At 53.4% G+C, this 140,249-nt stretch overlaps 4 protein-coding genes across 9 annotated transcripts in view; 1 reads left to right on the top strand and 3 right to left on the bottom strand.

The window, feature by feature from the left end:
* FAM168A (family with sequence similarity 168 member A) overlaps positions 1 to 2,665 on the top strand; it is a 199,052-nt gene extending 196,387 nt beyond the window's left edge. For all 4 annotated transcript variants that reach the window (XM_049619500.1, XM_049619491.1, XM_049619513.1 and 1 more), the window contains 3 exons: positions 141 to 315; positions 1,646 to 1,776; positions 2,491 to 2,665. In XM_049619500.1, coding sequence (XP_049475457.1) covers positions 141 to 315; positions 1,646 to 1,758 — 288 coding nt within the window. In that variant the 3' untranslated portion in view covers positions 1,759 to 1,776; positions 2,491 to 2,665. The remainder of the gene's footprint in view (positions 1 to 140; positions 316 to 1,645; positions 1,777 to 2,490) is intronic.
* Positions 2,666 to 8,553: 5,888 nt separating this feature from the next.
* Positions 8,554 to 31,018, bottom strand: RELT (RELT TNF receptor). Of its 3 annotated transcripts, none has more exons than XM_049619434.1 (11): positions 30,923 to 31,018; positions 19,103 to 19,171; positions 17,992 to 18,066; positions 17,731 to 17,897; positions 17,449 to 17,528; positions 16,553 to 16,810; positions 15,156 to 15,236; positions 14,853 to 14,934; positions 14,431 to 14,688; positions 13,802 to 14,000; positions 8,554 to 13,660 (listed from the first exon to the last, which is right to left on the bottom strand). In XM_049619434.1, exons 2-11 carry the CDS (start codon positions 19,145 to 19,147, stop codon positions 13,613 to 13,615), a joined length of 1,293 nt encoding a protein of 430 aa, XP_049475391.1. In that variant the 5' UTR covers positions 19,148 to 19,171; positions 30,923 to 31,018; the 3' UTR covers positions 8,554 to 13,612. The 3 variants fall into 3 exon arrangements, with proteins under 3 accessions (XP_049475391.1, XP_049475399.1, XP_049475409.1); XM_049619442.1 differs by lacking the exon at positions 30,923 to 31,018 and adding an exon at positions 21,134 to 21,722; XM_049619452.1 differs by lacking the exon at positions 16,553 to 16,810.
* Positions 31,019 to 35,227: 4,209 nt separating this feature from the next.
* Positions 35,228 to 96,741, bottom strand: ARHGEF17 (Rho guanine nucleotide exchange factor 17). The gene is made up of 21 exons (XM_049619289.1): positions 92,811 to 96,741; positions 58,001 to 58,078; positions 51,903 to 52,085; positions 49,298 to 49,414; positions 48,979 to 49,071; positions 48,580 to 48,756; positions 48,199 to 48,249; positions 47,838 to 47,947; positions 47,647 to 47,732; positions 45,736 to 45,854; positions 45,135 to 45,348; positions 44,536 to 44,609; positions 43,732 to 43,931; positions 43,273 to 43,571; positions 42,497 to 42,746; positions 42,104 to 42,190; positions 41,720 to 41,787; positions 41,291 to 41,439; positions 40,668 to 40,842; positions 40,284 to 40,553; positions 35,228 to 39,380 (listed from the first exon to the last, which is right to left on the bottom strand). The coding sequence occupies exons 1-21, from the start codon at positions 96,024 to 96,026 to the stop codon at positions 39,184 to 39,186; spliced, it is 6,213 nt and encodes a 2,070-aa protein (XP_049475246.1). The 5' UTR covers positions 96,027 to 96,741; the 3' UTR covers positions 35,228 to 39,183.
* A 4,252-nt stretch (positions 96,742 to 100,993) lies between these two features.
* On the bottom strand, positions 100,994 to 106,936 carry P2RY6 (pyrimidinergic receptor P2Y6). Its single transcript, XM_049619481.1, has one exon. The coding sequence runs from the start codon at positions 106,915 to 106,917 to the stop codon at positions 105,931 to 105,933; it is 987 nt and encodes a 328-aa protein (XP_049475438.1). The 5' UTR covers positions 106,918 to 106,936; the 3' UTR covers positions 100,994 to 105,930.
* Positions 106,937 to 140,249: the final 33,313 nt, after the last annotated feature.

Here is a 140,249-nt window from a genome sequence, read left to right as displayed (position 1 = left end):
CCTTGTATCTCTAGGTCCATGCTTATCTGGCCCTATCCCATAGGGTCTGGGAGGAACAGGCTCCCCCTCCCTTTTCCTCCTCCCCATGTCCTACCCCACATCTCCAAAAGCTTGTGTGACCTCGGCCTCTTTTCCCTCAGGGAGCCTACTACACACAGCCGGTGTATGCTGCCCAGCCCCACGTCATCCACCACACCACGGTTGTCCAGCCTAACAGCATTCCCTCTGCCATCTACCCAGCGCCTGTTGCTGCCCCCCGGACCAACGGTGTGGCCATGGGCATGGTGGCCGGCACCACCATGGCAATGTCAGCAGGTGAGGGCAGCATCTATGTCAGTGTCCATCCCCCTTCTCCAGAAACTCATGACAGACTGGAGAACACAGTCATGGAATCGAGTGTCCCATAGCATGAGAAATTGTGTTCTGGGGGTTTCTGGGAATGTTGTCCATAGGGATGAGAAAGATGTCACCGAGGAGGACATACTGAGCTAGACCTTAAAGGGTGAACAGAAGCTAACCAGAGAGATGGAAGAGGGGAGGGCAGTCCAGGTGGAAAGAACATGAGCATAACACGTTCACAGAATGGAAATGGTCCAAGGCCCTTAGAAAAAAGGGGCATGGGTTTGGAAGAGCAGCTGGAGTAGTCAGCAAAGTAAAGTGGGGAGACTCGAATACCTCTAGGTAATGGGGAGCTAGCAAAGGGGTTCAAGCAGAGGAGAGATGGTTTTGGTTTAAACGTTCTTGGGCTGCAGGGTGGAGGCACAGTTATATAGGAGAGGCTGGAAGCAGGTAGGTCAGTGGGGAGGCTGTCATTTAGAGGAAAGATGATGGCACTAATACTCTGGTAGCAGCAGGGTTCTAGAAGGGAGTGCACGGGGCTAATGTTATTGAGCAGGCAGAAGCTTAAGCCCCTGTCCAATAATTAATTGTAAGGCATGAGGGACCCCTTTTCCATTTCTGGCTTACTCCAGAAATCACATCAGAGCCCTGCCCTTCAGGAACCCTGAGGATAGGGATGGAGACGACACTGGGAGAGTAAGTTTAGGGAAGTCTCTGGGTGCACGGCGGACATTCAAAAGAAGAGCATGAGATGACAAGAGGGTTGTGGATAACTTTTAGAGACCCAACTTTTAAAGAATCATTTGAGGGAAGAGGGTACAAGGGGTCTAGTGGGCAGGGGGTGAGAATTGGGATTTTATGTGGCCCCCTAATGCAAGGGGTTGTTGAGGCCTCATTCCCTAAATCAGGTTAGCAAGCTATCGAATATCTGCTTGGTGCCAGCCTTCGTTCTGGTCCTGTGGACCAGTTACTGATAGATCAGACCAGAGCCCTGCCTTTAGGAACAGCAGGGCCCATGGGAAATACAACCATATAAACCAACAATTTCCACTCAGTAGATTACAAAAAGCATACAAAGAAGAGTAGAAGGAGGCCACTGAAGATGAGTGATTGACTCTGTCTTGGCGTATCAGCAAAATTTTCCCTAACGAGATGAAGCCTGGCAAGGTGGGAGGGGCAGGAAGTTCATGAGCAGGTGGGGGGCCCAGGTTGGGGAGCAGTTGTGTGAAAGACCATGGCTTCATCCTCTTCATCCCAGCACCCTGGGACAGCCTCACTGGGTTTACTCTTCTCTCTGGATGCTCAGGTACCCTGCTGACTGCACCCCAGCACACCGCGATTGGGGCACACCCTGTGTCCATGCCAACATACAGGGCCCAAGGGACCCCTGCGTACAGCTATGTGCCCCCGCACTGGTAAAGCCTGCAGCCCATCCAAGTGAGTGGGGCCTGGGCTGGGAGAGGTAGGAGGATGACCAAATACCAGAACCGCCCCTAGCAAAGCACAGGTGTTGGTAGGGGCCAGTGACAGTTACCAGTTGCTTTCCTGCTCTGAGTTCAGTAATATTACCCTTAATGATAGCTGTCACTTTCCATATGTTCTAGATACTTTACGTATGTTATCTCATAATCCTTAGAGCAGCTCTGTGAAATGAGGATTATTAGTTCTGTTTTACTGATAAATGCATAGTTCAACATCACTTAACCAGTAAGAATTATGCTGGAACTTGAACTCCAGCCCTCTAGTGCTAAATTCTGTGCTCTTTACCTACAGTCTCTAGACTTCCTTTAACTCTGGTCCTCATTCTTCAGATGCAATCTTACCTTAATCAGATGTTGGCGATGGTAGCGGGGGAGGGGGGCGGCTGGAGACCTTGGGCCAACATCCCCCCCACCCACCAGCTTCCTTACTGCCCTCGACTGCTCCTGAGGGACATCAACTTTTAATACCTCTGCCCTACCTCCTGATCTCCCCTACCCTGCACGTCCTCCAGGAGCTCTCGGCACTGGACAGGAAGCAGGCAGCTCCACTAGGGAGGCACAGAGGGCTCCATTTAGGGCTCCCACAGTGAGGGGAGGGGATCCAGTGGCTTCCTGAAATGGCCTGACAGGAATATCATGGTCACTAATGGCTCTCCTCTTCCTTCCTCAGATCTGGAGTCACACATTGTATGCAACTACTCAAGTCTTACACAGGTGCTGGAGCAGTTCCCTAGCAGCACCACCTCTATTTGCAAGAAGAGACAACGGAAGTGCAAGGGTCACTTTATGCATCTTTAACGGTTTTGGTTTTTATTTTTGGTTTTTGTAAAAGCTGCTTTTTCTAATCTCCTGCCTCTCCCCAATGTCTCCTTCTTAGCAGCTACCCTTCCAGCTCTGTCCCCTCCTCCTGACCAAGCACATCCTCTCTGCTCTTCTCTCCTTCCCCAAGCATCCAGTCCCCGGGGATCCTAGTCTAGTGGCAGAGAGCAGGGTTTATTGCAATGGTTCAGCTGAAGGTGTGATTTCCTTTGAAGAGCGTAACACTTGTGGCCCTTGGGTCTAGGGTAGGAACTCAAAGCTGTTGAGCAGGTTACATCTCTGGGAGATTGTTCTTTATTTTTCCGGAGCAAGATTAGTTTAGGACGTTACTATGTCCTGACACAAAGGAAATGTCTTCTGAGAACCATCGCAACAGACCGAGAACAGGACCACCTGAATTAGGTAGGAGTGTTCATAGCAGCTTAATACCCCAGGTGAGAACCTGGGAAAACCAGATTCTTTCTTTGGGAGAACTTGAGGGAGGGTGGGGGGAGGGAGGGCACTGGGGGAAGGAAGAGGGGAGAGAGGTGCTTGCCTGCTGGCTTTGATTTGTAAGGTCTCTCGCCAAATTGTCTGGGCCTGGACCTTCTGATTTGCACAGTGTTGTTAACTGACCTGGCACTTCCTCAAAATGTAATTTTGACCTCAGTCCTGCCAAGCAGCTGCAGGGTGATGGTATCCCAGCCTCCCAAAGCCTTGGAAGGCCAGATGCCCTATGTAATCCAGACCTTGGCCCTTGAGCCCACAGGGACCCACTCTGATGAGATGCTTCCTCCTGATTAGAGTGGGAACCTATGGCATTTCTCTCCCTTCCCTCTGCCCTTCCCAGTGCCAGGGCTCACCAGCCTGTCCGTGGGGCTCTTGGTTATCTTGTGCCATTCACGGCCAAAGTGAAGGAACCACATTCCAGGTGGGTGCTGGCAGCTCTGAAGGTCAGGATAGCGAAGGAAAAGCAATAGCAATAAACATTTCATAGACTCATGGAACTGACGGGACCTTAGCAATCATCTCATCCATTCCCCTGTTTGATAGATGAGGAAGCTGAGGCTCAGAGAAGATGAAAGGACTTCCCTAGATCTTGCAGTAAATTAGCATTAAATGCAGGCTTCCTACCATGGGGCATGTTATCCACAAAAATTTAACTAGGGATGGATTGGCTTGGTTTTGTAGAAATTAAGTCAGCAGCACTCACACCCGGTGAACTCTGGAACAGTCTCTGGGCTTTTGTTTCTGCTCTTTTTCTCCATCGATTCCAAAGCGGGGTTAAAGACTGGGCAGAGGTCACATGGGGGCAAATGGCAGGAACAGAAATTGCAAATGAAGAAATAGCATTTGGAAATTCTGTGAAGACATCTAGAACTTTCGTTCTATACCTGACTCCAGCCCTAGGAGAAGGAGAAAGCGGGCTGGCTGAAAAGGAGGATCTATGCTTTTAGGACAAAAGCCCCTCCTCCTGAAAAGAGAAGGGGACAAGGATGAGGCCCAGGAGGCATGGGCTTTCATGGGAGAAGAGGAACCCCCAAGTCAGGAGTCCAGGCTAGTCTCAGCCAGGAGCCCAGGTTGCCCAGCATTGTCCCCTGCACCCAGCTTTTGGCTGAGCCAGCAGCTCCTGTGTGGGTGGGGGTGCAGGAACATTTTACTGTACAAAATGGGATCATTGATAACATTTGGGACTTTTAAACAACCCTTTTCATTTTAAATTCACATGCACTTGGACATACCCTTACCCCTACCTCCCATGTCTCCCTTAAAGGAGGAAGAAATCAGGAAACTCTTGAGCCAGAAGGACCTCAGAGGTTGTCTGGCATTCCCAGGAGGGCAAAGCCCATCAGCATCCAACCCAGAGCCAGGAGTTGGGGGACCCACCTTCTTGGCTTTCCAGGGAACTGCAGGACCAGTAAGGAGAAACCTAGCTATTCTAAATGGTCTGTTCTAGAGTGCTGATGGGGTTTCATTTTAAAACAACAAAGTTTTCCAGTGTTAATCCATTTTTTGCAGATACCTCCTCCTACTCTCTGGTTTTGTAAGGGTGGGTGAAGGTTGTTCTAGATTATGTCATATGTGTGTGGAAAATGCCAAAATAATACTAATGATAATAATAGGAAACCTTTGCATTTGTCAGGTGCTTCATAGATTTCAGAGCACTTCACAGCCTTTAATTTACTGGCCCTGAGAGAGAGAGAGACGGGGTCAGAGTTATTACACCCATCTAACAAATGAGGAAACTGGTTGTAGAAGAAAAGGGAGCTTGCCAAGGTGAGCAGAATGCTAGCTAGTATCCTAATAGGTTTCCATGTACCCTGCTACCTCTAGGTGGGCTGGGTAGAACCAGAGAGAGGAAGTAAAAAGGAGGAGACCTAGGAATGGCCCTGTTGCTTTTGTTCTTCCTATGCCAGTAAGGAAAAACTAACATCTAGTACCTCACAGTTCACAAAGCAATTTCACATCCATCATGTGGCTTAACCCTGTGAAATAGATTATTCCTCCTATTTGATCCATGAGGAAACTGAGACTTGGGAAAGCAAAGTGATTTGCTCATAAGTGGCAGAGCCACTTGAATCCCAGTTTGTCTGCTTTCCCTCCAGTCTGACTGCACATACAGGCTTGAGGGCTAAAGCATCTATGCTCTGCACCCTTTCTTTGCCCTAGTATGTAATTCCAGATCAAAGACAGGCCCCAAGGCGAAAACAAGGTACAGAAAGGCTGTGGTCTGGAAGAGCCCCAAGTCCAGCACCCTCTTTTCAGTGTGCATGGCGGAGCCCCAGTTCTGCTGGCCTCCCCCTCTTGCTTTGACGGAGATCCACAAGCCTGGCCAAGCTTGGGGAGTCATCGCAAAGGGAACAAGTCCAGGAGAGCAGGGGTAGTAGTAGTGTGCCTCTGGCAGAATGAACATTCGTGGCAGGATCATAGGCATCTTTTGGGAGGCATCTAAAGATACTGGGTGGCCCATTGGTAAAGCTGGACAGAAGGTCAGAGCTGGAAGGGCCCTGTCATTGTTAGGAAGGCCAGCAAGCCAGAGAGGACAAGGAGTGTGCCCACATGACATAGTGAGCTACAGTGCTGGCACCAGCATGCAGACACCTCCACTCCAGTGCCTGCCCCCAGTACCACAAGCTTGGTGGCCAGGGTTAGGGGTACACGTGGTTTTAGTCACCAGCCAACCCTCTTGGCTTCCCCAACTTGTACCTGACTCCCTTTCCTCATTAGCCTGGGGCCCAGGAATCTGGAGTCTGGAGTGCCCCCCAGTGGTGAGAGCCTGAAACATAACTTTCCTGCCACTTGTGAAAACATTTTTTTCCTCATGAGACGGGACAGTTGCTGTGGCTCTTCTCTCTTGGCAATGACCCTAAAGTGTATATCCCCTTATCTATCGAACAAGGACACACAAACCTATCCCATGTTTTTTTAATGTACAAAGTGCTTTGACATTCATTGATTGCCAAATCCTCATTTTATAGATGGAAAAAACTTAAGTCTTAAAAGGCTTAGGAGACTTGGGGCACGTGGCTGGCTCAGTTGGTAGAGCATGTGACTCTTGATCTCGGTTGTGAGTTCAAGCCCTATGCTGGGCCTAGAGCTTACTTAAAAAAAAAAAAAAAAAAAAAAAAATGGCTGAAGAGATTTGCCAAAAGTCATACAGTTAAGAGAAAGAGCTGAGATTTGAACTCTTCAAATCCTCTGCTCTTTCTGCTGGCATCTGCTGGATCTCAGTGGCAGGCATTAAGAAGGGGTGGGCTGCTACCTGTCTGTTCCAAACAGAGGAAGACTCCAAAAGACCTGGGGAGCTCAGTCTTCCCAATTGAGATTTTTTATGAGGGGCCCAGAGGACCCTGGCAGCACCAGGAGGATGAAAATTGGCAACAGAAGGCCTAACCTGAACATAACACTTTGGGGTCATGATGCCGAGAGCTGAAGACACATTCAAGGGCAGCCCCCAGGTTTCTGTCCATTGAAAGACCCGTGTCCCAGGGAAGCCTGCATACCCCTTGCTTTCTGACCCTGGAGGGCCTGCCCACTGTCCAAACGCAGTGAGTCGACACTCCCAGGGGACCTGATGTAGCCTTGAATGGCCAAAAGCACATGCCTTCAATCCCTGGGCTTGCTTTTCCCATGGGTGAGAACCAGGACCAAGAGAGACACTGTATAGTTCCAAGTTTGAGGTTTACCAATCTCAGCTAGGAATGCTCCTTTGGAGGGGCTTACTCTGTTCTGAGTGGCATTCAGAAATGAATCACATGGAGCATAAAACGCAGGCAGGCCCTTAGTCACCAAGTTCTGGCGTCCTTGTGTAGACAAGATTTAGCCAAGAGCCCCAGTGAGGCCCTGGCTGAGCCAAGCCCGGAGCCCTGCATATCCAATTCCTTGGGTCTGCCTCATGGCCAGAGAAGGAAGGCCTGGAGGACATGGGTCTTGGTCTTTGTGTGGTCTTGGTTATAGCACTCTGGCTGGATTAATCATTTAGGTATCACCATGGCATTTCTTAGTTGCATTTGAGTGAAGATAAATGGAAGCCCTGTTTTTCCACCCTCTGTTCTACCACATCACTACAGAGTGTGCGGTCCCCAGCTGCTTGCCAAGCTCCAGAGTCCAGAGAGGGGCAGGTTAGGCAGTGGAGTGAGCAGGTAGGAGGGGCACAGCCCCAGGGGAATCCAGGCCCAGCCCAACAGCAGAGGAAACTCAACCAGGCTAACATTGAATTCCATTCCTGAGCCTCAGAGATCAAGTTTCCATGGGCATGCCAGGTTGGCTGCAGGGTTTGTCCTTTACCTGTGTTCCCTTCTCCTAGAAAACTTGTTTCTGAAGTTATGTATTACATGGTTCCAGGGCCCAGCCTTCACAATTCCTGCCTGGCAGGCCAGCTTCAACATTCCATAGCCAACTTTGCCTGAGCCAGACTTGGGCCCTGTTCCCTCAGTTTCTCCAATGGTTATTTTCTATCTTGCATGCTGTTGAGTCCAACCCAGTGGCCAAGTGAGGAACACAGGAGTTGGGACTGGCTGCCACAAAACCAGAAAGGGTAACTAGAGCTCTTGCTTCCCTGCGGCTGCATCCATAGTCCCTGGGCATTCATGCTGTGGCGGTGAGGCCCTGGACCCATTGCAGCTCCTGGCAGAGTGGGTACTCTCCTTCCTGAAGAGAACCTATAGAACAGCTTTGCAGATAAGTACCAGCCCATAGGAGTCAAATGGGTGAAATCCTCTTTGGGCCTGACCCCAGCAAGACCAGCATCTCAAGGCTCTAGCCTTCCTCCTCATGCCTGTGAGTCAGGAAAAGAGTGGGATTACCCACAGACCACCTTCTCAAGTCAGCCAGATCGTGTGGATCTATGGTGGGACTCAAGCTCCTCCTTACCCCAAGGGGAGGTAAGGCCAGGCCTCTAGCAACTTGGAGTTGTCTATAATGACCTTTAAAGGCCCAAGGGTCTATCTCCTGACTAAAGGCATTGCATCCCTATATCATATCACGTGACAGAGAAACCTGTTCTCGTGGCATGTAACATCCCTGTGAGAGCATTGTATATGATTTTGTATTTTTTAATTCATTTTAATCTACAGGTTGGAATCTAATTTTTAAATTTTATTGGAACTCACATTTTAAAAAGAAAAGCATTTAAAATAATAATAATAAACCTTTGACCGGTGTCTTCCAAGTAGTTTGATCAAAGAACTTATCAGTGTTTTCAAAACACAGCCTGGAGTGTAAAGATTGGAAAGCCCCGTGGCCTCGCCTTGTGTGTATGAAGTGTAAATCTGGTTTTGTTTTGTTGTTTTGGATTCTTTTGGGTTTTTGTTTCATTTTGTTTTGAAGATCAGATAGTGATCACTCTGAAAGATTGAAGCCAAGAATTTGTAACTATGATATTTACTGTAAGCTGTAGAACATTCAATAACTATTAAAAGAAAAAAAAGTTTCCAAAAAAAAAAAAAAAAAAAGTCCGGGGTGACCAGACTGGTGGTTCTTGGGGCAGGGAGACACCACCTCTTAGGCCAGTGAGTCCCCTGGGTTGTTCCCCAAGCTGATGCTAACCTTGTTTTCACCAGTCAGGTAATGACTATGCTGCATCTCCCCTCAGGCATAGCAGGGCTTCCTTGGGATTCAGTTGAGGGGTCTGGGAAGTGACCATCAGCACCTGGACTAATTGAGGTGTGTGATACACGGCCAGGAGGTCATAAATGATGAAGGCTGCCATCTTCCAAGGCTCACCGTGTGGCCAGCGCTGTGCTTTATGTTTGCTAGTTCTCAAAATCCTCACAGCAGGATGGGAGGCGAGCCCTATTTATTAACCCTGCCCTCAAGACAGAGCAGCCAAGGAGGGTAAGTACCTTGGCCAAGGTCACAGAGCCGTGAGATTCAGAGTGGGAGCTCACACTTGGCCAGGCCCCACATTCCCCTGCCCACCCCAGAGGAGGCAGTGTCTGTGTTTGCTTAAAGGGAGAGTTTGTCAGCTGGGAAACCAAGGGAAGAAGGAGCTTACAGGTTTGTAGTCACAGAAGGACAGTTGAGGGAGGTTATGTGGTCTCCACCCAAATGGTCAACTACTGTCCGTTTTCCATCCTAAATCTCTGCCTCCTCCTCCCTCTGGGCAAAGCCACTGCCCTAGTCCAGGCCCAGGCTTCTTTCCCTTGTCATTGTAGCCACCATTGCCTCCCAGGGCCTGGCCCCCAAATCCTGATGCTCCTATAGCCTGTCAAGTATTTCAGCCTCCTCAACTAGAGAAAAAACTAAGGCCCCAAGAGGCTCACTGACCTGGCTCACACTAGAGCTGTAATTGGACTTCAGGATATACTCCTAACTCTCCAGCCCTTGCTACCAACCCATGCCCTGTGCCTCTGCAGCATGCTCCCCAGTTTCCCTCCTGTCCTCACCTCACAGGAGACTCATTCTCCCTCCCTTGCAGTGGAAAGCTCTTATCATGTGTGGGAGCTGAGGGCACCTCTGGCCACAGACTTTGCTGGGCTGTGTCACAGCAGTTTCGCCAGAGCAGGAAAGGGATTTTCCAGGGACTCAGTTCCAGGTCACAATGGCAGGGCTGAGGACCAGGAGCAGACAGGGAGGTGGAGATCTGGGCCCCATACTCACAATTTTGGTCCTTGGGGTGAGGGGTGGAATAAGGAAAGGTCAGACTCAGAACTTCCCTCAGCCCAGCGCCCCAGTCTGTCCTCTGGCTCCCAGGGCTGCCAAGATTCAGAGGGACAAGCCAGGAAAACTTTCAGATGAGGGTGGGGGCCCTGAAGGCCAAGGGTATTGGATATACCCGTACCTGATCCCTCAGCAATGCATCCCATCCTTTTAGGGACAGGTGAAGAAATTTAGGCCAGAGTCCTACTTTGACCTTCCAGCAAGCAGAAAATGGGGTGCCAGGGTTGGGGGGTGGGGGCTGGCAGGCAGTGCTGGAGAAGAGCTGTGCTTATTACCCCAGGGCCCAGCACCAAGGTGAGGGTTATCTCTTACCTGGCCTGGGAAGCCAGACCCAGCCTCAGTCTCCACAGCAAGAGGGCATTTAGAGTCCCCAGTCCAGCCTTCCCCTGGGAAAGGAGGCTGGAGAGTGGGAGGGACCCAACTCCCACCCCGTCTCTTGCTTTCTCATCATCTTGGTGTGTCATCCAAGTCCTGGGTGAAGTGGGGTTGGTTGGCTCAGGGGACAGCCAAGTTTGAGAAGCCAAATCTTGACATGCAGCTAAGAGTTGGCAAATAGGGACACCAAGTGGACCCTGGTAGTCCAAGGGAACATTTCCTTGGGAGCACGGATGATGCCCACTAGGCCCCTACAATGAACAACCTGTTTTAGACTTTGGCAACCCATGGTGCTCCAGAAAATTCCTCCTGATGTACAGCCTGTCTCTTTCCCTCCTCTCTCCTAGAACAGGGAAAGCTTTGTTTCCTAGGCCCTAGGAAGTCCCCTCCCTTTCCTACACACCTCAGAAGCCTCAGAAAGAGAAGCCTGTGCCCTGGAGAGGCAAGAAAGAGGCAGGGAGAGATCAAATCTCAAGGCATGTCTGCCCAGCTTCTCTGGGCAGGAGTTTTCTGTGCTGCTAACTGGGCCAGGTTCATGGCTTCTGCACAGGAGAAAGGCCTCTGCCCACAGACAAGATGGTGATCTCACTTTGCCATCCTGCTGTGGCCCCAGCCTTAGGGAGCCCTGGCCGGGTTGGGCAGGGGTCTGGGAGTAGGAGTAGTGGCACCTGTGGCCTCAGGGGAGCAGCAAGAGCAAACATGAGCTGGGCCTTCTGGAGTCCCATCCTGACCAGCCGCCTTCATCCAGGAGGTCTGGGGCTCCCACAGGCTGTCCCTTTCCACACTTCCCCAGACTCCACCAAACATCAGTATCCGGTTCTTCAGCCTCTCTTTGGGACTCTCCCATTAGCATTTAAACGTGTCCCCTTCTTCCACCTTTAAAAAATATACCTAGAGAGCCCAGAATTAAAAACCTTACCTCCCTGGGGCCCAAGTCCCTACCAGTATCGCCTGTCACAATCTGGCTTCTGTGGGGAGCTCAATCCAATCAGACCTCGTCCTGTTCGCACCATGTCCACGAACCAAGGACTGCTGCAGTCCTGACCCTGTGGCAGCACCTGGCCTTGTGGACCATCCTGCCCCTCACTCCCCTTCCCTCACTTGCAGGACACTGCAGTTCCCTGGTCTCCTTCCCACCTCCTTGGCAGCGCCTCTGGGGCAGACCAAGAGTCTGCCCTGAGCCCTCTCTCCTGGTCCAGTCCTGGTGCAAATGCCTACTTGAGTGCTTCTAAATATTCCTGTAGCCCAGGTCGGTCTCTCGAGCACTTCAGGCCTTCACATTCCAGACGCCCAGGGGGCTGTATCACAGCTGTCTCCTGGGCTCCTCCTCCGGTTTCCCCACCCAGCTGGCCCTAATCTGTTGACCCACATCTTGTTACCAAGTCCTAGCAGTTCCATTTTAGGAATCTTAGATCCTGCCCCCCACACCCTGGCTTCCACCACCTCTTGCCTGGACAGCTGCAACAGTTTCCATGCAGAATTCCTGCTCCACCCTCCACGCTGTGACCAAGAGCAAGCTGACCAGCTCCCCTTCCTAAATGCCTTAGAGGTTCCTTGGCATCTCTGGCAGAAGATTGATGGCTTCCAAGAGCACGTGTAGCTGTCTTCTGCCCACACCCAATCCAGTCTCCACACCTGTCACCTTCAACTTCCAGCTTCTCCAGTTCCTTGTAGTTCCCCTGGGCCTTTGCACATGCTGTTCTCTCTCTGCAGACCACGTTTCCCTTTCCCACGTTCTCCAGCTCCCAACGGGTCTGACCCCATCCATCTCCCAGGCTCCACTTCTTCTAGAGCTGTGCTGTCCAAGATAGGAGCCGCTAGCCGCATGTGGCTATTGAGCCCTTGAATATGCTAGTTCTTATTAAGATGTGCTTTAAGTGTAAAATACCAGATTTCAAAACAAAAAAATTAGTGGTTCATGCATAATTTTTATACTGACTTTATATTGAAATGAAAATACTTTAGTTATACTGGCTTAAATACATTATTGATACTAAGCTTATCTTTTTCTTTTAAAAATGCGGCTATTAGAAAATTTTAAATTACATATCTGGTACATACTATATATATCTATTGGACAGCACTACCTCTAGGGGCTTCAGTGAGAACCTGATGAAGTGAGGGGCCTCCTCCAGCCCCACTTCACCCGCTGTCCCCATGCCTACCTGCCACAGAGCCAACACTGCGAGGGGAGGGATGGCCTGTCCCACACACAGTACCTGACACAAAGCTATTTGGTGAATGGCCAGATGACCTGGGAAGAGTCACAGGGAAAGAAGCTCTTCATGACACGACTTTCCCACCTTTTATTATCCAATAAATGGATGGGAATAGAGACAAAGACAGGACAACAGCAAAGTTTCAATAAATAAGAGAAACAGGGATGGCAGTGGGGCCCATGCCTGCATGACCCCACATAAATAACCAGGTTGCTGAGCCAGAGTGGACATAGGGACTGGGCTGGGCAGTCGCCCGCACTGCCCAGGCTGGGGGACAGACACCAACACCACAGGGACACACAAACCACTGAGGCCAGGGGCACCTTACCAGCCCCTCACCCACACCTCTCCCCAAAAGCTCCTGAGATCTTGGGGTGGCTATGCAGGCTGGCACCTTGTACTACAGCCCTGCCCAGGTCAAGACTGTGGTACCATTTTCAATAAAAACAGCAGGGTGGGGAGCAGATACATGCATTAAGCCCCTTCTTATAGACAGAGCCAGGGATGGGCCGCCCCATGGGGGCCTGAAGGCAGAGGCCTTAGAAGCCGCAAAAATGGGGCCAGATAAAGCTACTAATGGGAGGGGTGGCAAGGAGTCAGGCTTTCCCCTCACATGACCCGGGCCAGAACCTGCCAAGTAACTGGAGAAGCCCTGCGCCCTGAGATGCCTTTCTTTTCCCACTTCATGGTCAGAAGAATTATAACCAGGTGATGGCCAGGGACTTGCCCATGGTTAGAGCCTGGGAACTCAAGTCTCCAGCCCATGGCTTTTTGTTGCTCCTTCCCTTTACTGGGCCCACTAGAAGAGGCAGGAGAGGTCCGTACTAGGGCCCTGTACAGAGGCAAGGGCAGCTAATTACCAAGGTGTGGGGCCAGGAGCACCAGGCAGAGGGCCCCCCCCCCCCCTACCAGGCCAAGGCCTTGCCACTTAGTGGTACAGAGGATCCTGCAGGGTCCCAGGATCTGGCCAGGCTAGGGCACAGGGCATCCTTCACAGAAAAAACTGGGTGGCAGGGACAGGGGAGGGGCTCTCAACCTGCTCCTGCACACAGCACCCGCCAGCTGGCCTGCCTCCTCACTGGGGCGGACGCTCCCACCTCCAGGCCTTGGCCTTTGCTGTTCTGTCTGCTGGGCCATTACTTCTTGGTCCTCACACGCCCAGCTGCAGCTCTCCCTCCTCCAGGAAGCCTTCAGAACCTCCTAGGGCAGGGCTGCCATGTTCTCAGATGAGATAGACCATCAGATGACCAGGTTGCTCTCATTTAGCCGGACCACATAGCGGTTCTCCTGGGGGACAAGGTGAGGGGTCAGAGTGGAGTCAGGGGCTTCTGTACTCCCTGCCCAGGGCCCCCTGGACCTCCACCCCCGCCCTATTTGCAGTCAGGGTCGGCCCAGGTGCCAACTGACACTTTCCCCTCTAGCCCTCACCTCAGCCTTGTTCTCTGCTGGGGGCTTCAGCCACTTAGTATGGCTTCCGCCACTTCCCAGCAGTGCCTGCTGCTCAGTGGGGAGGCCAGGTTGTGGGGAGCCAGGGAGAGCACCCCCTGAGGGCCCAGCCTCTGTGACAGTCTTCACTTCAGAGGCCGCTGAACTTGACCGTTGCTCAGGAATTCGGGCCACTCGGAACCTGTGGTGGTGGAGTGAGGAGTGGTGGCGTGATGATTCCATTAAAGACAGAACCACAGGTCTAGAAAGGGCAACACCCGCAGGATCCCACACCAAGTTCATGGATCGGAGTCTGAGCCCTTCCTATGCCCTCCCACCCACAGATGAGCTCCCAACCACTCTCAACGCTGCAGGTAAACACTCCTGTGGCCTGAGGGGCCCAAGGTGTGATGGAGGCCAGGACCCTGCCCTGGCACCCAAGGGCTCATGTGAGACACAGCATAGCTGGAAGACCTGACTTCTGACAACCCTCCTTCTGCCCAGAGAGGCATACTGAGGCCAGAGAGGGACCAGTCACCAAGCAGGATGTTTAGGGCTCAAATAGGGCCCTGTCTCTCCCACCCTGGCTGTAATGTCTCTCCCTGACCCTCCAGTATCTATGCCCACCTCACCTGCCCACAGACAAGATGGTGATCTCGCCCTGGCGTCCTGCCTTGGCCCCAGCCTTGGGAGCCCTGGCCGGGTTGGGCAGGAGTCTGGGAGTAGGAGTAGTGGCAGCTGCGGCCTCAGGGGACAGCAGCACCTCAGGCCACTTCTTCTGGCTACAGCGGGAGCAGCAGGGGCCAGAGAGTGAAGCCAGGCCCTGCACGGTGTGGAGGTGATGACGATGTGGGCAGACGTGTGGCATGCTGGGGGGACCCGGCGGCAGCCTACAGCGGGCACAGGGGGAAGTGGTCACTAGGGCAGGCCAGCGCCAGCGGGTCCCAGGAGGTAATAAAGGGGAATCGTGAACATGAAAGGGAACATACCCAAGTGGTGAATCCCCAAGGAAGCAGGCTGATTATCTGTGGGTTTGGATCACCTGCCCACTCACCTGGGTACGGGCCTGTGGCTGGTCTGCACCAGCTGTTTGCTGTGATACTCCTTCAGCAGCTCCTCCAGGGCCGCAGCATTCTCTGTTGGGCAGCTGTGGTCAGAACCCAGCTCTGGGCCACAAAGGGGTGCTCCCCGTGCACCCACACCCCACCCCACCCCAGGCCTCGTGCCTTTTCCTCTACCCCTCAGCCACACTGATGAGAGAGGGCCAGGCTGGCCCCAGGTGTCTCGGTGGGAGGGGCGGAGCAGAGAGGAGACCATCCTCTCCCCGGCATGGGGATGGGGTCAGACCTCCCCTCACCTTTCTTCTCGGTGATCAGGCGTACTAGGACCCCAATGGTGTCCTCATTGGCATCCTCAGCCCGGTAGGCGGGGTTGATCCCTGTGGAAGAAAAGCAACAGCCATGGTCCTGGGGAAGTGGAGGGTTGATTGGGGGGGGGGGGGGGGGGGGGGGCGGGCGGCGCTCCAGACTTGACTCCAGATTTAACAGCTATGCCAAGATGTGGCAGCAGAGGGCACCGCAGGCCTTCCTGTGAGTTGTGCTGCAAGCCTGGGTGTTGATGCAGTGGTGGCACTCCAGGCCTCAGCTTAGGCTCTGCAAGCTCATTATCATTGCTCCCTGCAATTGGAGGGTGAGGGGGGCCACCCCTTCTGGGGCCTATCATCTCCCCTGCACAGCCTCAGGTAGCTGTGGGCTGTCTCCCTGCCCAGAACCCTGGACAGTTCTCGGGCACACTCTGTCATTCCGGGCTTATCACACTTCCCCACACACCACCCTGTCCATATGTCTAACTGAGGGCCCTCAGGGCCCAAACCTCAAGAGTGTGAGAACAGGCCACGTAATCAATCCTGGGCCAGTGGCAAACAGCTCTTAGGACTTGCACCCAGGCAGCAGCCAACAGCTGAAGGAGAACCTAGGCTAGGAGAAAACAAGTGCAGTCCCAGACAAAATGGCCTGAGCTGCCATCTTCCTGCCTGCCTAAAGCCACTGTGCACTTCCTGTCCCTGCCAGCCTGCAGCGTCAGGAGCTGGGAAGGGCTCTGGCCAGTCCCGGGCAGCCTGTGGCACAGGCATGGGAAGCACCGGTTCGATCTTAACTTTGGCCGCAAGGCTCTGTGGGTAGTGTGTGTGCATGGGGGGCCCTGCCCTATTGGCCTTCAAGGGACGGTGCAGGGAAGAAAAAAGGGGCCCAGGACCCGGGGGTGGGGGGAACACATCTCTCCCTCTGGTTCCAGGACTCCTAACTCAAACCATGGCCTGGAGCTGAAACCTGAGCCCCTCGTGGGGTCTGCCAAGGACAGCTGCCCTGCCAGCCACTCAGGTCAGAGGTCAACCTGAGAAGGCAGTCCGACCCTTGAACCATATACATACAACTGCAGTCCCCAAAGAGTTCAGATCCCTACAGCCTGACAGGGCCTCACCCAGGACCAGAATCCCACTGAAGCCACTTGCCCTCTGCTCTGCCCCCGTCACTACCTCAGGCCACTTCACTTTTCCTTCTACTCTGTCACTTCGCATGGTCTCCTCTGCAGCCGCACGCACACCTCCAGGAAGCCCTCCTGGTTAGCCCTCTGCAGGTCCCTCCCTGTCAGTCCCTCTAGGCCAACAGGTTCCCTTGCACAGCCGCCAGGCTGAGCTGGGCTGAGCTAGACCCTACCCTCTGGCCTCCCCACTCAAGACCCCAGGCTGAGCCTCACCGCTGCCTCCACCTCCAGGGCCGGGCCCAACCTCCTTGTGGGCCGTGCAGTGGTAGCCTTTCCGCTTGAGCAGGTTGCACACCAGGATGCCCAGCAGCCCCATGAGGCAGAAGACAGGCACGATGGCAATAACCGCATACTGGGCAGCTGTCTCCTCAGGGCCACCTGCCCGCGTGCCATTCCCAAGCTGCCGCGTATCCCCAGCACTGCTGGCCCCTGCTGCCACCTCCACACCACGTCGGGCCCGTCGTCCCCGCTCTGAGCACCACAGAGGATGGAGGCATGGAGGAAAGATGGAGGCAGAGAGGCCCAGGGCCTGGGTTAAATGGGAGGGGGGTGGGGGCACGAATGTGTCCAGAGCCGCCTACTGCCCACTCCACCGTGCTGGGGAGGCAAAGGCCAACTCACCCCTACTTGTTCTTGGCCATCTTATCAGCCTGAGCAAGGCCTCCTCAGACCTCAGGACAGCCAGACCCTCAGCCCCCTGTCCACCCCTCATTCTGGGGTGAACACAGTACCTAAGCACATGCCTGGGCCTGTGGACACCGGATCCCACCCCCCACGACTGGCCGATGAATTAGTTTCCTCAGAAAGTGACTGACAACAAGCGAGAGGTGTGTGCGCGTGTATGTGTGAGTGTGCGCTCACACGCATCTTCATGTGTCTCTCTTTGAGGGGAAGAGGACAGGGGACAGGCAGGGTGTTAGCTCCTCAGGGCCTCAAGCCATGGCTGCCACCTGCCGGATGGGTCCTGCCACCCAGAAACGAGGAGAGCAGACACTGCCAGCGGAACAATTGAACACGTGTTGCCGGACGCCCTCTGGCTGCGCACCCTTCCCTGGGCTCAGGCAAGCTCACCGGACCCCCACCAGTCCTGCCCCCGATCTGTCACTCACCATAACAGCTGCGAGTACCCAGAGGTGTCCAGGAGCACGGCTGACAGGAGACAAGGGGGACCCCTGAAGTGGCAAACCACCTGCAAAGAGAGAAGACATCACTAAGGCCTAAAAACTATCCTTAAGAGAGGCTCCTGCCAGGCACACTCACTGGTCCTGACCCCTCCCATTTCACAGATGGGAAGACAGGCCTGCTCAGGGGGTGTGGGTGAGGCTGGGACCCTAGGACCCAAAGTCCTGGTCACCTCGCCATGAGCCCTCAAGTCCCACCCCATGGCTCACCCAGGCTGGCAGTCTCCACATAGGGTGTCTCGAGTCGCTGTGCCTGCCTGGGCCTCCAGCCTCCCTCGAGGGCTGCAGCGAGCGTGGGGCTGGCATGGGCCAGGGCCCCATGAAGCAGAGAAAGTGCCGGGGGGACAGGACCTGCATAATGTGCCCTGCCCCAGGTCCTGTGGGAGGGAAAGGATGAGAACAAAGCCGGGAGCCAGGTCTGGGGAACCCGCCCCTGGCCCTCAACAGTCTTCCCAGGACAGGGCAGCTCACCAGGCTGGGCTCCTCCCCAGGTGGGCACCGCCAAAGGGTCCTTGATGTTGGAGTGGCCAGAGGCCAGCGCAGCAGCTGGAAGAACAGCAGGCAGGACACACTGAGAGAGCAGAAAGTGCTGGGATATGGCATCTCTGGGGCCATCTATCCACCACCCACTTCTTAATGTCTCAGGAGTGGGGACCACTGACCACACAGGGCCAGCCCCCAGGTTTCAGTGACCTTCTCTAACCTCAATCCCTCCTGTTCCAAGTAAAACCTGCCTGTCCCATACCTGCTGCATCACCACTGCCTAGGTAGAAAGAAAACCACATCGGCTTCTGGAAAGTGCTGGAAAACCCCAGACGGAGCCAGATCAGGATCTCAAGCCCTTGGGTCCCTGAGTCACATCCATTCCAGCTAATCAGGACGATAAAGAGGAAATGCTTCCGAATTCCTCTCTCAAGTTCTGTCTCCCTTCCTGTGGCTGTGGCTCCGCCACCACGGCTGGGCCTGTTGTTAACCAGGCCCTGTTCATCATCCCTGGGGCCAAGTCTGCAGCCAGTGCTTCCTGTTCTGGGCCCTCAGCAGAGTCTTTGGGACAACTTCCTCCATGACCTCTCCACACAAGGCCGGCCAGCTCACACTCCTGCACCCACACGGGGCGGGCTACACCTCAAGGAAGGGATCTCAACTGGCCTCCCCCAGCACATTCCACTGACAGCTCCCTCTGCACCCCACTCCAGGAATGAACTATCTGCCCTGAATCCCTCCTGCTGCGGGCAGATTCCCCCCCCCCCCCCCCACCAAACCTGTCCTCCAATTTGGCCCAACTTGGGGTAACAAGCACAGAATAGAGCCAGCTGCCCTGGAGGGCAGAAGGAATGTCACACAGGAGGCTCTGGGACCCTCCCCAGGCCCCAGCCCTGGCTCCCAACATCTGCCAAGCCCTAGGAGGACTCCTGCACCAAGAGCCACACAGGCCAGGAGGTGTTTCCTAGGGTTGGACTGCCTCAATTTGCAAAGGAAGAGGTGTGTAACCAACCCTAGCATGGCAGCCAGCGTGTGGTTCCTGAACTCAGAAGGGCTGGGGTGCAGGGTTCAGTACTCCCAGGTCCCATCCCCAACTCACCACAAAAAGGCAGGACAGGGGCCAGTGTGGCAGGCTCAGCTTCATCCTCGGGCCCCAGGAGTCACCAGCCTACAACACACATGGAGGGAAGGCTCAGCAGGAGATGGGAAAAGGCAGGCAGCTGCTGTCCTCCCAGCACTGTTTCCAGGACAAGACTGGATGGGAATTTGCAAGGTATTGCTGGGCAGGCAACACTGGGGTGGTTTGGCCTACACTCACCGCACCTCCCCCTTCCCCCACAAACCTGGGTAGAGATGGGGGGTGCCCTGTCTGGGGCCGGCCTCCCAGGGCAGCAGAGGAGGGGGACAGAGGGCTCTGCCAGGCTTGGGGGACTTCCCGGAGGAGGAAGGGCTTCCTTTCCCTTCCATAAATAGCCATGTGCATGGGGACATGGCAGGGGGGCCCTGGGAGGAAGGAAGTGTGCAGCAGCAGTCCTGGGGGTGGGGGCTGAGAGGGCCTGCAATCCCCCCATGCCCAGACTCTGCACCTCATTTCCAGCTCCCAGGCTCCTGCCACTTGGACCTCCTGTGGGCCTGGCCCCTTGGCTTCTCTGCCTTCACTCTTGCTGTTTCTGCTCCAAGGAAGGTACTTTCCCTCAGCCATCAAAGCCAAATACGAAGGCATCTCTGTCCAGAAGCTTCTCGAGATTTCGTTTTCCCCTCACAGCTGGGATCAAAGCGCCTGCATGTCTCCCTACTCACTGCCCCCCATCACAGTCCCAGTCCCACCACAAGTCCCACTCCCCAGTGGGCAGTCTTCTCCACCGAAGGATGTGGAAGAACATGTCCAACACTGGGAGAGGTGTGACTGCATCTCTGGGTCAAGAGCAGACCTCCTGCTGTCATAGCAACCAGTGTTCAGCCTTCTGTCCTTTCTCTCAGGCACCTACCACTGTGTGTCGGGCATTGCCCTTGGCGCAGGAAACAGAAGAAGACAGACACTGTCCCCATCCTCAGAGAGTTCCCATCCCTGTTGACCATACCAATGGTCAACAGATGAACAGGGAAATGCCCCCCTGCCAGACAGCGGGAAGTGCCAACAAACCATGAGGCAGGGTGAGGGCGCTGCATGGGATGGCCGCTGGCCTGAGGCTGAGCACCCAGGCTCCAAGCATGGGGTCCTCTGGAGAAAAGCCTCCAGCCAGTAGGCAGGTTGGAAGAGCAGGAAGGAGGATTCAGTTTAGATAAATGGGACTGTAGCAAAACAAGAGAGTTCCATCACTTATTTCCAGGAGACCTGCCTTCCGGCTCAGGAGGGTGAAGGAAGCTGGATTTGTCAGGCCTCAGCCACAGGCCATATAGCTTCTGACCCCCAAGGGGCAGCCAAGCCACTGGCCCAGGGCCCCCAGCAGATTGAGGGGACGCTACCCGGAGCCCCGTGCTGCCCGATACCAAGTCTGGTGGGAGAAGCGCTGCCTGCCGTAAACCCCAGGTCATATGAGAGCCCCTCGGGGGCACAGGTGGCCTGGCCTTCCCACGTGGAAAAGGAGCCAGAGGAAACTGATCCCCCTACACAGACCTCGGTGGCAGCAGCCAGGGGTTCGAATTACACCACAAGGGAGGGGGAGGGGCGGCAGGCACAACATCCTCGGGACTCTCCAAGTCACTCTTGGCCCAAGGCCAGCTAAGGGGAAAACCTAGGACAGGAGAAGGTCGGGCCACAGCATAAAGGCCACACCCTGGTTGTCTGTACCCAACAGGTAGCATACTCAGACCCATTCCCCCACTTGTCCCCTCCTCTAATTTGGTCACAAGTCTTCCTTTCCAGTTTCTGGCCCAAGGTGTCCCTTCCCCTGCCCAGGCCGAGCTCCCACTCAAGCCCTGCCCCCCCCCATGAAGATCCTTCTTCATAGGATCTAATCCACGGACTTGACCACAAGCCCAAGGCCTCAGGCTGACCCCACAGGGGCTGGACCAGGGGTGAAAAGAGGCACAACAGCCACAGAGGAGAGGACCCCAGTCCCACTCCTGGCCCTGACTGGCACCTGCTGGGTAACCTGAACCCACAGTGAGGGGCTGTACAGCTGCTCACCTCCAGGCCGATGGGGAACCGTGATCTTGAGACTTCCAGGAGGAAAGTCTTCCAGGGGTCCAAAGCCAGCAAGGGCCCACTCAGGCATATTCACAGACACTTGCCGCCTAGCGCCCTGACGCCTTCTAATTACGTGCCTTCTAATTACCCCAAACTGGTACTTACTCCAGTCTGGCTGCCGGAGTCTGCTTACAGCTGCACTCCCAGCCCCTTCACTCAGCTAGATTGAGCCCCCGATGAACCTGTCCGGTCAGGCGGCCCATGGTAGGCCACCCAGAACCCCCTCCGTGTACACACAGGGCAGCACCTGCCGCTCTGACCTGCCCCTCGGCACCCCCCGTCCCACCAGGACTCCAGCATCTCTAAGCCTGGAGTCCTGAAATCTTGACTGAAAAGCAAGTTCGGATCAAAGTCCCTCAGCTGGCTGAGTGTCCGTGAAGGCTCCATCCCCACCTCTTTGCCTAGTCCTAAGGCCAGGAAGTCAGTGACCTTCCAAGGCCTCCAGAGAGCCTCCTGGAAGAAGGCTGTCAAGGTGGCTGAGCAGACCCAGGCCCACAGCAGGGAGCCTCCTCTCAGGGCCCAGTGCTCCAGACAGAGGAGAAACACCCAACAGGGCCCCAGGGGCAGAGGAGGAAGTAAGCCTAGAGGCCACTCCTCCCAGAAGTCTAACCTGGGCCTGTCCCCATTGCCACCAACTCCCTGTGGGACCGGAGCCCCTGCTACACCTTGCTGGGTCTCAGTATCTTCATCTGCAAGATGGGGATATTTGTCTCCCAGGGCAAGACCGTGATTAGGTTTAAATGAGGTAACAAGCCTAAGGAAGGTCTTGTGATTTCCTCCCCATCACTCCCTTCTTTCCCTCTGCACCTTGGCTCAGGTTTGTAATTAAGTATTTGTTTGCTTACTTGTTCAGCGCTGCTCCCCCTACCCCACCCCGACAGCAGCAAGGGCAGGGATGTCTGTCTCATTCACCACAAAGCCCTCCCCCAGCAGTGTCTGGAGCAGGAGGCCTCCACAAAACAGGTTGAGGGGGAGCAAGCTTCCTAACATGCAACCCACCCCCATCTCCAAAAATGCCCAAACAATTAGAACCAGAAATTCCCTGGAAGAAAACCAACTAACCAGGGCAGCGGAGCCCCAGGGACATGCAGCCCTGGAGGCCTCAGAGAAAGAGGAAGCTGTGACACCACCCAGGTCTCCACAGCTTCCCCTTTCCCAGAACTGAAGCTTTGTAGGGTCATGAGGCCCCAGCCTGGGGCCCTCCTCTGCACTTACTCACTCTCCAACCTCAACCTGGCCTCCTACTGAAGCTCCACTGAATCCCCAAGGGCCCTTGCCCTTGGCCTCCAGTTCAGCCCCACCTGCAGCCTAGGCATCCTTACACTGGGATCTGGCCCTTGCCCCTTCCCCCAGCCATTCTGAGCTTCTTTCACTCCCCTACACTTGCCTCTCCTACCCAGAAATCCTTCCCATCACCTGGCCAATACCTACTCTTCCTTCAGAGCTCAGCTCAAGGCCCCTCACCTCCTCCTGGAAGCCCCCCACCGCTACCTTCCCTTACACAGTCAGCATCCACATGTAACCTACCCGGCCCCTTCCCCACAACCTGTGTGCCCAGTGCGCAGCACAGGGCCAGGGCCCTGGTAAGTGGGTAGATATATGCTGAACTGGGGATGGGATGGGTTTGAAGGAGGGGGCAGGGATCAGGAAAGCACCTAGGTTCTGTCAAGGCTGGGTGGGCCAGAGACCAGGATCTCCGTTAAGGAGCCCAGAGGCTGGGGTTAGGCGGGAGGTGGGGGGGGGGGGGGGGGGGGGAGGGGAGTTGAAACTGGATCTGAACCCCTGGGCTAACTTGAGGAGAATCAGTCTGCCTTGCTCTGCTCCTCAACTGGCTCTGTGGCTGTGGACACCCCCGCTCCCATCAAGACAGAGGGCTGCTGTGAGGCTAAGAGAATTCACCTTAAATATGCAGCACAAGGCCTGACACACAGAATGAGCCCTCAGTAAGCATTCGCCATGCCTCCGTTTCCCCATGTATAAATTATGGAGCAGGGAACGACACACACTTGACAAGCAGGTGTGAGGTACAAAAGAGATTCTTCTCTATTTATGCTTGGCCCAGAGCCTGTACACAGGAGGTGCTGAATTAGCCATGGTGAGGCTCTGGGAGGTAGGGGGGTATAAGAAGGGAGAGAGGTCTGGAAAGATAGGTGGGCACAGCCCAGGTCACACCAAGACTTGGATGCAAACTGAGAAGCCTGCACTGCCTTAAGGGCCTGTGGGAGACTTGAAGGGTTAGTGGGCAGAGGAGAGGTATGGAACAATTTGCCTGTCAGAGGGCTTCCTTGGCTGCCTGCCAAGAAGGCTGGACTGGGGAGACAGAGGTGAGAGGCAGGTCCCCACCTGGAGCAGAGGGTGGGAGGCAGGTACTTGTGTTTCCCAGCGGTGGCTCTAGGGCCTGCGGACCTCCCTGCAGCCTTCAGAGGCTAGAGCTGCCAGGAAACACAGCTGGGCACAGGCCTTCCTTGACCACTCGAGACGGCAAGACAAAGGCCGCCCACCAATAGTTAGAAATCCAGGTTAGTGAGGAACCCAGTGGTTCCCTGGCAACTGGAGCTGAAGTAGGGCGGTGTCCACAGTGGGTAGCGGTGAGGGCAGCTAGGCATGCCTCCTTTCCATCCTCCACCCTCACGGGGAAGGCAACTGGCCCTCATTCCCTCGGGCCAGGCCCTCAGTTGCCCCTACTCCTTAGGAGTATCCCTGTTTCACACCTGGGTAAACTGAGGCCACCGGAGATCACTTGAATGGGTCACACAGCCAGTGTGTGGTGATGCAGGGGCCCAGGTCTGTCTGATTCTGCCTCCTACCTCACTCCTGACCCCTCTTAATCCTAGAGCCTAGCTTAGGGTCCAGCATATAGCAGATAGTCTCTGAGTGTTTACCAACCAGATGGCAGAGGCTAGGGAGGTAGTGGCATACAGAAGGGGCTCACTGAGAGGCTATTACAAAGCACCCAAGCAGGCCCCAGGGAAGGAGGTACTGCCCCCATTCCTGGGGGTCTCTAGGGTTTGCCTCCACCCAAACTAACTTGCATATTGCCCTATGTACCAGCTCCTGTGGGAAAAGGCAGTGGCACCTTTGAGAAGCAGGAAGCCCAGGGAAGGCTGGGAATTCCCAGGGGGTTGAATAGCAAGTCCCAGGGTGGAGCCCAGCTCCTCAGGCTGCTGACAGGCTGGGGGCCTAGAGTTGTGCAGAGGCTATGTCAGGGCCACTCAGTGGGAAGGGCACCCCCGTTCCCAGCCCAGCCTTGGGCAGCCTTGGTCTCCCGGGCACAACCCTTGGGTGAGGACTCCATGCGTGTGAACCCCAAATCCCACACCAGGGCACACCAGACAGCAGCTGCTCCCCGACCCACCCCGGGGGCTGGGCATGTTTCTGCCCCTCAGACCTCCAGGCTGCCCCCGGGCCTGCACTTCAGAGGCTCGGGGAAGTGATGGGGGCAGGTGGGGCTGAGGGAGCTAATTGGCCCTTGAGGCTAAGAAAAGGGCTGAGGTGGCCAGACTGGGCCAGCCCCGCTCCTCCCAGTCTGGTGCAGTTCAGCTGCAAACCCGATCCCTTACCTGAGCTGAGTCTGGGGCTAGGGGAGGGGGGCACTAAACCAGACAGTCATCTCTGGGGCAGAGCTGGGCCTCCCCAAACCCCCTAAGCACTTACTGCGCGCCTCAATCCCATCCCAGGCCTCAAAGATGGGGTCCCAGGCTTCACAGATGAGAAAACTGAGGCTCAGAGAGACTAAGGAGTACCCTGTAACAAGTCGGTCTCAAAGGAGACAGGGTTAACCCACCCAGTGGTGAGGACAGGCAGCCCTTGTCCTTGCCACCCCAGGCCTGGCATTTCTGCTCCTACAGGCCTTCTCCAGCCTGACACCCAACCACTTAGCACCCTGGGCTTCATGCAGGGAGCCCGAGCCAGCCCTGGGCCGTCTCCCTGGCCCCAAGGCAGGATGGCAATGGCCCACTCACTCATGCTACTGCTACCTCCTCTGAGAAGCCACCTTTGCCGCCAACCCCAGCTGCACATTCGGTACCAATCACGGTACCGTGCTCAATCACAGTCTGCTCAGCACAGGCCCCCCGTCACCCTGACCTGGGCAAGGCTTCACAAGAGACTGAGGGCAGACCACAGGCCCAGCCTGCCCTGTCCTCAGACTCCTCTAGACCTGAGGTGCGGGGGAAAAGAACCCTCTCCCCAGAAATTCTAGGTCAGGCCCCAACCCATGGAGACTGAGGACTGGGGTCAGCACAAGGTAGGAGGTTGGGTTCCAGAACAGTTACTCCTGGTTCAAGCTGTTTGTCACTTAGTGACTCTGTGACCTTGGGCAAAATACTTACCCTCCCTGAGCTTTAGGGGTCTCCTCTGCAAACAAGGGCTCTGGTCCCTATCTCTGGGGATGCTGCAGGGATAAGTGGAGCCACTGTAAACAGGGCTGACCAGGGCCTGGCCTGACCAAACCTCTCCTGAGGATCAGTTCTCACCACAACCCACAAGGGCCAGAGGAGGAGCCAGGCTCAGAATTAAGCAGCATCCATCCAAGGTCATCCAGTGGCTTTGGAGCAAGCAAGGGTGCTTTGGGGAACCAAGCATCAGTCCCAGCAGCATGGACAAAGGAGCCTTGGCCTCCCAGGGAGGCCCGTGGGTGCCCATTTCTCAGCTGCTATACCAGGCCTGTATCCACCTGCTCCCATGCCAGCTAAAGCCACAATCAGGAAGGTGGAAGGGTGCTGAGCAGTCAGGACCCAGCCCCACAACCCCAAGCTTCAGTTTCCTCCTCTGTAATTTGGGATAGTTGTGTTTCTTCAGCTGACCTCTTGGTGTGGCTGGAGGATCCAGAGTTCACAGGAGAAAAGTGACTCTTCTTACAATCAGGCTTCAGCCTAGGTGCCACCTCCTGCAGGAAGCCTTCCCAGCCTCCCTGTCTGGGTGGACCCTCCCCTCTCCTGACCCCTTCAGCCACCTGTGATCTCCCTGGAGGGAAGGAGGGAGGGAGGGAAGGCAGGCAGGCAAGCAGGCAGGCTGGTGGGCACATAGGGGCACCAGGCCACTCCCTGAGCTCATTGCTCCTTCTCACGGTGACTACAATATGCAGATCCAAGTTTAGATCCCTCCTTCCTTCTCTCCACCCACACACTCAGACCCCGCTTCTAACTGGCTGCAGAGGCCCCTCCATCCCTCTCTCTGTGCCAAGTAGCCAGGGCACACACTCACAGCCACATGGGCAGTTTATTTATAGAGCTCTCATCTTTCCCAGGATGGCTTTCCAGGCAAACAGACCTGGGTTAAGATCCCAGTTACACTAGGGTCTTGCAAGTCCCTTCCCCTTCGGGGGCCCTCTTTTCCCTACCTATACCTAGAAGGGACTGCTGACCCTCAGGGCATAAGGCTAAAGATGTGAGAGCCTTGGGGTCCTAATCCCAGGGCTGAGCACACAGTAGGGATGCAGCCCTGGGTCCCTCCTGTCCTCCTTGCAACCCCAGCCCCAGCCAGTGGCACTAGGGCCAGGTCCAGGCACCCAGGGCCTCCGCAAAGAATGGGTACTGAGCTCTGCCAGAGACCTGGTCCCAGCAACACTCAATCCTGAGTGGGGGTGGGGCCAGATGGGCCCCGCTGGCTGACCTCAGGCAAAACCCCGCCCTCTCTGGTGTACCCCTCCCCCCCACCCGGCTGAAGGGCCAGCCCCATAACAAAGGGGTCTGGCCTTACCCAGCCAGGCCAGGTGCTGAACAGCCCCACTACTTCCTCCTCCCCATGCAGGTAGCCAGCATGATCTTTCTGTGGAAACGGATGCCAGACAACCCTTGCCTCCACTTGGGAGACAGGGCTGGGTAAGAGCTTGGGCACCAGACTCCAGCACCACGGTTGTGTGACTCAAACTAGGACTGGTCCCTTCTGCCCTTTGAGTTTCAGCTCCCCAGTAAGCAGCCTGGGAAGGAATAAGATCCTCTGTCAGTACGGTTGAGACCTGAGCCCAGGGCCTGGCAAACAGCAGGGAATGTGCTGGCCCTGAATGAGAGCCTTGTCTGAGGAGGGCCCAGACACCAGATGTTCCCCTTCAAAAAGAATGGTCATGGGTCTTCACCTCTAAGCCCCCCAGCACACAATAGGCCCTCAGCCTACAGTGGCTGTAGTTCCTCAGGAAGAGGCCTGGCCGGCACCGATATGGCACCAATATGGCAAGACAGGGCAGGCTGCTGACCAGGCCTGCCCTTCCCAGCTGGGTATGTAGTGCCCATGAGTGTCCCACACCTGTGCCCATTCCCAAAGGTGAGGGGGCGGGGGGGGAGACACCTGACAGGTGACCACAACAATGGAGAGGGGCTAACATTGGGCTGGGAGGGCTTCCTGGGTGAGGGGGAGCTGTACCCTGAATGGCCAGGAGGGTTCCAGAAAGGGGAGACAGCAAGAGCAAAGGCAGACTCGAACCAAGGCACACGGCAGAGAGAGATGAAGGTGAAGACGTAAAGTTCAGAAGGTCTTCGAAGGAAAAGTGCTGATGCTCAGATGAGTCTGGACTATGTTATGCAGGCAAAAAAAAGTAAGTTGCCTTAGGGAGGATGTTCTGACAGTGCGTGGAAGAACTGGAAATGGAGGCAGAGAGGCCAGTACGGGAGTCTGGGGCAGGACAGCAAGGCCAGAGTGGAACAACAGAGGGAGGCCTGATTTTGTGAAGCTGTGTCTGGAGCCTGCTTCCAGTCTTGGGCCACGTCCAGTCTGCCGGGGAACATGTGGCAGGACAGAAGGAAGAAAGGTACCCTGTTTGGAGGGTGAGAGCCAGAATACCAGGTTTCTGGACACCTTGGGTAAGTCCCAGCACTTCTCAAACCTCAGTCTCTCCCTCTGTAAAATGAGGCTGACTCTATGAGCAGGCGTGCAGTGATGGCTGCCCCTCAACGTCTCCCCTCCTTGGCCAAACACAGGTACCTCCCTCCAGCAGCTATCACATCAGTCCCAACTGGGGCCATATGTGGAAACCCACCCTGGCCCCACTGTCATTCTGGGAGGTCCAAGTTCCCAGAAAGCTTTAGCCTGGGCAGTGAACAGGGTAGGACTGGGAGGGCCTCCACCAGGGCTAGGATGAGAAGAGGAGGCTAACCCTTCCCCTCTTCCTCCTCCGCCCTGGGCCCAGAGCTATTTCCCTGTTTGCTGGGGATAGAAATAACTCAGGCTCAGCCCCAGGAGACCAAGATAGCTATTCTGATCAGCCCCAAGAAGCACAGCCCCAGTCATTCCAGGGAGGACCAAAAGACACCCTGACCCCCCAGCAACAGCCCTCGGCCCAGTGGCAGCAGTAGTCAGAACTTGCGGGGCCTCTGGGAAGAATGGGGAGACTGAAGGACCGAGAGGGTGGGGCAACCCCAGGTCACCCCCAGCCTGCCCCCACACCACAGCTTGTGGGTAGATTTGGGAAAATACGCCCAGAGCAACTCTGAATAGTGGAACAGAGCCTCTCCGGTATGGTGAAGGTCAGCTGGGACTCTCAGTTATCCTTGCCACCCCTGGAGCCTGGGCTGTGCTGCTGACTCCTGACACTTTTTGTAGCTGTGTGGATGCTCCCAAGGCCAGTTGCAGACTCTAGAAGGCAAGAGACAGGCCTCTCTGGTGACCTCCCGCTAGGGGTGAGAGCTGGGGGAAGGGAAGAGGAGGAACAGGAAGACCATATAACTTACCCACCCACACAGACACGTGTACAAATACACACTACACTCAGAACTCACAAAGGCACACTCTGGCAAGGCCATGCTTGCCAGTCCGGGTTTGAGAGAGGGAAGCCTATATAAGCCATGAACAGATATTAGAAAGATAGGTGGCCCTCTCCAAGCATCTCACAGGGTTTCAGAGGCAGAAGACCTGAATTCCAGTCCTGGCAGTATCCGGTCTCAGCATGACCTTGGCCAAGTCACTTTGCTTCTCTGAGCCTCAGTTTCCTTCTCTGAAAAATAGTCCTATCTCAGAACCACTGCGAGGATTCAACAACAGTACACCACAAAGTGTTCAGCATAGCACCTGGTACTGTCGCCTTGCCCTCAGCCCCAACACAGAATGCAACCAACATTTTCAGAGCAGGACAGAACTTCCAGATCCTTTAGCAGATACCTCCTCACCCCTCCTGGTCTAGAGAGCCCAATTTCCATTCTACCCTGCATGGACCCAACAGACCCTCTTGTGGGGGTGGGGGCCTCAGAGAGTAGCCCAGATGGTGCTTCAGCTCTCCAGATCAGAGACCACTCATGGGGAACAACTCCATGCCCCCTCTCCCCCAACAAAGGGAAATGAAGGAGACCGGGGCCACAGAGGTCAATGTCTATGGATCGGAATTCTGGGCTTTGTCAGAGAAGCTGTACTTCCATCCCTGTCGCCAGCAGCCCCTGGGCCATTGTGTCCCCAGCAGCCAACCTGCCCCCACCCCCTACTGCAGTCTTTCTGCCTGGAGGGAGGGAGGGGAGAACAGAGGCGGTTGACCCAAAAACAATAGAGGATCCCAAAGTGATGATTCACAGTCCATTCACAGCCCAACGCCTCAGTGTGCAGAAAGGGAGACTGAGGCCCAATGGGGGCAGGGTCTGAGAGGAAGATAGGCCCAGTGAGAATACAGGTTACTGGGGACAAAGCTTTGCCAGGCATCTGGGACCTCAGTGTGTGAGTGTGTTTGGGAGGTGGAGCCTGAGGCTACCTCAGGGCCCCTCGGATGCTGCCAGAAGTGTCAGTCATCTCAGCAGATGTCACCCAGCCTTGGCCTCCTCTCTCCCTGCCAGAGTAAGTCACTCAGGGTCCTCCCGGCTGACTAAATTGAGATGTTGAGAGGCACCCTCTTAGGGACAGCTGTGGAGCCACCCCTGCCTCCCCTCCTCCCCTTCCCTCTTTGTATGGCAGGTGGTTGAGGTCCCTCCTCTTTCTGCCTCTTACTCATTCTCCTGAGGCTTGGACACACACACACACACACACACACACTACTTGGCCCCACGAGCACACTAGGCCCCAGTGATTTGGAGGTTGGTTCTCCAAATCAGTTAGGGTTCCTCTCTGTTTCACACTCACATTAGGGAGTCACTCTGGCCCTGCCCTGGTCTCGTTCCAGGCCACATACACTCTCAGTGACCCCAGTGACCGGGGTCTCACAGTAAGCTGGGGTCACGGTCACCCGCAAGGACCTGGGGTCTCTCCCACACAATCACACGCACTCACTCGGCCTGTCAGAGATACACAGAGCCCTTCTGTGTCTCCCGCTTGGTCCCGGCGTCACTGCCCAGTGTCCCGGCCACACGTTCTCCCGGGCTGGGCCGCCTCACGCGCCGTGTCACCCACAGTCACGGGCTGACACCGTTCAGAGCTCCCCCCCGTCCGGCCGCCCCGCGCCGCAGCCGTCCCGTCCCGCACCCGTTCCTGGTCTCGGTCCAAGTTTCCCAGGCCGGGGGCGTCTCCGGGGCCCGCCGACTCAAACTGCAGGTCCCGCGGCTGCTTGGCCCCCGCGCACGGCCGGGCCTGGAGTCGCGGCTAGAGGACGCGCAGCTCCCGGGGCAGGGGGCTTAGAGAGCGGCAGGGACCTGTGCGCGGAAGACGCCGGGACAGGACGCGGGGGAGGGGGGTGCGCAGAGCCGGGGCTGCGGCATCCGCCGCCCCGGCCAACTTCCTCAGAGACTCGGGGAGGCAGGGGGGCGCCACTCGGGTCCGCACCACTCTGGCCCCGGCCGCGGGAAGCAGACCCCGGGCTGAGGCCCCACGCGCCCTCCTTACCTGACCGCCCCGCAGCAGCTCCAGCAGCTCAACCCCTCAGCAGACTGGCAGGCCGGGCCCGGCTCCGCGAGCGCACCGGCGGCCGCACAGGCTGCGCGCCTTTTGAATGAATCGCCGGCCGGGCCGGGAAGGTGCGCAGCCCCGCCTCCGCGCGTCACGGTCTCCGGCCCCGCCCCCTACGTCAGAGCCCGGGCTCGAGCCCCCAGGTCCCCACCCCCTTGAGGCCGCGTAGGGCCTCGCGTTCTCCCTTCGGGCCGCGCCGCTCTGTTTCGCCATCTCTCGCGCCCCCCCGGGAACTGCAGGGGGCTGCGAGGGAAGAGGCTTCTTGGATCCGCCTCTCCTGGACTCCAAACCAAGAAAGAAGGGGTTGCGCGATGCAACACAGTCTGGAGACTTGGATGCTACCCTGGGTCCTGTCACAATTGCCGGTTCAGGCAGGACCACCGCCACCCCTTCTTGGGTCTTGTTTTCCTCCTGGAAATTGGCAACCAGGGAGAACGACCTCACTTTGTTGATGAGGCCCAGGTCGGCCCCTGGAAGTGCTCGCTTGTTGAGGAAAGTCCACGTGAAAGTGAATCTATAATGGAGGTACAAGTAGTGATCTCCTGCACATGCCTCAGGGCGCAACCCAAAGCGCCTTCCTCCAGAGACCTTTCCTGTCCCCATTCCCCACCCTACCCCACCCCACCCCTCTCTGACAAGATAGTGAGTGTCTCCTTCCAACGGGACAGATGACACAGTGTTCTCCCTTCCCTACCACCAGCTGCCCCACTCTGCCAATTCCCATTGCCAGCTATCTGGGTGCCCAGTTAGGCAGGGACTAGGGACTCCAGGACACTATTCACATTGTATTCCCAGCTCTGTGAATTGTGCCCTCTGGAGTTGTGCAATATGGTGGGCCAGGACTGGAGGCAGCAGCTCAGCAGGCAGAGTTTCCCCCACTCAGTACTATTGAGGGGATCCCAGGAGGTCCTCCCAGGACAGCAGGGCTGGGAGAAGATGCACACAGCACGGAGGGCCTCATGTTGGGGGCAGAGGCGGGCTGGGAAAGGGATAATCACAGCTCATGACAGAGGTAAAGGAAGGTAAATAAGTCTATTGGGGATAGATTGTGGGAAGAGGTGGAGATTTCTAAACAAACTGAGTCCTAGAACCTGAGCTGTAGGGTGAGGGGGTGGGGAAGGTCAGGTCCCCAGGGTCCAGGAGATTCTCAGAGGAGAACTGGACACCTGCAGAGGGAGAGGGGGAGGGGAAGAGTTTCCATTTCCCTGGGCCATGCCCAGGTTGTAGGTGAAGAGCTCCAGGTGACTGACATCAGGATCATAGCCCCATCCCCCTCACATCTCAATGGACACCCCTCAGGGCTAGGGCAAGGGTGGTCCTAGGGTCGAATATCTCAAATCCAAGCCCATGGGGTGGGGGGAGCCCAGAGGGGATCCATGCTGGCACCTGGTGAGGCGATGAGAGTAGCCCAAGAGGCCCTCTGTTCCTGCAAATGTTTTCTTTGTAAGAGGACCTTCTATACCTGAGTTCCAAGTTCTGGAGTTCAAATGGTGGCATGTCACGTGCCACTTAATAGATTACATGAGGATATGCTTTTTGGTCAAGGAGCATAGGCTATTAATCAGACATTTTACAGAGGGTCTACACCTACTGCCAGCTCTCTGTGAGGCTTTGGTCAAATCCCTCCCCAGACTCAGTTTCCCCATCTGAAAATCTGGGTGCCAAACTTGTTACCTGAAGGTCGTTCTGGTTCTCTGTGGGAGGAGGTGATCTGCCCCACCTGTCTGAGTGCTAAGGGTGGGCAGCAGCAACCTGAGCCAGGAGGAAAGATCAGGAATGGTGGGGCTGATGTGGTCTCTCTTGTGGCTTTGGGGACTCTGGTTGGCAACTTCGGGCTCTCAGGTTGCATCTCCGTGGAGTTGGGTCTCCTGGAGCCACAGACCACACACATCCCACCCCCGCACCCTCAGGTTATGAGGGAGCCTAACTGTTATTTACTACCAGCTCTGACTCCTGAACCACAATGAGCTACAGATGGGACCCTGCTCAAGAATCTGGGAGCATCTAGTGAGGAGACAGAGAAAGAGTTATGGAGGCCACAGGAGAGATTTAGATAGGCTTTTTATAGAGCTTGGACAGCCACAGGCTTGAGAACAAAGGACTCTCACAATCACAGGCTTTTAAAACTCCTGGCATCTCACATGAACCTGCGAAATCTTAGCATTACAATCCCTGCACTTAGGGACCTCAGAGACCATCTCATCTGAACCTGTTATGGTGCAGCTGAGGAAGTGAGCCCAGAGAAAGCCAGCACCTCATCTTAGGTGGCACAGCACATGCTCCAGTAAACCAGGATGAGCTGCGATGGTGCTCCAGAGGCACAGTCATGAGCTCCATGTCCCACTGAGGCCCTGCCTGCAGTGGGGACCCTGTCCCAAAGGATCAGAGGCATGGGATGCAGTTGTTTGCAAGGAACCTGAACAGATGTCAGTCTCTGGGTTGCGGACCAGAAGTGGTAGCGCCCTCTGCTGGCTGCACTGGAATTTTAACATGGAAATACAAAGGAGGAGGAATGCTGGGGGCTCCGACTTAAATTTCAGTGCTCTAGGGGTGCCTGGCTGGCTCAGTCAGTGGAACATGCGACTCTTGATCTCTGGGTTGTAAACTGGAGCCCCACACTGGTTATAGAAATTACTTAAAAATTAAAAAAAAATCTTTTTTAAAAATTTCAATGCTCTGCACTTGGCTAATTCCCAACTGGCCAAGTCCTACCCCTCTAAGGGCAGGCTTCCCCCTATGTCTGTGCCTTAGCTCCATGCGGAGGTCTAAGGAGGAACTGAGGCTAGGAGGCCAGGGTGGGTGGGGCTCAGTCTGGGGCAGGGCAGACACTGAGCTGAGGCTGCTGGGCCTGAGAGCTAGGTGCAGTCCGAATTTAGGTCTAGACCCTGACATGGGTCTGAAATCCCACTGGGGTTAGGTTTTGGTGTCGCACAGAAAGAGGTCAAGTCTCAGTCTGCCATTGCCAGACTGTGTCACTTAAGCAAGTGACTTTACCTCTCTGAGAGCAAGCTCCCCAGCCCAGGGTGTTGTGAGGATCTATTGAAACCCCATTGTCAGGGGTACCAGCTTCTTCTAGAAAGAAGAACCCCTTCCAGGCTCAGAACCCCTATCTGCTCCCTCTCCTCCTGCATCCTCAGTGTTTGCCCTGTGTCGTCCCCACACCCTGGCATCTGGGCTCTGCCCCTACTTGTCCCTGATACCTGCTCTATATCCACCTCCTCAGTTCAGTCCTGCAATCTATCCCTGATCCAGCTTAGGATGCCTGTTCACTTGCCTTTGCCAGGCAGGACTCCTCTTTGGCCATAATGGGCCCAAAATAGCACTTCCCCTTGCTGCTTCCTGCAACCTGGCCTGTGGCTTAAGGTCTGTGAGGACAGAAGAGAGAATTGGTGTTTGGCAGGCATGCAAAATATGTGAAGGTCTCATAGAGGTCATTTGGGTCCGGAGAGGGCAGACACTTGCCTGGGGTCACACAGTGAAGGGAGGCGAGGGCTGAGATTTGAGTGCGGACATCTGAGTCCCCTATCTCCTCCCCAGTCTCTACCCGAAATGTCTAAGCCGGGGCCTTAGCCAAATTTGCTGTCCCTTCACCAAGTCTTCTGGACCTGCAGATTATTGCTAGCCCCAGTTCAAGGCATATGACGGGGCCCCTGAAGACCAGCTAATTTAGTTCTGTGCTTCAGGGGTTCTAAGGGTCATTCTCTGACTGTTCTGATCACAGGAAACCTTCCTGCCTGGGCTGTCCTCTACACCCACCCAGCTTCCACCCCCACCCCACCCCCCAGCCTCAATGCTGCCTTGCTGTGTGATCTGAAATAAGTCCCTATCCCTCTCCTTGCCTCATCTTCCCCCTGAGGTAGATGTCTAGCTAAACCCTGCCCTCTGTCCCTAGCCCAAGGAACCACTTGGAGAATCCCTTTGGAGAAGAGATGGCTCTCTCTTGTCCTCTGAGGTCAGAACACCCCACCCAGGGCTGGTTTAAGGAACTTGAGCCAGACACCTCATGAGTGATTGGATGTGGCTCTGGCTGCTCAGACTCTGTCTCTCCTGTCCTCCAGCCACTCCATGTGACTTCCCCTCTTCTCTTCCCTGAGCCACAGAGACCTGAGCAGACAGATCGCATGTGAATCCAGGCTGTACCACTTAGCAGACTGGTGACCTTGAGGAAGGCATTTAACTTCTCTGAACCTCAGTTTCCTCATCTGAAGAAAGAGAATAATAATGGTACCAACTTCCCGGGACCATTCTGAGGATTGAGATGGTCCATGCTCCTGACTTGTAGCAAACAATAACTGGGAGCTGGGGTTATTGTTTTGTGATATTTAAGACCTAAAAGGAGACCCTAACAGAATTCTCCAGATTTAATTCAACAAATATTTATTGAGCATCTACTACGTGTCAGGTACTGCAGGCAGCCTAGGGATGGAGCAAAAAACCAAAATGAAGTCCCCTTTCATAGAGCTCATGTTCTGGCTTCCCCTACCTCTTCCTCTCCCCCAGCTGGGCCTACACCATGGACTCCTCACTCCAGCTGGCCCCCCTCCCCTGCTTGCCTTGCCTCAAGCTGTGCTCTCTTCATACCAAACCTAAGCCCCACTTCTTCCGACCCCAATGGCCAGCCATGGCCATACCCTTTAAAGTACTGGTTCTCCACCTCAGCTGGCGAAATTAAAACATGGTGTCCTAAGACAGTTACTCTTGGAGGATAGACTCAGAGGGGACATTTGGGGAGTTTTCAGGCTGACAAATACTCGGCTTTTTGATCCGGGTGTATTTACATTATGAAATTCATCAAGCCACACACTAACAACTGTGTACTTCTTTGTACAAACATTAGACTTCAATCCAGTTCCCTTGGAAAATACTGATACCTGGGTCCTACACTCAGAATTCTGACTTAATTGGCTTGGGATATGGGCCGGGCCCCTCAGGTGATTATAATGTGCAGCCAAGGTTGAGAACTACTGCTTTAGAGGAGCCAATTCTTCTAGGACCCTCCCCTGGGCCTGGGGCCTGATAACTATTCATCCCAGGACCTCCCTCCCCACAGCTGACTGGCTCAGGCATAAACACCTGTCCACAGGCTGACCAATGCCCTGGGATGTGGCCTCCTCGGTAACAGTGGGCTGGGCCTGGCCCAGTCCTACTAAGGTACTTGAGCTGGGAACATGCTGAGAATCCGGCCTTGGGTATCCAATGCCAGAACTGAAGTCTGACCAGGACCCCTATGTTGAGGTGAAGAGGCCCCAAGGCCACAGAAGCTGTGAAGCAGTGAGAACAGCAGCCATCTGGCAGCAAGGGAGGAACCAGAGTCTCAAGGTGAAGAGGCCAAGTGTCCAGAGATGGAGTGCCAAAATGTGGGCCACTGTGATGAAAACTATTTACTGCCAGTTCCCCTTTCCATTAACTACCCCCCCTTTTATTTCAGGGCAGAACAAATCTCTTCTTTGTGGGGGAAAGGATTAATGGCCCCATTTTACAAATGAGGAAATGAAGGCTCACAGGGGATACAAGTCATTCAAAGTCACATAGCTAGTTAGTGGTAAAGTCAAGATTTCTGTCCAGCTTCAAAGTCTGTGTTCTTTCTGCTTTGTTGCACCATGAATTCCACACAAACGTTGCCTTTTACCCTGGAATATGTGTGTTTAATATAATCCCCTCCTTCCCAGATCTTCCAAGTGAAGTGATGCTGCAGGGAGGTGTTCCATGCGTGTCCTGTGGCCTTGAGGGCCCAGCAGACCCAAGATATGTGTATACCAGTTTGCAAAGCATGAACCTGCATTCCCCCTTCAGCAAATGGTATGTGTAAAGTGTTAATCACTTAGGTGGGAAAATGTTCCAACGAGTTCAGCAGAGCTGGGGCATGCTCTGCCCTTCTCAAGTGGTCGTCATCTTCAGCCCCGTGGGTGTACCCTGGTGGGAAGAGATCAGCCCTGCGTGGACTGGCCGGCCCCATGGGTTTGGCCTCTGTATTCTTTTTCTCTTTTTCTTTCTTCTTTTCTTTTCTTTTCTCTTTTCTCTTTTCTTTTCTTTCTTTCTTTCTTTCTCTCCCTCTCTTTTTCTTTCTTTCCTTTCTTTTTCTTTCTTCCTTCCTTTCTTTCTTTCTTTCTTTCGAGATAGCACCAGTGGAGGAGGGGCAGAGAGAGAGGGGACAGAGGATCCAAAGCAGGATCCATGCTGACAGCAGCAACTCTGACACTGGGCTCAAACTCTCAATCCGTGAGATCATGACCTGAGCCAAAGCCAGACGTTCAACTGACTGAGCCACCCAGGCGCCCCTGCATTTTATGTCTACTTTAATGACATACTGTTTTGGACCAGAAATCAGACAGACTTGGATTCTACCCTTGCTCTAAAACCTGAAATCACCTTAGCTTCTGTCAGAATCCCCAGCCTCACATGAGGCTTTGCTGCAAAGAACACCGTTTCCTGGAGGAGCTGTATAGGCTCCCTGGTCGCCTAATTTTTTACTTACTGCCTGGGTCAGCTTCAGATTCCCAAGCCTCATCCCAGATCCAATGACTGAGAAGCTGTAGGGAGCCTGGGAATGTATACTTACATGGACAATTATGTATCACACTTCCTGTTTACACATGTGGCCTGTAAGGGATTCTGACACGTAGCCCTGGTTACAAAGCAGTGAACTGGCATAAGCCCTTGTTTTCCTGATGAAAGAACTATAGCCCCCACAGGGGCAATGACTTGCCTAGGATAACACAGCAAGTGGCAGCCTTCTCATCCCAGCATCCTTCTGGGTCTCCAAGCCCTCCCTTCTGCTCAAGTGAGCAGGTGTTGGGAGGTCCATCAGATGGGGAGCCCCGAGGTTGCTGGCTGGAGGCCACTATGCCACTGATGGGGAGCAATCATTTGGTGTTTCTATTTATTGACTCTTTAAAATTCATCATCCAAGGAAAGTTAATACATGACTGTTTGGTAGCAAGAGAAACATAATCTAAGACCGCAATGACCCACGCACCCCAAACAAAAACAGAACCAAACAAACCCCATCTGAAACCAGACCTTTGGAGCTGTAGCTGAAGAAGCAAGGGGGCTGGGGGTCAGACTGGCTCCTGCAGTCCAGGGGGCAGAGAAGAGGCTGCCCTCAAGTGGTTCCCAGTTAAAGAGGCCATGTCCAGCCCCTCAGCTCTGGGCATTCTTCCTGGAGGGGCTGCCCTGGCAGGAAGGGTGTGAAGAGAGGGACTCAGTGGTCAGAGTGAAGGGGCTCTTAGGCCCACACTCCTAAGGTGACCATACTGCCAGTGCATGAGACACAGGGGCTGGGGAGGCAACTTTATGGAGAGCAGGGGCCCTTTCCTCTTCCCTGCTCAGGCCAGGAGAGAGCCTTGCCCAAGTCCCCATCAGTGTTACCAAATTTGGAAATGACTAAAGGCACTGCCAAGAAGTTAGGAAATACCAAGGCCTGGGGAGGCCCCCAGATGGGAGTCACTGCCCCCAGCAGTCATCATCTTGTTCTGGACGACTGAGGGTACTTGGTCCTTGGCTCTGGATACCGGAGGGCAGCCCAATCAGGACAAGGCCGTGGAAAGTATATGTGAAGAGGCAATGTTTTAGTGCCCTGAACATGCAGTGTGTGTGTGTGTCTGTGTGTGCACACATGCGTGCAAGTATGTAATGGTGGGGGGATTGGTCCTTCCAGGAAGGCTTGCTTAGGGTCCTAGGTGGCCCCCAGAGCAGATATAGGGTTTTTTTCCCTTCTGTTATTTCTTCAAATCACCCCCTGCCCAGGTCATTGCATAAATAAGTGCTTGGGAAGGTACACATCTAAAAAGGAACATAAATACTGTACATGGGAAAGGATTCTGCCCCAGCCCTCCCACTGTCCCCAGAAAACCCTCCAAATATTGCACATGGCCCTCCCTAGCCCCATGGGGTCCAGGCCCGGCTGTGTCTTTGGTAGAAGCTCCAGGGACAGAGGTCCTGGGCAGCCCACGTGCCCCCTACCCCACCCCAATCGTGACTGGGAACACCGCAGCAGCCAGAGGGTTGGGAAAGGCCTTGGCCCACTGGCCAGCAGGTGTTCCATCAGTAATACTTCCTCAGGGATAGGAGGGAGCCCACACAGTCACAGGTGAGCCCCTGGTGGGACACTCCCAGTCAGAGTCTGCATGTGGGCTAGGAAGAGGCAAGCAGGTTGAGGGCAAGTGGGCGGGCCAAGTCCTGGGCCACAGTGGACAGGGTCACACCCTCCATAGGAGGAGGTGGTTTGTGCTATCATCTCGGCCCACAGTCTCGCTGCTGCCACCACCCCCACTGCTGAGTCGGAAGTCCTCATAGCCGTCACCTCCACTGATAACCAGCATTTTAGGCCTGGCTGAGGCAGGTCCTCGGTGCCGAGGGGAGTCCCGGTGCTCCAGGGATGGAAGCTTCTCAGGGCCTTGGGAGTGGAGGGAGAGGATCCGTTAGCCTGGGGGCAACTGGTGGCTGTACTGTCCCCTAAAGGCCTGCACCCCAGAAGACAAGGAACAGAGACAGGTACATTTCCTGAGGGGATCCTACTTCCTGTTAGCCAAGAACTTCTTGTTTGAAAAGAAATGCCCACTTCTTGGCAGTCACACAACTTACCTCTATCTGTACTTTCTAGTCAAGAGCGGCATAGGTTCCCAGGGCCACACCACTTTCTCTCAGTTACTGCACATGCACTGTCCTCCTCATACCACTTCCTGCTTCCAACAGCCCTTTCTCGGCTAGGGAGCTTAGGTCTTCTCTGGACACAGACCACTCCTGCCCGAGGCTTCCCTGCTTCCCGATTCCCACTGCCACTTCCTCTTGGGAATATGGTTTCCTGCCCGGTCAAAGCAAGACTTGGCTAATTGTAGCCTCCTTGATGTACATCATTTCCTAATACATTTCACTTTCTAATTCTCATAGGCCACTTCTGTCTTATCTACCATTTGTGTTCTACTTACTGGTGCCATTTCTATTTCCTGCTCTGCACATCACTTCCTGACTCCACTTTCTGCCCCAGACATCATCTCTAGTCCTCTTTCATCTCCTGCCATATACGTCCCTTGCGGTGCCATAGTCTAATTCTTGGGTTATAGTTCTTACGGTTCACTCCCTGTCTACCGTGACACTTCTAGATAGAGTTTTACATACACCCCCTATCCTAGGAGGTTTTATTTTGGGGTTTCTAGAGCCTATTTCCTGTCATATATGCCATTTCCAGCTCTGTATTACACTCTTCTTCCCTCTTAAACCTCTTCTGGCAGGATAGGGGAGTCTTAAGAGACTGAAGAGGATCCCAGGATCCCTGGATTGGTAGGATGCACAAACCTACCCGTGTCTGGGGGAGGTGGTGGGGTTGAGCAGAGCAGGTTGAAGCCGTCTGGCAGCTGGACTGCAGCCAAGAAGCGGACGTGGCCGGTGTGTCCCTGGCCTAGGCCAGCGGGGCTAAGGGGTGCTCGCGGGCAGCTGACGGTACTGGGCGAGGTGGGCATGGTGAGCACGACGCCGGCACTGGTGCCCACCCACAGCAGCTCTTCACACACCAACAGCGCTGTGATCCTCAGGCAGGCAGCCTTGTGCTGCCGGATGATGGCGTCCGAGCCTAGGGTGCAAGAGAGACCAGAGCTGAGGCCGAATTCTCACCCTGGCTCAGCTTCCTCAATGATGGGGCAGAAAGGCTCCAAGGGAAGGGGTAGTGGTGGACTGAGGTCAGTACCTGCCAGCATCCTGTGCACGGGAGGTGTGACGTCTACCTCTGCCAGCTGCTCAAAGGTGTCTGGATGGTAGAGACACACGTGGGCACTACCCTTCAATGTCACCCACACACCCAGGCTGGAGTCCACCATACAAGCCACGCTGCGGCTGGAATCCTGCCCCACATAGAATGTGTGCTGGTTGGGGAGACAAGTAGAGTGCAGGTGGGTGACCGGCAGGCTTGCCTTCTCTGCCCCTTCCTGCCTTGTGCTTCACCAGTGCCCCCCTCATCCCTTACAGCTGCCACTAAACCTCTCCAGAAAGCCACCTGGACTGACAGCAAAGGCAGCCTTCCTCCTTGATCTAGATGACCAACCTAACAAAGCTTGGCTTCACTGAAGCCCCGACTCAATCCTCAGAAATTCAAATGGAGCTGCCTTTCCCCATGAAACTCCATGACTCCATGATCAGAGAATTTTAGAGCTTGAAAGATTTTCAGATCAATCATTGGGCTCTCCCTGGACAGAGGGAGGCTTTCTTATTGCCCCTATGGTCTCATCTCTCACTTTCATGAGTCAGGCTCACCTCAAATCACCAACTGTGTCCCCACTACCCTCCCCCCCCCGCCCCACTCCCCAATGCTACCTCCAGCTGCAGTGTGTCAGGGCTCAGGACAAGGATTCGGTTCTGGCAGCCACACCACAGACGCCCACCCACAGACACCATCTTGGTGATGGGGCTCCCCTGAGAACCCAGGGTCACTGACTTGAAGTTCTGGGGGTCCCAGAAATGGCCTGGAGTGGGAGTGGGATAAAGAAAACAGAGTAAATTCAGTCCACTATTGCATTACCCCCACACCCTGAAATGAAATGAAATGAAATGAAATGAAATGAAATGAAATAAAATGAAATGAAATGGTGTCCTCATTTATACACAAGGACACCAAGGCCCAGAGAGGGCCTGAGAGTTCCCCAAAGCCACATCTTCAGACTCATGGCCCCAAGGCCCCACCTGTGCTCAGAAGACAGTGCCAGCAAGGGGCTCGTGGGGGGTGGGGGAGGGGTGGGTTCCCACCTGCTTCTCTTTGGTAGACCACAAGTTCTCCATTGGCCAGAGACACAAACACCTGGTTATTCAGATACCTAGGCAGGGAAAAGAAGGAGGAGTCAGGGGTTTCAGGAGGCCAGAGGAGGTCACCTTGGGCCAAAGCATCGTAGCCAGAATGGCTATATTTCCCGAGAGACCACCCCTCCAGGCAGGGAAGCCTGAGGCTAGGAAGGGGTAGGATTGGCTCATAGTCAAAGAGTATATGAAAGGCACAGCTAGCCTAGGGCCAAGCCCCTGGCCACCAGCCTCCACAGAAAGGAGGGGCCAGTCGAGCAGGGAGACCTGGGTGAACAGCAGGAAACCTGCATGTGTAGAAGGGTCTGGACTAGGAGGACTACCCAAGGGCCTTACAGGATGCAGGTCACAGAGGCCGCATGCTGAAGCTTCATGCTGTTCCTGCGATCACGGATGCTGTCGGAGGACTGGTACACGTGGACACTGTGGATCAGGGGTGTGCACCTGTGACAAATGCTTGCACACACCAGCCCCTGAAGTATCCCTCCACCTCTGTCTCCATCACCATCTCCTTCCTGCCAGGTGCCTGCCCAAAGCACTGAGATCCAAGAGCCGCACTATGGATCTCAGACTCACTGGCAGCCCTGGCTGCCAGTACTCCTGAGGTCTGACCCAAAGCCCTCCTGCTTCTGCTTCAGGATACCATATGATTTCCAAAGCAGAGAGCTCAGGATACCATATGATTTCCAAAGCAGAGCTCAGTGTCCCCAGCCCCTCTCCTGACCTTACCAGCCATCCTCAGTGCCCAGCCACACAGAGCTCTGGTAGGCCTCAGGGTCAACGCTCAGCAGGTCCTCAAGGCTGCCCCGGGTAAAGGAGCCACGGCTGGAGCGGCGAAGGGCTCTCCCATCCATTGGGCTGGTACTGCAGGGACCGCCAGGTCCAAAGGAGCCAGACAGTGGCAGGAAGCCAGGCTCCTGCTCTTCCTCTGAACTGGTCGTCTCTGCCGTGGCCTCCTTGGAGCTTGGGGTCTCCTCATCTGAGGGAGACAAAGGTCTCTGCCTCCATTCCACCTCTGCCAGGCCCAAACCTGGTATCTTTCTAGATCTCCATCTCTCCTCAGTGCATCCCTTCTGGCCATGTCCCTCTTGAGGGCCTTCCATAGCTGTTCTCCTGTCCCGGCAGCCTCTGCATAGCTCAGGCCTTGTCATTCTGCTCACGGACAGTCTAGTGCTACAGGCTGCTAGTCCTAAGCTGTCCCACTCCAATCCACCAGCACATCGTGGACAGGGGGATCGGCCATTCTACTCCCTACTCCATCTTCCCTACTTGACCAAGCACTTCATGATGTGTAGGATCTGGCCTGACTGTCCTACTGCCCTTGGGTCTTTGGTATCACAGCCCCCGCCCACCTCACTGGCTCCCACTACTCTGCATGGTGACTTCCTGAGACTTGAATCCACACTTTTGCCTATGCTGGTCCCTCCTCACCCATCAGTACCTGCTGTGCTGCCCCCTCCTCTGCGCAGTCCACCCTGCCTGACAGCCCCAAACTGGGCACTCACTGCCAAAGCTAGAGGAGATAGTGGACCGGCTGGCTTGGCTCTGCAGGGTTCCCGAGGGGCTGGGCGAAGACTCATCATCAGAGTCGCTGTCAAAGGGCACCAATTCTGGGCGAGTGTCCCCTTCGGCGGGGCCTGGTGCCATCTCCAGCCCCGAACCTGCAATGGAGATGTGCAGGCAGGGCTGGGGCCCTGGCTCTGCCAGCGTCGCTGCTTCTTCGTCCGCAGCCTCAACGTCCAGTTCTGGACCGGGGGTCTCCAGTGCCGTCTCTGGGGGACTCCTCAGTGAGGCAGGCTGGTCCCTGTGAGATGTAGGAGCGGGGATGAGAGCCTCCAGGAGCCAAGGCCCTGCCCCACTGGTCCACAGGCCCACTAGGCCCAACCCCATCCACACCTGCAGCCACGTAGGGGTAAAGGACAGGGACTCTGGCCTGCTGGCCCGCACACAGCCCCAGGCCTCACCTGTGGCTGCGGCGCTGCAGGCCAGGCACCGCCCCAATGCAGAGGATGCGGGCGGAGCAGACAGCGATGCAAGCCTCCACGTCGGGCTCAGCACGCAGGCTCAGCAGGCATACCTGGCCCACGTAGCCATCGCTGTTGCACACCCACACTTCGGGCATGGGCTCGGGACAGCTGCTCAGGGTCGGAGCTGCACACGAGAACTGCAGAAGACACCAATGGACAGGGGAAGGTGAATGAAGGAATTATTGCCAACTTTCCAGGCTGACCAGCAGAACGGAGGGAGGTGGCCCCGCGTGGGTGTGCGTGAATTCCCAGTACACCCCTCTGAGCACACATGCACACACACACACACACACACACACACACACACAAACACATGTGATATTCTACACATCAAATGCACGTATGCCTGTGTGATAGAAGTATCATCCATTCATGGTACACATACATCCATGCACCTATAAACCCCAAATATGCTCACATATCTATGTGGGTAACAAATGTGAAAAATAGTAACCTCTGTCCATAGGTAGGCAAACTCATACAAGCACATAAATTAGACAGCTTCATGCTAATCACATAGCCTTTGTCCCCATACACACATATAGACATGCATGGCCATACCCATATGCGTGTGACACATATACAGTATTCACATGCATGTGCAGAGTTGTAGGCTCCAAGACACAGAGGGCAACCACAATGTTCAAGGCATGTACATAACGTTGTACACAAAACAAAAACACATGAACATGTGCTGGCTTTGAATACATGCACCCACATGACCCAGGCACATACACGTACCTGCATGCCACTGCGGGTTTTCATGATGGGGATGGCCTTCAGGAACTCAGGGTCTAGACAGCTTTTGCTGGATGCTGTAGGGAGATGGACAAAAAGACACTGCTTAGCATCCACCTCACTTTTGCTCATTTCCCTTCCTCCCCTGCTCCTCGGGGTCTCTCAAGGGAGAATGAGGGGGCTGTAGGATATGTCCTGCTTGTCCCTGGCCTCAATTTTCCCATCTGTACAATGTGGGAGGTAGACCTAGAGGTCCCTAAGGATCTTCTAAACCATGGACCCTGATGAATAGCTTTCCCTGATCTAGGCCTGCTCAGAGTGTATGTATGTGGGGCGCAGAAAGAGGGGTCCTGGCATCCACTCCCACAGTAGCACCCCACCCTAAGCTCACCCTATCCATGGAATTCCCTCCCTGCCGAGGAGGCCCTGGAAAAGTCCCACATTTCTCTGTAGGAGTCTCAGTCCACCCTCCCACCAGCAGGCACTGAAGCACAGAACACAGCAGTCTTGGGACTTCTGGCTCCTGATCTCACAGACCGCTGCAAGGTACTGCCCACTCCCTGGCGGTGCTGGGAGAGGACGCCAGCATGGGCCTGGCTTACCCAGCTTCCTCTTGGCTTCATCAAACACCTGCTCAAAGCCGAGGCGGGCATCAGGGTGGGGGAACTCGAAGATGAAGGAGTCAGTGCCCTCAGGCCTCGTGGTACACAGCTCCAGCTTGGTAGGGGGGAAGGAAAGCGCGTAGCACAGCGCCTGCTTCTCTGACAGGTCCCGGTGCATGGCAGCTGAAAGGTCCCGCAGCGCTTCGTCCAGGCTCTGCCGGGAGGGGACCCAGGCCTCAGGCCCTGACATCTCCCCACAGCCTACTTCTGCCCTGGGAATGCCAGTGGGGACCTGCCTCTCCCCTCAGACAGAAAGTGGGACTCTGTCTCCCCCCCTGGAGGAGGTAGCCTGGATTCTCCCCCAACAGACATGATGGGTCCTCTCTCCTCCCTCAGCTAGGGACGGAGGTGTATCTCCACCCTCAGGCCTAGAACACATCACTTCCCTCAGCTGGGGTGAGGCTGTATTTCCCCCTTCCAATAAGTGACAAAGATGACTGACCTCTTCCTCAGGCAAATGAAAAGGCTGCTCTCTCTCCCTCAGTAGGGTCTGGGAACCCCCGCTGCCCCATTCCCCCAGCCTCAGACAGAGGGCACAGACCTGGTGGGGGAAACCAAGGTTCTCAGAAAGCTTGCTCATCTGGCCCAGAGTGGTCAGGTCCTCGTCTAGGCGGCTGATAGCCTTCTGGATGTTCTCCCGATTGGTGGCTTGGGATGCCCCTGGTGGGAACAGAGGAGGGCCATGGGCAGATACAGAGGCAGACAAGGTCAGGCGTGGACAGACACTCTTCTCTTCCCTCACAGTCTGCAGTTCAGCATGGGGAGTGGCCTGCCAAGCTGAGCGCTTGTAAGCCCCAAGACCCCAGGAACAAAGGCAGCTCTCAGGGAAACCGCAGCCCTAGGAACAGGGAAGTGGGCCTGATTCAGAGCCACTTGGCCCAGGGTGCTGGTCCCTTGGAGAACTCCCTGGAAGAGCACAAAGAATAAACAGCAGGCGGCTCTGCAGCTTATGCAGGCTCCTGCTGACACGGGAAGCCACGGTGGTGTGGTGTAGCCTCCACAGGGGAGTCAGCCGGGCAGCCAGAGCCTCAGGCGCTCAAATCTGCTGACCAAGGGACTCAATTCCCCCACAAAGAAGGGAAAATGAGCTGATGCCCTGGATTTCTCTAGTCCTATCCCATACCTGACCAGGGCCAAGTAGCAGGCCCCACAGGCCAACTCAGCATCCCCACACCCTGCATTGCCTGGCTGGGGGTGTACACCCTGGACCAGTAACCCACAAATAGGCAGAGTAGACAGCAGTGCAGTGTTTTAGAAAAGCTGAGGCTTGGGTTTTCTCCTTCTCCTTTTTTTTTTTTTAAGTTTGTTTATTTGCGGGGGCGGGGACAAGGAGCAGAGAGAGAGAGGGAAAGAGAATCCCAACAGGCTCCACAACGGCAGCACGGAGCCTGACACGGGGCTGTCTCACAAACCACGAGATCATGAACTGAGCCGAAACTAAGGGTGGAATACTTAACCAACTGAGCAACCCAGGCACCCCTCTCCTACTCCTTCTGAAGGAAACTGTCTCCCCATAACCCTCATTGCCAGGACAGCCGTGTTTTCTTCCATATGACCGTGCCCCTCTCTAGCCATACTTGATTGAATCAGAAGTAGACACCTAACCTAGTCATTTTATCAACTGGCCTGTGTTCCAGTGAGAAGAGACAAACGGGACCGATAATCGGCTTGTATCCCTACACAGGTGCCCACATGAGGCAGGCCTGGGTTCACCCCGGGGGCCACCTCAGGTGAGCCTAGGGGCAGAGCCTGGACCTGAACTGACTGCCAGCTCAGAGGTGCCCACGCCACCATCCCAGACCAACCATCCCCCTCAAGGGGACTTGCGGATCCTGGAGCAGCTAGGGAGAAAGGCCATGATGCAGAACAGGCCATGAAGGAACACAGGAGTTAGAAGGAAGGAGGAAGCAGAGAAAGCTGAGAGCAGTGAGAACAGGAAGAACCACAGACAGACAGACAGATGGAGACACAGACACACATGTACACACAGCAGGAGGAGCAGCTCTTTGAAACCACCTCAGCTCCTGACAGCCTCTGCCCCAAACAACACAGATCTTTCCAACCAGCCTTGTGCTTGGACTGACTTGAGTGAGGCCCTGCTCCCTGGGAGTGAAACTGCTGGACCAGAGCAGTGTGTTATCACCTAAGGGGATGCTTGTGCGGTGGTCAGTGGCTGGTGGAGGGCACGTCTGTGGCCTCTGCACTGCTCCAGCCTAGGTTAGGTCCCTGCCCAGTCAAAGGTGATCTGCACGGATGGGTCTGGTGTGGTTCTGTGGGGGACAAACCCATCCTACATGCAACCCGCCTTGTACTGGACGGGAAAGTGAGGCCCCAAAGCAGAAAAGCAGATGGATAGGCAGCCAGCCTGGCCACAGCTCAAACCCTCCAGGAGGGCTTCTTAGAGGAGGACCCCAACACCCAGAAGCCCTGGGCAGGCCTGGGCCAGCCCCACCTTTGATTATGTCCGCATCTTCCAGTGGCAGCTTCCACAGCAGCTTGTACTTGCTGGCCGTGTCAATGACGCTGGCTGCCGTGTACCTGTGGGGAGCCAATGGGGTGCTCTGGCCTGGGCAGCGGAGTGGGGCCCAGGGAGGGACAACTGCTCCCCCCATGCCAGAGCCCAGCCCCACCCCAGCCACTCACAGGCTCATGGAGCTACGCCGCAGGGAGCCTGACTTCCGCTTTAAGGTGGTGCAGACAATGAGGTCCGTGAACAGGAAGAGGGACCGGTCCTTCTTGCCACCAACTGCCTTCTGTGGGGCCCGAGGCAGGACTCAGGCCCAGAGGCCCACCCTCCTGCCCACAATGCCCAAGGGGACAGCCAGGCCCACAGAGGGGTGAGGGCTCTGCCCCTGATTCCCAGAGGCAGAGGCAGAGTTGGGACTCGACCCGGGACTCCTGTTGTGGGGAAGAGCAGGCAGGCCCATGGGCAGCAGGTATGAGCGGGAGTACGAACAAAGTGGGGAGATGGGAACAGGTGGGCAGACAACGGGCCACTTCTTACCACTTCAATGACCATCTCCTGCCTTAGGAACCGCCGCAGAGGGGCTTGGAGCTGTGGGGCAGGAGAGACAACGCATCTTGAAGGCCAATTCTTAATTCCATCTCCTTCCTAGACCCTGGCGACCCCTTGGTCCCACTCCATGTGCCAGGCCATAGAAGCACATCCCATCCCTCCTCCTGATGCTGTGCTGTCAGGCCACAGGACATGTGGCCTGAGACCGGCATGGAAGAGGACATGGATTTGGACAAAGATGTGTGGGGACGCTGGTAGACAGGGATGCAAACACACTGCAGACACTGCTGTGGATGTGGACGTGACCATGATGACCTCAGGTGACCACGGACGGGAACAAAGGCATGGGTGGAGTGGGATGGCACTCACATCCTCCATGCCCTCGATGTGAGCCTCAATCTCCTGCAGCACACGGGCATGTCGCTCTGCCTCCTCGGCACTCCGCACACCCTTGTTGATGCGTTCAGCCACCTGTTTGATGTTCCGCTGAGCATCCAGCAGGAGCGGGTGGTCTGGGTGGTCCTCGGGTGTGTGCTTCAGGAGGTCCTGGGGTAGGAATGAGGACCAGACCCCTGCTTAGCTGCCCCTGTCAGGCCCTGGGGCCCACACTGACTGCTGGACTCAGAGGGACTATAGGTGGATTCCAGAGAGGACTTATTTTCCGACCCAACCCCTGGGGACTCTGATGCCAGGCTCGACCAAGTGGGGGCCTCAGAGCCCCCTGCATCCTCCAGGCCTTGCCTCCCTGCCCATGGACCCCATGCTCACCTTCACCAGAAGCTCATAGCGTGGGATCCGCTGTACAGGCTTGATCATGAGGTCAGATAATGCCTGCTTCTCCTTGTTCTCACGCATGCTTTGCTGAAACCAGAAAGAAGGTGGATGGGTACCCAGGTGAGGAATGTCATGCAAAGAAGGGAATGTCCAGGGATGGGTCCCCAGCCAGCCCCTCCAGGCCAGCCCAAGAGCAAAGGCTGACCCACATACTAAGGCTGTGGTGCCCAGGCTGGGAGCTCTTGGGCAATCCCCCACCAAAGCTAGTCCACGAGGAGGGTCATGTCCATCCCCCTGAGCTAGCCCACAGTACCTCCAGGAACTTGAGAAAGGCAGGCCTCGCCTCCTTGGCCACACGCACGGCATCCTTTGCATTGAGAAAGTTATCAATGTAGGCAGAATAGATGTTGACCAGGACGTCTTTGGAGAACTGTGGGTGAAGAGGCAGGTTGTGGACCTTCAAGGTATCTCTTATTCCACCTCACCCTGTCCTGGTTTCTAATGATTCACAAGCCAACATTCTTTCCCTCCAACTGGACATAATATGGTCTCTAAGGGCTTGGGCATTTGCTCCTACGTCGTGTGTACATGTTGTAGGTGCGACTGGTCAGGTGTGTACATATACCTGCACACACATATGTGCATTACCTATGGTTTGCGTGTCATGGATGTACATATGCCTAGATGTGTCCTGCCAGGACACCACACCAGGTTCTCCCATTTCCAACTGGGCATTTCCATCCTTGGTCTCCAACCCCACCAAGTCCAGCCAGGCAGGTCTCCTTCCTCACTGTCCTCTGAGTGACACAGACTCATTCCACCTGCTTGGCTCATGTAATTCCCTTCACCAGAATGCCCTTCCTGCACCCGAATCTCACCCACCCTCAGCGTTAAGCTCCAACTGTGCCTCCTCCAGGAAGCACTCCCTGCCCTGACTAGGGCTCTTCCTGGAACTATACCTGGCCTCTGGCCTCCCTTGATCTCCCAGGACAAGTCTCCTCTCTGCAAAAAGGTAGGTACACCCATTCCATCCAGTAAAGCCCTGCTCAGGTCAGGCACACAGCTGGTGGCTAATACCCACTGGCCAGATGACAGCTGGGCTAAATGTGAAAGTTCTTGGTCAGAAGCCCTGGCTAGGAGTTGGGACATCCCAGTTCCTGTCTCAGCTGCACCATGGATGGACTAGGTGACCTGTGGTGGTATTTGTTTCTGGCCCCTCTGGGCCTACAAATCCCTGTGTCTCTGAGGTGCTGACTGTCCTCCTCCCCAACCCCGGGTGTACTACAGGGCACAGGCTGAAGCAACCTGGAGAGGAAGACAGCCCCTAGCCCCTACCCCCTACCCCATCTTGGCACAGAGCATTCTCTGCTGACCCCTCCCTGGGGCCAGGGCTTCTGCTCCAGTCAGACCCTGGTCAGCATCACAGTCCAGACAGCAGAGGAACCTGGTGACACTGAAGGTAGTGATAGCCTAGAGATGTCAGCACTCAACTGGGGTCCCATCACTGCTGGGCCAAGGTTCCTGCCACATCAGTTCCAGGTCAGCAGGCACCTTCTAAGACCTTCTTAGGCACAGGCCCACCCACATCATCACAAACACATGAAAAAACACCCACATCTTATAAAAATAGGTAATATATTTTTTTTGTTAGTACAATTCTTGGAAGGATTTTTACAATTTTGCTTTTGAAATTATTTTGCTCTGAATAACCATTTAGTTTATGTTTGGCTACGATTTATCAGTCATCATCATGCATCCTTGGGAATTCTGGCAAAATAACAAAATGTAACTTAAGTTTTTTCAAATGTAAGTTCGTATAAATGAATACTAAATTTAACAATTAAAGAAAATGGCATGTTATGGTTTTATAGACATTGAATTAAATGTTTATTAGTTTTACTTTTTTCTAAGTTTATTTATTTATTTTGAGAGAGAGAGAGCGAGAGAGCAAGCCGGGGTGGGGGTGGGGGGGCAGAGAGAGAATCCTACATTGGGATTCGAACTGAAGAACCGTGACATCATGACCTGAGCCGAAATTTAGGGCTGGACACTTTACCAACTGAGCCACCCGGGTGCGCCCATCAGCTTTGCTTTCATAGTTCTTTTTGAATTTTGAAGCTAGTACCTTTTCTAAGGTCCCAATCACTATTGTAGGATCCTGAAAAGCTCCCAGGCAGAAGTCTGCTTGTGGTGAAAGGGAGCACAGGGTGGGGTAGAGTGTGGACGCTGGAGCCATATTTCCTGGAGTTGAATCCTCCACCACTTATTAACTGTGACTTTGATTGGTCACTTTTATCTATGCCACAGAGTCAACTTTGAACTCGAGGGAATAACTGCACCTTTCTCCTACACTTACGGATATACGTAACATATTTAAACTTTTATTTTTAAGTAGGCTCTATGCCCAATGTGGGGCTCAAACTTATGACCCTGAGATCGAGAGTCCCATGCTCTACCGACTGAACCAGCCAGGAGCCCCCTATAACATACTTAGAATAATGGCTAGCACCTAGGTGCCAAGTAGTTAGCTATTCCTATTAAAATGCCTGATGGAAAAAAGGGCTAGTTACAGTAAGGGTTGAGGTCAATATCAGCATCCACTGGAGGTCCGAATCAGTGTCAGCACCAATTCAGGTGCTGTAACCAGAGTTGGGTCCGGGATCAGAATCAGTATCTGGATGGGGTTGGGGTCCATGCCAGAGTCCAGCCAAGCTCTGGGGTTGGGCAGTGTCTAGATTCAGGTCAACCCAGAGGCTGCAGTCAGTGCCAGTGTCTGCTCAAGTTCTGGTGTTGGATTTGGGATCAGGGTCAGTGTCCAGATGGAGTGGGTGTGGGTGAGGGGTCCATGGCAGCAGCAGCCCCTTCCAGGAGGGGCCCAAGCTTGTGAGCACTGCTGCATGGGTAGCAGGGCCACTCACCGACTGGACAAGCAGGTCTCCCACCTTCTGCTGGGCATGCCAGGTCTGCACACAGTGCCGCACCTGCTCTAGGAACTGCTCATGGTGCTCCAGGAGCTCAGGGATCTGGTCGAAGATCTCGTCCACCAGCGACGGGTCACACAGCAAGGAGTTCTCTGGCTGCTTTAGTGGCTGCATGTAGCCCTGGGGGACCCACAGGGTCAGTACAAGTACCCTCAGAGGGATGATAGCCCAACCCACCAGTACAGGTGCAAAGGAAATCTTCTGGGTCTATAACTCAGTGGCCATGCCTCCTGGATCTCCCTCATTAGACTCAGAGCTCTAGGAGGGAGACAAGAGGACCTATCCCCATGCCCCTCACTGTGCAGCCCAGGGCCTGACATAAGATGGGGGTAAGTAGGCTCAGGAAAGTTAGCTGGATGCATGAACAAACAGAGCTTGGAGTGAGGAAAGCAAGAAGACTGGGCTCCTGGGAGACCCCCCCCCCCCCACACCAACTCAGCAAATATTTTATCGAGCGCTCACTCTGTGCCAGGCACCGTTCTAAGAACTGGGAGACAGCAGTGAACAAGGAAGACCAAATTCCCTGCCCTAACAGAGCTTACAATCTAGTCAGATCAAACACACAAATAAAAGAAATAAACAAAAATAAACCACATTTCATAAACTCTTTAAGGAATTTCTGCCAATTATTATATGCCATCTATTATAGGATGAACTTGGATTTCAGAGATGTTAAAAGGTGAAGAATGCATCTTAGAATCAATTACATGTAGAAAGTCAAAAACGAGAAGTGCTGCCGGGAAAATGAAGCAAGGAGGGGCATGGGAGGCCTTTAGTGCCACTATCTGAGCACGTTCTCACAGTTTTCAGATCTACCAGTCAGTCTGATTAAAACTATTTTTCACCTCAAATCAGTGGTATTTCCTGAGAATGCACAGCCCTGCTTAGCAGCAGGCGTGCTCATGGAGAGGTCGCCCTCTACTGGCCCAAACTATCACTACAAACCAAAGAACTGAGGATGCTTGAAGAAGTAATGCAATGTTGCAGTAAAATTTATATTAAACATTAAAAAAATTGGCCTGTTTTATAAAACAGCCCTGAAAAACTAAAGCTCAACAGAATCCTCTAGTCTGGTTGGGCATTCTTTTTTTTTTTTTTAATTTTTTTTAACATTTATTTATTATTGAGAGACAGAGAGAGCACATGAGCAGGGGAGGGGCAGAGAGAGGGAGACACAGAATCTGAAGCAGGCTCCAGGCTCCGAGCTGTCAGCACAGAGCCCGACGTGGGGCTTGAACCCACAGACCGCGAGATCATGACCTGAGCTGAAGTCGGCCACCTAACCGACTGAGCCACCCAGGTGCCCCCTGGTTGGGCATTCTTAAAAGGTCAGGAGGTGATGGTGAGGAGGCAGGCAGGCTGCCTCCCTCTTACAGCTCCTAGGCCAGTCTGAGCCAGGGCCTTCTCTGTGGCAGGGGCTGTTGCCCCACAAGGAGAGGAGCTAAGCCACTCATGTCCGGATCCTAGTGCCCCACACAGAAGCAGGCACACAGTGGGAGGAAAGAATAAACTGATACAGATGCTCCTAGGAGCCAACACCTGCACCCACTCATCACGTACTTGCTGAGTAACTACTGAGTGTCCGGACTTCTAAGCACCAGACAGCCCTGAGGGCAGACAAAAGTCCCTGTGCTTGTGGAGCTAACACTTCAGTGGAGGGAGGCAGAAAATAAGCACCATAAATAACAAAATTATTACACAGGATGTCAGAAGGCAGTAAGTATTGTGAGGGAAACAAGACAGGGGCAGGAGTGCTGGAAGAAGGGGGCTGGGTCAGGGAAAGTGGGGTTAGCTGGGAATTTGGGGGTTAAAGAAAGACTTAAAGGGTGAGGGTGACACTGAAGAAAGATTTAATCTTTTTTTTTTTTTTTTAAAGTCTTGGAAAATGCAAACATGATTTATTGCCTTTTTTCTTTTTAGTGAACATGCTCCTCTCTTGCCTTCTGCTTTTCAACATGACGTCAGCACTGGAATGTATTATAATTCGGTATTTCTAAATCTTCACTTCTGTTTCTTAAGACCTCAGGAACAGAATATCTTCTGCTCTAATTCTTCTCCATCAACAGGAGCTGGGTTAAAACTCAAGATTCTGTAAAGGTATATTGTCCTTCATAAGCCAGAACTTGAAGACAGTATCTCATTCTTTGGGGTAGGATAGAAAGATTTAATCTTAAGACTTGGGTTCAAATCCCATCTCCTTCTGGCTATTACCCTTGGTGTTTAACTCCTTCATTTTAAACTCCTGGCCTATACCCGAAACTAATGTCACACAGTGTGTCAACTATACTTCAATTACAAAAGAGAAAAGAAAAGAAAAAAAAAAGAGGCTCCTGACCTGCAGGAACAATACCAATCAATTTGGGGGGCAGTGGTCACTGCGAGAAAACACTAGGGCTGTGGAGTCCAATCTCAGTTTGAATTGAATACCACCTATGCTCAGGCAGTGCAGACTAGCTGGTGAGAGGAAGCACCCTACAGTCAGGGTGTCAGGGATTCAACCCAGGCTATGGTACTTCCTGGCTCTCTGACCTTGAACAATTACTATACTTCTCTGTGTCTCAAGTTCATCCTCCGTAAAATGAGGGTTATAATGAGATTTATATGATTTAAGTTATGTAAAGTGCACATATTAAGCACTCAATACATGTCAGCTCTTAATATCACTACTTGTTGGTGTCCCACAGAAATCCTTAGGCTCAAAGCTAATCCCCAACGTGCTGGTATTTGGAGGTGGGGTCTTTGGGAGGTGAGTAGGTCATGTGGGTGGAGCCCTCATGAATGGTATTTGTGCCCTTATAAAAGAGGTCCCAGAGAGCTCCCTTGGCCCTTTCACCATGGAGGACACAGTGAAAAGATGGCCATCTATGACTATGAACCAAGAAGCAGGTCCTCACCAGACACCAAATCTGCAAGCACCTTGATCTTGGACTTCCTAGCCTCCAAAACTTTGAAAACTGAATCTGTATTTGTTTAAGCCACTCAGTCTACGGAATTTTTGTTCTAGCAGCCCAAATGGACTAGAATACCACTTAAGAGACGAATGACCCTGGGCAGGTTTCTTAACCTCTCTGAGCCTTCATTTCCTCCTATGAAGAGGGAGTTATGATATCTACCTCACAACGTTAATGCAAGGATTAAATGTGATCTTATACACACACACTCACACGTACACACACAGATTTGCCAGGCAGTATGCTAAATTATACACGCATCTTTCTTGTAATCTGCACTCAAGGTAGGTACTATTATTATTCCCACTCTGCAGACAAGGAAGCTGAAGCAGAGACTGGTTATGTAACCTGCTCCAGGTCACATGGCCGGGTAAGAGGTAGTGCCAGGTCTGAACACTGGTGGCCTGGCTTGGACCTCAGTCCTTCCTTCTGACACACCAGGGCTGCCTTGAGTGACAGTCCTTGGGTTCAGCTGACACTCTCCTGACCATCTCCATCCCTGGCCATGAACACTCTCGATTTGGCCTCCTCAGAACTACCCTCCCTTGGCTCTTCCACCCGCAGGTTCCGCAAGCCTCCGTGCACGGCCAGGAGATTTGAAGGCAGAGAGGCATACCCAAGCCCTGTCGGCTTCCTGTCTGTGAACAAGGCATGAGCAGCCTCATTACCTTTTAATCTTTGCACGGGACGTGGGTATGATTAGTCACGTTTTGTACACAAAAACACCAAGGCTCAGAGAAGCAAGTGATTAGGCTAGCATCACCCAGCAGGGAAGCAAGTGACTCAAACTCTGGACTGCTTGACCCCAATGCCTTTAGCTCCTACCTAAAGGACAACAAAGGACCCCACCCCCTGCCAGACTCCTGCGTGACTATGGCTGCCTGGCAGCCAGGGGCAACCTCTTCTTAAAGATAGCATTCTGGTTGTGTCCCTTCTGTGACTTCCATGTGCTTACAATAAAGCCCAGCTCTTCTGCAGCAGCCACAGTGACCACCTGTCCACCGCTAACCGCTCTGGGTTTCTTCCAGCCCCCTGACCTTTGTTCCTGCTGTACCCTCTGCCAGAATGATTCCCTCTGGGCTCTCCCCCTACTTAGCTCTTAACTACCTTCAGGTCTCAGCTAAATACCCCAACCTCAGAGAAGCCCTCCCTGGCCTCTGACACCAGGGCAGGCCCCCATTCTGTGTTCTCATCTTTCTGTGCACTTTTTTTTTTAACATATAAAAGCAATGTATTTTTTGTGTGGCGAAACGTACATCATAAAATTTGCCATTTTAATCATTTTTAAATGTACAGCTTGGTATACTCACATTAAATACATTCATGTGGTTGTGGAAGCATCATCACCATCCATCTCCAGAACTTTCTACTCTTCCCCAACCACAACTATATACCCATTAAACATGAACTCCCCACTTCCTCTCTCCCAGCTCCTGGCAACCACTGTTCTATGTTTCTCTCTCTATGAATTTGACTACTCTAGGTCCCTCATGTAAGTGGAATCATACAGTTTTTGCCCTTTAGTGACTGGTTTATTTCATTTAGCATAATGTCCCAAAGGTTCATCCAGATTGTGGTGTGTGTCAAAATTTCTTTCTGGATGAACAATATTCAGTTTTTCCAGACACACTTTCCATGCGTTTTTGCACCCTCATTTGTCCTCACGTATGGTTTGTCAGTCCATGAGACAGGACCTGATCACTCATGCTCACTGCCGAACCCTCACAGAGAACACTACCTGCACCCGGAAGGTGCTTGTTGCAGATTTGTGGAGTAAATGAATGAACACTCTGGATGTTTCCAGGGCTCTACCTTCGACCCTTTGCTCTCACTCTACTTAGGTGGCTTGAGTAAATTTGTCCTCAACAATGCCTACCAGGCCCTACTTCAGCTCAGATCCAGGTTCTCTGTCCTGGGCCTCAGACCCTCATATGCATCCTGGCTCCAGGGCCTTCCCACATCTGAACCTGAACTTGCCATCTTGCCCCACCTTTCACAGGTGGAGTTCCTATAGTGCTTCAGTCACCCAGACCGGGAGCCCAGGTCTCATCCTGGGCTTCCCCACCTTGCCCCTCACAACCAACCACTTACCATGCCTGGCCTGACCACTCCACTTCCTGAATGTCTGTCCCCAACTCTCCCTCCCTGTTGCCTCTGCCTGGGTCTGGCCTCTCCTCCCCCACCCACCTTCAGTGGCCTTGGCCTCCTCTTCCGCTGCCCACCTTCCTAGGAGTCAGAAAGATGTTGTAAAGTATGAGTCAGGCTATATGCCGCCCCTGCTCAAAGCCCTTCACTGATTCTCCAGGGCCCCTGGTAGAGCCCAAACCTTCTTCCTGGTATGCAAGGTCCTTACCATGTGGCCCCTGCTGGCTCCCCCAGCATCACCATAGGACCAACCCTCTGTGCTCTGTGCCAGCCACATGGACCTCCAAAAGTGCAGGCCTCTCCTACTCAACTCTGCACAAGCTGTTCCTGCTGCTGAGAAGACAGGTCAGGAAGAAGCTAGCACCTCCTCCAGGGAAAATTCCCTGACCCCATGCCTCACAGGTGCCCTCTCAATGCTTTCACAGTGACCATATACTCAGCTATGTCCCCGACAGGACTATGAGCTCCTGTGGCAGTGGCTTGTCTCTCTTATTCGCCCCTGTGCCACCTACACCTGGAACAGGACCTGGCACACAACAGGTGCTCAACATTTTATTCCATTCAACAAATATTTTCCCAATCAATGAACAAAATGGAAGGAGGTACACTGGGGGTGGGTCACAGATCTAAGCTCAGGCACCAGGGCTGCCAGAGGTAGGTGGCAGAACAGTAAAAGGAGGGAGCACCTGCCCTGGGGTGGCCTGGTTTAGTCTCATTAAGACCCCTCTAAGATCTCTCCTGCCCTGGAAGGGGGGCTTCCTCCTCTGGGGCAGTCACATGAGAGGGGTTCTCCATGGAAGGGTGATGTGTCCCAGGGTCATTCCTCTCTTCTCTAGCCTCCATCCCCTGTCCACAAAGTGGGTTTGTTTCCATATGTTTGACAGCCTCCTAGACTCAGAATGGCCACTCTCAGGGGCCTGGACCAGCCTCAAGCCTCACCTGCATCAGGGTTCGCAGCGACTCCACGTATGACTGCTCTGTGTCCAGCAGGGTCATGGTCACGTGCTTCCGCATGTCCTTGGGGGACAGAAAACAGAGGGTGAGCAGTGCCTTGTTCCCCTCAGACCCCGCCACCTGCAGTCACGTAGACCCAGAGAACCTATCCACATCCTCTCCCTGGCCTTCAAGGCCTGCCTTCCCACCATCCAGGACTGTTGGCTGTTACCCCAAAGCACCGTAGACCTCCACTCTGTCAGGTCTTTGCTCAGACGCTCCCTGTGCAGGGAGGGCCCTCTAACCTGCATCTCAAACTCCTTCCTTTCCAGAGTATGCCCCTCAATCCTTCACCACCACCCCCATGACTGTTGGCAGACCTGGTTATCTACTGTTTACTTCATGGTTTTCTACTGGGCTCCTGGAAGGGACCCAAAACAATCAATAACTCTCACATTTGCAAAGGAAGATGCCTCCAGCCTACCCCCCACTCCAGCTGCCAACTCTGAAAACCCCACCTTCAGGATCCGTGCTGTGGGGTCAGACCCTACTAGGTTGGGCTTCAAACCATCCCTGAGCATGGAAACGGTGACCTCCTGCCACAGATGAAGAAAAGATGGCTCAGAAAGGTGAAGTCGGTGCCAAAGGTCACACAGCCAGGTGGGGGTAGGGTTCACCCACTCTCAGACAAGGCTAGATCCCAGGTCTCTTCGTAAAAAAAAAGGTTAACTGAGCTCTACTCCACACCAAGCACTGCTCTAAGCATTATACATTATTTCATCCTTCTGACCACCCTGTGAGGTAGATAGATGTTATTCTTCTTCCCATTTTAAGGATGGGGAAAAGGAGCCCCAGAAACTAATGCCTCCATCCAAGAATCTGATTGATGATCTACAGTACAGAGTCCCTAAGGGGTTGCCCAGAATCTGCACCCACACCTCCAGGGATAGGGTGTGCATCCCTGACAGGGCAGTCCCTATTCAATGGGAAGGCTTTGCTAGAAGCCAGACACAGGATGCTTTCTCTGTGTTCAATTCCCTGAGACCCAGCTTACCAGTGGCCCCTTGCCACCAGTTCCTATACCTCTGGCCCACTCCTCCAGGAAGCCTTCCCAGATGGTACCAGCTCCAACAGCTTCCCTTCCTGGTGAGGGATTCCACTCCAGGTCACCTCTGAGTCCCTGGAGTGGTTCTGAGCAAGGCCTCCTCTGGGCCCCAGATCTCTGGGGCTTATTCTCCCCTCCCCACGTTTCCCCCAAGCCTTAGCTCAACTTAGCCAGGACATCTGTCTGGACCCTGTCTCAGTCTCCAGCCATCAAGGCTTGCTGGGTTTGAGTGTATATTCTTTGCATGTGGCAATGGAAGGTTAGATGTCCATGTCTGTGGTATCCCTCCACTCCCCATCCCTGGAGCCTCTCGTGGTAGGGACTCAACCAGTGGAGCTGCCCTGGTCACTGCTCTGCACAGGGTCTATGTTTGCTGAGTAGACCCAAGCCCAAGGCCTGTTTGGCTTGCCTGATCCAGCCCGTGCTCACCCCTCTGCTCATGGTATGCCTCTCCTCCCTCTGACTCTCTCCCTTTGACCCAGGGACTTGGGGTCAGGTCTTTCCCCAAACCTGTCAACAATAAGACACACTCAGAAAAGTAGACCCCAGTGCTAGGAACTCAGGGTTGGGAGGTGTGAATGACTCTCCATTGAGGGAGGGGAGGAGACTGGCTCTAGAGCGCTCCATTCCCACCAGCTGCAGACTCTGTTTGGTGAGAAGACACTGGGCCCTGCCGTAGAGCCTCCAGCCCTCAGATCATCTAGCTTCAGTGATTTGAAGGCGTTTAGAACACCTGGGCAGCTTCCAGTGGGAGGGAAGACCAGCTGGGCTCACCTTAGGATGGAGAGTTTGGGAGAGCATCAAGGACCAGAAGGGCCCCCCAAGAAAAAGCCCAGATGCCCAATCTTCCCATTGTCCCTCAGGGCCATCTCAGCATTTCACAGATATGACCTCATTTCCACCTCACACTCACAGCTCTGCATCATAGGTGTCATCATCTCTACTTTGCAAGTGAGGAAGTCAAGTCAGAGAGGTGACTGGACTTGCCCAAAGTCACACAGCCACTGACCGACAGAGTGAGGACCCAAGTCTCTTTAGCCATCTCAAGCTCAGTCTGAGGGCCCAAGCACCCAGAGTTCTCACCCAGACTGACTGGCTAGCCATGGGCCACAGGGTCCCAGCCATACCCTTACTAGCTGTGTGACCTTGGGCCATCTAACTGCCTTGGGTTTTCACATTCTCCTCTATGAAATGGAAGGAATAAAGCCTCCCTCCCAGTACTGTGAAAGCAAAGAGCTGGGAAGCAGGGTAGCTCTCTCCACATACACTGGGTCTTCAATTCCCGGCTGGACAGGGAGTTCCCTTAGAGTAGAACCAGACCAGGCTCGGCCCTGGGCCGCACAGTCACCCTCCCCTGTCAGGTTCCCTGGACCTGGCCCTGCTATGCCCAGTGGTGAGGGTCATGGGCAGCGAGGCCTCCTGAGGGAGGCAGGGTTGGTGCTGGGCCTGACGGGCCCAGAGGGCTGGGGTAACTCACACAGGGAGGCTGACGCTGCAACACCCGCCCTTCCCAGCCTCCTCCCTGCTTGAAAGCACAGTGGCTTGTCACTCAGCTGTCAGGTAGAGGCATAGAAAATAAGGCCAGCTCTCTGTCACTGCATGGAGTGCCCTTCTGCACGTGCCCAGACACGGGTGTGAGTGTATGTGGGGGTGGGGGAGCCAGGGGAAGCAAGAGACAGGCAATGCAGCTGTCAACCAGATCAGCGGGCCCACCTGTTCTGGGCGGGACAGCCCTGTAGGCCTAGCCTCCCCCAGAGCCCGTCACCCCTCAACAGCTCCATCCCTAGACCTTCACTATATGGAGCACTGAAGTGGGAGGGAGGATGGGGGGGGGGGGAAAGGGGGAGGGCGGGGGGGGGGGGGGGGGGGGGGGGGGGGGCTCTCCTACCAGTAAGATTGGGACATACTGACCCAAAGCTTAAAGCCCTATATACACAGCATGAAGACAGAGACACACGTACACAGAAGAAGCTGTAAAGGCCAGACACTCCGCAAAGAGATGAAAAAGAAAGGCAGCCAAGCCACCTAGCTGAGAACCAGGGCCTTCAGCCCAGAGATGTGAGGTGGTGGGGAGAAACACACACACCACAGCACAGGGAGCGGGGGGGGGGGGGGGGGGGGGAAACAGAACCATAGCCCCCACTGGAGCTCAGAAGAGCAGGATAATCAGAATCCAGGCCCAGAGAAACACACAAAGGCATGGAAAAAGCCCCTGGAAGCCTCTCCCTCCCCGTCCCCTGGAGGAGAAGAGCACTGAGCCAGCACTGAGCCAGGAATGGGGACACCACAGCATGACACCTCCAAGGCCCAGCGGGTCCAGTGGCAGAGAGAGAATGGCAAGGGTGGGGGGGGGGGCGGAGAGCAAAATTGTCTACCCTCAACTTCCCATCCCCCCAGCACATATATACACCTGAGGACTGCAACAGGCCTGCAGGAAAGAGGCTGGTAAAACCTTCCCTTCCTGAGCCTGTGAACCCAGGATACCTCTGGAGACAGTCTCTGTCTACAGGCTGATCCATATCAGGCACTAAGTACCACTAGGCCTTGCTGAGGCTGGATCTCAGGGTACAGGCCTCTCACCCCAGTTGAGTTTACCAGCCCTTCTGCCATTCCAAGCTTGCATTCTGGTGGCACCAAACCTCAGCGCCCTGCCAGCCACACCACCCCTGCCATGGCTCCTCATACCTTCAATCTCCCTGCCCCCATCACTAGTCTCTGAGCCCCCAGGCCCGTGGCCACGCAGCTGGTGTGCCTGATCCGAGTTCCCAGTCCTGCGCTCTCAGTAGGACCCATGTCTCCCTCAGGCCCAGATCCGCTGAGTTCTAGGTTCTGACCCAGGTCCCTGGCTGTCTCTTCCCCTCCCCCTACCTGGGCCTCCCCAGGCTCCTCAGCGTCAGCACCGCTGCTCCTGGCGGGCTCCCCGGAGGCGGTGGCCGGGCCCAGATCGCGCATATCTTCCAGCGCGATGGTGAACTGGGCCAGGGTCTTCACCATCTGAAGCATGCGGCCGGGCCGCCGCCAGGGCGGAGATGCCGGGGCGGCGGGGGACGACGGGCCCCCTCTCTCCCACCGTCACTCCCTTCGGGGGCTCAGCCCCGCCGCAGCGGCTATCGCGGTGTCAGTTCCAGCGTAGATCTGATAGCGAAAACTCGGGCGGCGGCGCTGTTGCCTCCTCGGCTCAGCGAGTGCGCCCAGCGAGCCAGGCGCGCTTGGCGCCGCTGGCGCGGGGGAGGGGAGCGGAGGGGAGTCCCCGCCCTCGCCCACCCTGCTCCGCCCACCCTCTCAGAGCCGCCCAGTCTCCCCCAGCACGCAGCGGGCGGCCCGACCTCGTCCCCGCCGCTCCCCCACGCAGCGGCCTCCCTTTGCGGACCCATCCCCCTCTGAGGACGTAAGTCGGCGCACACCAGTCGACAAAGGCAAGTACACTGAGACATGCACGTTTTGTCCACACCTGTACCCACGCAGGCACACACAGGGGCATGCACAGATCTACACAGAAGAAGCCCATGTACATAGAAACTTGCCTTCCCGCCTTGATGTGTATACATGTTTGGGTGAAGGCCAAGGGCACACACATCAACGTAGTCCCATACAGACCCTGACACACATGAACCCGACCCAGTGCTGCACAGTGGCACACGCTTCTGTCTTCACACAACTATAATCCAGCACAAACAGGCACACATACTTAGGGATGCGCATCTCTGGAAACTGACATTGTTCTCCCATCCAGGGGCAAAGCATTAAGGGCCTCATAAAGGAAAGAGACGACACTGAGTCATGCCTACTCCCACCCCACCCAGTTGACCTGAATCCTGTATTTGAGACAGTCTCAGAGAATTCCAGTCCTATCCCCCTTCACCTCACCCCCCATCATGAGGAGGGGTTCGGGCATTTACAACCCCCACCACATCGCTAGATGATGCTTCAGAATGTTTCCAAGCATGATCCCCAGGATCTGTTCCTCAAATTGAAGGTGATGTCAGAACCCATCCCAGAACCACTTAATCAGGAGAGGGGGCAGGGTGAGCTTTGTTTCATACTAGCTGCCACCTCCTACCAAGGGGCTCTCATGCACCCTGCAGCTGACTGGGGATCCGTCTGCTGTGCCTCAGCTCTGCTGCCCTTATACTCCTTTAGTGTATGAGGTCTCCCACACTCAACAAAGTCCTGATGCCCTCCCCCAAACCTGCTTTCCCTTGGGTTTCCTGCACAGTGGAGACCTTCTGACCCTATTGCCCAAGGCAGTTCCCTCTATCCCTCTCTCGCCTTGTTTGATATGCCCCAACCATTTTTTTTAATGTTTATTATTTATTTTTGAGAGAGAGAGAGAGCACGCACACACGAGTGGGGTGGGGGGGCAGAGAGAGAGGGAGACACAGAATCCAAAGCAGGCTACAGGCTCCTAGCTGTTAGCAGCACAGAGCCTGATGCGGGGCTTGAACCTATGGACCGAGAGATCATGACCTGAGCCAAAATGGGACACTTAACTGACTGAGCCACCCAGGTGCCCCCAACCATTTCTGTTTTATCTCCTAGAAACAGACCAGGCTCTCTCCTGCCTCAGGGCCTTGGCGGACACCTTTTCCCTCTTCTAGGAGTGTTTTTGCTTTTCCTTTAAGATTAATCTTAGTGTAAATGTTACCTCCTCAGGGAAGCCCTCCCTGATCCTCAGATTAGGCCAGGTACACCTGCTCTGTGCTCTCAAAGATTCTCAGTTTTTCTTAACCAGGTATCACAGTTTGTAATTACACATTTGAGCAATTGCTAGATTGATGACCATCTCCTCCCAGGAGACTGTAGGTTCCCTGAGGGCGGGGGTCCATGTCCCTTTTGTGAACCACAGTGTTCTGCACATAGATGTTGGCTAATACACTAAGCAGTCATCACAGGGAGGCAAACCTTGCAATTCCCTGCTCACGAACCTCCCCTGGCAGTCCCATGGCACAGGATCAACCCCTCTTGCTGGCCCTTGCAGCCTCCTATGCTGCTTGGCCCCCCTGCCACCTTCCCCTGTTTAGCCCTCAACCAGGTGAATCCACATCCTACAGCCCCGTCCAAGGGTATTATTTCTCATCCTCTCCTGAGAGGGCAGGACATGGACCTAGCAGCACTGGCCTCCTCAGGGAGTCCAAAATGTCCAAAACTAAAATTTTAACTCCTCAACAGACAATCCCAAAGAAGTCAACGATGAAAACAAGAACAGAGAATTCCAAGAGAGTAGAAAGAGAAAACAGGTGTGACTCCCACCTGGCAAGGGCTCCCAGAGCAGTGAGGCTACATTAGGGGGCAGAGCCTGACACATGAGAAGTGCTTGCTAAGTTTGTGCTGCCTAAATAATTGGTGAACCCATCTGTCTCTCCTGTGTCCCATGAGGGCCTGGCCCAGAGTAACCCCTAAGCCAGTTTGTTGAATGAAAGAATGAATGAAAGCATGAGGGTGTGCTCTGCACCAACTCCCTTGCTGGTCCCTCTATGGCAATGGCTCTCAAAGTGCAGGCCCTGTGTACCTCCAGGAAATGTGTTAGAAATGCATATTCTCAACTCCCCCCCGCAAACTACCCTATTGACCTGACCTGAAACTCTGTATGGGGCCCAGCAATCTGTGCACTGGCAGCACAGAGCCTTCAAGGCCTAGAGCCTGCCTGGCCACCACATCCCCTCTCAGGGCACATGCCCTGGCCAAGCCCCTTCTGCCCCTGGTAGGCGGAACAAGGGTCCTCCAGGAGGGCCCCAAGCCCTCCTCTGCCTCTAGTTTGAACCAAGAATTCCAGTGAGTCCATCTGCTTCTTACCCTCCCAATGGGATGGATTATGGACTTCCCTGGGGGTGGGGCTTACAGTTCTCCTCCTCTCAGGGCTGGGCACATGGGGGGAGGGTTTGGAACAGCCAGACCAGTTGACTGAGTAATGATGTGAGCACAGAGGATGGACACACCCCGTGGACACATCTAAACAGCCAGGTCCCAAAGATAATCCCACACTAGGAGGAGGACTGTGGTTTGAGGGCCCATCTCTGGCCCATTGCTTGATCACTCTGGCTAGTTAACCCACAGCTGGCTTTCTCTCAGAGCACCTCCTCCTCCATCTGACCCTCTCTCCAGCTAAATGATCTGGGGCCTCATTTCCTCTGAGTTTTTGGGAGGCAGTGCATAGCTTGTTAGTAAGGTGCATCCATTCCTTACTTCAGTAGGACCAGGCCCTGCACAGATGAATCCACTCTGGCTGGCATCCAGGAGCTCCCAGACAATACATAGGGCTCAGCAGAGGGAGTCACCTCTGCCTGGGGGGTAGGGGGTATTCAAGGAGGGCTTCCTGGAAGAGGCAGGGTTTGAACAACATTTGGAGGTCAAGAAATCCAGAGGCATGTGGGTGCCCAGATGGCAGAGTTCAGGAGGCCGCTGCCCTGGAGAAGGGGGCTGGGCTTGATGCTAAGGCACTGTGTGCTGCAGCTTCATTAAGATGGCTAATTACATCCAAGCCTGTTGCCATGGCAACAGGGGAGCTAGTGGGGTGGGGAAAGGAAGCTGAGAGAAGGAACAGGAACATATAGCTGCTGAATCAGAGTTTCCAGGCATCACCCCCACAAAGGCATGGGCATTGGAGCCCCTCAGAGTGAGGTCAGCTGGGAAGGGGGCTGGGGGCACCATGTATGTCCAGAACACCCCTGAGCAGGTCTGGTTCTGTTATTGTTCCACTGAACTCCCCTTTTAGGTACTGATGTCTCTTTTCCTTTTGGGTATCTATGGTTGTTTGGAGTGGGTCTGGCTCAGAATAGTTTTTATAAGTATATGAGGTGGTTGGTAAGGGCCCTCCTCTCCATACTGCATACCGCACACCCCACCACAACACATATACCACCCTCCTCCCACCAAACAGCTCCTATCCTCCTTAGTCAAGGGAAGGTGAGAGGGGACAAAAGGGCTCTGCTCCACAAGACCACCACCCCACTAGGATAAGCAGGTTGGGCACCCCAGTTGGGTGGGACCACCCTTCTGCTAGTCCTGGGGAACACCTAACCCTCCCTACCTCCCCCCAGTAAGCTGATATTGCCCCATCTCTAAAAGAAATCCAATACCTTGTTTACCTGCCTCCAGACACATCTCCCACTGTGGGCTCCACCAAGACCTCCTACAAGACTTCTTGCCCACTTGGGGCCACTTGGTCCTCCTGCAGCTAGTGCTGGACCAACTGGGGCCCAGTCATGAGAAAGGACACATGGATGGACAAATGGATGGGTAATAAGTAATGGCTGACTAAATGAATAGGATGATCATAGGTGAATAACTAAGTGGAGGGGTGAATAGAATGATGAATCAGTAACAAATGAACACACAAATGGCTACACGGACACACGGTTCAATAGATGGGTAATTAACTGAGTTTTAATTTTATTCATTTGTTGATTAGTTCAACAAGTATTTATTGAGTACCTACCAGGTACCAAGCACTACGCTGGGGATTTAATTTTTTCAAGTTTATTTATTTATTTTGAGAGAGAGAGAGAGAGAGAAAGCATGAGTGGGGTGTGGGGCAGAAACAGAGGGAGACAGAATCTAAGAATCCTAAGCAGGATCTGCACGGTCAGCTCAGAGTCCAATGCAGGGCTCAAACTCATGAACCATGAGATCATGACCTGAGCCGAAGTCAGATGCTTAACCAACTGAACCATCCAGACACTCCTATGCTGGGGATTTAAAGATAAGAAAAGAGGTCTATGCCCTGCTGGGTACCACAGTCTAAGTGGGAAGATAGGAATTGAAAAAGGAATGACAAATGCAAGGCAGGTTCTGGGGCAGTGGGTCTCATCAGGCTCCTGTGGGGTGGGGAGGGGTCTCCAGCCTTTCATATCTGCACAGCTCTGTATGAGTACTTGCCACAGAGGGTCTGGACCCCAGAGCTGCCCAAACCAAATTGGGAACACCATAATCTTAGAATCCTCACCATCACTAATGCTGTTTGAACACTTTTCAGGTGTCAAGCACCCCATTATTGCTTTCCAAGCCCTGGCTCCTTTAATCTCCACAGGAGCCCTACATCAAAGGCTTTTATTGTTTCTCCTCTATTTTACAAACGAGGAAACTGAGGCTCAGAGTGGTCACCTGACTGATAAGGGGTGCATCTGAGGTGACTGTCTCCAGGGCCCATGCTCTTAAAACCACCCCCTCCCCTGTGAGGAGAGCCCCTCTCCACCTCCCCTTAGCCTCGTGCACTCAGCTTGGCCTCCCCCACCTTCCTGGTGCACTAGTCTGCATTACCTTTCTCCAGCCTCATTTGTACCGAGATGATTACATAAACAGGTTCTCCTGACGCAGAATGGTTTGGGTGGAAAACAAAATGCCGTCAACAGGCAATGCTGGAATCAAGGAGGATGCTCTTCTCTGGGAACCAAGCCCTGGCTAATTGCCCAGATGGACTGTCTGCCCTTCCTGACCCCATCAATGTCCACCGTTATGGGAACTGAACGTTCCCAACCTAGTGGGCTATTCATTTCACTGATGGTGCTGCCCTCCTCAGGTCCTCAGGTTCATCAATGAGACCAAAGTTCCAAAAGAGGGACTTTTTGGCATAGAAATTAAGAGGGCAGACTCTGAAGCCAGACAGCTTGGCCTCACATCCCTGGCTCTACCACTTACTAGTAATGTGACCTTGAACAAGCCACTTCTCCTCTTGGGGCACCAGTATCTCCATCTGTTCTTGTCTGAGACCCCTTCCCTATTCTTCCTGTCATTTGTCCCTTCCCCCTGCCTTCCCAGGTCATGGCCTATCCCCTATAGACACTCTCTTCCGGAAGGAGGAGCCTCTCAAGGCTCCACCAAGTTCCCAAGCCTCATAGGCAACTTCAAGGGCAGTGTCCAAGCCACAGAGCTCCCTCGGGACTGGCTGCTCAGCGTGGGTCCAAGAATTCTGGGGAATATGTTTGGGAATGGGAAGGAGAGATCAAGGACCGAAGGAGCCTCAGGTCCTTCCTGCCACAGGAAGGCCACTGCCCTGCTGAGGTGGGACTGTGTGCACCTGGAGGTGGGACTGTGAGTGACACAATGTGTGTCTCATCTGTGCGGACTCACCCACATGTCTGTGTATACTCTTGTCAGTGGTCTTCTGTGACCATGTGACTGTACAGCCCATCAGTGGGTGATAGTCCGTTTGCTTCCATGGCAGAAATGAAAAGTGAGGGCCACTTCAATAATATTCAAAAGTAGCTATAGCTGGGGAGTCTGGGTAGCTCAGTTGGTTAGGCGTCTGACTCTCCATTTCAGCTCAGGTCATGATCTCTCGGTTCATGAGATCGAGCCCCATGCCGGGTTCCAGGCTAATAGTGCACAGCCTGCTTGGGATTCTCTCTCCCTCTCTCTCTGCTCCTTCATTGCTCATGCACGTGCTCATGCTCTCTCTCTCAAACTAAATAAATAAACTTAAAAAAAAAAAAAAAGCTATAGCTGTTGTTTCCTGAGCACTAAATATGTGCCAGGCACAGGCTAAGACTTTACATCACTGTCTTATTTTATCCTCTTAACCACCCCCAGGAAGGTTTGGCAGATTGCATTTTTCAAAGATAGCTATCACAATATTTTCCATGCCACATGCTCTTCTTGTAGTGTGGTACTGACACTCTTCCATAGAGTGATGAGGTTTATGTCTCCTCCCCCTTGAAACTGGCTGACCTTTGTGACTGCCTCAATTAACAGAATATAGCAGAAAAGATACTATGTGACATCCAAAGCCAGGTCATAAAAATGCCATGTACTTCCACCTTGCTCTCTTGGGTCACTCATTCCTGAAACCCGGCTGCCACGTTGTGTGGAAGCCCAGGTCACATGCAGAGGCCTGTGTATAGTGTTCTAGCTGACCACCTAGATAAGGTCCCACCCAAATGCCAGCACGATTGCCAGACCTACGAATGAGGATGCCTTCAAGGTAATTCCAGCGCAGTCACTATGTGGCTGCAACTGCATGAAAGACTGAGTGAGAGCTACCTAGCTGGGGAAACTGAGGCTCAGAGAGGTAACGATGGCCATACAGCCAATAAGTGGCATAGCTGGGGTAAAAACCCAAGGTTCTTAATTTCCTAAAGGGAGGAAGGAAGGAAGAGGATAATATCTGCACAGACCTAGATTTCATCTACTGGCCCAGAGGAGTCCAGCTGGGACTCTAACCTCAGCAGCACTAGAAAATCTCACCACTCCTTCTAGAAACTGACCCTGATAGCTGACAAGAGGTTCAAGGTGGCAGCTCTCACTCCCTGTGCTGGGGCTCAGGGCCAATTTCTGGCTGATGAACTGTGCCGGCCACCTCTCAACCCAGAAGAGACACCTCCACCCACTGCACTCCTGAGCCCCTCCTGGGCCTCCAGGAATGACGTGCACTCCCCACAACCTTGGTGGGGTCTTACTTTTACTACCAGCTCCTGTTTAGTGAGGTGCTGCTCCTCATGCATTATCTCATTTAATCCTGACACCAATCCTCTAAGTTATGGATAATATTACCTCCATCTTAAAAATGAGTAAACAAAGCCTCCAAGAACTGAAGCAACGTGCCCGAGGTCAAGAAGTTAGACATGGCAAAGCTGGGAGTTGATGCCACGTCAAGTGACTTCACCAGGGTCACAGAGCACATAAATGAGTCAAGCCAAGCCCAGAATCCCTTGAACTAGAATACAAGCTGTATTCTCTTTCCTGGATGATTGGCAACAATAGGAGACATGGAAATAGGAGGAAGGTCTCTCTGTGTCTGCCACCTCCACCACTATAAGGTCCAAAAAGGCAGAGACCAGGTCTCTCTGTGTTCATACCTGTGTCCCTGACATACACTAGGTGCACAACACATATGTGTCAAATGACTGACTCGCTCTGTGACTAAGCAGAGTTGCTCCCCAGTCTGGGATCAGGTCCCCCTCTGATCAGGGTTCAGAGTGGACTCTAAATTCCTCACCATGCTTCCTGAAGGAGGTGGTAAGTGAGGTCACGCCAGAGACAGCCAATGGACAGCCTGGCCATCCTCCTAGATTTCCTGTGCCAGGCAGGACCTTAGTGAGAAAGCTTGGGCTCCAGAACTGCACTTTTGCCAGACACCCACAGATGGCAGCAGAGGCCTGCATGGCAGAGGCTGTGGGGCATGTGGTTTGAATTTAACTGGTCTTTTTTCATGTGGGTTTTTTCCCTTTATTCTTCTCTGCCCTCCCCCATCGCCACTTAATTTCAAGAAGATACAGCTGGACCTTCCAGCTTGGGAAGGAAGAGTTTCTTAACATCAAGGATAATGGCCGGAAGCAGGAGGTGGGGGGTAGGTGGATAGACAGACTCCAACAGATGTGAAAAACACCTCCTGACCAGCTAAGAAATTCTGAATTTACTCATTTCCAGAGGCTAGACTGTCATCTCCACTTTTCAGGTAGAGAAACTGAAACCCAGATCTTCCGGGACCTACATCTGAGTCTGAGAGGCCAAGTTGGCCCACTCTTGGCGGCCAGGGGTGGGGAGCAGGGATACCATTGGGAATCTAATGAAGCCTTAGAGCAGGATTTGTTAAATCTGGCAACCCTAGCTCCCAGGAAATGCACCCACCCACCCCTGCGCACACTTCTGCCCGCAATAGTGGTCTGGCCTGTCGCCCCAGTCCTAGCTCAGAACCTGTGTGTGAGATTACCTCCCAGAACCCTCTCCTCTGAGCTTGATAAATTATTTCACTCAAAATGTCCAAACCTTGCACAGCATAGAACACTGCACAGGGATTTGGGCCCCTATGGTCTGGGTCCAGGGCTGTGACTTTCTGGCTACTGCAAACATTCCTTCCCTTCAGCCTCAGTTTCCCCACTTGGAAAATAAGAGTGAACACCTGCTGCACAGTAGGTGCTCTGCCAAGGAGGGCTCCCCTCCCTCATCTCCACCCAGTTCTCTAGCACGCAGGGAGGCTGGGGTAAGGGATCGTGGGAACGGAAGTTATCCAGTGTCTGTTTCCAGACCCTCCCGCGGGCTCCCTCCCTCCCTCGAACCCAGGCACAAGCTGAGGGGGGAGGTGGGCTCCATTTGTGTGTGTCTTCAGGGTGGGATGGGGTGTCCTGCCTCTAGAGCGGAAGATGACTCACTGGGCTGTTGGCCAGGCACCCTGGGAAAGGCCAGGCCTGCCTCAGGCCAGAGCCCCAGGGAGCTGAGAGGCAAGGAGGAGGGGGCAGGGCCTGCCTGAGTTGTAGATATAATCCTGGGGGCTCTCAAAGCCCGGCAGACAAAAGAGGCAATCTTCCCCACTTACAACGGTGCTAGAAACTATACTCGGACCACCAACGGCTCAGCCTGGGAAGCTTGAGGTGTTATCAGCTCCTACCAACCTACTAATCTGATCTCTGTTCTAGGTGTGGATGGTGCTGGAACAAAGGCAGAAGTGCTTCCTCCCCTCTGGAACTTGCAGACTTCAGTATCCGTGCCTAGAACAGAGTCTGGCCCACAGTAAGTGCCCAGTACGTATTTGTGAATCAGTGAATGAATGAAAGCAAGTTTCTGTGTAATGAATGTGAACAGCAACCTTAGAATTCCCATGTTCAAGCCTTCCTTGAAGGAAGGAGCCAGAGACAGGACCATTCCTTCTCATTCTACATATAGGCAAATGTGGCTCAGAGAGGAAAGTGTCTTGAGATCCCCCAGGGCAGCAGGCAGTCAGCTGAGGCTAGAACTGGGCCCTTGGGGCTCTTTCACTAAATCTTGTCCAAAGGGGCCCAACCCACTGGGAGGCATTGAGGCCCCAACCTCCCCTGCCCCTACCCTATTCCAAGATCCAGGGGACACCCCAGGAGAGGAGCAAGTTGCATTCATCAGTCACTCTGGCCCTAAAGTACACCCTGTGTACCCTGACCCAACCCAGAGCCCAGGGAAGCTCCTCCCATCATACTAGACAAGCCCAGGGTGGTCAAGATGCCCAGGGACGGTGAACACGGTCTGTTCAACAATCCCTCCACCCCAGCCTCCAAGGGGCTGTCACTGGGTCTGGGCCATGCTGGTAGAAATGGGCTTTAGCTTGGGCTGACCAGCGGCTTCCAAGCCTTGCTGCTCTGTATCAGCAACTAGTGACCAGTCCTAATGCCTGGGCAGCCATAGTCGCCCATGTGTGCATGTGTATGTGCATGCACACGCAACAGGATTCACAGCTGGAAGTCAGACTGAGACAGGTCTACCTAGGTAGGCTCCACTGTCCCAAGCCGCCAGGACCAGGACTAAAACTCCCAGGAAGCTGTCCTGATATCCCAGATCTGGTGACTCCCCTTCTGTTCTGAGCAGCCTTGTGCTTCTGGAGTTGCAGCCTTGCTCTCCTGATACAGATAATAAGTGGCATCCATCATCCAGCACTTTACAGTTTACAAAATGCTTGCAGAGCCTAATCTCATCAGATCCTCACAGCAACTCAGGGGGGAAACCAAGGCTCAGTGGGGAGTCATAACTTGCTCAGGTTCTTGAGGTGGCAAGGCTAGGGCTCAAATCCTCCCCTCTGCCACTAACCTGCTGTGCCTAGGACAAAAAGAGAGCAATAGCATACAAATAGAAGTTAATCTATCTGGAGGTGTTCCTTCATGCTGTTTACAAGTATTTATTTTAATCTGCAGCTAGGCCTCCTGGGTGGGCCCTATTGTTACCCTGCTGTATATAAGAGGAGATGGGCACAGAGAAGTTAAGGACTGGGCTCAAGGTCTCATAGCAGACAGGATTTGTGCCCACAGGGCACCCGAGGGTCGGGATATCCACATCTACTCCTCGGTGCAGGAGAGGAGGCATCTTCTAGTCCAGGGGATAGCAGCAGCAGAAGAGGACAAGGATACTCACACTGCCTTCTTCACAACAGCAGGAAGTGACCACAAAGCTGTGTGAATCATGCACTTACGGAGTTCTTTAAAATGCCACGGAGAAATGTCCAGTGTAATATTAAGTGAAAGAAGCAAGAAGCATACATACTGCACCATCTCCACGTTACAAAATATACATACGCAGACATACATATGGATGTATATGTACATATACAGAGACTACACTGTGCTGGTGGCTGCCCCAACCTCCAGGAGGCCCACAGCTGTGCTACGGTTTCATCTATAGAATACAGAATATAAAGGGCTTACTTAGCACAGTGTGTGGAACAGAGCTCTCAATAAATATTGGATGGTTATGAATAACCAGAGAACCTCAGAAGGCAGGTCATCTCAGAGGTCAAGTGGACCAACCCACTCCCGGGGTAAGCATCCCCTGGCAGTCCTTGCTTGTATAACCCCAGGGCCCAGGAGCTCACCCCCTCCAATGGTACCATGGTAACTCCTTCCACAATGGGGCAGGTCTGCTTGGAAGAAAGCCCAAGATGGGCTGGGCCCCTCAGTCCCTAGGCAGCATTAGCACTGGATGCTGGTGACCTGGGGAAGGATCTTCCATCTCCCATTCTAAAAACCTTGGTCTCAGACCCTTCATGGGGCGATTCTCCAAGTGCAAGTTTGGAAGAGGCTTTCTAGGTGGCTCTCTTGTCCCCAGCCCAGGTGACCACCTCTGTCCCTCCCACTGTGTCTGGGATAACAACAGAGTAGCATTTGCTGGCAGCACTTTGTGCCTTTTCCATTTTCTCCTTTGGAAAACAAATGCGAAACCAGCTGGGTCTGACCTCCTCCCTACCCCACCCCCAACCCCTCTAGTCCCCCAGGGGCGGGAGGCCCTCTCTGCCTCCTCCCTGGACAACAGCCTGGTAGAGAACCCTGAGAGGAGGGGCCCTGTGAGCCCACTGTTGCCATGGCAATGGCAGCCCTGGAATTTGACCACTGGGGCCCAGGAGTGGGGGTGGGGAGTTGGTACAGGCCGTGTGGGGGCAGGGAGGAGGGTCCAGAGGCCCAAGATAGCCAAGAAGAGCAATGGCAGGGCAGGGGTCAGGGTCCCCTCCATGGCCTCAGTTTCCCCATCTGTAAAGGGGGAAGAGGTAAGGACCTCAAGCTCTTCCCTCCCAGCTCGAACCCAAACTGGAATCTGGGTGAGGGCCAGCGATGGCAGAAGCACACCAGGCAAGTCCAACTGCCCCTTTTGATGGATAGAGACCCCAGCGGACAGGGACTGACCCCAGGTCACACAGCAAGTCCAGGGCAGTACCAGGAGTAGTCCCTAAGAGGGTGGTCTGTCCCTCTTTCTCCATTGGAGAGGACAAGGATGCCTGCTGCATGGTGGAGGGAAGAGGACCTCCATGATATGGCTACAGCTGGGCTGGGCCCCCAGTCCTCAGACAACTAACTGACAGTGTGCCTGCCCCAGCAACCCTCAGCATTCCTGGATCCGGAAGGCTGGCAGAGGGCCTGCCCCCCACCCCTGCCTGCAGTGCCAGGCTGCAGTAGGTATTTTTAAATGGGTGCCCGCCCCTCTCTGTCTTCCTGCCTGCCCACTCCAGGAACACTGTCAATTCTGCTGCCAGCCCCCCAACCCCCTCCACTTCAGCCCAGCCTCAGTGGGTGCTGGATCCATGGCCACCACCCTCTGTGCCCCTGCCTTCAGGACAGTCCTTCTTGCTGGCCATCTCCTCCCTCACAGTCAGCCCTGGGTTCAGGGTGATATCCAGGGCCCCTTCGGCTATACTCTAGGTATACTCGAGGCCCAGAGAGGGGATGGGACTTGTCCAATGTCATACAGCAGAGATGAGGCTTTGAGAATGCTATGGCACCAGCCTATGCCCCATCTCTGTCTATCACATTATACTCCTGTTGCCCCAAGCCTTTCTCACCACTCTGCCATTGACCTTCAATAGCTACAGCCTCCGGCCTTCACACCCACCTGGAAAAGATACTCCAGTTCTGGGAAGAAATAGAGTTGGAGCCATAACTCACACTACACACCAGGATAAATTCCAAATGGGTCAAAGATTTAAATGTAAAACAAAACAAGAAAAAATAAAACACCAGAGGAAAACATGGGGAAACTGCTTTATAACCTTGGAGTGGGAAAGGCCTTTCTAAATGTGACTCCAAATACAGAAGTCTTAAAATAAAAGCTTGATAAAGTAGACCACATAAAAACAAAACCTTCTGCATGGTAAAAATATACCATAAACAAAGTCAGAAATCAAGTGACAAATCTGGAAAAAATATCTACAACTCATAACCCAGAAAATAATAAACCCCTTAATACTAAGATTCCTAGAAATCGGTAAACAAAAGGCCAACAACCCAAGAGAAAAATGGGCAAAGGATATGAACAATTCATTGAAAGAGAATCCAAATGTCTCCTGGACATCTGGAAAGATGCTCAGCCTTACTGTAAGATAAATGCAAATTAAACTACCCTGAGATACCATTTCACCTCTCAGACTGGGAAAATACTGCAGGTCCCACTTGGTGAGGCTGTGGGGAAACAAGCTTCTTACTCTGGTAATGGACCCCTCTGTAAAGCATCAAAGTCATAACCATATACCTTTCATCCCAGCAATTCAACCCCTAAGAAATTGCTCTAAACATATGCCAGTTCAGGGGCACTTGGGTGGCTCGTTCGGTTAAGCGTCTGACTTCCTCTCAGGTCGTGATCTCATGGTTTGTTGGTTCAAACCTCACACTGGGCTCTGTGCTGACAGCTCAGAGCCTGGAGCCTGCTTTGGATTCTGTGTCTCCCTCTCTCTCTGCCCCTCCACTGCTCTCACTGTCTCTCAAAAATGAATACATGTTAAAAAAAATTTAGGGGCGCCTGGGTGGCTTGGTTGGGCGTCCAACTTTAGCTCAGGTCATGATCTCATGGCTCATGAGTTCGAGACCCACATTGGGCTTTGTGCTGACAGGTCAGAGCCTGGAGCCTGCTTCAGCTTCTGTGTCTCCCTCTCTCTCTGCCCTTCCCCCGCTCACTCGTGCGCGCGCTCTCTCTCTCTTTCTCTCTCAAAAAATAATAAAAATAAAAAATAAAAAAAACATTTAAACATATGCCAGTCCATGTACAAAATAAGCTCTGAAGAAGCTTGTTCACTGCAGCACTATTTGTAACAGGAAAAGACTGAAAATATCCTAAACATCCTTTAATGCGTGGCTAAATACAGATGTGTTAATCTGTGTGATGGGACACCACACAGCACAAGAAGAGACTGTGGAAGCTCTCAAAGCACTGATAAAGCAAGATCTGGGAAAAGATCTCATTAAGTAGACAATAGTGTGAACAGTGTGCCTCTTTCTGTGTGGAAAGTGAAGGAAAGACAGTGCATTTGCTGGTATTTGCATATAGAAGGATTCACAAGAACTAATAACGGGGTGTCCTGGGTGGGACAGGGTAGGTACTAGGCAGCTGGTGAGAAGCAGACTTTTTACCTTTTCTTAAGCAAGTTTATGTCCTTATTTTGAGGGGAGAGGGGCAGAGAGAGAGGGAAAGAGAAAGAACCCCAAACCGTGGCAGCGTGGAGCCCAACGCAGGGCTCATGAGATCACAACCTGAGCCGAAATCAAGAGTCAGACGCTCAATCAACCGAGCCACCCAGGCGCCCTGACTTTTTACCCTTTTTGGTTTTTCTTAACCATGAGACTATATTATCTATTCAAAATATTAAATACCTACATTGAATTTTTAAAAACTTCACCTTACAATCTGGCACCTGCTGCCTGCTCCAGGCTCCAGGGTCAGCTTTGAACAGCCTTTGCAACCCTCATCTTCCTTCTCATCCATCAAAAGCTTAGCTTTGGCCTTTTTCTCAGAAACTGTCCCTTCTGTACACCCCCTCCAGAGTGTGGACTTTCTGGGCTCCCCCAGCCTCTGGGCAGCAGCCTCTGATCACCCTGGGCACTGCCCTGTGTTTCCAGCCTACGCACAGGACCAGGTCCCAAGGGGGCTCCCAGTGACTAAAAACAAGATGAAAGAAGTGGTTTGCTCTGGGACGCTGCGTTGGAAGCCTTTGTCTTTGCTTTCTCTCTTCAGTTTCCCAGGCGGTCTCCTCTTGCACAATTCCCGTGTCACCTGTGGTCTCATACAGGACACGTTCCCTGCCCACCTTGCAGCCAGAGAGGAAGCCCCTAGCCCTTTCTGCAGAGAACTGGCAAATTGCTCCTTTAGCGCCCCCACGCCTCCTCAGGTTGAGTGACGTCAGGGCTAGGCTTCCACCCAGCCAAAGCTTGGAAATGAGGCCCCAGCCTAGATGAAGGACTTGGGGCTAGAACTTGCTGGGCAACCCTGGCAATCTTGTCTCTCTCTGGGCCATAGATACTGACTGTAAAGTGAGATCATCCATAGGCAACTTTATAGCAGGGTGGGAATTTCTGCCAGGGAGAATCCAGCAGATTCCCAAGCCCACAGACCCCCACCCCACCTCCACAAAGCCCCTTAGCTCTTTTCCTATGGCAGCTGCCTGGGGGGGATGTTTTGAGCCTCTCCCAGGGAACTCAGCATGTCCCCTTCCCCCACAGATGACTCTCTAGGCTATTCTTGGTGATCCGATCCACTTCTCCCCATCCCTGGGGCCCTTCCTCAGCCAGGCCAGGCCAGGCCACCTTCTCTCTCCTTCCAACTTTATGATTTCCCACTGATCCCCTGTGGTCAGTGGTCCAGCCCAGCCACCACAGTCATTATCACATTTAATTTTCACAAAAACCCTATAATGAACGTCATCATCATCATCCCCATTTTACAGGAGCATAAACTGAGCCACAGAGGGATTAAGTACTTGCTCACAGTCATATAGCTAAGAGGAAGAGCAGGCTTTGAACTTAAGCCATCTGGCTCCAATCTATTCTAACCATTTGTACCAGCACAGCTGGATGTAGGATCAAGTGTAAGCACTCAGGTTGACCACAAACACTCTGGATGAACTGGCCCTTGCTGACCCATCAGCATCAAGTCAAATTCTACTCACCTGTATCATACTCTGGTTGCATGATGCTCATGCCATAGTAATTCCTCCAACCCATCACACTCTTACACACCAGGCCTTGGCATATGCTGGTCTCTGCGAGGTGCATCATCCTGTCTTTATGCTTGGCAATTTCTGACTCATCCAATGTTTTTGATGGCCAAAGAAGTGGGAGCCTAAGCTGTGTAGCAGGCCAGGTAGGCTAGTGCCCGAGATGGGCCAAGCCTGGTTTCTGAAGGGCCTTGGATCTGCCAGGCTCAGAGCTCAGGCTTTCTCCTGCCAATGTCCGTTCACATTTCCTTTTATTCTGAGCTCTGGGGGAATCTTTCCAATTCTAACCTAAATTACCTGCCTGCTGCCTCCCCCTGTCCCTAGTCAGTGATGGAGCTGAGCCAGACAGCATTCCCATACTGGGATCATGGCTAGCTGCTAACTCCTACCCCCCTCAAAGGGCCTGTACCTTCCCAGGCAGCAGCAGTCAACAATCAGGGTCTTCCCACCATCCAAAAGGTCATCTTCCCCATCAGGTAGAGCCCAGCTCTACAGGCCCCTGTTGGGGGACATTGCCTGCTCATAGGAGCCCCAAGGTGGGGTGCTCCATCATCCTGGATACTTCTGGAAACATGGTCCCAACAGGGTTTGTTCCTTCCCCGGGGAGCTTGGCTGGGCTGAACTTCTGAGCCGGAGGAGGCTCCCTGAAGGGAGAGGCTTGTCCTGCTTGCAACCCCTATGCCAAGGCCCATCTGCCCCAAACAGAGGCAGCCTCTGCCTAAGTCCTAGGGGGCTCCATGGAAGTACATGGAGGGAGACGTGATCAAGAGGGCAGACATGCCCCCACCTTCACTTAAATCAACCAGGTGCCAAGCTGACCTGTCCTATAGAAGAAAGGTTTCCACTATTCCTAAGAGTTTGGAAATACTTCCCGGAGATGAACCCCAGACTTTCAAGTCTGGCCTTCTAGACTCCCCAGGACCCACCTGACTTCTCCACAAATCAGGAGCTTCCATGGCACCCTAGACACACCATTCCGTCACAGGCCTCTCTACCTTCCTGGTTCTCTCTGACTGAAAGGCCTGGCCTCGTTTCTGCCAGTCAGTCCTGCTGGTTCTTCAAGGCTCCAGCCACATTAGCCTCCCTGACCCTCACCCACCTTGGCCTCCTTCTGATCCTCAGTTCTCAGACAAGTCTCCCCACCTCTTCCTGGGGTAGGAACCTCTTTCTGTTTGTCCTATAGCCCACATGCTAACCCTGCCCATGTAGGTACCAGTGGGTGACAATGGAAATGAATTTTAAAGGTTACCCTGGGCTCTCCACACACATTACCCAGGCTGATTCCAGAGTTAATTACCAGGGCTAATTAGAAAAACCGGGGAAGCTGTGTAGTCAGCTCAGTTACTCCACCAGTGACAGTAAGCATGTGGGTCCTCCCCCTGGGAATAAGGTCCCACTCCAGGCAGAAAGTGGGCTGAGGCCCTCTCCCCATTCACCTGGTTCTGGCATCCACTGCACAACCCAGCTCACACGTTGGGCACTCAGGGGTTTCGGTGCAGAGAAGAATTGCTCCGTCTGCATCACTCCAGAGGGATAATGACTATTTACATTACTTGTTAAGCTGACATCTGGCTGCCCGTATCTACTCCAACTTTGCTGTCATCAAAGCTTGCTCCAGGGAACGTATGAGAGGTTCTCAGGCTGGGTCCTCACTGCTGATATCTGCATAAATGTCTTTGGGAATACAGAAGTCTGCTAGGAATTGAAAAGAAATGTGTGTGTGTGTGTGTGTGTGTGTGTGTGTGTGTGCGCGCGCGCGCGCGCGCGCACACATATGCCTACGTGTTGTGTACCCCTGCTTTGCCGATGCTGGGATAGGTGGGGGTCTACAGTCAACTCACCCCATGGCATGTGAATTGTTTGTGATCCTTCTAAACTGCAGGATCTGCCAGGATTCCTCTCTGCATTTCCACCCCAAGCTCAGGGTCCAACGCTGGGTGGTTCTTCTCCAGCACCCATGGCCCAGGCTTGGCCACATGGAAGGTGGCCCTATGACTCAGGGGAGGAGGTCACAGTGCTGCCTGAGGCCCAAGAGTTAAACTCATGGGACAGGGCTCAGGGCTAGGGGCCCAGAGGGAGACGGGGGTGGGGGGAGGCGGCCTGGGCTGGCTGCGGGTCCGGGCCTCTCTGGGCTCTTTGTCCAAATATGGAAGGTTTTTTTGTCTCCATTTGAGTCACGCCGGCCATGGCCCAAGAGATCTGCTTTCCAGATACTGCAGGCGGGACCGCGCCAGCACTGCCTGGCCTGCCCCTACCCACCCCTCCTTCCCCTGCCTGTTGCTCATCTCAGCGCCCTTCCAACCCAGAGCTTTCTCTACAAGCAGGGAGCCCAGCACCTACCTCAGCTGCACTCCAGCACCAAGAGAAAGGTCTCTGGGCAGGTGGTGGGAGGAAATACTCATTCCCTCTGCCTGCCCATCACCTCCTCTTGCACCCCAAGGGGCCCTCATATGCAAGTAAGCCATTCAACTAGTATTTACTGAGCAACCACTATGTGCTAGTTCCTGGGGCTAGGACTGTGTGCTGCAAATCCAGTCAGTGGGTTTCCTATGTGCAAAGAGGAATCTACTCTCTCCTCCCACATAGTCACCTTGGTGATGGCACCACTGCCCACCCAGGCAGTCCTGACAGCCAGGAGCCTGGGTGACGTTCATGGATCCTGGAACCTGATTGTCTGGGTTTCAACAACAATTCCCCACTTAGCTTCCCTAACCCAGGCAAAGTACTTTATCATGCTTTGCCTCAGGCTCATCTAGAAACAAGGATGATAGCACCTCCCCACAGGTAGTTGTGAGATTGAATGAGTGAATGCATGGAAAGTGCTCAGACCAGTGCCTGGCACACAGGAAGAGCTTGACAAGCTTTGCTACCACTACCTGTGACTCCTCAGCCATGAGTCGCGCCACATTCAGTCAAATACCGTGGGCTCGACCTCCTAAGACTTTCCATCCACTTCCTCCTTGATCTCCCTGCTAAATTAGTCAAAATTCACTCCTGCAGCATTGGAGTGAGGCCAGGCTAGCCTCCAGTACCACCATGTCTCTCCTTCTGAGCTCTGTGACCTGAGCTAGGAACCTCACCTTTGCTGGGCCTCAGTGTCTAGTTCCCCCCTCCCACCCCAACTCAGTACTGGCTTGGGACAGCACCCTTTGCCCATCTGCTGGCTCTCACCTGCCTGGATGCTCAGGCCTGTGATCCCTGGGGCAGAGCCAAAACAGGGCTGGATCTAGGGGGTGGGAAGAGCTCAGAGTAGCCTGGAAACTCCCCAAGGGCAGGGCCCAGCTCTTCTCCTCCTGCCTTCCCCACTCTCTCCATGACATTTATTTAATAAATGTGTTTTGATGCCCCGTGTGCCAGGAACAGGAGGGTTTGGCAAGAGTGGAGCCACCTGACCAGAACCATGCACTGGGTTACGGGATGAACCAGGGGCTCCACCCACATCTCTACACCCCAGAACCTTTGAGTTCTTTCGTTCGCCACCCCCACCCCGCCCCACCCAGAAGAAAGGGGTTGCAATATCTGTGAGTGGAGCCGGGGGTGGTTCCTGATACTTAGGCTGGGATGCCAAGAGGACACCTCCCTATTCAAGGCCCTCTTCTGAAGGCCTGGTCCTGGCCAGGGGCCTCTGTCTGGCTGGGTCAGAGGCAGGGAGATATAGAGAAGAGACACAGCCAGAAGGGGCGAGGCTGGGGGAGGAAGGCAGGGAGAAGGACAGAGAAGGGAGGAGAGAAGAAAGCCCAGAACTCCAGTAAGGGAAAGGCCTGATGTAAGAAGTGGACAAGGGAGGAGGTCCTCCACAGCCCAGGCCCTGGGTCCAGGTGAAGAGGTGGGGCAGGCAGGATAAGGGCTTGCCCCGCCCTCCTCCCTCCATCCCCCCCCCCCCCCCCCCATCTCCTCCTCTAGCCTTGGGGCCAGGCCCAGGACTATTTTTAGTGCGGGGCTGAATTTAGCTGTTCCCTCGGAAATTCCTCACCCGCCCCAGGCAACGCCCCCGCTGGCCTTGGGGAGAAGCCTGAAAGCTCTGGTCCAGGAGGAGGGGAAAAGAGACCCAGTAGCAGCAAGGAGCTAGAAGGGTACTTAGGCATCTGGTGAAGAAACTGAGGCTCAGATCAGGCCCCAAATCTGAGTTACTCCTCTCCCTACAGCCTGCCCTATTCTCCACGAAGGCCTCTAGGACTGCAGGGCCACAGAACAGCACTTGTCTTGGAGTCTGGTACAAATATCACAAGGATACTTTGTCTCTGACTGTAGGCCCCACTGTAAGCACTGCTAGCAAGATGGCCTGCCTGTCCACACACCAGTTGCTCTACTGCCAGCTCCCGAGAGCCTGCACAGTCCAGAGCTTTCCTGGACTCCACCACATCTAGGATTCCCACTTGACAGATGGGGAGACTGAGGCTGAGTGACTGGTCTTGGGTCATAGCTAGCAAGGCAGCACAGGCCTGCCCCTTCTCCCCATCCCCCCAAGCTCCCTACCCAGGCCACCCCCAGAAGGAGTGGGATTGGGGGTGTAGCCTGAAGCTCTGCTGTTCTCTGGTGACCCCACTGAGAAGCAGGCACTTCCGCTGCAGCAGGAGGGACTGAAGTTAGATAGGACGCCTATGGGGCACAGCGGCAAAGACCTGAGCTGGCTCAGAGCCCCCTTACCCTTCTACAAATGCAGAGGAATGGTCTGCTCTGCTCAGAGGACCCTGCATTCTGTTCCACTGCCACGTTCTCTAACTCAAATAAGGGAGATGGGCCCCACTACCCACCCCCCACCACCCCAGTTTCTAATAGGGCCCCTGAGCCTAAATTTAAATTGCCAGATTTTACCTCCAAATTATCTCCCTAGTCATCCTTTTCTCTCCATCCCTACATCACCTGTACCCCTTAGCTTGGGCTTCTCATCATCTGCTTTCTCCAGTCCATAACCAGAGGATGTTTTTTAATGTGTCCATCTGGCACTGCTCCTCCTTAGCTCCTAAGCTTTCATGGTTCCCCACTGCCCACAGGACAAAGCCCAGGTCATTTAACTTGGCACTAAAGGCCTTCAACCTGGCTCTTGTACACACAGCCTTTCCCTGTGTGCTCTGGTCAGAGACCTTTCTGCAGACATGTATCGAGGCTTCTTTTTCCTGCCTCATTTAGTCCAACTCCCTAAAATGCCAAGTGAGCCATGCCACCCTCCCCCTCAAGAATTCCCAGTGCCCCCTTACACCCAGCAATCCAAGTTTGGGGTTGGAACAGCAGTGAAGTGCACAGGGCAGATTGCTGCTCCTGGTCTACTATGGCTCAACCTTGGACAAGACCCCTCCCCTTGCTGGGCCTCAGTTTCCCATCGCCTCTGAATAATGCTAGGGTAAGGGATGGTTAGAAGACATCGCTGGTTTCTAAAGATCCTTCCAGGCAGACCTCCTGGCATTGAGGGCCCTGTCCCTATTCTTCTTCTTCCTGCCTCCTAGCCTACCAAGAAGTTGGACATCTCACCACTATGCCCCACACCAAGGAGACAGGGAGAGACAGAGGGGAACAGTGAAGAACCAGAAGTGAGACTTCAGTAACACAGGCAGCCAAGAAAGATGGAGTCAGTATGATTTTTGAGGGGCCGGGGGGGGGGTGCGGGGGGGAAGGGTCCCTTCCTGTCCTACCACCCCTTCCCTTCCACATCTGCTCCTTGACCTTCAGTGCCCTGTCCTGGGAAAGGACTGGATGTTTGTTCAAGGGGGCTCAGGGGGAGGGGTCTCAACAGTCCCAGAAGGCCAGACTGTGAGGCTGGCTGGCAGCCAGGACCACCCCCCCCCTCCTCCAAGCCCGCCTCCCTCCCTCCTGCTCCATGCTGCTCTGGGGCAGGGCCTGCTCACCCCCTGGGAACCAATAAACAGGAAACAGACACCAACCTGGTGCTTGCTCCCTCAGCCTGGCCCCCTCCAACACAGTTCCCCTACTGGCCCAGGACCTGCCCCGCCTCTCCTTGGCCCCAGAATCTCAGAACCAAGAAGTAACCATCTCAAATGTACAAACAAAATCAAGCTAAGAGGTATGGACTCCTGGAAAAAAACAGAATCCTTCATCCTGAAACCACAAGATTCTACACTCTTAACTGGCAATCTCAAAAGCACATGCCCTTAAAGTGGCCACAGTTCTGAGAGCTTCTAAATCTAGGGTCCTGGACTGACAGGGCAGGCAACTAAGGCTCAGAGCTGAGATACAATGACTTGTTAGTTTTCACCCAATGAGTGAGTTAGAGTCAACTCTGACATGTCAACCCTTATCAGTCCAACCCCAAAGCCCACCAGGCACATAGACCCTCAGACCCCCTGGCTTGGAAGGGCTGTGAACCCTGCTTCAGAGGCAGGTTCAAATGGGTCTGGGGCTCTGACCAGAGAGGGCTCTGGCTCTGTTAGGCCTCCCAGTTTGGGGCTGGTGGTAACAAAAGAAGAGGGGGAGCTGGATTCCACCCAAATGCCCAGCCCCTCTCTCTCTGCCCACCTGCCCCCTCCAAAGTCCCAGGCTACTGGGCCACTGACCCTACCCAGTCAGGACCCTACCTGCTCTCCTGTCCAGAGCTCTGTCCTCTGCTTCACGGCTGGAAAGAGATGCTGAGCATTCCGGAGTCAATGTCTATTAGAATCTTAGAATCCTAACATTTGAGCCTCTCAGTCATGAGGGAAGGAACTAACACTTCTTGAGCACCTACTATGTGTCAAGTCTTCTTAGCATGATTTCATTTAATCTCAACAATAATCCTTGGGGGAGTGAGGGGGCAATGCAGAGGAGTCTGTAAATGCTTGTCCTGGGTCTCAAAGCCAGCCTGGGGGATGAAAGGATCTGGGCAGTGCTCCCTACCCTCCACATACCATGTTCTGGGAAGCACCTCGGCCTCTCAGGCCATGAAGGAACCTGACAGATCCTCTGGTCCAACAGCACCAGGTCACCAATCCCCAACATGGAGCTCCTGGCACACGAGGTGAGGGAGCTCTTCCTCATCCAAGGTCACTTAGAGCAGCCTGACAGAGATGTAATTCCCACTCCCTCCCTAGACCCTTAACTTCCCTCTTTGCCTTGCCTCTAAATCCTCTGCTAACTGCCCTTCTTGGAAGCTGCTTCATCCCAATTTTTAGTCAGCAAGCTCAGGGCAAGCAACCCCTAAAAACCAAGCCCATCCATAAGTGACCCACTTTTGTCCCTCTCTCACCAGGCCAGTGCTCAGCCAACCTCTCGACCCCACCCACCTCAGGGGACTAGCACCCTTGTTGAAAAGCGTTGGTAAGCAGGGATGATGTCCCAGCTTTCCCTGTGTGTCCCTACTGTCCATTAAGGGTCTCAACAATTGACTGCAAAATGAATGAATGACAATTGACAAATGAACATCGGAAGAAATGAATGTACAATAGATGTAGTGGGCCTGTGTTCAGAGGCTCTGCCTCATGCCCAGCACCTAGGGGGGATTTGGTCTCAGGAACCAACAGCCTGGCCCCTCTGTCCACCTGTTGTGGGCAGAATAATGACTCCCAAAGATGTTCATGTCCTAATCCTTGGAACCTGTGAATATGTTACCTGTCATAGCAAAAGGGATTTTGCAGATGCGATTAAGGATTTTGAGATGAGGAAATTCTCCTGCATGATCTAAGTGGGCCGAAAGTAATCACCAGTGTCCTTATGAGAGTAAGGCAGGAGGTATAGAGTGAGAGAAAGATTTGAAGGTGTGATGCTTCTGGCTTTGAAGAAGGAGGAAGGGGCCACAAGACAAGAAATTCCAGCAGACACGATAAGCTGCAAAAGGCAAGGAAGTGGGTTTTCCCCTAAAGCTTCTAGAAGAAACACAGCCTTATTAACACCTTAATTTTTAGCCCAGTGAAACCCATTTCTTCTGACCTCCAGGACTGTAAGATAATATTTGTATCATTTTGAGCACTAAATGTGTAGTAATTTGCCACAGCAGCAACAGGAAACCAATATACCACCTGTCTGCCAGCCTAGACTGGAATCAGCTCATGTCTCTCTGACCTCAGGTGCCTGTGTAGATTCCGCACGCATTCTCTCCCTGCCTAGGGAGAGTCTCAGAGCCCAGGGACGGCCCCATGCCCTGGACCAACTTTTAAAATCCTGGCAGCAACAGCATCACCCCAGACTAAGCCCCCCAGTTTGCCACAAGTGTGGGGAGAGCCTCATCTGTGTGTGTGGCGGAGCCTGGAACGGCAGCTGGTGGCAAGGAAAAGGGCTTGGGGGCTGGACCTGGTGAGGCCCAGCCCCACTTAGCCTCAGTCTCCTCAGCAGCCTAATGGCACTTCAGTCTACAAACTGGGATCTACTGAGGAAAGCTATTGCCCCTGCCAACAGCCCTGTGGGGAGGTTTTATCCTTGTGCCCAAGAGCATGGAGGAATCTGTGGCTCTGGTGGGAAGGGACTTATTTAAGGCCACACACCAGGAAAATGGAGAGGCTAAGACCAGAATCCATCTCCTGACCCCTAGTGCAGCCTCTATGTGCTACCAAGTCATTCCTGGTGACCTCCCACAGCTACTGGAGGGGGAGGTCATAGATGCCCCTCTTGGAGCTCAGATACCCTGGCTGGGGCTCCAGGCCCCTGCATGTCATGGGCTGGGGCTCACTCACTGCCCAGGGCCCAGCAGCCTGGCAGTTTTCCTCTGCCTCAGTCCACCCCTGGAATGCCCCAGAGGCTTAGGGTGGAAGTGGGGGGAGAGGATCAACTCCCATGGCGGGGGCATTGGCTCCAATAGGCTCTTGCTTCCCAGGAGACCCAGAGCCCCTGTTTTAGGGCCTGCCAGCAAGGCGCCAGGCTGCCTGGGCACATTTCCCAATAAGTACGCCAGGGCTTCAAGCCTTTCTGGGAAACATGGGCTCCCCCTTCCCCCACCCTAACACAGCCATTCCAGCCAACTCTGCTCAGTGGGAACTCTGTGGGGCCAACGTATGGCCTGGGAGTCAGGATACCTGGGGCCAAATCCCATACTTGAGCCACAGGGCATTTAGGCAAACCTCTGTCCACTCTGGGCCTGCTTCTTCATCCATATATTGGGACCATGGCAATGCCCACCTAGCTGGAGGACCAGATGGGGTGGCATGAGCTCCCGGTCTCAGGAAAATGCAAGCTGGAGCTGATGGGTGTCATGGTGGCTGTAGAGGAGACACCAGTGGGATATGGCACTGTGGCTGTCCTCACTACGGCCCTGTGGTGGTTCCCCTCTCCTGTGTTTTGAACCAAGCCAATGTAGGTCTGCAGGGGGCAGTCAGTGCAGCCTACAGCCCCAGTACACCCTGGGGACTTTATCAACCTCACCCTCCCCACCCTAATCAACCCCTCACACACTGCCCAGCAATGGGTGCCACAGTAGCTCTGTGTTCACTTTGAACGCTGGGATCCAGTCCCTCACAAAACCCTTTGGGCTGCAGGAGAAACCCACTACCCCACCACCTCTGTCCCAGCCTAAGCCACCATCAGCTCTCACCCAGATATTCCAGTGGCCTCCTTACTGGCCTCCCTGCTTCCACCGTGGGCCCCGACAGAGCAGCCAGAGCAGACCTGTGAAAGCCTAAGTCGGATCAGGTCACTGCTCTACTCACAACCTTCCCAAAGTGCCTGTCCTGGCTCACTTCGAGTAAATGCTGAAGTCCTCCTATTGGCCTATGAGATCTACCTCAACCCTGACCCACTTCCACCCTCCCTGACCTCTCTGACCTCATCTCCTACTTTGCTCCATCCACACAGTCCTCTGGATAACTTCTCAAACACGCTTCTGCCTCAGGGCTTTTGCACTTGCTGTTCTTCTCTGCCCAGAATGTACTTTCCCTGAGATGGCTAGCTGGTCTGCCCAGAATGTTCTTTCCCTGAGACGGCTAGCTGGTTTGCTCTCTCACTTCCTCCAGGCCTCTGCTCAAATCTCACTTCCTGAGAGAGGCTTTCCCAGACTTCTTGATCTAAAATAGTACCCTCTCGGGGCGCCTGGGTGGCTCAGTCAGTTAAGCATCTGACTTCAGCTCAGGTCATGATCTCAGTCTGTGAGTTCGAGTCTCGCATCGTGCTGACAGCTCAGATCCTGGAGCCTGCTTCGGTTTCTGTGTCTCCCTCTCTCTCTGCCCCTCCCCTGCTCATGCTCTGTCTCTGTCTCAAAAATCAATAAAATATTTTTTTAAAAAATTGAAATAGTACCTTCTCCCTGTCATTCTCTGCTCCCTTAACCTACTTTATTTTGCTCCCCAGCCCCTAGTGAGGTCTCCTCACTAGTCTGGAAGCTCCATGAGGCCAGGATTTTGTTTTGTTTCTACTGTGTCCTCAGGGCCCCGGAGGGTGCCTGGTATGTCTAGGAGCTCAGTAAGTATTTGTTAAAGGGATGAATGCATTGCTCTATCATGGGTCACCCAAGTCTCTGATAGAAACTCCTACCACACACAACCTGTCATGTCTTTCCTGTCTCCTAGACTTTGCTCATCACTGTGCCCTTCTCCTCCTAGAACCCCTCCCTCTCTTCTCTGGCTATACAGATTCTTCCAGTTTTCAAGGCCAGGCTCCAGGCATAGCCACCTCTAAGAAGTCTCCCCTGCCAGCCCCCAGACCAGTTCTTCAACATCCTTCAGTCCCTTAAGTCTGCTTTTAGATTCTGAATGGTCTGAGTGTCTGGTTCCCCAGGACTGGGGGTGCCTCCACCCCATCGTGGGGCAGCATGTATAGCCTGAGATCACAGATGGAAAGGAATGAAGCAGGAAGGGCAAGTCCCTACACTGGGAGGGTGCTGGGGACAGAGCCTCCCAAACCCAGCTGGTCCTGGAAATGTGGGGCTGAAAAATGTCAGACTCAACCCTGGTCCATCCCCCAACTCTTCCATTCTTAGTGGGGGACCCATTCCTGGACTGTACTCCCTCCGATAGTCCAGGGCCCTTAGGAAGGAGTCGGCCGGGCGGTGGGGGGGGGGGGGGAGTGGGGGGGGGGAGAGGGGGGAATAAACAGAAGAAAGGGACCGCCCTCTGCCTGCCCTCCCCATCCCACTCTCCTCTGGGTGACAAGACATTTAATTATAGATATTTGGTATCGCTCAGAACTCCAAATGTCCTAATTGCCTCCCCTCCCAGAACCAGTTTCCATGGAAAAATCACAGCAAAGAGCCAAGGAGGGAAAAGAGAGAACTCCCACCCCCATGGGTTCCCTGCCAAGGGGACACAGAGAGAAGGAAGGTGATGAAGGGCTGCAGCCGGGCAAGTCAGACAAGCCGGGGTGGGGTGGCGGGGGAGGCATGTCTGTTGGGGCAGGGGTTTGGTGCTTGGGCCCAGCTGTGGCTTGCCTTGCCATGTGACCTTAGACCCAGTGTTCTCAGAACTGAGTCTCAAAGTTCGTTCCACTCCACCTCCAGGTCCCAGTGAATTAAATAACCACCGGGAAGGTGTTCAGGCTATTAGGGTTATGCAGGTGACACGCCCCAGGTACCCCCTGACTGTACGCCCCTTACTCAGATGGCAGGCCAGTCCCACCAAGAAACAGGGATCCCTTTGGCTCCTTCACCTCTAAGACACTGACATTCTAGGACTCGGTGGGAATCTAACAGTCTGCAATTCAAAGAATCCAGCACTGGAAGATTCTCACAGTTTCCACATCTGAAGAATGAAACATTCCGAGTATCTGGCATATAGTAAGCACTTAATAAATGTTAGCCACTGTTAACTGCTAGTCTAGTATGCTAAGATTCTGTGAGTCAATCCATCTAGGATTCTGAGACACAAGTCGTTTCCTGTTTCTGGGCTATAGTTGTCACATTTGTCAAATGTGTTCAGGTATCAGTACCTGAGGGCAGAAAGTTGGGCTACAAGACTCAGTACTTGAAGGCCAGGGTAGGGGAAGCACTGGAGTGAAGAGTCTGATCATCCAGGCCATTGTGGGTGTAAGTGGAAATGACAAGGGGTGTGGCAGGGCAGGGCACGGAGGCTCCAACAGCTCTGCCTGCTCCCAGCAGATACGCAAGCAGGTGTTCAGAGAACAAAATGACCACGAGTTATTCCTCATTCCCTGGGCTCCTAGGCTCTCACAGCTGTTGCACAGAGCTTTCTTTCTCTTCCAGCAACACTCCAACACTTCCTGTTTCCCTTGACCACTCTGCAGGCTGTCTTCCCTACAGAGCTTCGAGACCACGCAGTCTAACATCCCACTGTACAGATGGGAAAATCGAGGCCAAGATGACTGTCCACGTCTCAGAGCAAGTTAGAGGCTGAGCCAGGCCTGGTACCCAGGCCACCTGCTCCCAATAGGGATACGCCATGCAGAGGGCAAATAGAGACTCTGGGCTGGGAGAGACCTGAGTTTGAGGGACTCCTCAAAGCCTGGGTTGGGTCAGGGGCCACCTCTGCCCCCCAGGGACTCTCCTATTAGCCCCTGGCTGGGTTCAGCCTAGTTTCTGCCTCATCAGCAAAGTGTGAAAGCCTCTTCTCTTCCCTTCTTATTCTGGAGCTCACACCACACCATCCCCACCCACAGCCCAGGGAGCGTGACTGGAGCCCCAGGCCTGAAACAAGGGAACATTGTCTCCTCCGTGGAGGCCAGTAGGAGGGGGTGAACAGCTGCTCCCCATCTTCCTGGAGGCAGAAGGAAGGGGATAGCAGAAGGGATTGAGGCTAGCAGATAGGAGAACCTCCAGGCTTTATGAAGAGGTTGGGGAATTAGGGGATGGTGAATCTCTTTTGAACCAAATTCAAGTCTACCAGGTTATACTGAGGCTCAGAGTGCCCAGCCCTGTGCTCAAAAACCAGTAGGGGGCAGGGAGGAAGGGCCAGGCTGGTCACTGAGAAGAGCTGCGGGCATGGCAGAGGGGGGAGTGGGGCCTGTTTTTTCCCTCTCTCCTGCCCCCAGGGAGGAAGTGATCACACCAGCCACTCACCGTATAATAGCCTGCCAGAAACCATTACCCTCATTGCCCCCATTTTACAGAAGGGGAAAGTGAGGTATAGAGCAGGGGTGTGACTGATCCTAGCCCACATGGGATCTGGAGCCTAGGCTCAAACTCTGCTCTTCCAAAGACAGTCTCACTCATTCTCTCCTCTACAAGGCAAGAGGGGACATCAAGCTGGGTGTACAAAAGTGGGAGGGCTAGAGTAGGTGAAGCTTTGGAGGCCCGAGAGAGGCTCTGTGTTGGACAGGGAGAAGCCTGTGTTATGGACAGACATGGTGGTGGAGGGGGCTAAGCTTCTTGCCGAAGTTGGGTGGGACAGGCAAACAATATGAAGGAAGGCAGGCCAAAAGCCACCTGTTCTGCAAAAACTCTCACCTCCTCTCTGGGTCTTAATGCTTCTTCTCAGGAGCATCTCCCCCCCCCCCCCCCCCCCCCGTTTCCCTGGGGCCCTTGGTTCATTTCTGCCTTCTTCCCTAATTTAGCCTTCAAGGCTCCCAGAGGAGATAATTATATGGGAAAGGCAGCTGGGGAAGGGGCCTGGGCAGGAGCTGCCCTTGCTCATGCCCTCCCCCACCCCTATGTTCCAAAGACAGCTGGCTCTGAAATTAGGGGCATCAGAGCTGTCCTACCAGGCTCCCTTTTCCCCACTCCCTGCCTGCTGGCTCTCTCTGTGGTCTCTGTGAGAGACACCAGAGCCAGGACCAGGGGGAAACAGAGACAAGGAAAGAGAAACAAAGAAAGAGTTCAGAGGGGCCGTGAGAGTGCTGGGAACTGGGAGTGACCAAATTAGTCCAGGGTTTAGGGTTTCCAGGCTCTTCACACAGGCCCACAACACAGTGGGAATGCAGGCCATGGTTGAAATAACCCTGAGCCATCCCCACACTAGGCCCAGAACCCAACACCCAGAATCTAGCTTCTAAGTCAGATGCCAGGGCATCATGACACCTAGAACTTATCTAAACCCACAGCCAAAACTCCAGGGACATCTGAAGGCAGAAGGAGAGCCCTCAGAAAGATTGAGTCCCCAGGGCTTGGGGTCTGGCAGAGGAAGGGGGAAGCATTTCAGTCACCAGAAAGGGGGTGGGGTGGGAGAGATGAGAGCTGGCAGGATGGTGGAACAGTGCTTCCACCCTGACCCAGAGAGGCAGCCCTGCCTGTGGGGGCTGAAACCACTCCCAAACTCTCTCAAGGCCCCTGTCTGCAGAGCTTCAGCAGCCTTTTCTCTGTCCCTGCCCTCCCCTACAAGCCCCCACTCTAATCAGAAGAGGTTCTGGCAGACCACAGGCACCAAGAGGGCCTCAACTCCAACCTATGAACTGTCAAATTTGTGCAGCACCAGCTGGATGGAGGCAAGTAGCACCTTGTCCACAATCCGTGATTTTACAGATGGAGAGGTTGAGTCACAGAGAAAGGCCAGGGCCACCAGTGTACTTTATGGAATCTTCTTTGCTCCTCCATCAGTAATGCCTGTACCTCTCCAATTCTCCCAGGCCCAGGAACAAACCCACATTTTGATCTGCCACAGAAGAACCACATGAGGAAGTACAGACCTATGTCAGCTGTGGGCCCCAAACCCTAACATCCTAGAAAGGGGCTGGCCGATAGGGCAGTAAGACTCAGGAAAGACTCTCACACCTCCTTGGGTATTTGTAAAAAAGAATCAGACAGGAATCTCTAAAACCAATCCCTGAGAAATAGCTAAGGACTAGATGAAACCTTTTGTAATTATCACCAAGAATACCTCGAAGCAGACAAGAACTTTTGACATCAGCACCCGCACAAGCCTTTGGGGCCTGAGTAGACAGGAGCCCTGTGTCATTAACATTCTTAAAACTATCTGGGCACTTCCAGGACCAGAGAAGCCCCCTTAGACCTGGGCACCTACCTAATGAGCACACTCAGAAGGCTCCTGTGTGAGTCAGTGTGTATGGCCCTTCTCTGGCCCCACCCCTAAAGCCCCCCACGAAGGACTCACCACCTGTGGCTTGCTGCAGCACTTGCTGGCTGGGACAGGCTCATCTGGAGCCCTGGCTGCCTCAGGGGACTTGGCCTCAGCAGAGGGCGGTACAACAGGGGTCAAGCAAGGCATATCCACCGGTACTGGGGCAGGAACCTCACCAGGGTGGAGGGTCAGCATATACTGCTTAGTGACATCCTCGAGTGATGGTGCCTGCAATGTGGAGTGGGCTCTGGCAGGGAAGCCCATGGGCTCTGGCACAGCCACAGGGGGGCCAACGGAAGTCGGTGGCTCAGGTACCACAATAGGTGTGAAGGTGGCGGGCACACTCGCGTGGCGAACGTGTTTGGAGGACAGTCGGGCCCGAGACAGGCTGTTAGTCTGGTCCTCATTGCCTTCCTCTCTCTGTAGTTCCTGATGACTGCTCCGGGCTGGGCGTTTCTTGGAACCACGTCGGATGAGCCGTGGGGACAGAACATCAGCCAGTTTAGGGTCAAGGTGGAAGTCACGGTGGGCAGTGGAGGAGGCAGGTGGGGTCTTGAGTAGGGCCCTTTCAGACTGCGCCCGGCCCCTGGCAGGACTGGGCTCTTCTGGTTCTGCCTGCCGCTCTGCAAGAATGGGCTCACTGCTAGACGGAGGCAGCATGGGTTCAACTTCTCGGATGGGCTCCCCTCCAGGGCCCTCAAATCCAGGCCCAGCCAGCTCCCCACGGCGGCTGGGGTCACTCAGAGATTTCTTCTTGGGGGCTTTGCCAGCAACCCTGTCATCTGCCACACACCCCAAGGCACCAGGCCCCTGAACAATACTCTGAATAACTTCCTGGTAACCCTTGCTCTCTTCACTGCCCACAGACCAGTCACTGTGGCCACTGGTCAAGCCCTCATCCACAGGTGGGGTCGCTGGAAGTCCTGTCTTGGGGCTCAGTGAGCCCAAAAGGTTGCTATCCACGGAGAACCCAGAGGGCTCCTCAGAGGTGGCAGCCCGGTGGCGCTGTGGAATTGGGTCACTCAGAGACCTGTAGGCCTCCCCGGCCTCTCCATTGCTCAGTTCAGTCCCACCAGGGCCTGAAGGTGGGATTTTCCGTCTCCGGCGGAGGGCACCTGGTGTGGGAGGGGTATCAGGGGACACTAGGGCCCACCCTCCCAGACTATCTTCAGCCCCAGGGCCATGGTGGTTGGTCTGGGCTGAGGATGAAGAAAGGGGTCGCCACAGCCCTGTGGTACCCAGGCTGCAAAAAGCTGAAACAGGAGGCTCAGGGTCTGCCCCAATGCCCTCATCTGTCAGGCTAGACTCAGGGCCAGAGAGCTCCTCCTGGGACCGCTGCCCTTGGGTCATGTCTCCCGCCCAGTCAGGGCTTCCAGGGGGGATATCACTTCCATCATCCTGCTGGGCACCCATTCGCTGGATCTTCTCAAAAACCTGACGGGCCTCTTGCACATACTGATCTTGGACAACCAGGGGCAGTGGGTCCTCCTCGGCACTTGGGCCTGCCAGCAGGAGCTCCGAGGAGCTGGGCTTCAGGGCACTGGTGCGGGATAGGCGGCGGGCCACAGGCTTCTCAGAGCAGGTAAAAGACTTTGCCCTCCGCAGAGTGGCCGTCAAGTCTTTGAGTGTGGGCCGGGTGCCAGGTGACGCTGCGGATGGGCCAGGCATGGGCCCAAGTTGTCCGCAGGGGCCACTTGCTGCTGGTGAGTCTCTGCCATCCAAGGGGCTGCTCCCAAGATCATTGGGGCGCCCACCGGGTTTTCGGACCCTCAGCTCTGAAAGGTCGGAGCGAAGGAAACTAAGCAGCGTCAGGGTCTCGGAGGCGATATCTGGATTCGACAGGGACTTCCGCTGCCGACTCTTGTCCAACTCCAATCCTCCATCTCGCAATGCCCTCGTGGTGCCCACAGGTCCCTTGGTGCGGGTTCGAGGCTGGGGCCTTAGGAGGAGACCTTCTCCAGCTCCAAAGCTAGGCGAGCGATACATGCCCCAGCCCCCAGAACCCCGACTAGCCCATGGGTCCTCATCCTTGAGGGTCTCCGTGCTGGAATAACGGCTGCTACCACGGGAGCCTGCTGGGCTGGCTAGGTATGCGGGAAAGCTCACCTTGGCCACGCGGAAAGCTCCCCCCACAGTGTCAGACATGGGCCGGAGTCCCTCCTGAGGACCTGGTACACAGGGAGGCGAGCCAGTACCCCACTCCAGGGGTCCTTCTTCACTAGGGGCTCTTGGAGATTTGGAGGGCTCAGGACTCCTGGCTCCCCCTGCTGAGTCCATGCTGCCAAGATTTAACCCATAACTGTGTGGCCTACAGTCCTTATCCAAGAAGGAGCTTCCAGGCCTGGGTCCCGGCCTCCCTTCCCAGCGGTGGCCACCCTCACCGTCTTGGTCCTCCTCACTGCCCGAGGAGTGGCCTCCGTGGTAGGCCGGACTCTGAGCCCCGGGCGGCGGCGGCGGCGGGACCTCCTCTTCCTCCTCGCTGGAGCTGGCAGCCCGGCTGCGGCTGACAGGATAGGAGGAGGCGATGGAGGAGGAGCAGGAGCAGGAGGCCCGGGCCCCGGCCTGCGGTTGGGAGAAGCTATGCCAAGAATGTAAACCATCCGCCGGACGCTGCGCCCGCTCCTGTTGCTGCTGCTGCTGCTGCTGCTGCTGCCGCTGCCTCCTCCCCTCGGTCCCTGGGCCGGGCAGCGGCCGCGCGGAACGCAGGCCAGCCAGGGGGAAGCACGTCCGAGGAGGTGGCGTCGGTGGCTGCCGGGGCTCCCGAGCCGGAGGCTCCCACACGGCACCGTCGGGGCTGGGCGTTCCCGAGGCCTCAGAGTCAGCACTGGGCCGCCTGGAGCCAGGGCCTCCGAAGAGCTTGCGCATCTCGGTGACGCTGGGCCAGGCCCCGCGCGCGGCACCCTCCGCCGCTTCTTCCGCAGCCCCGGGGGAGACGCCCCCGTCTCGGGCCCCTGAGTGGTCGTCGTCCAGGCGCGGCGCGTCGAAGCGCCGGGAGAGCTGGCGCACGGACGGCGAGAGGCTGCGGAGCGGGCGCGGCTGCGCGGGGGCGGCCGGGGGCCCCGACGCCAGTTTGGACACGCGCCGGGAGGGCTGGCCCGGGACGGTCGCGGCCGGCCGGCACGAGGCGCGGCGCCGCAGCCCGGGGGTGTCCGTGGCCTCCTCCCTCGGTCCGGGCCCGCCGCTCCAGCGTTCGAGCAGCTTGAACGAGACGCTGCGATAGAGCGGGGGCCGGGGCGCCCCGTCCGCCATGGTGGCAGCACTCACTCTGGGGGGGCTGGCCTCGGGGAGCCGTGGCCAACCCCCCCCCCCACGCCCTCGCCGCGAAAGGAGCGCAGCAGCCGGGGTCCGAAGGCCTGGGTTCTGCAGCAGCAGTGTGAGGGGGTTTGCGGGGAGAGGGCGCAGAGACCCAAGCAGAGGTTTATCTGCTGCGGCTCAAGTTTCTGAGGCCGCGGGCGGCATCTGCTCCATCCAGCGCGGTCCCTCCCGCCTCAGCGCCGACCCCCAGGACCGGCCCCCTCCTCGGCCGGTGCGATTCGGAGCATCGCGGCCCGGCCCGGTCCGGGCAGGATCCCAGTGCTCTGCTCCTCGGCTCCGTGCCCGCCAGCCGGCCTGCCTGCCTCCCCTCGCGCTCCCGCTCCGGCTCCCGCTCCCTCCCTCTTGGCTGCTAGCTCCTCGCTCCCTTTTGTTGCAAATAAACTTTGTGGCTGAGGAAAGGGGGCGGGAGGCGGGGCCTCGCGCCCAAAAGAGGGGGTGGGCTCCGGTCGCGCGCGAGGCTGGGAATCGGGAGTTAGGGGGGAGGGAATCGGGGAGGAGCTGAAAGAGAAGACTGCTTGAGCACTTGCAGACCGAAGTAACCCTCTAGAGGAGCCCCTCTGGAACCCAGCAGGCCGAACTGCCCCGCCAAGGACTCCCTCCGGCACGCGAAAGCTCTCAGTGTGGTCAGATCCTCTGACATACAGCCGGGGCTGCGCCCCCATTGCGGTTCAGACGCTTTTGTGTGGTAACATCTTCTGCTCAAAGAAACCCCAACATGGCAACTTCCGACCTATAAACTGGTACACACCGACATTCAGGTACACCCAGAAACTCTTCCAGGTGGAAGGGGGCGGGACTCGCCGCCAGGGGGAGCAGTAGGCGCCACAGGAGACCTGGGCGCTAGCCGCTGCCCGCCCCCCCCCCCACCCCCCCCCCGGCCCCGCCCCCCCCCGGGCCCTTCTCTGTGAATCCCACTCTCCCAGAGAGCCCGTCCAGCCTCCCTTGCCCCCAAACGCCCCGCCCCTCTTACCTCTGCTGCCAGTCCAGCTCTGACCCTCCCACGCCGCTCCAGGTGCCCCACCCTCTGTGGCCACGCCCCCATCCCCCTCACGTTTCCAGCTGCCCACCCCTAGGCACGGCCCTCCACCTGCCCCCGCCGTCTCAGAGGCCCGTCCTCGCTGCTCCGCCCTGTGCCCCGCCCCCTCCTCTTGAGCTCCGTGATACGTGGCTCTTACGCCCTCTACCGGTCGGATTCTCCCTCCCCCCCCCCCCAACAAAGTACAGGACAGGTAAAGGTAAAGCGGTACCCATCACCAAAAATGGGAGTTTGGAAGACTTCATTTCCTTTACTTCTTTTCAGTCCTTTCCTAATCCCTTCAGCCGTTTCAAACCTAGTCCCTTCGCAAAGTCCCTTCTGCTTCACACGCAAAAGGAGTTTCAACGGAAACGCCCTTGACTTGCCACTGCCAAACGAACACGACTACCTGTGGCCCTCCGCCCTCCTAACAGAGGGTGTGGGTCGCCTCTCCTGCTTCAAGCTGATCCAACCCTTGAGCTCCCCTTCCACCTCCGCCCTTGTCCGGCAAGTCTCTCATTGTACTGGGTACTGGGGTCTTCCCCACCCCCGCCTGCTTCTGCTATGTGCCGTTCATCCTCAGGGCCCAGTTTAAAATGCAAGGAAGCTCCTCAACATTTGAATGAACAAATGAGAGTTTATTTGTTCATAAACAATAACGGGTTATTGTTGGATGTATGGGTAATATTATTTCATTCTTTTTTTTTTAATTTTTTTTTTAACGTTTATTTTTGAGACAGAGAGAGACACAGCATGAACGGGGGAGGGGCAGAGAGAGAGGGAGACACAGAATCGGAAGCAAGCTCCAGGCTCCGAGCCATCAGCCCAGAGCCCGACGGGGGAGGGGGGGGGGGCTCGAACTCGCGGACCGCGAGATCGTGACCTGAGCTGAAGTCGGACGCTTAACCGACTGAGCCACCCAGGCGCCCCTATTTCATTCTTTTTATTTAATCCTCGAACCACCCTGGAGGGAGAAAATATTTCCTCTCTATTGGTCATGAAGGAGATGTAATTTTGACCACTGTCAAAGTCAGGAAATGGCAGTGCCTGGTATGACTCAAATTCAGATTTGAGGAGCTTTAAATGCCATGGTCCTCCAGTCTTCACCGGTCCCAGATCCCTGATAAAGAGGAGGGTTCTCTCTCCTTGAGCCCCCAGCAGTCTCTTCCTCCTTCTTGGGCCTGGGCTCACCTGCCCCAGGAACAGAGGATAGTCTGGTCTGACTCATGCTCTCCTCAGCAAAAGAGGGCTGGGTCTGACTAGGCTGGCAGGCCCTGGAAGCAGGAGGCCCTGGCCCAGATGAGAGGTGCAAGGAGGGGCATAGAGCAGGATGGCAGTCAGGGATTGACTCGGTTGAGGGAAATCTCTGTAGGGAGGATGCTCTTCCTCTTTGAGTTGAGACTAGCCTCCTATAAGTTCCTCACCTCAGCCTTGTCTCAGCTCTGCCTCAAAAGGACCTCTGTCCTTCACTGGGGAATTGATGGCAAGGAAGAGAATCCTGCCTGGCCTAGTGCCTCTCTACCCTTGCCTTGCTGTGTGACTTTGGATATATGCTTACACTTTTCTGGGCCTCAGCTGCCTCATCTGAAAAGTGAGGAGTGGGTCTAGAGTTCCCCAAGAGTGCCTCTCTGACTCTATTTGAAGTCAAATTCTTGTTTCCTCTGAAATACTTTTCTACTCTTTGGGGAAAGTTTTGTTATGGTGGGGGAGACCCTCATCCTGACAGACACTGCTCTCTTCCAAAAACAATGGTCCCTACCATCTGAAATTTGTACTTTGCCAAACTTTTTCACATCCTGTCATATTTTGTCTTCACATCACTTCTGGAATAGAAGTTTATATTCCCATATCACAGATGGGCAAACTGATGGAGAGATGCAGAGACTCAGGTCACCTCAGCATCCTGAAGCTTGGCCTTGAGGTAGGCTGACTGAGGCCTTTGGATCAGGAATCCCCTTGGTGAGGGGTGAGGAGGGTGTTTAAGGATCTAGGCTGGGCCACCACCCAGTGGCACACTCACCCAGTCAGAGAGTGGCTTGGCTGCTTCCAGCACCTCACGAATCCTCCTAGCCTCAGTACCTTCTGATTCATGATGAGACAAAGTCATCTTCCAGGTACAGAGGGTGCCTGGGTGTTTTTAGCCCTTCAAAGACTCATCTAGGAGGTTGCTGGGAACACTGGGCACCAGGGTGGAGAGGGGAACATTTCTGGGAGTCTAGAGCTGGGCCCAATGCAGGCACCCTCACAAATGTGCCAGATGACCCTCAGCAGGTCACTCCCTTCCTCTGGGCCTCAAGCCCCTCACCTATGAAAGGAGAATGAAAACATTAACCCATCTACCCATAAATCATGGTGCCCAGCAAGATCAGGGCTATAAAACCCTTGAAGAAATCAAGATAGGAAGGTTGTGATGGTCACAGTCATGGCCAGTGATGGCCCTTGGGTACTTAAGAGGGAGAAAGATAAGGAGTGAGAGGACCTCAAGAAGAAATGCCCTCCAGGGGCCACCTGGGTGGCTCAGTTGGTTAAGCGTCTGCCTTAGGCTCAGGCCATGATCTCACTGTTCATGGGTTCGAGCCCCATATTGGGCTCTCTGCTGTCGCTGTGGAGCCTGCTTTTGATCCTCTGTCTCCCTCTCTCTCCTTTCCCTTTCCCCCACTCCCCTGTTCGTCTCTCTCTCTGTGTCTTTTTCAAAAATAAACATAAAAAAAAAAAAAGAGAGAGAGAGAGAAAGAAAGAAAAAGAAGAAGCAATAACCTCCAGGAAGGAACTGTCTTAGGGGGAATCTGACTCCTGAGTCCATTCCCAAGTCAACTAGAAATGACCTGAGATTGTCCCCTTTCCTGTATAATTAGACCTCAAGTAGACAGTATTGGATTATTTATAACCTTTAGTTCATGACACATTCTCACCACTTCTTTAATTGGCTCCCACCACAAAACAACTAGGACCTCAATAATGTCCTACATCTCATCATATAGGTTCCCTACCACCCATTCTCCTGCTGTCGTACCACGCCGAATAATAACCATTACCTTCTGTGTTCAGCATTCCTTTGCTTTCCTTTTTGTGTAGTTTTGTTGCATCTGTGCATTCCTTCAAAGTATATATTTTCATTTTAGTTGTTACAAAAGGGCATCTTGCTCTGTGTAATTTTTTGAGATTACTTTGTACTTAATATTATACTGCTTAGGTTTATCCATATCGTCACACATCCATGTAGTGCATTCTGGCTGCGTGTAATATTCCATTGTGTGAATATAGCATGGTGTATTATTCATCCACTCTCTCATGGACGGATATTTGAGTGTTTGCAGGTGTTTGCTCTTGCAAATAGTGCTGCTCTGAGCATTGTGCATGACTCCAGGTGCACATGCGCAGGAGAGCTCAGGGTAACAGGCCATGTGACTACTCGACATCCAGGAGGCATTGTCAAGCTAGGACCGAATATCTCTCTCTGTGTTTTTATTTTATAATCTGTGTTTCCTTTTACGTGAAATGCCAGTTTGTGCCTCTTCTATTGGGTTATTATACTTTTTTGTACTTTATGAAAATTCTGCTCTAACTTTTCCATGCTCAATAGGGTGGCTTAGGGAGGGCTGGTAGTATTATCACTGTTTTATACGTAAGGAAACAGAAACTTAGAGAAGTTAATGGGCTTGTTTAGAGTCACAGAGTCAATAACAGCCCTTTTGCACTGAGCTGATACCTTCTGAGACCACTGGGCCTCAGCTAAGAAACCTCTGCCCCTTAAGCTGAGTCACAAAACCCCTGGTCCCCATCATCTCTCAGCTCCTGACCATTACATGAGCTTATAGTCTCCCCAGTGAGGCCTTAGCCCTTGTTATGTTCTTCTGAGCTCTCCTCCCAGCTGTAATGATCCAGGGTATATATTTATTTCATTATTGCCTTTCTGTTTCATCAGACGAGAAGCTCGCTCAGGGCAGGGACCCACTGCTCAGCATGATGCCTGGCTCATAGTAGGTGCTCAATAAATGTTGTTTACTGGATGAACTGCCGGTTTCCTTGTCTGCACCCCTACTCTCACCCCCAGGTTCTTTCTGAGGATAGGGTCTGGGTCAGAGCTGCCTCTGTGTTCCCATCGCCATCTTGGAGGAGTATAGAGAATGTGTGTGGAAGAATGAATGAAGGAGGGAGGAGCAAGCTGCATCTATTCCTAGGACAGATCCAGTGCCCCTGGGCTTTTCCACATTAGAAAGGACAAGCCCTGGTTCCTGATTCTCTGGCTCTTCCATCTTTGGCCCTGCCCCTGTACTCAACCTACAACAGCCAACTCATATGTCTCCTGTCATGAAGTGCCTTCCCTGGACCAGGCCTCCCTGGGAGGCTTCTTCTCTCTTTTCTTCTCCACCCATCACCTCCACTTCCTCCCTGCCTGCTACTCCCTCATTCAAACACCTCCACTGCCACCATCATTCAGAAACCCCTAGGCTTTGACCTTTCACCTCTCTGGCTCCTCCTCCTGCCCAGCCCCCTAATGAAGTTCCCAGGGTTCTCTCCAGACCCTCCCTTCCTACTCTGTCCCTCAGGAAACCCATCTACCCCCTCGGCCTCAGGCCTCAAGCCGAAAGCACCATGACCACTCCCCAAGTTTTGCAATTCTCTAAGAAGCCTTCCTGGGTATCTCCAGACCCTGCTGAGTCCTAGCTCCCACCCAGGTTGAGGCCTTGTTATCAAGCTGGACCCTGCCCCCACCCCAGTCCAGGACACTGCCTGGCCTCCCTCTAGGTCCACCATCTCAGGAAAGGAGCGAAGAAGAGGGACTTGTTTTGGCTGTGGTAACAAAGGCCTGAAAAACTCGTGGCTTAAAAAAGATAGACATTTATTTCCCTCTTGTGCAAAAGTCCAAATTCAGGTGGCCCCAAACTGGAATGGTCAGAAACCCAAGCTGTTTCTCATGGTCCAAGATGGTGCCCCAGCTGTGAGGCCCCCATTGTAAGCAGCAAGAAGGGAGGGGAGGCAAAGGACCGACCCCACCTATCTTTTAAAGACCTTCATCCCCTTCCTGTGTTAAACTGCTGTAGGCCACTTTGTTTATATCCCACTGCCCAGGATTAAGACACCTGGTCATACCCAGCTGCAAGTAAGGCTGGGAAATGAAATTTTCATCCTAGGAGAACTTGTGCCCAATTAAAGGAGAGTTAATACTGCAGTTGGCACTTAGCCGGCTCTGTTACAACTTCCTAGGGGGATCCCCAGTTACTGGCACTGGCTGAGGCAGGTGGGCACTTGAAAGACACGTAATAAAAGGAAAGGGAAGCGAGGCAGGTCGAGTAAGGCAAGGGGGGCATCTAGTATCTGGGTTAGAGAAAGACTGTGTGACCTTCACAGGTCAATTCTCACATCTGGGCCTCAGTATCCCCATCTGTAATTGGAGGTATTGTAAGGATTAAATGAGAAAACGTATGTACAGCACACTGCATGTGCCCAGGACCTGCAGAGCCCAACAAATGGCCACTGCTGTCATTGTTGTGGCTCCCCGGTGCTCCCCTGGGCTGGCACCAAGCCTTTCACTCTCTGGCCCTGCCAACTCTCCAGCCTAATCTCTTGCTGTCTTTCCTCCAACAGCCTCTACGCCTTAGGCTGTGCTGTTCCCTGCACCAGAACAAACTTGCCCTCTCTTCTTCAGTCTAATTATGGCCATCCTTCAAGCCCCAGCTGCACTGCTGCACCCCAGGAAATCTTCTCAAGCCCAGAGCATCACCTTGGACCCCTATGAACCCACATGCTCCCCCACCCCTCACCACACTCTACCTCCACACCTTCGTCCGTGTCTCCTCTGTCTTTACCCCAGCGAGCAGACATCCCCAGCTGAAGCCCCTATCCCCGGGTGTGCTCTGGGTTAAAGTGAGGAGAGAGATTAGGGGATGGGGACAAAAGGAGGGAGAAAGAAGGGGGGAAATTCAAGCTCCCCAAATGGCACTCGGGAGTCTCTCGTACTGGCATTAATAAATGGTTTTTCCTTCTTGTAGGAGTAGATAGATGGGGCTCATGGATTATGACCCTCGTTCTGAAGGGGAAAAAAAAGGTGTGCGGAGTTTTTTTTCTTAAAAGACCAGCTGCCTCCCCAGGTGAAGGAAGGAGAAATCCCTTGCTCAGAGCCCCTTGTTTAGAAACTTCCTTGGCAAATTCCTAGAGAGAGAGACTGGAGGAACTTGTGTGCACAAAAGGCAAAGTCATTACAATAGCAACACTCATTGCACGCTTACTGTGTTTCGGCAGTACTCTGAGTGCTTTGCACGTATTAATCCTCACAACCACTTTGCAAGACAGATAGCATCATCATTCCCATTTTATAGCTTGGGAAGTTACGGTACAAAGAGGCTACATAACTTGCCCAGAGTAACATAACTAGTAAGTGGTAGAGCCAAGATACATGCTCAGGTTGAGCTGGGTCTGCAGTTTCCACCCTTTATGCTGTTCTGCCTTGCGAAGGGATGCTGGAAATGGAATTTACCTGTGGCCCACAATGTTCACTCTTGGAAAAGTAACCAGAGAAAGGGTCACCATTCTCGGCAGTCTGCTAGGACAGTCATCTGGGATGCTCTGGGCACTGTGGCAGAGGCCCTCTGCCTTCCGCTCTCCTGCTGCCCTACTCCCCCATGACAGGCAACTGAAGAGTCTCATCTCAGACTCTCAACAAGATGCAAGGCAAGCATCATCTGTACTACTTGGCAGGACATTGCATTGTGTTGGGAATATACACCTTCTGACATTTCCTCACATCTCTTCCCTGTGACCCAAAGAATCAAAGTCCCTTCTGTCCAAATTATCATCAACCTCTTCAGCAAGGGCACTTTTGATGGGTTCCCAAGATGGTTTGGGCCCGGTTTTCCCACTTCCTCAGACAGCTGCAAGCACACTTCCAACATTACTATGGGGTTTAACTCCCGCAGAGCCCTTCTCTGAATGCCCCCATTGCCCAACAGCCTTGGAGATTAGACAGGGCTAAAAGAAAAATGCTGAGTAAGCTATGCAGTCCTTCCCCTCCCTGCCCTGTCCCTATGCCCTGCCCTCTCTCGGCTCTACCCTCTAAGAAGGTAGACTCTTTGTCAAGGCTGGTTCGGGTACAGGGTCTGAGCAGCCAAGGGCAGGTGAAATTGTTCTACAGGTGGAAAGCTGGGACCTGGGAGGAAGGAATAAGGAATGGAGGAGAAGTGAGGGGGAGTCCGGTGGGGGGTGTGTGTGGAGATATGAGGAAAAGGAGCAGAGAGGGTGAGGAGCTGTGTGGGTGGGGCCGAAAGGAGGGGTGGGTGGGGAGAGCAGGTAAAGAGGCCTTATGTGGCAGAATCCCTTGGCTGTCTTCTCAGAGACCTTCAGTGAAGATGCCTTTCCAAAGCTTTTGAAGGCTCAGGTCTGTGTTTGAGATGCCCCTGTGAGATGGCCTCCAGCAGCCTCCCAGGCACCCACAGGCCAGAATGATGAAGGTGAAAGGGCAGGAGCAGAACCCATGGAACAGTCTGTCTTGAGACTGGCCACAGGACTTCTGCACCTCCATGTGGCAGCCTCCTGGTAGCCCTGGCATGGCCCTGAGTCTCTTCAAGTTGACTTTCCTTCTAGAATGAAGCAATATTGAAGGGCTATTTCCCTTCACTTGGTGGGGGGGGGCCTGGTGGAGGGTTCCTCAGGCACCCAGGATACCCTGAGGCTGAAAGAGGCCCATGCGAAGAGATAGGTGGAGGAGAGGTGGGGTCTGGGGCTCTTCCTGGCATTCAATGCTCTGGTCCCACCCACTCCATCCCCTCTTGGACTTAACTGAAACTCACTATTGATTTGCAGCCGGATTCAACAGGTCTCTGCCTCTGGGTTTTATGCACCCAGTGCCTTCCATCAGGAGCAGCCTCCTTCTCTCTGTCTTTTGGATTCCTTCCTGGCTTAAGCTCCACTCTTTGAAGAAGTGCTCCCTGATTCTTCCCTCTGCTCAGCCCCCACAGCCTGAAGGGTGGCCATGGGACAGCTTTTGTTTTCTCAACTTTCACACACAGCAGACCATATGCCTGCCCCCCACTCCGGCTCTCTACCCAGCTCCTCCAGCGCAGAGTCTAGATTAGGGCCATCCCAGGCTGGGTGAACACGCTCCCCACTTGCATTTGCTGACCTGCCACTCAGCCTTCAACATCTGGTTCAGATGCCCCCCAGCCCTGCCCTGAGAAATCTTTCCTGACTCCTTGGACCGGATCACGGGTATCCTCTGTTCACCCCTCCCCGCCAGCCATGCTTCCCTCTGTCACAGCCTTGACGTCACTTTGTCAAATGTCAGTATATCCAGTAGTTGGGAGCCTATATGGGGCAGAGCTGGGACTTGTTCTCCTGGGGCCCCGGAATCAACCCAGGCCCAAGCACAAGGTGTAGGTAAAGTTTTGCTGAATGAATGGGACATCACATACCTCCAGAGAGCTCATATTCATCCCTCAAAATCCAGCTCAAATGCTCCTTTCCAGAAGCCCTCACTTCCTCCTCCCATCTTCCCTCACTCCCTTTATTGGTGACTCCAAAACATTCGGCATGCTCCTCAATTACAGTGCATGTCACACGCCATTTTTGTGAGCAGCTTAACATGGTTTCCCTGCCTCTCCAGGGCTGACTGGGACCTTCTGGAGAGCCAGGTCCGAGCCTGTCTCTCTGTGCCCACACGGCCCGGTCCAGAGAAAGAGCTCAATAAATAGTCATTGGTTGAGATTTTGGAGTCTGTGGGGTGACCTCACTCCATGCCCAGCTGAGCTAAGCTCTAATTCTCTGCACAGTTTGGGGTTGGTGGGGCTTCCGGCGCCACGGCCCCAGGTGTCCTTGTCCCCAGTGGGCTCAGGGACCCCGTCGCTGCCACTTGGCCGTGAGTTTCTGCAGCAGCTCATGTGGCCTCCGGCGGAACTTCTTCTGAGTGAAGTAGAAGAGAATGGGATCCAGCACGCTGTTGGCACTGGCAAAGGGCCGTGTGACTTTGTAGGCAGCTGCAAAGGCCTCCAGCACAGGGCAGGGGACCCCAGATGTAGAGCGCACCGCCAGGTAGGCTGTCTTGGTGACGTGGAAGGGCAGGAAGCTGACGGCAAAGGCGGCTGCCACCACCACCGCCATGCGGGCTGCCTTGCCACGCCGTTCCCGGGCCACTGGCCCTGCGGGGCCGTCCTGGCGGCACAGATGGTAGGCCAGGCGGCAGTAGCAGGCCAGCAGGGCGGCAAAGGGCAGCAGAAAGCCGATGACCGTGAGGGCCATGCCGTAGGGCATATAGTGGGAGGCCAGGGCAGGCGGGCTCAGGTCGTAGCAGACGGTGCGGTTACGCTGGACGCCTGTGGCAGCAAAGAGGGCTGTGGGCAGACACTGGGTCGCCACAGCCAGCCACACGGCCCCACACACTACCCAGGCGGTGCGGCGGCCCCCACGCTTGTGCCAGGGGGCCAGTGGGTGGCAGATGCCCAGGTAGCGCTGGAAACTGATGCAGGTGAGGAAGAGGATGCTGCCGTGTAGGTTGGCGTAAAACAGGAAGCGGACCAGGCGGCAGGCGAGGTCGCCAAAGGGCCAGTGGTCACCTTGGGCATAGTTGTAGATGAGCAGGGGCAGGGAGCAGGCGTAGAGCAGGTCGGCCAGGGCCAGGTTCAGGGTGTACACGGCCGTGCGGGTCAGGGCCCGGCGGGATGTGCCGATCTGGGCGATGACACAGGCGTTCAGTGGCAGGCCGGCCGCCAGCACCACTGAGTACACAGGTGGCAGTAGCAGTCTCTTGAAGTTCTCTTGGTAGACACAGGTGGTGGGCGGTGAGCCCGGGGCCTGTCCTGTCCCATTGTCCCACTCCATGGCTGCCCGATTATGCTTCCCGCATCCACAGAGGCTAGGGAAGCAACACAAAACCTGTCAGTAACCACACTCACTGACCACCCGGCAGGCCCCCTGTCCCTCTCTGGGCCCTGATCTCCACCTGAACCATCTATGATACTCACTACCCCACGGAGACCGCACGCTGCCTTCACTTTAAGGAAACCTGGGATACAATAAAGCTCAAGCTTGGGAAAAATCCAACTCACTTTCTATAATATTCATTTCCCACCAACCTTCCTGGTGAACTTCTATTTGGCCTTCAAAACCCTAGTCAAATGTCTCCTCTTTAAGGGGAGACTGACAGACTTTTGGTTTTTGTCTGTTTGTTCCAAATCTTTTTTTTTTAAGTTTTATTTATTTAGGTAATCTCTACACCCAACAGGGGCTCGGACTCACGATCCCAAGATCAAGAATCACATGCTCTTCTGACTGAGCCAACCAGGCACCCCAGGCAGACTTTAGTTTGAATCCCACCTGTGCTACTTATTAGCTATGTGACCTTGGGCTAGTGATATACCTTTTCTGAGTCTCAATTTTCCCATCTGAAAATTGCAGGAATGACAGGCCACCTCTCAGAATGTCATGAAGTTTGAGGTACTAAATCACGCTAGGTAGGGCTTCCCCTGGGCTTTTTGGAGTTTGGAGATTATGGTTATGGTGAACATGAGTGTCTTTCTCTCCTACACAGACCAGGAACCTCCTGAAGAAGTGCCAGGTCTGATGCCTGTATCTGGGAGCCCAATCTGGGGTCCAGGGCAGTGAAGGCCCTGGTAACTCTTAATTAATCAACGTGAACAGTATCCACACACTGTGAACTGATGAAGGACAGTGCCCACCTCCTCAGACTGGACTCCACCTTCCAAAGCCATGGTTCTTCTTTTGGCTGCAATCTTCTTATCTGTAAAATGGGGGAAGGAGGTGATTCAGGAGTTCCTCTAAGCCTCCTTCTACTTGACTTGAGGCTACAAATGTCTGTCTAGCACACACTGGACCACAGCACCCTCTGGTGGCTAATGTGAAAACAGCTTCCCCAAAGGCAGACGGGCAAATGACTGAGGACCAACCAAATCTGTTGGTTTTTTTTTTAACTGATTTTATTTTTAAGTAATCTCTTCACCCACAGTGGGGCTCAAACCCACAACCCCATGACCAAGAGTCATGCGCTCCACTGACTGAGCCAGCCAGGCGCCCCTACTGCTTGCTTTTTATAGAGAGGAAAATCCAGGCACAGCAAGAGGCAGTGATGGCTCAATCTTCCTCATTGAGTTAGAAGCAGAGCCAACCACCTGACTGAGAGGAGACAACTAAACATAGCCCATGGTCATGGAATGTAGAGGTTATAAACCCAACTTCAGAGCTAGGCAAGCCCGACATGGGGCTCATTCAAATCCTGGCTCCCCTACTTCTATGCTGTTCAACCCAAAGCATATCACTGGCCTTTTCTGGGTCTATGTTCTTATCAGTAAAACATGTCATAGGCCTGATATGCAGTAGGTGCTTAATAAATGCCATGCCATGCTGTTGTATCCTACACGTAATGCCTCCATTCATCCCTTCAGGTGAGATTTTGGGGAAGCACAAGTGTCTTACGGGGTTCCCTGGTGAGGTAAGTCTGGCTTCTTGATACTTACCTCCCAACTGGCATGTCCACATTTACTGGTGCCCAGAGAGAACTCGCAACTTAAATCTAACGGACCTGAAAGACAAAGCCTTTGAGACAGTGAGTCAGATCATCCCCCTTTCTATTTATAGGTGGGAAAACTGAAGCTAAGGAAAAGATATGAAGTCCTGTAAATGTACACAGAGGGTGACAGAGGTTTGAGGCCAGAAGGTTCAAATCCCAGCTCTGCTACATGTGAGCCGTGGGGCCTTAGGCTCATTACTGAACTCCTGGGCCTTGGTTTCCCCATCTGTAAAATGGAGTAATAGAGTACCTGCCTCATAGGGTTGTTATGAAGATCAGTGCCTGGCACAGGGCAAGTGTTAGCTATTCTTGATGTGAATATACCTGCTAAGTCAAGTTATGAGATTTTTTTAAATTATTATTCTTTTTTTTTTTAATTTTGAGAGAGACAGAGCAGGGGAGGGGCAGAGAGAGGGAGAAAGAGAGAGAATCTCAAGCAGGCTCTGAATTGTCAGCACAGAGCCCGACATGGGGCTCAATTCTACGAACTGCAAGATCATGACCTGAGCCAAAATCAAGAGTCGTACGCTTAACTGACTGAGCCATCCAGGCCCCCAAGTTATAAGATTTTTAAAAGTTAAGCTAGAGCAAAACGTAACTACCCAAACTAATTTCTACCAACTTAAAATTTGATTCTGATGAAAATATTTTTCCCAGAGTCTGGGCAAATGCAAAATGAAGTTTGGATTCTCTAGTCTGTATCCCACATGCCATATTATCTTTAATTATGAAAAATTCTTTGTGGGGCTTCAGCCCATGTGCTAGCAGTGCCGGGTGCCCAGTTAGCCAGTTAGGCATGGGGGAAGCCACAGGAAGAAGCACGGGAGGACCCCCATTGTAGCCAGGAAGCCAAGATTAGTACAGGCAAGAGAAAGCTCATTTACCCATCTCTTCATTCATTTGTTCAGGCTATTCTTTCCTTTATGCATTCATTCTCCTGTTTTCACCTGCCAGGCATTTAATGCATACTTACCGCCTGCTGGATGCATGGGGGCACAGTACATAGATGTCGATGCACATAGATAGATAGAGATATAGAAATTATTTATACACATACACACACACCTACACGTACATATACATATGCTAGTCTGCATGGGGAGACCAGTGTAAGCCACACAATAGAAGAGACTTTTCAGAAGAGAACGAAGGATGGAGCATGACCCAGGTGGTTGAGGAGGAATTCCCTGGGTGGAGAGGGGTGTGAGGATCTCTGGGTGTCCCCAGGTGGGGAGGAAAGTAGAGCAGGCAGAGCTTGAGAGGAGAGCAGCCTTCTAGGGCAGGGTCATGGTGAGGAGGAAGAAACGGGTAGCAGGAACAGTGCTGTGCCTCTGAACTCTCTTTTGGGAGGCCTATTGTCCTCAGACACCACCCCGAGGGAAAGCCCTCGCCTCAGGTGACTGGAGGCTCCAGATATTTCCTGCTCTCCACTCCCTGGTAAGACTGGTCCTCTTGGAAGGAGGCAGAGGCTACACAAGGAGATCCAGAGCGAAGCTTCAGGTCTGCTCCAAGAAAGGCAGGCATGGCTGCCACCCTGGCTCCCTCATACACTCTACCCTCTGATGACTACGAGAGGCAGGGGCTGGTCCCAGCGGAGGGCTCCCTTGGCCCCTGCCTCCCAGCAGCTGACACTGTCTCCCTCTAGCTCTCACAGATGTCATTTCTTGGGCCCTGAGCCCTGGGCCAGCTCAGGCCCCAGTGTCTTCCTGGGCTCCGGCCACACTGTCTCTGGTGGGGGGCTTTCTAGCAAGTGGGTCAGATTACAGCCTTCCCTGTATTCCTCTGCCCTTTGAAGAAAAGCTCAAACTCCTGACGTTCAGGCTCCCTGCTGAGCCCTCCAACCTTATCAAGGTACCCCTGGTTGCTCCACTCTGCCCCTTCCTATCCTGCCACACTGTTCCTGAGACAATAAGACAGCCACACAACTATCCACAGTCAGAGACCTAGACTTCCTCTCGGGCCGTTCCATCTTTGTTGTTCCCTCTACACAAAGTGCCATTCATCACATGTCTGTTTGTCAAAACCCTAAGAGCGCATCCAGCTGCAGATCCAATCTTGCTTCTTCCTATCTGGTCCTCCAACTGGGTAGAGTCCCTTCTTCTGGTCCCCTCAACACCGTGGACCTCCTTTAGGTCAGCGCTGGGCCCAGCCTGCCTGCCCAAAGTCACAGTTCCTTGTGTCCAGCCCCCATGCCCCCCTCACATTGGCCCATAGCACCAACACTCACATGCAGCCTCCTGTCCCCGAAGCACCTTGGTGGCCTCAAATGCGTTGGAGCAAGGGGAGGCCAGACATGAGGCTCTCCACTCTCCTGCCCTCAACTCAGGCTGCAACACCTCCAAAGGAGCAGGCGGCTTCCTCTGTTTCCTGGCAGGGCTGTCTCTGACTGAAATAGCCCCTGCGGGGGCCACCCCCTCCCTGCCACCTCCAACACCAAGGTCTGGCGGAAACTGGGCCTCCAGGAGCAAGAAGGCGGAGAAAAGGTCTCCTTCCTGGAACCCTTCCCACCCAGCAGAAGGAAGAGGGTGATGAGGGGATAGAAAGGTGGGGGAGAACCAGAGGCTGCTGGTCAAAGGCCAGCCCCACAGCCCCAGCAGCTTCCTTTCTCCTCAGCCCTCTCTCAGTCTTCTCATCTGTCAAATGGGCATGTGGGTAATTAAAGAGTTTTTGGCTCCCCCTTTAGCTGTAACACCCAGAGTCACCTTGTAGTCACTCACTCCCCCATCCATCCCTCCTTTCTCCATTCAATAGCTCATTCACTGACCTATCCATCCCTCTACATGGTAATCTACTTATGCACTCACTTATTTGGTCACCTTCTCCCTCTCTCCTTCCCTCTCTTCCTTTTCTCCCAAACCATTATTGAACACCTACTGTATGCCCTCAGATCCTCCCACATACCTCCACTTCTCAGGCACTGTCTCCTGCATGGCAGGTCCAGAGCTCACCGGGAGTGACAGGTGTGGGTTGTGGGGATAGAGGTGATGCCCCTGAGAACTCATCTGAGTGAGATTCTCCCTGCCGGTGCCAAGCCCTCTTCCAGCCCCTCCTTACTCCCAAACCAAGACTCAGAGCTGTTAGGATGGACCAGAGGAGGTGAGGCGGCTTCTCATTGTTCCAAGGAGGACAGTTTCAGTAGCAGAGGCAGCATTTGCAGGGATGACTTGGAGGAGGTGGGCTTTGGTTGGGAGAAGCTGGGGTAACGAGAGGGGGACAAGTTCACGCAGGGAGAGAACACTGCCCTGGGTGCTTGAGGCCCAGGTTCTTGTTTACTTTGGCCCCTACCCACAAGCCCCTTCCCCTCTCTGAGCTTCCTTGGCAGGATGTGGTCATAGTGGCCACCAGCATGTTGTGAGGATGAACTGCCAGGGACAGGGAGGACCCTTTTTACCCTGGCAGGTGTGAGCACTGACCTCACACCCAAGCCCATTTTATAGACAGGGGGATTGAGGAACTGAGTTGGTCCCAAAACTTTGGGTCAAGCTGAGGAAATTCAGGTTTGAACTGCTGAGGAACACTTTGGTCAGTTGTGCAAGGATTGAGCACCTACTGCCTATTCAGGGCTGTGCTAAGAGGTTGCTTGTCCCAGCTGAAAGTGTGGACCTCCTGATCTGATTTTAGTGGTGCTAGAGCTCAGGAGGGCAAGGAGGCCTGGCCTTCGCCCAGAAACCAGTCCTTTGCTGCATTCCTAGGACAATCTCCAGTGGTCACTCCCGCCACAGTGTCTGCCCCAAGAATGGGAGGAGCCCTGAGGGCTTCCTGGGGGTGTCAGCCCCAGCGCAAGGCTTGGGTCCGAGTTCCTGCTACCGGGTTGGGGCCCAGGTGGGAGAGCTCAGGTCTCGGGGCTCATGGGAAGGAGTGACCTGGAATGGCTCCTGGAGAAGGCATGTCTGTTGCTGGGACTTAAAGGGCCAGGAGGACTTGGCCACATGAAGCATGAAGAGAGCACCCTAGGCAGGAGGCATGCAGGCAGGGAATGAGCCTATCCTGTGGGAGAAATGAAGCATAATGTAGCAGGGGATGAGCTGTGTGAAGAAGGGCCCAGTTGGAGGCCTGAGGGGGCTGGCCCATTTAAAACCTCCAAGACAGAGCCCAAGTGCCCCTGCTCTGCTCCCAAGCCTGCCAGGGCTCCTAAGTCCAGCCTCAGCCCTTCCCCACCAGGCTTTCCAGCCCTGAGGCGTACATCTGTGCTATTTCCTCTGCCCGGGATGCCTTCCAAATAAGCCCTACTTATCCTTCCTGTAGTTTTCACGTCTGTAAAATGAGAATGATTACTGGTGCCTGCCACATAGGCTGTAGTAAGAAATAAACGAAACCATGCAGGTGAGGTGCCCTGGCACACAGTATGGACTCAATCAACATTTGTTAACTGAATGAATCAATTCCAGGCCAGCCTAAATGCCCCCACTTTGGGCTCCCTCAGCCCGTGGCACCATGCACCAATTCCTGGGTCCTCACCACCCGGTGTCATCTCCTAATAGTCTGCCCGCTGCCGGATGTTTTAGCTGCAGCCCTGGGTGGGCGGCAGGCGGTGGCAGTGGTTATTCTCTCCCTTATACAGATGAAAGAAGTAAGACTCAGGAGCAGTCAACGAGTTTCCCAAGGTGTCCCAGCCAGGTGACACTTCAATACTGTCTTTCTAACTCTACAAACCCCTTATCCATGGTTCCCCTGAAATCCATGCTTAGACGTCCAAGCCAGGAAATTCCCAGAGGATCGTCTCCCCTGCACTGAGGGCTTCTGGCCATGAGATGGTGCCAGCAGACTGCCTGGGCTGGCCAGTCTCAAGCCTTCTGACCACCGCCCTGGGGTGGGGGCTGTGTGGCAGGTCGGCACACAGCCAGGGCCTCCCTTCTGGGGCTGGCACTGAGCAACCTCAGGACTGGGTTCCCAGCCTCAGTTTCTCCTGACCCACTCCCCAGCCTTTCTCCTATTTGTTAGTCCCATATCCACTCATATCCTGTTCTCAGAGCCTCACCTGATCAATCTGGCTCACGGGAGCTAGTGGTGACATTGGCAGGGGAACGGGGCCAGTGTTCAGCCCTGTTCATCTGAGGTAGAGGCCTTGGGAGTGTTGCCCTGACACCAGGCATCCACCCACCCAGCTCCGTTCCAGGTACACCTTTGGCAGAAACATTGAAGTCCCTCACTCCATAGAGGGGACACACTCTGCCAGTTTCCTTTTGTCAGTTCAGGCAACACATGGGATCGGTTTGTGCCTGCAGCAGAAGCGATTCAGGATAGATGGAAGGAAGAACTGGCAAGGGTTGATGCTCCTTGGGTTGCTTGGATCCTATGGTCTCGGGATACCCTTTTAGCTGACTCTGCAGTTCCCTCCCCATCCCTGCTCCAAGGACCTCATATCTGGAAGGATGAGGAGGCCAGAGGCAGGAGCTGGAAGACTGAGTCACCACTTGCCAGCCAGCCAGGAACCAGCCCAGACCAGGCTGGATGTGGGAAGAGGCCTCCCAACCTTGGCCTGCCTGCCTGCTGGGAAACAAGTCCTGGAAACCCCCTTGCTTGGTCTCAGGCTTGTGAGTTTAGCAGCAAGGGCACAGGATGAGAAGGGTCAAGACCCAGCTTCCTTCCCCTGAGGAGTCAGACAGACTGGGATCCATCACCAACTCACTGTGTGACCTGGGGCGAGCCACCTACTCTCTCTGAGCCTGAGTCTCCACATGATAAACAGGGCTAGTCCTGGTGCCTGCCTTACAGGGTCATTACATGCTCTGCCACAGTCACCAATCCAGCCCTGACCCAGCAGCATCTAGCCCGGGGCAGGAGTGCCCCCTGGAGCCTGCCTCAAGCCAGCCCGAGGCCAGGTTCCTGATGCCAGAGCTTCCTGGCATCCAGAGGATGGGGGGCAGGGGCAGTGCCCCCCAGTCCAGGTGGAGTTTTGGTCCCACCCGTGGTATTGGGCTGGCTGCAAAAGCAGGCAAATCTGGTAGGAAAAGGACACAGGGAGGGCAGGAAACTTGATTTCTCTTCTCTTTTCTACTTCCCCTTTTCACCTCCTACTCAACAAGAATTAAAGTTGGAACTGAAACAGCCATTTTGAGTGCAAGGAAGGGGAAGCTTCGGGGAATTTGGGAGTTGAGGCTGCTTCCTTTAGTCTCTCTCTGGCCTCTGCCGGCTGAGCAAAGAGGGAACTTGCATCTCCTGCACCACTACTCTGAGCCAGACCCATCAGTGAGCTCATGTAATCCCCACCACAATCCAGACAGATGTTTTCATTGGGCACTGACTCCGCACCATCACTGTGCAAAATGCCACAGCCAATTTACCCTTCACATTTCCACCTCCACTTTACAGATGAGGAAGCTGAGGCTTGGCAAACTTAGCAAGAGGTAGTCTCTCGGGAATGTGAATGAAGAGGTCGAAAACCATGGTGACCTAGTGGGCACAGGGCTGAGAAGGCACAGGGCAGCCTCGGGGCTGGGGAACTGGACGGGGCAGCCCCTGGCAGAAGGAGAGTCCATGGTGCCAGCTTTCTAAGTCCGTGCCCATGGGCTGCAGCACCTCCCACTGGGGGCTCTGGAAGATCCCAGCACCTTCTAATATGCCCTCTTCCCTGAAGCTAGTGTGAGAAGGTCTCTGTTCTTTGCCTGGACCCCCAGGCTGTCCCCCCACACACCTTTTTTTTTATCTCCCTGTAGAGGTGTGCCGCTTGGATTCCCTTTCAAGCAAGAACCTGCTGTTTACCTGCAAGGAGTGCAGCTGGCTGACAGCCTCTATTGGTGACTTTAGGACCCACCCATCCTCCCAGATAACCAGGCTCCAGTGTTTTGGGGAAGAGATGGCCCGGATCCAGCTATCTGGCCCATCTTGCAGGCAGTCATTATTCTCCTCTGCAATTTCTTTCATCCAATTCCCACACACCCTCTCACGATGAAGGCCTCATCTCCTGTTTTTCTTTTGGGGGATCCCCTTTCCCCTCTTCAAGTCTTGACAATCTGGGGGTGCTGGATCTGTGACCTAGATCTGCCAATGAGAGAAGAGTGGGCTTCTCAGGCCCTATAACTGGCTCAGGGGTGGATGAGTGACCTTCCCTGGATGCCTCAGAGTCAATTTTGGAGATTTTGCTGGAACATTGGGAAGGAGGCAGATTTTCCACTGGGTTTGCAAAGCTGGTAGGAAGTGAGCCTGGAGCTTCTAGGGCCAGGTGAACTGTATGCCAGGAACTGTCCTATGCACGGATGATACTACCAGCAGGAAGGAGACCGTGCAAAATAAAACCAAGGATGGCAGAGCTGAGAACTGGGAACACACGGTTCCTGAGAACAACACTGAGCACCTGGTTCCCGCTATGCCTGAAGCTTTACCTTCCACTGGACTTTTTGACAGCTTGAGCTGATAAATTCCCTTTTTGCCTCAGTCCATTTGACCTAGGATTCTGTCACTTAAAATCAGGAGTCCTCCCTATAGACCTGCACTTCCCCCTCCACATCTCCTCTCCTCTTTCCACATCCCATGTTCACAGGGTCAGCCCCAGAACCCTAACATCCTTTCAGGGGAGGCTGGAACTGGCCATGTACCTGAAGGCTACCAGCAGAGGGGCATGTAGGGACTGGAGGGCTGTCAGGTCAAGCCTGATCCCCACGGGGGCTGCCAGGGAAGCCCCCCAATTCATTTCCCATGAGGGAAGCCCCTCCTCCAGCAGCTCCTGGAGTAACCACTGTGTCATTTCAGTAGCTCCTGGGCAGGAGTGTGGAAAGCTAGAAATCCAGCTTCTAGTCCTAGATTCATCACCCACTTGCTGTGTGACCCTGAGGAGGTCACTACACCTCCCCAAGCCTCACCTTGCCGAGCTACTTCACTGTAGCTGTGTAGTTTCTTGGCCACCAAGCTATGTGCTTTTACTGCAAAATCTCATTTGCTTTTACAACAGCCCTGCATGGTGGGTTGCATTATCCACATTTACAGATGAAGAAATAGGCTTCGAGAAGGCTGGTGGCTTGCCCAAGGTGACATGGCGAGGAGTGGTGAGCCAGGACTAGGACACAGATCTGAATAATGATAAAGGCTGTGCTCAGGAAGAGAGGCAACGTTCCTCTGTGTAAAAACCGAGACCAGAGAGATTAGGAACTTGCCCAAGGTGCACAGCAAATCTACCATGCCACCTTGCCTCTCAGGAACACAGTGGCCTGAGAGAGGACACAGAAACGGGGGCCAAGAGTCAGGGCAGAAAAGAAGACCAGCCTGATTGTCAAGGTCAGTCAGACTCCCTCCCTTCTTTAACTTTGTTAGGAATCGGGGACAAGGTCTGCTTTGCCTTTGCCAACACAGGCTCTAGCTCCCAAGAGGCACTGGGAAATGTTGAAGCCTAGTCTGTTAAGGTGAGCCACAAGGCACCGTCCTTGGTGCTGTCTGGCTCAGTTAAAAAAAAAATCTTTGTTTCGGTTGATGACAGGGAAGCCTGGTCAGGGGGGAATGAAGGTAATGGCTGCGTGAGTAGCACCTCTGCACCTACCTGGGTCTCCCAGCCTTCAGTTGTCAGGAACGGCAGACCACCTCCACTGCCTTAGTGTTTGTTGTACGTTATGGTTCTGCCCATTTCACAGATGGACACTGAGGCCCCAAAGGTAGGTGGCTCTGTCTACAAATCTCACAGGTAGGGTCTGGGTATGGAGGAAGTCCAGAGAACCTCTCAACTCCCATGAAAGGCAGCTCCCTTTTCCCGGCCCTGCTCTAACCATCCCCAGCACCCAAGTCCACCTGGCAGAGAGAGGAGACCCAAGTGGACCCCAGAACCCAGTGTGTCAATGACAGGGCTCTGAATTGTAGACTCTCAGGGCCAGAGAGGCCTCAAGGGAATCTGACCCAGAGCTCTCCCCAGCCCCTCAGAGAAGGAGGCTCTCTGAAGCCTCTTTGACAGGACTTGTCTGGCCTCCATTTGCATATTTCCCATGACAGGGAACTCACTCCATCTCTCCTAGGCCGCTACACTCCACCATGAGAAAGCTCTCTGGAAGACGTGCTTCATCACACCAAGCCCTGAGATCTGCTCCTAGTCACTACTTTCCTTCCCCAGTCTGTCCTGCCTCTGGGGTCACAGAGCTCAGCTGCCCCCAAATCCCTGGGCACTGCAGAAGTTGTCCCAAGACTATTCACGAGCTGGTCTTCATTCCCATTGGCCAAATCCAGTGCTCATGTCCAGGCCCAGGAAACCTAGTGATGGAGCTCATAAACCAGACATGAGGCCAGAGAGCCATGACCATTTCCAAATCTGAAGACAAAACCCTCTGCTTGGAGCACAGTCTCTTCTTACCATTTTGGGAAGATAAAACTGAGGTCTCCCCCGCATCCTTAGAATCTTGCCAAGTGGTCTTCAGTCCTCTAGAATGTCTTCCACCAAACCCCAAATCCTCACCCTCAAATGTCAAGCATGTAGCACTGGGGCCTCATTTGTGCCCGACCTAGTGTGGGAGGAGCTGTGCTTTGTAGGTATCTGAGGGGTGACCTGGGATGAGGAAATCAAAGGCAGGGCAACTGCCTGGCTCTGAATGTAATGTGGGAGGTCAGCGGTGACACAGGCAGTTCCTGCCGCAGAGTGCATTGTTGTACGTGGCGTGTGTATGAGGAACACGGGACAGACCTCAGCTCCTTCAGGTGGCCACGCAAACATACACGTTCTAGATGAGGCCTTCCCCTACCACACTAGCTAACATTGTAACCTCCCACCTTACACACGCACACTTCCTACTGCCCTTCTCCACTGTGTTTTTCTCCATGGTATTTACCATCTTCTAACCCAATATTTTATTTGTTTGCTATTGTCTGCCTCCTCCCATCAGAACATAAACTCCACCAGGGCAGGCGTTTTTATGTTTTATTCACTACTGCATCTCCAGGGCTTAGGATGGTACCTGACACATAGAAGGTACTCAGTGACAAATTGTTGGATGGATGGATTTCTAGGGGTGACTCAAGAATATCTACACAGAGCGGACTTGGGGTGGAAATCTGATTGGGGGCATATGGAACTAGGCTTGACATTATGCTTGTATTGCAAACTACAGTTTGTACTTAGAGTATGTTTACTGGAGATTAGAGGCTGATAGAGACTTCAAAGCCACCCATTGGGCTGCCTCTATCTGGCTGTGTATATGAGAATCAGGCTGCGAATAGTCCCAGCTGAGAAGGGTGAACGGGACATGGCCTGGTGGTGCTGGGCTGCCTGTCTCTTCCTCCTGCCCTGTGTGAGGTCTTCCCTGGTACTTTCCCCACCACTCCCACACTGGCCCTGTCCCATCCTGCTGTCCTCCCAGAGCCTCTCAGTCTGCAACCATCTCTCCCTTGGCACTGGGGCCTCTAATATGAAGGCCTCCAGAACCCTGGGCTAGCATCTTCCTAGCCCCTCTCCTTTCCCTTGCCAGCCTGGAGCTCTAGTGCAAGACCCGGGGCTCCTGTGAACACAACCAGTCCGTTTGTATCCCTTGTTCTTGGCACCAACAGACCACTTAGTCCTGCCCTGTGGGGTTGAGGATGTGACTCAGCAGAGAGCCCTGAGGGCCCTGAGACCCCCACCAACTGGGTCACCACCCCACTTGGCTGAGTCCCCAAACTTCTGCCTGTCTTGAAGCGGTCCCTCTCCCATCTCTTCCAAGCCTCTACCCCATCTTTCTTGTCAGTCCTATCCTCCACTCCAACAGCCCTCAACTCCTCCTTCAAAGCAAAGTGTACCCTTTCAGAGGGGCCTCCTTCAACTTCCTGGCCACCTAAAGAGCCTTGAATCTGTTCCTGGGTCTCCCCTTTCCCCCTGGACCCCAGGCGACCTCCTGCAGTGCGGATCCCACCCTCTGCCCAAAGCTTCCGCTCAGCCCACAACACTCCCCATCCTCTGGTCCTCCAGCTGTGCTTCCTCCTTCACAGTCCAGCCTGTCCAAGAGTCCTCTGCCTCCCATCCTCCCACTCTGCCCTCATTTCTCACAGCCCTACAGTCTGCCCAGGGCAGGGCAGACCAGAGCAGGGAGCCTTGGGGCCAGCTCAGGGAAGGGTGGTGGGCACCCTATCTTTCTAGGTGAGGCTGGTGAGATGGGACCATGGGAACCAGTGACCGTTTGATCTCTATCCGAAGGAAATCTCAGGGGTGACCTTGACATGACAGGCCCTGGGGAAAAAACAGGTCGCTGTGAGGTCATTTCAGTTTGACACTCCCCGACCCCTGGTGCAGGGCTGGGGGTGGGAGTGGGGGGTGGGGAGGGAGCTGTTTCTGTGGCTTCCAGGAATAGGCCCGGACTCTGCTGGGAATCTGGGGTGGGGTCCAGGGCGGGAAGTGGCACCTCCAGAACATCTGTTTAGGTGGCAGCTGGGGGATTCTGGTGGGGGGTAAATGAGGGAACTGACACTTTGCAGCACTCACAACATGGGTTTGCAGAAACATACATCACAGAGTAGTAGGGGCTGTTGATAAGGGAGCAGGTGAGGGTGGCAGGCAAAAGCTCTCCAAGCTACCCCAGTGACATGCCTGGTCATAGGAGATCCAAGGATCCATTCTGGAACAGGTCTCTGCTCAGAGATCCCTGGAAAACCCAGATTTCTTCAAACCTGGTTAATTCCAGTTCTCCCATATGGTCCCATACACGCCCCCCCGCCCCCCCCCCCCACCTATCCACCCCCCAGTGTAAGTGAAATCCAACTGCCCGTTCCTGGCATCTGCACCCCTGTGCCACACATCACCTCTCCCTCTGCAAAGCTTGGCACTTTGCAGGCCTGGTTTCTGTCCTGGCTCTACAGCTCCCAAGCAGTGATTTCACCTCTCTGAGCTTCAGTGTCTTTAATTATAAGGTAGAGGCAATAGCACCCACCTCACAGCATTGTTGGGGCTCAACAATGGATCTAGAACAACCAGCCCAGTATCTGGAGCAAGTGGGTATTCACTCAGTGGGGCTTTATTTTTATTACTTATAATTTTATCACAGACCAGCTGAGAAACGGCCTCACTTGCAGCCTTTGCTTATTCATTCATTCATTCTTTCATTCATTCACTCTTTTGACATGCGTTTTCAGGAAGCCTTACAATGTACAGGGACTTCACTGGGCTCTGGTCCCTATCCTTTTTTTTTTTAATTTTTTTTTTAACGTTTATTTATTTTTGAGACAGAGAGAGAGCATGAACGGGGGAGGGTCAGAGAGAGAGGGAGACACAGAATCTGAAACAGGCTCCAGGCTCTGAGCAGTCAGCACAGAGCCCGACGCGGGGCTCGAACTCACATACCGCAAGATCGTGACCTGAGCCGAAGTCGGACGCTTAACCGACTGAGCCACCCAGGCGCCCCTGGTCCCTATCCTTGAGGAGGCCCAGCTGGTGGAAAAGACAGATGAAGGGGTCTCCAGGAAGACAGAGGAGGCCCTTATGCCTGCCTAGGGTATCAAGGAAGGATCCCTGGAGGAGGTGATTCTTTGTTGGAATGTGGACAAGGAAGGGGAGGGTGTTTCTGGCAGAGAGGCCTGCTGGAGATATGAGGGCACAAGGTACCTGCAAACGTTTGTGTTTGCAGGAGGTGAGGCTGGGAGGCCATCAGAGGCAGGTATCAACAGTTCTCAAACGTGAGGCTACAAATTTGGCCTTTGTACAGTGGGTGCCAGCCAAGGAGCCCTCAATGGTTTATAAAGCAGGGTAGAGGTGTGATCAAATTTGAGATTTAGGAGGTCCCTCGTGCTGCTGGATGGAGGATGGACTGGATGCGGTGAGCGTCCAAGTCAGAGACAGTAGGGCACAAAGTGGGGCCTTGGCTCCAGGGCTAGTGTGGTAGGGCCAAATCAGGGGCCTTGAATGCTAGGCTCACTGCAGCCTTCTGCCCCTCTTCTACATAGCCCTCCACAAGCCCTGACAGCCAGAGTACTAGAAAGACAGATTGGAAAGTGGGCAGTTTGCCAGTGATGCCCTGGTCCAGTCCTCAGGTCACAGCCAGGAATCTGAGCCCTAGAGCAGACAAGAGGATGGCCTACAGCCCTTGAGTGAGTCCACGGGGGCCTTGTGCCCCTCTACCCTCTTCCCAAGGCTGCTGCTTCAGTCTGACTCCTCTCCTGGGGAAGCAAGGATGTGGCTCTGGTAGATGAAGAGTCCAGAAGGATAACTGGCTCCACCTGCTAGGCCCATGTAGGCCCTCTCCTCTCCAACTGAGGAGGGGAGCCCTCAGAGCTTCCTGAGTTCTCTCTTCTCCCTCACCCATTTTTCAGCTGAGGAAATTGAGACCCAGAGAAGAGAGGCATTCGGCTCCTGCGATAAACACAGCTCTCTGGACCTTGAGGCGGGTGTCAGGTGTGGGAGATGGAATAGCTGGGTCCTAGCCCTGGCCCTGCCACTGGGCAGCTGGATTCCTGATTCTTTTTTTTTTTCTTTAAGTTTATTTATTTATTTTGAGAGCGAGAGCGAGAAAGAGCGCAAGCAGGGGAGGGGCAGAGAGAGGGGGAGAGAGGATCCCAAGGAGGCTCTGCACTGGCAGTGCACAGCCTGACGTGGGGCTCGAATTCATGAACCATGAGATCATGACCTGAGGAGAGATCAAGAGTTGGACACTTAACCAACTGAGCCACCCAGGCGCCCCGTGAATTCATGATTCTTGAGGAGACTCGGCTGGTGAGGGGTAGAGCTCCTACAGCACAAGCTTCTGGCCCTGGCCTGGCCCTTGTGGGCGGCACTGCTCCCAGGGCACACTCCCCTTCCACACCAGCCTGTGTCTCTGCAAGGCACAGCTGAGGAGGACAAAACAGGAAGAAACCACGTACCGTCTGCTCCAGGGAACCGTGGGCCTCGGCTGGTCCCTTCTCTGGGCCAGACCCCACCCTGCCCAAGGGAGTCAGATGATCGCATCAGCACAGCTCAGCCAGGCCAGGCCCCTGTCCTCAGCCCCACCAGCTCTCCCGGCGTGGGGTTGGTGAAGAGGCCTGGCTCCGGTCCCTGGAGCCTGTTGACGTAACCAAGCCTCCTGAGTGTCTGGGCTTGTGTTTGACCCAGACCCTCCCCAGGGAAGGGGGTGGACCGGGGGGAGGATAGGGGGCTGCACGGGTGTGCAGTGTCAGGTGCCTGCCATCCTCCGGTCTCACCCAGAGAGACCAGTGGGGCCGTGCGCGCCCATTGCCACTCCCCTAGTGGGAAAACTGAGGCCCCACTTGAAATCAATCACCGAGCCCTGTTTGTGTTCCATCCTTACATCTGTCAAACTGTGCCCTTGTCTCATCCTGTGGTCCCTGCCACAGCCTAGACCACATCCACCCAAAGCTCTGTCTTCCATCTCCCCAGCCAGTCCATCTTCTTTTTGCAACCAGAGGGATCTTTGTTCGGCAAAAGTCTGACCTCATCCCTCCCCTGCCTGAGCATTTTACGGCACCCTGGGGACTGAGGATAAAGGCAAACCAGGGCCCTGCTGACATCTCTGTTCTCAGCACTCACCCCTGTCCCTTGTGCACGACCTGCAAGGCCAGGAGCTACTTTCAGTTCCTGGAACCAGCCATGCCTTTAGTCCCCACTCCGTGTTCCTTCTGCCGCTGGATGGCCCTTTCTTCATCTCTGCAGCTGGCACACTCCCGCTGTTAGCTCAATGACAGGGGAGATCCATGTCCTGCCCTCAGGAGCTCAGTGTAGACAAGGGACCTGAAGACCCATAATCCGAGGCAGGCATCAGTGCACCAGAGTCCTGCAGGAGCCCAGGCGGGGAGGGATGGTCTGCAGGGAGGGGAGGCTCAGTGGGGGAGGCAGCAATGGAAAGGCCAAGTGCACATGGAGGCACAGGCATCTCTGGCAGAGGGAAGAGTAAGGGCTGAGGCTGGGTAAGGCGTGTTGAAGAACACAGCCGGAGCTGCCAATATACCAGCAAATGTGGTTGGAAAAGAGGCCCAAACTAATGCTACTAATAATACAATTACTGAACACTTACTGTGTGCCAGATGTACAACACTCCAATCCTCACAATGGCTCTGGGAGGTAGGACTGGTATTATCTCCATTTAATACCTCAAGTGGGAAAACTAAGGCACAGAGATGTCAGTTAGCTAACTTACCCAAGGTAGCACAAGTAGAAAGAACAGCTACTGGGCTAGGAACCCAGGCAGTGTGGCTCCAGAAGCACACATTCTAAGCTCCTACAATACAGAAGGACTGGGATAGGGAGGTTCTCAGGCGGCAGGGGAATTTAGCTCCTCCGCTCTCTGCCCAACCTTCTTGGGACCCAACTTGCCTGGGCTCACCCTCACACTAGTCACAGGGCCCCATAAGTGCTGTCTCCTTCTGGGGAAGGAAGTCTTCAGGGACCAACTAAAAGGATTCCTTCTAATTCTCCCACTGGTTCCCATGGGAAGTCTGAGGCCAGGGATGCCCTTTTAAGCACAGCCTCCTAACCACAGCTGCCCATCAGCTTCCCAGAACTCTTCTGGGGAGGAACGCTTGCCTGTCAAGCATCTCTTGCCATGGGGAGCTCCCTCCCTCACTGCATGGTAATCTTGTCCATTCAAAGTGGGTGCCTGGCCCCGAGCCAATCAGCTAGAGCATCCATACAGACCCCTTACCAGTGATTGGTTTAGAGGAAACCAATTAAAGTTTGTTCCAGGAATTTTGGTGGAACCAGCATGAAAGGTTTTCTCCCTTTTCCTCTAGGATTATTAGCTGTAAGGGCCATGGAAGCCTGGTGCTTCTAGAAAGAACGTGGGTGAGAATGTAGGAAGCAAGTAGGAAGTCAGGAGAAAGGATATAAAAAGAGAGCGCTGATGACATGACGGCACCGGTAGATTTAGCCATGCCTGGTCTAGGTCTACCTTCGACTTTTTCTTTACATTAACTAATCCTTTTCTTGCTTAAACTACTTACATCTGTCACTTGCAGTCAAAGCCCCTCTGACCCATATGACACCAAAAGCACAGGCAACAAAAGAAAAAAATAGATAAACTGAATTTCATCGAAATTTAAAACTTTTGTGCGTCAAAGGACACTATCAACAGAGTGAAAAGGCAGCCCATAGAATGGGAGAAAAGATTTGCAAATCATATATCTGATAAAGGACTAATATCCAAAATACACAAAGAACTTCCACAACTCAAGAGCAACAACAACAACATGACAACCTAATTCCAAAAATGGCAAAAGACTTGAATAGACATTTCTCCTAAGAAGATATACAAATGGCCAACAAGTACATGAAAAGATGCTGAAATCACTAACCATTAAGGAGAATCGCCTCACCTCACACTCATTAGGATGGCTATTATCCAAAACCAGGAAATAGCACGTGTTGGTGTGGATATGGAGATATTGGAGCCCTTGTGCATTGCTGGTGGCAATGTAAAATGGTGCAATTAAAAAAAAAAAAAAAGCCCATTGAATTGCCGTAAGATCCAGCAGTTTTACCCCTAGGTAAAAATAATTGAAACTTACTTTTAAACAGACTCAAACAGATTATTTATACACCGACTTTTATAGCAGCATTATTCACAATAGTCAAAGGTAGAAACAACCTAAATGTTCGTCAATGGAAGGATGGATAAACAGACAGCGGTCTATCCATACCAGACAATACTATTCAGCCTTAAAAAAGGAGATTCTGATACATGTTATAACGTGGATGAACCTTGAAAACATTATGCTGAGCAAAATAAGCCAGATATAAAAGGACAAATACTGTATGAGTCCACCTATGAGAGGTACCTAAAATAGTTAAATTCATAGAGACAGAAAGTAGTATAGCGGTTACTTGGGGCTGGGGGAGGGAGAAATGGGGAGTTATTATTTAGTGGGTAGGGGGCTTCAGTTTGGAATGATAAAAAGTTCTGGAGATGGACAGTAGTGAGGATTACACAATGCTGTAAATGTATTTAATGCCACTGAACTATACATTCAAAAAGGGTTAAAACGGTAACTTTTATGTGTGGTGTAAGAAACATATTTTTTGTCTTTGCCCCTGATTCCTGACACAAAGCTCCTACCTTCCTTGGAATTTCCTGAGTAATAGGAGCATCTTTTGTTCTAATGATTGACTCTTGGCAGGCCCCTGAATGATTTCAGGATGGGGGCTAGTTGCCAGAAAGAACAAACCTTGATTAGAAGCTTGGAACTTTCAGTCCTGCTCCCTAACCTCCAGGGAAAGAAGAGGGGCTGGAGGTTGGGTTCAATTGCCAATGACCAAAATAATGTAAGCAATCATGCCTATGTAATGATGTCCCCCCTAAAAAAATAGCTCCAAAACTTGGAGAGCTTCCAAGTTTGGTGAAGACATCAAAGTGCTGGTGAAGGGTGCCTGGGTGGCTCAGTCAGTTAAATGTCTGACTTCAGCTCAGGTCATGATTTTACAGTTCATGAGTTTGAGCCCCGCATCAGGCTCTGTGCTGATGGCTCAGAGCCTGGAGCCTGCTTTGGATTCTGGGCCTCCCTCTCTCTCTGGCCCTCCCCAACGTGTACTCTGTCTCTCAAAAATAAATTAAAAACGTTTAAAAAATTAGAAACAAAAACAAAGTCTGGGAAGATGGTGCCACTTACGTCATACCTCACCCTATGCATCTCTTCCATTTGGCTGTTCCTGAGTTGTATCCTTTATAATAATCTGGCAATAGTTAAATAAAGTGTTTTCTTGAGTTCTGTGAGCCGTTCTAGCAAATTATCAAACCTGAGAAGGGAGTCATAGGAACTCCTGAGTTCTAGACAGTCAATCAGAAGCATGGGAGGTCCAGGACTTGTGACTGGCATCTGAATGGCGGCGGGTGGGAGGCAGGCTTGTCCTGTGGGACTGAACCCTTCACCTAAGTGCTAATCCTCAGAGTTGGTGTCAGAATTGGTTGGCATCATGAGGGGAAAAACCTACACGTTTGGTGATGCCTTCCTCTGGGACAAAGGTCAGGCAGGCTGACTGTCCATTATGAAAGATTCAAGTTGCCTCTGGTCTAGGCTCCTTTCCTGTAATGGAACTCACCGTGTGTGCAGGTGTTATTTGGCCTTCTTTCTAGTGCCTTGTGGCAACTGGGGCTTGACAAACTGGTGCTGATACTGATATTCTCCCTGGTTCTATTGCCGAGGAACAAAGTTCTTTGTCTAGAACCAGGAGTCTTAGGTCTTCTGCCAGCATCCATTAAAATGTAGTAGGCTAACTTGTTAGCTTCGATGTGTGGTAAACTCACAAGCCCTTCATGGTTCTTGATACTTACTACCTGCATCAGAATCTCAGGTGGGAGATATAGGATATTTGTGTTCTTGACAATTTATTATGATAGTCAGCCAACTCAGGCTTGTAGGAATCTTGCCATAGAGTGAAACCTTGGAAGAGTTGATTTTCTTTCTTTTTTTTTTTTCCCCCAGATTTTATTTATTTTTTGAGAGAGAGAGTGAGCAGGGGAGGGGCAGAGAGAGAGAGAGAGAGAGAGGGAGAGAGAGAGAATCCTAAGCAGGTTCCACAATGTCAGCACAGACCCTGACGTGGGGCTCGAACTCATGAACCCTGAGATCACAACCTGAGCTGAAATCAAGAGTCAGAGGTTTAACCAACTGAGCCACCCAGGCGCCCCAAGAGTTGGTTTTCCTAAGGAACTGGCACTTTCTTCTTCTGGGAGGCTGCTTCTCCCTTCTTGTTCCAGCACCCAGAAAGCTCAGGGTCGAATTTCCCTGTGCTTATATCTTAGCATCAACATTGGTCTCAACCTTCTGTGCAACTTGTGGGTTCCTGCTTCTGTTTCCCAAAAAATTAATATATAATCTACCTACTGTAAAATTCACCCTTTTAAAGTGTACAGGTCAGTGGCTTTTAGTATATTCATGAGATTGTACAACGATCTGTACTATCTAATTTCAGAACATTTTCCTTACCATAAAAGAAATCTTGTACCCATTAGCACTTGCTTTCCATTCCTCCCCCTCCATCTTGTGGAAATTACTTACTTATTTTCAGTATTTATGGATTTGCCCATTCTAGATACTTCATGTAAACGGGATCATAGAATACGTACCATTTTGCTTCTGGCTTATTTCACTTAGCATAATGTCTTTAAGGTTCATACATGTTGTAGCATGGATCAGAATTTCATTTTTTACAGGCGAATAATATTCCGTTGTAGGGATATACCATGTTTTGTTTCTCCATTCATCAATTGACAAACATTTGGGTTGTTTCTGCTTTTTTGGCTATTATGAATAACACAGCTATGAACATTTCTGTATAAGTTTTTGCATAGATACACGTTTTCAATTTTCTTGGATATATACCTAAGACAGGAATTGTTGGGTCTTATAGTAACTCTATGTTTAAATTTTTGAGAAATTCCCAAACTGTTTTCCAAAGTGGCCGCACCATTTCACATTCCCACCAGCAATGTATGAGAGTTCCAATCTCCCCACATCCTCCCCAACGCTTGCTATTGTCTGTCTTTTCCAGGATAGCCATCCTAAAGGGTGTAAGGTGGTATTATATTGTGATTTTGATTTATATTTCCCTAACTACTCCTTTTCTATGTTGTTGTTCACCTTTTACCATTTTATTTTATGTATTTCCGACTGGAAGCCTGACATCTTTTGTAGAACAAGTACCCCCATGGAGTAGGAGAGTCATAGCCTTCAGGGCTAGACTGTCCCCAATTTGACTATTAGCTGTATGACCTTGAACAAGTTTGACAACACTCTGAGTCTCAGTTTCCCCACTTACTAAACTTAAGTTACAGTATTCACCTTTCATAGTTGTTGTTACTGTAAAGATAGATCTACAATAAAGCTGTGGTGTAGGCCTGGCACAAAGTGAGTCCTCAATGAATCTCACTAAGGCTGGGAGTCTGACAGGGAGGTTTCTGAGACCCAGGATGGGGGCTGTTGGATTTTAACCTATCATGTGCTTTATTCCAGGAACTTTTTATCACAGAGGCATTTCAGGTTACCTCACACACTGGCCCCTCTGAGTCTCTATATCCCCGGTGTGACATGAGAAATGAGGCTGTGTCCCATCACGTCAAATGCTGGCAAATCTGTAGGGTTCATCCTAACATCTTTCAAGTTTTGTCTCTCGCTCAACCATCAGACTAGCTGCAGCCTAAAGGAGTATCTCCTCCCTTGGATGAAGGGCTTTCCAGTGCGAAGAGGGAAGTGAACTGAAACTTGTTGAGGACCTACAGTAATGTTATGTGCATTATCTTATTTGTCACTCCATGAGTCGGTCAGGTATGCTCTATCATCCCATTTCACAATGGGGAAACTGAAATTCCAAGAAGTTAAATAACTCATCTGAGACGACAGCCAGCAAATGCTGGTGCCGGGATTCAAACCCAGCTCTGATTTCAACATCTGATTTCTTTTCCCCTGTACAGAGGGTTCCTCCCCCCAACCTCTGCCCCCCAGTAGGAGGTGCTCAGGAAACTTCACTGACCTGAATGGCTGGTTCTCAACCCACTGGCTTGACAGCGACAATGTCATCCCTTTGAGCTGAGATCTGCCTCCTAGACACCACAGGTCAGCTCTCTCTTGGGGACACAGCACAGCCCTCACTCTGTCCCGAGCTCCCAAAACCAGTCCTGCGTGGGGAGTCAGGATGCCAGGCTCTGCCCCTACTACCACAGACTTAGCCCACCCAGGCCTCAGCTTTCATCCCAAGCTGGCTAAGCAGAAGGCTGGATCCGCTCGCTCCAGGGTCCCTGGCGTCCAGCACGGGGCTGGGCACAGATGCTGCAGACCTAGCCTAGGCCATCTCCACAGACCTACAGCTGCATCTTGCATTGGCCTGCCCTCCCACAGGAGTCGTTAGTGACAGGACCAGCTCTAGGGAAGGGGGAATAGGAGGATATCTCCGTATGCCCAGGCCAGGTTTCTGGCCTTTACTAGACATGCCAACAGTCAGAGAGGAAGAGTCAGAACTGTACCCACCCCAAACTGAAATAGAAACCCATTTTAGAGACAAATGCGGAAATGGCCCCAGGAACAGAGGGGTGGGGTAGAGTGTCATTGGGGAGGACTCTGGAGACACAGCTTCCTGAGAGTCTTGACTGGCTGCTGCTACAGTGAGCACCGTTCACCAGGCTCTGCCAACTCATCCCTCCTCCAGGGAGGACAAATTAGAATCCCAGGTCCCACACTTGAACTTCTCTGAACCTTAGCGTCCTCGACGGCAAAATGGGGATAACAATAATCTTGGCTGCATTTGTTAGCTCAATCTAAGTGACCGAAGCACCTAGCACATAGTAGGTGCTCAATAAATGGTAGCCATTGTTATTATCACTTAACTTTCTCTTTCAGCTCAATGTTGACCGAGTGATCTATTCATTTGTTCTTTCATTCATTTATCTATCCAGCCATCCCCACTAGGTGGGTCACAATAGTTAAGAATAAAGCTTCTGGAGTTAGGTGGGAGTTGAAACCCCAGAAATGCCACTAATTGGCTGAGTAACTCTGGAAAAGCCATTTTTCCTCACCAAGTCTTCATTTCCTTGCCTGTAAAATGGGAATAATAAGAGTACCTCTGGAGGGTGCGGGAATGTCGTGAAGGGTCATTGGGACAATGATGTGGACAGAGTCTTGGAAGGAAAAGTGGGTAGCAGGTGAGCCACACAGAGGAGCCAGGCAAGGTGCCAGCCCTGCAGACCAGGCCATGCTGGGAGCACCAGACAGCGAGGCCTCCAGGGACAGACACAGGATGAGGCGAGGGCGGCCAGGAGGGAAGAAGAGTCAGCAGGCTCAGAAACAATTGCTAGGTTTCTGGACCGTGGCCTGCTCCCTTTCTGGTAAACTAAGAAACAGTGAGGAAACACAAAAAAAGATCGAAAGAAGTTTAGAGGAGAAAAGCCCTAGGCAAACAGGGAGCCTTAGGCAGCATGGAGTTGCCCCACCCAGCCAGGCCAGGGAACATGTACAGGCACACACATTGCACACATATGCACACACACTCACAAGCTGCACATTCTCACTTGTGCATACACACCCAAGGGCTTGCACACACATACAGATGCGTCCTCAGAGGCACGGCACTTTATACTTTGCCAACAGCCTTCTCATTTACCATCTCATTTTATACCAAGGGGTGGAGAGAGTGTCCTGAATTGGCTTGGGACTCTTTCCAGAGCAGGCAAGATACGTGAATCCCAGATATCTTCAGGAGGCCAGGGACCCTCCGAGGGCTGTGCTGCCTCAGTTTCTTCCCCCCTGGAGGTGTCAGTGGGTGTTGAATGGCAACAGAAACCCCAGGAAAGTTTTCACCCAGCTTCCCCAGATACACTCGTTCACCCCGCTTCACTCTCCTTCGGCAAGGCACACTTGGACTCAAGAACTCACTTTCCCCACCAGTCACATGGGGTCAGCTCCAGGTTGTCTTGTGATTTAGCTGGGATGGCACAGGCAAGAGTTTCCCAAGGGTCTTCTCTGTGGATCTGGTCACCTAATCCTTCTTAGCCTCTCCCCACCATAGGCTCCGGAAGGCTCTGAGGGCAGAGCCCAGCCTCCTCCCTGGAGGGCCCTCACTAGCATATAACACTTAACAGTTTTCAAATACTCAGGAAGAGATCATCATGATCCCCATTCTACAGAGTAAGAATTTAGGCCCAGAGAGGGAACGTGTCCTGTGCCACTCGGGACTCAAACCCAGACCTACATGGCTCCCAGTTCTGTCTTCACTCTTCCACCCCTCCACCGAGGTCCCTCTCAGTCCCCATGTCTCCATCTCCTCTGCCCTGCATGCCGTGCGGCCTGGAGGCTCTAGGCACAACCAGGCCAAGGAAGGAAGGAGGACCCTCAAGGCTTCTCTGGCTCCCACTCCAGCCTGTGAGGAGCCACAGTGCCTGCAAGGTGGGCTGTGTGTGAAGCTCTGAGAGGAGGTGGGGGCTCGGGCACCCTCAGGGCCCTGACCCAGAACACTCACCCAGGAGTCAGTGAGCTCCACGGTGGTCTGTGAGGCGTTGGAGCAAATTCTAACTCCAGAACAACCCTTATAGCTAGCCAGTTCCTATGCCACAAACTGTCACGTGCATGTTTCACAGAAGCCCCAGGAGGTAGCAAGAAACCAAGAAATCAAGGAGGGGAAGTAACTTGCCGCAGCACAGAGCTGGCAAAGGGCAGGGCGAATCCCAAGAACATGCAAGCTCGCTCATTCAGCCACTACCTAGTTGTGAACAGTTACTTCACCTTCTGAGTGTGCTGACGTTCAGAATGGGTACCACCCATTTACCCCTGAGGGCTGTTGGGAAGGTTGCGTGAGATAACATTTAAGGACAGGGCTTGGCACAGGGAGGCACTCCTCAGTAACCATTTTTCTCCTCCTCCTCTCCACCCTACCCCTCGGCCCTCTCCTGATCTTTCTCTGAAAGGTCTGGAGAGAGCTGGCCCTGCTCCTTGCTGCCAGCGGGAACAATCAACCTGGTTTTCTTAGCAGTGCCTGGAATATCCATTAAGAGAGGCTGAGACCCTGAGGTTAACAGCTCTGCTCCCCGCAGCTCGCAGCTCCGACTCCAGATGCTACCTACTCCCCCTCAGGGCTGAGGATGACTCCTCAGCTTGAGTGTGATTTGAGGGGAAAAAAGGCTGAGCCTGGGCCACCATCCTTTCCCCAGCTCTGATCCACCCTTGAGCTTGGGCTTGATGAGAAGGCAGAAAGGGTGACTGTGCTTTGGGCCAATTGGTGGCCTGGGACAGTCCCTCCCCCTCCATAAGGTTGGTCCTCCTCATGGGGCACCTGGGTGGTTCAGTTGGTTAAGTGTCTGACTTCAGCTCAGGTCATGATCTCATGGTTTGTGGGTTCGAGCCCCGTGTTGGGCTCGGTGCTGACAGCTCAGAGCCTGGAGCCTGCTTCGGATTCTGTGTCTCCCTCTCTGTCTGCTCCTCCCCTGCTCACATTCTGTCTCTCTCTCAAAAATAAACATTTTTTAAAAATTAAAAGAAAAAGATTTTTTTTTTTAAGAAGTACTTATGGGCACCTGCTCTGTGCAGGTAATGTCCGAGGCACTTGAGAGCACAAAACAAAGTCCTTGCCCTCATACCATTTACATTCTAGCAGGGGGACCAGTTTATTTTGGTTAATGAGTTTAGTAAATACACAGCAGGTCAGGTAGTGACCTGTAGAGAAACATAAGGAAGAGTAGGGGCAGAGAGCCAGGGGGCTGCAACCCCAGCCAAGGTGGGCAGATATCATCTGGAGTTGCTGGGTGCTCTTCTCACATCACCACCTCCTCCCCAGCCCAGAGGAGACCCCAAGCCCTGAGTCCCCAGTCTGTGCCAGGCCCTGACTCAGGGGATCTCAGAAGCAGGCCAGGGCTCCCGTGTACAGGCCTCAGCTCAGGACCACCAGGGCTTTGGCATGAAGCATCCTGAGCCTGCCTTCCACTTGTGGCTGTGGGGAAGCCTTCCAAATCCTCTAATCAACTCTTGTATCCCATTGTTGAGAGGGCACTAGGACCCAGAGACAGGCAGGGTCTTGCTTGGATTACACAGCAAAGCAAAGATGTCCTTGTTTCCCCTCCTGCTTTCTCCTCTGGCACGTCCACAAGGGTGGACTCAGGGCTGAGCCTCACGGCAGAATGCTGGTCTGTGAGGGGCAGTCTATGCCCTCAGCCAACTCCTGGTAAAGGAGTGTGAGGTGCTCCTCCATTGGGCCCACCTCATCCTCCCAGCTTGGACAGCCAAAATCTTGTTCTCTAAGCCCCAGGAGGCTGAAACAACTCCTCCCCAGTGTTTTAGTAAATTCTGCTTTATCTTGCTGTGTGACCTCAGGCAGGTCCTGAGGTGTCTTTCTCTTTGTGAGTTTCCATTTCTTAATCTATCCAGTGGAGGAAATGAAGTCACCTTTATCGCCAGCTGTCATAAAGAATGAGCTAGCTGGCATAAAAACAGACACTCAGACCAATGGAACAGAATAGAGAACCCAGAAATGGACCCACAAACGTATGGCCAACTAATCTTTGACAAAGCAGGAAAGAATATCTAGTGGAATAAAGACAGTCTCTTCAGCAAGTGGTGCTGGGAAAACTGGACAGCGACATGCAGAAGAATGAACCTGGACCACTTTCTTACACCATACACAAAAATAAACTCAAAATGGATGAAGGACCTAAATGTAAGACAGGAAGCCATCAAAATCCTTGGGGAGAAAGCAGGCAAAAACCTCTTTGACCTTGGCCGCAGCAACTTCTTACTCAACATGTCTCCGGAGGCAAGGGAAACAAAAGAAAAATGAACTATTGGGACCTCATCAAAATAAAAAGCTTCTGCATAGAGAAGGAAACAATCAGTAAAACTAAAAGGCAACCGACAGAATGGGAGAAGATATTTGCAAATGGCATATCAGATAAAGGGTTAGTATCCAAAATCTATAAAGAACTTCTCAAACTCAACACCCAAAAAACAAATAATCCAGTGAAGAAATGGGCAAAAGACACGACTAGACACTTCTCCAAAGAAGACATCCAGATGGCCAACCGACACATGAAAAAATGCTCCACATCATTCATCATCAGGGAAATACAAATCAAAACCACAATGAGATACCACCTTACACCTGTCGGAATGGCTAATGTTAACAACTCAGGCAACAACAGATTTTGGCGAGGATGCAGACACAGAGGATCTTTTGCACTGCTGGTGGGAATGCAAACTGCTGCAGCCACTCTGGAAAACAGTATGGTGGTTCCTCAAAAAATTAAAAATAGAACTACCCTATGACCCAGCAATTACACTACTAGGTACTTATCCAAGGGATACAGGTATGCTGTTTCAAAGGGGCACATGCACCCCAATGTTTATAGCAGCACTATCAACAATAGCCAAAGTATGGAAAGAGCCCAAATGTCCATCGATGGATGAATGGATAAAGAAGATGTGGTATATATATATATATATATATATATATATATATATATATATATATACACACACACAATGGAGTATTACTTGGCAATCAAAAAGAATGAAATCTTGCCATTTGCAACTATGTGGATGGAATTAGAGGGTATTATGCTAAGTGAAATTAGTCAGAGAAAGACAAATATCATATGACTTCATTCATATGAGGACTTTAAGACACAGAAGAGATGAACATAAGGGAAGGGAAGCAAAAATAATATAAAAACAGGGAGGGGGACAAAACATAAGAGACTCAAATATGGAGGACAAACAGGGTTACTGGAGGGATTGTGGGAGGGGGGGATGGGCTAAATGGGTAAGGGGCACTAAGGAAGCTACTCCTGAAATCATTGTTGCACTATATGCTAATTTGGATGTAAATTAAAAAAATAAAATATATATATTAAAAAAAAAAAGAATGAGCTAGATATGGCAAGAAGGCAGTCCGTAAACTTTTAGGTGCTACCCATGTGACAGGGGATGTTATATGCCTAACACCCATCCCTACTTGTCTGAAAAACAGCCTCCTCAGGCTTGTGGGGCTCTGGGGTAGCCCCCAGAGCAGCCCTTGATGCTTGATGGGAACTAAGTGGAAATTCAGAAAAGACAAAACCACCTCTGCTCCCAACCAGCAGACTGACAGCTACCAGGAAAAGCCTGTCCTCTGTCCTTACGGTAAGAGGAGGAGGAAGGCATGGAAAAGGACAAGGCCAGGAGGCCTGGGAAAGCTTATTCTGGGAGGAGAAGGTGTAGGCTTGAAGTAACTGTAAGGACCACCCACCCCCTACCTCAGGCCCCCCGGCTGGGAGAGGATGTAACTAGATAAATGTCGGGTGCACCCATGTCTGCAAGGGGGTGGGGGTGTCAGTCATGTGTGGGTCTGACCTGGAAGATGTACATGTATTCACATGGGCACACATATTCAGAACTGCACCTGTGTGTATATGGCATATGTATGTGGCCCTGGAGTACGTTTGTTCACACACATGTTGCCTGTGTCTCTGCATGTGATGCATGCACATGCACATGTGTGCCCACTCCTGGGGTGCCTATACACCCCCAGTTCACAGGCCGTGTTTTCCCAGGCTTGTAAATCTTTGCCACAATCCCAGGCAGGCCCAGATACCACAGGAGATTTGTGGGGTTCCTGGTCACTGCAGGCTCTTGATTTTCCCCACGGACAAAAGTAGTTACACAAGAGGAGGAAGAAGGCTTAGAGGATTAACTCAGGTCCAGGCCCTCCCAGCTCAGCCCTGGGTGTAGACTCCTCACAGTAGGCGTGTGCTCAAGGCCAAAGGCCCACCTCCCGGGGGGGGGGGGGGGGGGGGGGGGGGCGGGCGGTCCTCAGACCCTCTGCTGCACGTGGGCACTGACCCCTCCACAGTCACCTCCTGCCCTCAATCACTAGCAGGAACCCCTCAGTCCATGTACAATAGCCACGTATCTTACCTTTTAACCTCATATGTCCTCCACAAACTGGCCAAGCTGACCTTAGAACCCCACCTCCAGAGTTCCCACCCCTAAGCAGTCACTGCCAGCTGGGTCTCAGGGTCCCCCTCCTCACCCCGCGCTGGGCTCACAGTACAGCTCTGGCTACTCCACTGGGTAAGTCTCCCCTCTTCCTTTTTTTTTTTTTTAAGTTTATTTATTTATTTTGAGAGGGAGAGAGAGTGTGTGTGCATGAGCAGGGGAGGGACAGAGAGAGAAGGGGAGAGAGAGAATCCCAAGCTGTCAGCATACAGCCTGATGCGGGGCTCAATCCCACAAACCATGAGGTTATTACCTGAGCTGAAATCAAGAGTGGATGCTTAACTGACCGAGCCCCCCAGGCACCCCTTCCCCTCTTCCTGAACCCTGGTTTCTCTAGCTGTCAGATAAAGCTATTCCCTCCCATGTGAGTCCACAACTGTAATGAGCCACTGGCCAGCAGGAATGGTGTCCTGCACATCCTAGGCAACCAAGGGTACTGCCCATTGGCTCCTTGCTGCTCCCAGGAGCCAGGAGGGAAACACAACCCTCAGCTCACTGTCTGAAAGAGGAGACCACCTAGCCCAATCTAAGCTGAGAGCCCTGGTCCCTCTGGGATCACCAAAGGAGCTGACCCTACTTGAGGCTTGCCGGTGGCATGCCTGGTGGTCTCCTCTGAAAGGAGGAAGTTGGTCCGTCTGGCTGCACCTCAGCTCTCCTTCTCTGCAGCCTGGGCATCTCACTTTGTCCAGAGTCTGGGGTCTGCTGTTTCCCAATCATAGGAATGTGCAGAGGGGCCACAGAGAACCGGCAGAGGAAGAAGGAGCACATGCCTGTGGGTGCAATCCTTCACTGGTACACACCAAGCACACCCAGACCCCGACACGGCTCCATACAACCCACACAGGTCCACATACATGCATATGCCCAGGCACCTGCCACACTCAGGGGCATACCACCCCTAGCTTGCACACATGCACCCACATGCAGCCCAGCAGATGCAGGGCTACTGCTCAGCTCCAGAGCAAGTTTCACACAGAGAACTTTCAGAACCAAGAAAGAGAGAAGGGGAAGAGCAGAGTCCTTAGATGTCCAGGCTCTTCCTCGGCTTCCTCCCAGAGAGGCCAAGCAGTTCCCAAGGACACAAGATGGTTTGTCTGGCCTGTTGTCTCCAGCCATCCCACACAAGCCCTGGCCAGGATGCTCAGAGAAAGCAGGCAAAGGTCCTCTCAGGAGTGTGGCCCTCAGCCTGCCCAGCCCTGTTTGTCACCAGCTCGAAGTGAGGCTTCAGACTAGTAAATCACTCTGGATTTGGGAGTCTAGAGGGCAGAATGTGGGAAAGAGGGGTTCTAGAGGGGACAGGGCCATTCCTAGGCAGAGAGAGCCCAGCCACCCCCTGGAGCCCTCACTTCACTAAATTTCTAATCCATTCACTCATTCTGTATTTATTGAGCTCTCCTGAATGTTGGTGACCTAGTGGCGAAGAGCATTCAGTCCTTGTCTCAGACTCAGCTTGGAGTCCAGCTTCTTCAGAGCTTCAGGATGGGGTAGGTGGGGCACCAGTCCCAGGCTCCTCCATTGTGGCCTGGATCTCCTCCACGGACTCCAGCCACAGCCTGAACTAAGCCCTCCAGGTATAGACTGAAGTAGGAACTTTGCTCAGAAGCATTGGCATCATCTGAGACTGTTAGAAATGCACCCTGAGGCCCTACCTTGACCTACTGAATCAGATCCCCAAGGGATCCAGGCATATACTGACATTTGAGAAACACTGATATAGAACATTCCATACTGATCTAGTCCCTCTTCCTCCTGGCCTTTTCAGGAGGTCACAGACCCATTCGGGTAATAACTATATATGGGAACACACAGTGCTTCCAACATCTCATTCAATCCTCACACACCCTTATAAGGTACGTACCATTATTATCCCCACATTACAGATGGGGAAATGAGGCACTGAGTGGTTAAGTAACTTGCCGAGGATTCATACAGATAGTAGTGGCAGAGCCAGGTTTGAACACAATGCTTTGAACCAAATCATTGCCCCATTCAGCACCAGTCTGGGTCTCTATGTCTGGGTAGGAGTCAATGTGATGAGACAGGCAATAAAAAAAAAGTGAAATACCCAAGGAGCCAGTGGACCTCTTCATAAGAATCTAGGAAATACCAGATTTTACTTATTGTTTGCTTTAGAATTTACTCCCTGCCCCTAAAGGGCTGGAGGCAGAACAGACAACAGCCACATATCCCACATGTTTCTATCAGAAGCAAGGCAGAAAAAATAGTAGAGGAACCTAGACTAAGATGGCGACTCAGCTTCCTGGCAGCCAAAATAAAAAGGGAGGGAAGGATGGGGCTGGCGATGGGGAGGCTGTGAGGATTCTTGAGTTGAGCCAAAGTCACAGGGATGGAGAAAAAGGGACCACTGAAGAGATATTTGGGAGACAAGTTCAATGGGACTTGATAACTGAATGGGGGAAGTGAGCAAGAGGAGAAATGGAGGAAGAAGCCCGGAATGTACCCGAGCCTTCTGCTTCTGCTAGGGTGGCTAGAGGACAAAAGGGCATATAGATAAGGACTGGGCACCATACTTCACAGTGTAGACACTGGTAAATGCATGCGACCTGTCCCCTCTTCATTCATGCTACTACCTCTCAGATGTGGGCCACTCCCATCCTCACCCTGCTTCACACAGCCTGGGGGCCCAGGACTCTCTGGCCTCCGCTCTTCCCACAACCTCTGGGAGGCTCCTGCTCTCCATCCCAGCCTCCAGAGCTACTGCCCCTGAAGCTACGGTTCCTTCCTTCCTTCAATCATCACCTTGGGAGCTGAGGGATGGTCATGGGGAGCACCGAGACTCAGGGCAGGGCTGTCAGTGGAAACACTGCAGGGCAAGGGGTGACACCCAGGAGTCTCATAAACTCTCAGCCAATTCTGGGCTCTTCCGGAGGACAAGACCCCCAGTTCTCTTCGGTCTGAGACCAATTTCTCACATGTGGGCTGAGACTGAGGCTTAGCAGGGAGGAAGGGAAGAGATCACAGTCATGGTGCCTTGTGCTGTATTTTCATACCTCTTCATCTGATCATTCATTTACTCATTCTTTCCTCACCTATTGGACTAATTAGAGTCTCGTCCAGGTAGTCAGTCCATGACAGTGCTGACGTCCTCAGCGTTAGGAGAGAGAGGTCAGGGAGCTTTAGTCCTGTGTGCCAGTTTGCCAGATGACGAAGTGAGTTCTGGAGAGGGAAACTGACTTGTCTAAAGTCACTCAGCTGAAGCTGGAACTGGCTGTCAGCCCCCCACCCCCCAGCCCATGCCAAGTTCAAACCCGGCTGTGCATTAATGACACTGTTCTTGCAAACACCGCAAGAGTCTTTTCTACAACCTAAGACACAATGAGGTTTGCCCCTGGGGTCTCCTCAGCCCCATTTCTTTTTCTCTCCCTTCATCCTCTCTGTGTCCCCTCCAGGAGCCCAGTGATCCCACGGGGGATCCCAAGGGGAATGATGACAACCCTGGATCCCCACCATTCCCTCTCCTGGGCCATCCTCACCCCCTGATTACCATGAGCTCCAAGTACCTCCACTGTCCTGCTGAGGAGGGGCTTCTGGATTCGCTGTCACCCATCCCAGGGAGCATATGGCCTTTACCAGAGGCCTTCCCTTACCCCAGAGGAGCAGTTCCAGTGCCTGTGCTTGGCTATGGAGGGACCTTTCCTGGGGCTTCTCAAACAATTCTGCAGAAGTGACTGACCTCTAGCATATTTTCTCTGGTAGTTTATAATCTTTAAAATGTCCAGCTGGGGCACCTGGGCCTCTCAATCAGTTAAGCATCTGACTCTTGGTTTCGGCTCAGGTCATGATCTCACAGTTCATGAGTTCGAGCCCTGTACTGGGGCTGACAGTGCAGAACCTGCCTGAGATTCTCTCTCTCCCTCTCTCTGCCCCTCCCCTGATTGCTCGCACACATGCTCTCTTACTCTCTCTCTCTCAAAATAAATGAATACAACTTAAAAAAAAAAAATAGTGTCAGACTGCCAGAGCCAGGGTCAGAATTCTTGAACACTTAAGCTGGAATCAGGGAATATTACAGCTACAGCTTAGATTACATATGTCTAGAATGTTTGAGTTGAGATTATAGCCTTAGGGCTAGGGCTGTAGAATCAGGAACAATTATAGCTGGAATTGTGGATTAAAGGAAATCAGGGACAGAAGTGATGCTGACACCACTTTGTCCCACCTCCCTGACGGCTGAGAAGAGAGAGCTGGCCTTGTCACCCAGCCAGTCAGGGCTGGGCCAGGTCTCCTGCTACCTAGCAGGGTTCTGTTCTCCAGCCTTCCTAGAGCAGCATGCAGAGCCTCTGGCGCCAAAGCACTCCCT

The sequence above is a fragment of the Panthera uncia genome, chromosome D1 (assembly GCF_023721935.1).
Source record: "Panthera uncia isolate 11264 chromosome D1, Puncia_PCG_1.0, whole genome shotgun sequence".
Classification (NCBI taxonomy): domain Eukaryota; kingdom Metazoa; phylum Chordata; class Mammalia; order Carnivora; family Felidae; genus Panthera; species Panthera uncia.
The sequence above is the reverse complement of the archived record's forward strand: the minus strand, read 5'-3'. Positions and strand labels throughout refer to the sequence as shown.

Coding starts and splice junctions, on each gene's coding strand:
- RELT (XM_049619434.1), bottom strand. CDS start 19,147: ATGAAGCTGAGCCTGCCACACTGGCCCCTGTCCTGCCTTTTTGTG. Junction 17,529..17,730: donor TGTGGAGACTGCCAGCCTGG/GTGAGCCATGGG, acceptor CTCTCTTTGCAG/GTGGTTTGCCACTTCAGGGG. Junction 14,935..15,155: donor CCTGATCACCGAGAAGAAAG/GTGAGGGGAGGT, acceptor GCTGCCCAACAG/AGAATGCTGCGGCCCTGGAG.
- ARHGEF17 (XM_049619289.1), bottom strand. CDS start 96,026: ATGGCGGACGGGGCGCCCCGGCCCCCGCTCTATCGCAGCGTCTCGTTC. Junction 45,349..45,735: donor ACCTTGGTTTCCCCCACCAG/GTCTGTGCCCTC, acceptor CCCTCCCGGCAG/AGCCTGGACGAAGCGCTGCG. Junction 42,747..43,272: donor TATCTCCTCTAGCTTTGGCA/GTGAGTGCCCAG, acceptor TGTCTCCCTCAG/ATGAGGAGACCCCAAGCTCC.
- P2RY6 (XM_049619481.1), bottom strand. CDS start 106,917: ATGGAGTGGGACAATGGGACAGGACAGGCCCCGGGCTCACCGCCCACC.